Source organism: Carassius gibelio, chromosome A2 (assembly GCF_023724105.1).
Source record: "Carassius gibelio isolate Cgi1373 ecotype wild population from Czech Republic chromosome A2, carGib1.2-hapl.c, whole genome shotgun sequence".
Classification (NCBI taxonomy): Eukaryota; Metazoa; Chordata; class Actinopteri; order Cypriniformes; family Cyprinidae; genus Carassius; species Carassius gibelio.
This window is the reverse complement of record NC_068372.1, coordinates 9,825,760-9,969,938: the sequence shown is the minus strand read 5'-3', so window position 1 is coordinate 9,969,938 and position 144,179 is coordinate 9,825,760. Positions and strand designations below refer to the sequence as shown.

Sequence of the window (144,179 nt, the reverse complement as noted above, 5' to 3'; positions counted from 1 at the left end):
ATGGCGTGGCTGACTCGGAAGAGCATACGCTGCCTGCGTTCAGCTCATACTCTCCAAAATGGCACTACAGTGAAGTGGAGAGAAACAGAGGAGACGAATTGTTAAATAAAGTCATCATTTTTGTTTTCTTTGTGTACAAAAAGTATTCTCGTCTTAGTGAAAGTAGTGCAGCTTTTAAACTTTTAAAAAATTAGCATAAAATTATTTTGCTAAATACAAGCACCTTTTTACAGTAAGCAATTAATCAAGTAATCGCATAGATTAATGAAAAGTAAAATGCATGCATGTCTTCTTTAAAAACAAGACTTACAATATGTTGCTTGATGCTAAATTAATTATGCACATAACCATGTTACATTAATCCTGTAAAGCATATATAGTCAAATCCAACTTTTTATTAACATTTTTATTTTATTTTTATTATTTTATTTTTATTAACTTTTCATTTTATTTTAATTAGCACAGTCTACTACATGCATTCTGTCATCTGATTGATAGTTTATTTGAAAGAACCTTTTATTTTTAGCATGAATTTCTTGGTGTGATTGTGTCAAGGAGCATTAGATCAGGTATCCATACACAAGAATGCTCAACAACAGCTCGCACATTTAATGTATTTTATTTCATACAAATGCCACAATTTAGCCTCTCTACAGAAGCATGAGTGAAAGAGAGAAACTGGTGTAAACAGAAAGTGAGCAAGAGCCAGGGAGTCCTATATTACATGTCATATTTGTTGACTTTGGAACACAGACTCAAGGGCAGGAATTATGTCATTCTGGACTGGGCGATTCTGCCAACTCCACTCCAGTTGGTACATTTCCTGTGGTCTGATTATTTTTTCATCAGCTTGTAACATTTATAGAAACATTCTCAATGTATTAACGGACATGCTATGGCCACACATTTGAATTTATGCAGGGCTGAATTTTGGAAATTGTCCAGTGTCTAATGTCATAGAAAATGGTTTGAAATTAAACAGTTACAATATAGCATGGACACATTCATACTAGACAGTAAACAAATGACTGAACAAATGATTCTGAAAAAAAGATGGTTCACATATTTTGCCATTTTGCTCACTGTATGTCATTTAAAAAAAAAAAAAAAAAACAATTCTCCATTCTCTAACAGGCCATAGCAGACCTCAGACTCTACACCCTATGTTGTATTTGTGAATCCCCCATCAATAGATCGCTTGAGACTGAGCCTAAGAAATGCAAAAGTTCTGTCAAGTCAGAATGAACAAGCACCTACAAAAATATTTACGGTAAGAGATATATTGATTGTAGTTTCCTGCCATCTGTTTGTTGTGCATTGTGGTTGTCCTGCCTGTTTGTCTGGTGTTGATCCTCATTAAAAAGTTTTACATCTAAGAAATATATATATATAATCATGCTTGGATATACTTTTGATGCTTTTTAAAATGTTTGCACTCATTTAAGTTCAGTCGTACTAATGTTCTATTAAATGAATTTCTTCATACAGCAGGTCCTCCCTCATGCTGGCTGCCATATTGACACATGACCAGCTGAATACTAAGTACCTTATCACAGTAAGTCACTAAGGGTGTTTTCAGACCTGTAGATCATTTGTTTTGTTCCGAAACAGGGACTTAATTTGTTTCAATGTTGCATTTCTTCTTGGTTCTGTTTGCGTTCACAAGGCAACATTGTAAAGCGTACCAAACTGTGTTTATGCTGGTCACATGTGAGTAAAGCTGTCCTCCTATTGGTCAGAGTTTACCTGTTTATTTTCCTCTGCGTTATTCATCAAGATGGATTCACAAATTTGCTTTTGCAGGCTTAGTGTGGCTTTATAATACAGTGGCCGAGAGAGCTCAGCGCACTGCAATTTAAGAAAACACATGCAAATTGTAAAAACACCAGCAAATAAAAAATAAAAAAACATCTTCATCAGTTTGACAACACAAGTGTTGCAAATCCTTACAGCACATGCATATAATGAAACGTGCTGCAAAATCTCACAACACATGCATATTAACGAAACGCACTGCAAATCATTCACAACACATGCGAATTAACAAATGCTTTGCAAATAGCACTGACCACAATGGAAATGTTTCAACCCCAAAAAGTGTCGGACCCGGCTGGGATCTGCTTATCGTGCAGTGGTTACTGGTCAATGGAGTTGTTGGTGAACTGAAAGGTGAGGTTTTTTTTTTAAACACCTGATTGCATGATTCCTTTATCTTTTGGATGTTATTAGCCTAAATAAGCTGAATAATTACATGATTAAATGTAAAACATTACTTAAGATGGCTAACTTTAAAATCCTCAGCTAAATATAATTTCAAGGTTAATGAAAATAAATTTGAAATGCTTGATTAATTGTTTCTTAATGTGCATGTGTTGTGAGGATTTGCAGTGCGTTTCGTTATATGCATGTGTTGTGAGGATTTGCAGCGTTTCTTAATTTGCATGTGTTGTGAAGGATTTGCAGCATGTTTCATTATATGCATGTGTCGTGATGATTTACAACACTTGTGTTGTCAAACTGATGAAGATTTTTTTCTTCATTTGCTGTTGTTTTTTCAATTTGCATGTGTTTTCTTAAGTTGCAGCGTGTTGAACTCTCTCGGCCACTGTATTATAGCTGTCCTGGCATATGGAAACACTTAACAACAACATTGAAATAAGAGCATATGCATTTTTACGTGCATCTGACTGTCACTTCCGCTCTAATAGGCTATTTATATAAAATTATATTTTAAGATTTTCGATTTTTATGAGTTTCTCCATACAGGAGGCATCTTGTTGCTGCCAAATGCTCGTTTGGCCCACTTTTGGCATGCATCTGAGTCCGACTGTTGCATTCACACCTGCCCAAATGAACCGCACCAAGAGGGACTGCAAACTCTAGTGCAATTCAACCAAACTAAAGCCCCTTTCACACTGCCATTCCGGCAAATACACGGGTAAAGTGGTCCGACAATTGTTCCCAGGTCGCTAGATTTTGCACTTTCACACTGCCAGTGATTACCCAGGATATGTGCGTGCGTCATCACTTCGACACGGCATTAGATCTGGCTTTTGTTCACACAGCGCTCATCCCGGGTTGAATCCGGCAATGTTACTAGGTCCCTGACCCGGGTTCAATGCGGGAATCAATCCTGGGACGTGTTTGCTTTCACACAGAAGGCAACCCGGCAATGTTCCAGCAATATGCCGGGTCCGACGTGCAGTGTGAAAGGGGCTTAAATGAGGCAGGTGTGAAAGCACCCTAAATTAATCAAATAATCACATAAATTAATCAAAACCAAAATTACTTTCTTCTTAAAATAAAAATGAGACTTACATTACATGCCTTTAAGCTTAATAAATGATGAACTTGATGAACACAATCAAACTTTTACTGAAAAACCTGTTTTACACAATCTACTACATACCTTCTGCCATCTGACTGATACTTTATAGTTTGTTTGTTTGTTTTTTACAAATAAAAGGCATTTTAGTGTAATTCCAAAAATGTTCACCTTCAGGTTGTGGCACATGTGTCGTCTGGCTGTGAATTATTTATAAAAAAGTTAACTTCATCATGGACTTCCATAGTCTTTTTATTCTTATTCTTTTCCTACTATGGAAGTCAATGGTGCCCATACTATTCGGTTACCAACAATTTTCAGAATTTCTTCTTATGTGTTCAGCAGAAGAAGAAGAAAAAAAAACTCAGGAACATACAGGTTTAGAACAAATGGAGGGTGAGTACATAATGACAGGATTTTCAACTAATCCTTTAATTTACATGAATTAACAATTATAATCACATTCTTAATTCATGACCTTCCTGGTGTTACACCAATTAAGTACATAGCATAGGTGGAAAATGCCTGACCTGACCTGTCATCTTGATCCTACTTTAGCTTCTTTGGCATTTAATGCACCTATTTGACAAGGGTCCCTTTTAAAATCACTCCAGGGCGGGCTGCAGGTGTGCCCCATGAGTACACACAGGTTCTTATTCTTACACTCCCAAATATCTGGGAGTTGTTCAGGCTAGGTTTTCCTGTAACCCCACTGAGACCCATCTTTTGTCATGCTGTGAGAATAAACACCTAAGTCTGCCCCAGTGTCTTGTAAAAGACTTAGGTCACCCCTCTAACACCTGGATGTTGTTTTACAAACTACCAAGCTCTTGGGTGCAAATGTGTTGCTCATCTTTCCATAATAACCCAGGACACGTCCTGTATGACTGCACTGACCTTAACAAGACACATTTGGACATCTTTTGTTTTCATGATTTAGTGGAATGACTTGCCTTTACTGTCTTCTTTTCTTACTCCAAGCCAGGTCAGTCTGACATATAATGTCACATAGTTTTAATAATTCATAAATTGCAAAGTGAAATACCTTTTGAGGCAAAGAAAGACAAGGCAAGTTGTATTCTTTCAGACCATCTGCAACTTTGGGTGATGTGTGTTTTCATTGTTAAAAATAGTAGACAATATCATAGCTGAAGAAGAACATTTCTCGCATTGACTGTTGACCTGAATAAATTTGATAGAAACTCTTAAATACACTGAATTGTATTTGAGAGGTCCTATTGCTCTTATGTACTCTTATGGCTATTTTTTCTAAACAGATCAAAATGATTATGTAAAGAATATAAATTAAAGCTTAAACAATTAATTTTACTAGGCTTACCAAATCAAGGAAAACACTCCAAAGCACGGTATATGAAATGAAACATTTGTAGGCAGTGGAAGCTATTTCTTCTGGCATGCCATCTGCGAATATCAGTAATGGAGAAAAAAAAAAAAACTACTGGCATTATTTTGCCTTGATGATCCTTTAGTAGTGTACCGTATGGTAGGCAAGACAAACAGGGAATAAACTCTTCTTTCTACTGATTCAGTAGAGAGCACATCAGGTTGTACACAATAAAGTTACATTTACAGAATTTATAAAAAATTTACAAAAATGTGGCTGTGGTTGGTACTTTTACTTTTTTTTTACTTTATTTTCCTGCATAGCATTTTTACACACTTTTACTGTTAAAGTTACTATATTTAAAAAGAAAACTATACATCCAATCCGATTAATTTCTGTAGGGAAACATTGTTCTAGAACTCAAGTGGAGTGATACAAGCACTAAATCATTCAGTTATAATAGTACATTAATGTCATTTTAAGATTCCAACATGTAAACACATTCACAACTTTTACTCATAAATTAATTTGTATGTCGCTTAGCCAGTCAAATTTGAGGAATGAACTAACTGTTGTATATTGAACAATGCTATAATATTATTCTCATGTATTTGTCACGACCGGTGATACAAGGATTCACGGAGAGAGAAACAAATGCGAGTACGTCTTTATTAAGGGGTAATCCAAAGAGAATAAACAGTCCAGGCATGAGTCAAAACCAAAACATCAATCCAAACATAAACCAAACATGAACACAGGGCAAGGGCACGAACTGACGGACATGAATTAAAGGGGGGGGGGGGGGGGTGAAATGCTATTTCATGCATATTGAGTTTTTTACACTGTTAAAGAGTTGGATTCCCATGCTAAACATGGACAAAGTTTCAAAAATTAAGTTGTACGTTTGAAGGAGTATTTCTGTTCCAAAAATACTCCTTCCGGTTTCAAGTTTCGTAAAGTTTTTTTCGAGTATGGCTCTGTGTGACGTTAGATGGAGCGGAATTTCCTTATATGGGTCCTAAGGGCACGTCTGCCGGAAGAGCGCGCGCTCCCATATAGCAGAGCACTGAGAGCAAAGATATTCACTGATCAGAGCGAGAGCGTCGCGAAATGTCACAAAAGGAGTGTGTTTTTGGTTGCCAGGGCAAGACAACCCTGCACAGATTACCAAAGAAAAAACAGCATTAAGGGACCAGTGGATGGAGTTTATTTTTACAGAGCATCAACGGAGTTCTGCAAGTGTTTGTTCCCTGCATTTCGAAGATGCTTGTTTTACAAACAAGGCCCAGTTTGACGACGGATTTGCGTATCGTTTATTTCTTAAGGATGATGCAATCCCAACGAAAAAGGGTCACAATCGTGTGTTGGAACCGCATGCGGTGAGTAAAACTGCTTAAAATATCTCTGCCTCCTTGTTAGTGCGTCCGCCTCCCATGCCGGAGACCTGGGTTAGAGCCCCGCTCGGAGCGAGTCGTTGCTGCTGCTGCTCTCGTTCAGTTTCAGCCTCGAGATCTGATTCTGGATCATAAATAAATGGCTGAATCTGACTGTTAGCCATGGTTTGTTTTGGATGATGGTTTTTTCCTCAAGGTAATGTCACAGCTTCCAAACGCTCTCAACGCAAAAGCCTACTGGCACTCGTGATTCTTTAGCTCCGCCCACACTTCACGCCTCCAGTCGGTCGTGTTTTTCCGGGAAAAATCGGAACAGACTATCTTTCTCTTATGAATATAATAAAACTAAAGACTTTTTGGAGTTATGAAGGATGCAGTACTACTCTATAGGTACTCAAGATTAACAGGATATTGAGTGAAAATGAGCATTTCACCCCCCCCTTTAAACAAGGACTCCGTGACACATACTAAGACAGACCGGGTTAAATACACAAGGAGAGACAAACGACAACCCAGACCCTGTGACAATACCCCCCCTCTAAGGCGCGGCTCCCAGACGCTCCATGACAAGACACAAAACAGAGACCAGGAGAGAGGCGGACAGGTGGAGGCTCAGGGGGAGGGACGGAGGGCCAAAAAGAAACATGGGGAACAGACACCAGAAGTGTAAACACAAAACAGGGAGACCAGGAGGGAGGTGGACCGGAGGAGGTTCAGGGGGAGGGATGGAGGGCCAGGCTAACAGAGGGGAACAGGCGGAAAACACAACAGAAAACAAAAAACATAAAACATAAGTCCAAGAAGGACATCACGTGGCGCCCACCAGGGCGGAGCTGAAGACCACCACAACTGTGTGATCAGGGCGAAGCAGAAGACCACCACAACCGTGTGGTCAGGGCGGAAGCCCCTCAGGGCGGAGCAGAAGACCACCACAACCGTGTGGTCAGGACGAATGCCCCCCAGGGCGGAATAGAAGACCACCACAACCATGTGATCAGTACAAGAGCCCCCCAGGGTGAAGCAGACGTCCGTGCGGCCGGACCAACGGGATGACGAAACTCTGGTAATCCCATGGTGTTTCTACTGGATTCCAGAAGATAGGTGCTGGTCTGACTCTGCTCACGAAGATCATTGGTGACTGGCATTTGGGTCCACGAACACCTGACTCGACACTGGAGGGTCCACTGGAACCTGACTCGACTCTGGAGGGTCAACTAGAACCTGACTCGACTCTGGAGAGTTCACTGGAACCTGACTCGACTCTGGAGGGTCAACTGGAACCTGACTCGACTCCGGAGGGTCAGCTGTGGCTGTCATCCTGTGCAGCGGCGCTGAGCAAGCAGCCATCTTGTGCTGTGGTGCTGGACCGGTGGCCAACTTGGGCATTGGCGCTGGGTTAGCGGCCATCTTGTGCTGTGGCGCTGGGCTGGCAGCCATCTTTTGCTGTGGCGCTGGATTGGCGGCCATCTTGGGCCATGACTCTGGACGGCGGCCATCTTGGACTTTTATTAATTTTTTAACAGGAGGAAGACGTTCAGGATATGATTACCAGTCCCCAAGCCATGGAGAATAAATATGGCCACTTGTTTGAGAATGTGATCATTAATGATGACCTGGCCATGACATTCACTCGAAAAACTCGAAAAAGAAAGAAAAAGATACTCAGTGGATCACAAATACATGGGCTCATGTCTGAAAAGCAATTCATATTCACTGAACCACTCAGACACATAACTTTTGATTATGTTTTGGAGATTTTCTGCATATAAAAAAGGCACACCATATTATTGTTATGATATGCTTATAAGCAGTGTTTGCTGGAAGGTCATGAATTAGCTCCATTCATAACCGCTAAACTCATGATACTGCCCTGAAGTTGAAATAGTTTTATGTTGAGAAACAAGTAATTGTAAAGAATTTGTATCTCCCCTTAATTCCTACAAAATTATATGCATTATGCCATTTTACTAAATGATTTCTATATGTTTTGACGTTAATCACTTACAGACATGGATTTTCCATTGGAAAGATGTGTTCTCAGCTTGGTTGGAGTGAGGCAGAATTACAGTTTCTCTTTTTTTTCATTATTTGTGACTACAAGATAGAAATCTGGATTAGACCTCTGAAACACATCCAGGTAGCTCTATGTACCAAACAGTTCCCATCCAAGTTTAGATTTGTTCCTGACATTGAACTCAGGGCTTTACAATGATTTAAATGCTTTAGTGTTCTTGAAGAATATTAACATTTGCAGGTATACGAGGTGATCCATGATTCAACCTCTCAAAAAAATCTGGCCAAAGCACCTCAACTCAAGTTTTTTTAAGGATTTAACTTAGCACAGAGTGATTCCCATGGCAATTCCTCCCAAACATTGGATTTGAAAAGTTGAGCTGACATGGAAGTTAAGAGGAAGACGCTCCCTCAAGGTGACCTTAGTTGTTTCTACAGAGGCCAGAAGAGGAAGTGGAGTTTATTTTCAACAGCACTCAGTAAGTAGAATTAAAGAGTTTCTAGGGTTGCATCGGATGACTGCATGATCTACACAGGGGACTGAACTCCACACTTACTGTACCTGCCTGTAACATTCAGTGAAGCCAAATGAAAGGAATCTTGACATGGAGAAGCAGACTTTAGATGTGGTATGTTAGACTCTTTTTAAAGTAGTGACAGATTATGATAGTAAATGGCACGTGTCTGTTAGCATTTTATGGTTTTGGTATTTTAGCTGCCTTTAACCTTTCACTGAAGCTTCCTTACATGGAACCGATTGTGGTTATGTTCATATGGTACACATCAACCCAACTTGATATCACAATTTAGTTCTGACTCCTTGTAAATATCAGGCAAGTGGCTTATAGAATCTAGTTCTTGTGAGGCCACAGCTGCTTTATTGTGCATCTCATCCTCATGGCCCATGCCAGGGGCTAGTTTTATAACTTAGCCTCAATTTTAAGACAGTGACTTAAGAACTTGTCTAACCCACTAGCAGTTAGCCAAAGAGTAATCAGTCTTGTTTTCTGGATTCAACTTAAAGGGATAGTTCACTTTCAAATTAGATTTTTATATGTTTTAGCTTACCTCAAGGGCATCCAAGATGTAGGTTTCTTTGTTTCCGCAGTATTTCCCATTTTGATATTTTTAGGTCAAACCGTTCTTGTCTGTGACTCATATAATGAAGATCTATGGTCACCACCTCAAAGAGCATGCACAGAGAAGTCCAAATTAAACAATTCCCCATCGTAAGTACATATTGATGACCTAAGACATGAAATGAGCGGTTTGTGTAAGAAAACAAACAGTATTTATATAATTTTTACCTCTTGTAACACAACCATGTCCAAGTGATCTGAGGGTGCGAGTGCTTCCTGGTGTGTGACGTGTGTGCGCGTTCTGGCTTTAGTCTGCGCAAGCGCGGAAAGCCCCGGTTGTGATCTCCAAGCCTCAGAGAGACCGAGATCTCTTCAAAATTGGTGGTGTTTTAGTAGCAAGTGTTGTGAGATGCCAACAGAAGTGGAGACCATATGTTGTCATGAATGGAAACTACAAGACGGCGACAAGGACATTGACAGTATCGCATCACACACCTGCCTGACTGAAGATCCTGAGTTTTCTCCGCTGTTGAGCTGCAGCGTTTTGTACGTTCTGTTTTGTTTGCCAAGTATAAACTGGAGGTGACGTCCTGTCACGCTGTCAGTCTCTGTTTTCCTGGGTGTTCCCTAGTGAGCTCACTTCTCCTTAGGCCCTTCACCATAGGCACTTTAATTCCTCTAGTCTGGTCCTGTCTTCACAGTAATTGCACTCCAATTAAATCGCACAGGTGCTGACAATCCTTTGTCATTAGTGTCCCTATATATAGCTGTCCTTCTCTGTTGTCTGTATGGAGTCCTTACCGTCTGTGTACTATGTTCTCGTCTCCCGAGACTTCCCCTTACCTTCTCGTTCCTCCGAGTTTCCGTCCGTTCCATCCGGTTTCCTCTTTTGTTTTGTTTTGTTGGTCTCCCAAGACTGTTTATTTTGTCTTTCCCTTTTTTGTGCAATAAACCATACTTGCAATTGGATCCACCCTCTCCTTGTGTTTTTCCCAACACACGATCGTCACACGTCCAATGCCAGAGAGACCCAGTGGCACGCAGTCAGTAGAGTGATTAATTTGTTGTATTTGTATTATAATCGCAACGATTATAGGGTGCATTATAAACCAATTAATTAATTACAATTACTGCATTATATTTCAGACAGTGAAGACTGGTGGCGTATCGTGTGGTAAACAGTAAACAATGAGTGACGTACACGTGCAAGAGATCACATCCGGCACTTTCCGCCCTTCCGCAGACTAAGCCAGAGCACACGCGCACGTCACATCAGGAAGCACTCGCGCCCTCAGATCAGTTGGACGTGGTTGTGTATAAGAGGTCAAAATTATATAAATACTGTTCGTTTTCTCAAACAAACCCCTCGTTTCGTGTCTTAGACCATCAATGTGTACTTACGATGGGGAATTGTTTAATTTTGACTCCTCTGTGCATGCTCATTGAGGTGGTGACCATAGACCTGCATTATATGAGTCACAGACAAGAACGGTTTGACCTAAAAATATCAAAATGGAAATACTGCGGAAACGAAGACACCTACATCTTGGATGCCCTTGAGGTAAGCTAAAACATACCGAAATTGAATTTGGAAGTGAACTATCCCTTTAAAACATTATACATTTTTATGTAACCAAATTTGTTAAAAATTAAATAAAAAATATGACCAGTCATAAAAGAATTTAAAAATAATTGATGACTAACTTTAAGACTAGTCTAAACCTTTTGTTAGTCTACTAAACCTTTTGTTAGTCTACTCTTCTACCAAGACACTTGCAAGTTCTTGAACACATCTGGGGGACCAGGTCCTTCCTGTCTCAAGTAGTAATATCTTGGGTTTCTTACATTAACAACAATGTAATTTATTGCTCTTGATTACTATTGTGTGATACATTATTATTATTAATCTCTGCAGTCTTTGGAATTTATAGAATTTGGAATTTATATATATTATTACAGTTACATATATTGTTACAGTTACTTTAAATGGCAATTTTAATAATTATTTATGATTTTTATTGTTAAAACCTTTTTAAAATATTGTGGAGATTAATCAAAGACTAATCAAATATCATAAAGTATATTAATCATAAATATTATCATCATCAGGCAAACACTTGACAAGCAATTTTTTGATGTTTTCATTTTCTGGGCAAATAGCCCGCCTTGTTGGCTGAAACTAACACTAACTCCACCCACCAACATGTGATTAGGCTAGTCAACACTACAAAAGACAGGAAACAATTGTCAGTTTCAGTGGCACAAATGGTAAAACTTGTGACATGCTCATTTTGACGCAATCAACCTGGGTACAAAACCGCCTATCTATCTATCTATCTATCTATCTGTTGTTTGTCTGTCTATCTGTCTATCTATATATCTATCTATCTATCTTTTTATTTTTTAACAATCCACCTGCTGAGCTATCAAATTCAGGGACCTCTTTTGTAGTAATGAAATTACATCCAGCCTTTAAAGCAGAGAGTACTTTCATTTTCCAGTCAAAGTTTCCATGTATCTGCGGTGATTGTGAAATGAGATTATTAGTCAGTCATGGCTCATCCAAATGTCAATCAGTCAAGTCTTTTTTTTATGTAACTGATATATAATGACTAGAAAGAGGCCAGTGTAGAAAGAGAAATCTGGATGAAGAGACGGATACTGTATTTGTCTGGTTTTGTGTGGAGGAGCTGGATGAGTAGACAGCCCAGGCTTTGTGGCTTTATGAGAGGTCAGGTTCCTTCATGGGCTCACGTCATCACTATTAAAGGGCTATCTGAACAACGAGTTTAACCAAGTGTGTTAAAAAGACCAGGATACTTCATAGGCGCACATGCACACAATGAAACTGCCAACAAAAATATGGTGAGCCCAGTAGAGCTGCGGAGAACAGTTTAAAATAACTGATTGAGTTAAATTTTCTACCATAATTCTTGCTGAACAAGAGATTTGTGCTTTTCTGATTATCACAAAATACAGCAGCTGAAACGATTAAAGAACAATATTAATGAAACTACATAAAACAAAGCACACTTAATCCCTAATATCAAAATTCTCCTAAAATATTAGCCAGGCATTGGCCATCACTAAATTCAAGCCTGTCTCTCAGCAACAGAACAGCAATTTGTGGTCAGCAGTGAAATCAAGACAACTATACTCCATGTTTACAAAATCTAATCATGCATAAAGCTGTTTGATTTTGTTTCAAACATATTTTTTATGCACACAAAATCACAATGAGTGCTGAAATACAGAAGGCTAAAGAAGTGCACTCTAAACAGTCCCCAGAGGGCCATACCTTTCTCTGGACATGCAGCACAGACGTTGTACACCTTACTGCCAAACCTCAGATACTTAAAGGCTCTTCAACCGAAAACCTGTTTTATGAAGACTGTTTCATGTAAATCTTAGGATCTCACACTGAACAGAAAAAAAAGGTAGAAAAGCTGTCACTGGGGCGGGACAGTTTCAATCTATGTTGGCTCAATCCACGAATGGTTTCAGATGGATCAGTTCGATTTGAAAAAGAGCCAGTTCAAAGGAACAATTAGTTTGCAAAACAGACATCATTCCATTTGCCTATTAGGCTATCAAAGGTAATAATATTGTAATTAATGTTCGGTTTTTTGTAAAGACTTATTTCTCTTCAAAGACCTCACTATATGTTAGGAGACATGAGTATTAATTTTGTGTTGACTCTTTATGGTTTATTTTACTCACTAACTGAAAAAAGGCCTTTACTAGAATATATATATATATATATATATATATATATATATATATATATATATATATATATATATATATATATATATATATATATATACAGTACAGACCAAAAGTTTGGACACACCTTCTCATTCAAAGAGTTTTCTTTATTTTTCATGACTATGAAAATTGTAGATTTACACTGAAGACATCAAAACTATCAATTAACACATGTGGAATTATATATGGAATTATATACATAACAAAAAAGTGTGAAACAACTGAAAATATGTCATATTCTAGGTTCTTAAAAGTAGCCACCTTTTGCTTTGATTACTGCTTTGCACACTCTTGGCATTCTCTTGATGAGCTTCAAGAGGTAGTCTTCCAAAATGGTCTTCCAACAGTCTTGAAGGAGTTCCCCGAGAGATGCTTAGCAATTGTTGGCCCTTTTGCCTTCTGTCTGCAGTCCAGCTCACCCCTAAACCATCTGGATTGGGTTCAGGTCCGGTGACTGTGGAGGCCAGGTCATCTGGCGCAGCACCCCATCGCTCTCCTTCTTGGTCAAATAGCCCTTGATGCCTTCAGTGTGAATCTACAATTTTCATAGTCATGAAAATAAAGAAAACTCTTTGAATGAGAAGGTGTGTCCAAACTTTTGTTCTGTACTGTATATATATATATATTTTAGGTCTACAAATCACACTTTTTGAATTAGGCTTCATTATCAAGATTGATTGATTGTTTGATTGTTTTGTTATTTTTTGTTAGTTTTTTGCGTCTCTAGCATGCCACATTATTCTCTGGACACGCATCACATACACCTTCCTGCCGAACCTCAAATACTTAGAGGCACAGTTGCTGAAACACTGTTTTATGAAGTCTGTTTCATGTAAATCTTGATCTGTCTTAATCTTATTAATTTCATCTTTTTTTAAATCCTGTTTTTTTTTTTGTCGTTTAGTTTCTCAAGAAAATTCTAAATTTAAATTGCTTCAGGTTTGGGGGGAAAAAAGATAAATATTTTCAGTTCAGCGAGTGCTTGTGTTCTGTGATATAACACACACAATTGGAATGTTTTTACCGTATGTTATTAAAACGATTACAGTAGTTTTTAAATGTTTTTATAGTACCAATAAATCTATAAAATAATAGAAAGCAAAAACCAAAAGGCTCCAGAAACAGGTCACTTTTTTACCAGCAAAATATTTTATTGAGTTTTTCATAAAGTTGTCCCACTGTGCCGCATCTGTGTTGGCTCAATGCAAAAATGGCTTTGCGATTTTGCATGCTAGTGCTAGCAGTCTTTTAGCAGCCTGTTCTCTCTTTCCAAGTATGGATTAGTAAAAAAAACACCACTCTCTCCTATCTTAGAAATGTTTCAATATTTGTTTATCGAGGCAGGTAAAAGCATCACTCTAGTGCACTACACAGGTGTACATCTATAGGTTTTCAGTAAGCTGGTCACCCTTTTTTTTCCAGTGGCATGATTATGTTGGCTAGGAAAGGGAAGAATTCCCCACAAACCTGTACTGTTTAACCAAGCACGCATAGACTTCGGTCTCTTGCTGCCAAATGGCGAACTAAAGCGTGTAATCATTCTGACAGCTGGACAGTTTCAATTAAGTGTTATTTATGGAGACTTGGGAAACACAAGACACACTGGAGAGGCGAAGGGATTCTAAACATATTGAAAGCCAATCATAACAGATTCAGGCAGAACGGGCCATTCTTACAGCTGACTGGAGCACAGGAAATGGATTAGTTAATGAACCACCATACACTGGGTGAATCTGACTTCACCATCATGGTAAGCAAATCTATGATCAATATGGATCAAGATGGATAAAACAGGCCACCTCTTAGAACTAAATATCCTTGGGATGGTAATATGCCACAAATGTTTAAATTTTATGAGAACTTCACTTAAACTTGAATCACCAAATTCTGACAAACTGTGCTTGGGTCGGGACCATAACCGTCAAACTGATTCATTGTGTGGATTCATTTAAAAACACAAATGCTCATTTTGGTATTTTGCCCCCTGCTAGTAAATGAAAGAGCTTGCGGTTGCTTTGTTGGGCTCCACCGTCATGAGCATGCGACCCTGAAACCAGCAAGAGTACATGTTCCTAGGGATGGGTACCGAAACCCGGTATTAAACTGGCCCCGGGGCTAAATTATGAAAGACTGTAGTATCAGTAAGATCTGACGGTATCGGTTCTGCTTTCGGTACTGGAGGGAAAAAAATAATGTACTATGTATTTATGCTTAATAATGTTGTCGTGCACATTTAATCTTGCAAAACATTTCTAATGTGCGATCATATTAAGACGTTTGTCTGTGAGATCTGCGTGAACTCTCATGCACGCCGCGAAGGCTGTCTGTCAGTCACACACACACACACACGCACGCACACAACAACGAGCGCACGCACATGCATTAAAGGGGGGGTGAGATGCTCGTTTTCACTCAATATCCTGTTAATCTTGAGTACCTATAGAGTAGTACTGCATCCTTCATAACTCCAAAAAGTCTTTAGTTTTATTATATTCATAAGAGAAAGATAGTCTGTACCGATTTTTCCCGGAAAAACACGACCAGCTGGAGGCGTGACGTGTGGGCAGAGCTAAAGAATCACGAGCACCAGTAGGCTTTTGCGTTGAGAGCATGTGGAAACTGTGACATTACCGTGAGGGAAAAACCATCATCCAAAACAAACCATGGCTTACAGATTCAATGCAGATTCAGCCATTTATTTATGATCCAGAATCAGATCCCGAGGCTCAAACTGAACAGAAACTAAACATTGCAGCAGCAGCAACGACTCGATGCTCGAACCCGGGTCTCCGGCATGGGAGGGGACGCACTAACAAGGAGGCAGAGATATTTGAAGCAGTTTTACTCACTGCATGCGGTTCCAACACACGATCGTGACCCTTTTTCGTTGGGATTGCATCATCCTTAAGAAATAAACGATACGCAAATCCGTCGTCAAACTGGGCCTTGTTTGTAAAACAAGCATCTTCGAAATGCAGGGAACAAACACTTGCACAACTCCATTGATGCTCTGTAAAAATAAACTCCATCCACTGGTCCCTTAATGCTGTTTTTTTTTTTTTTTGGTAATCTGTGCAGGGTTGTCTTGTCCTGGCAACCAAAAACACACTTCTTTTGTGACTTTTCGCGACGCTCTCGCTCTGATCAGTGAATCGCTCTGATCAGTGAAATCTCTGTGCTCAGCCTCGCTATACGTGAGCACGCACTCTTCCGGCAGAAGTGCCCTCAGGACCCATATAAGGAAATTCCGCTCCATCTAACGTCACACAGAGCCATACTCGAAAAAAAACTTTGCGAAACTTGTGACAAACCGGAAGGAGTATTTTTGTTCCTAAAATACTCCTTCCGGTTTGTCACAAGTTTCGGAAAGTTTTTTTCGGCTTCAAAAGTTTTTTTCGGCTTCAAACGTACAACTTTATTTTTGAAACTTTGTCCATGTTTAGCATGGGAATCCAACTCTTTAACAGTGTAAAAAACTCAGTATGCATGAAATAGCATTTCACCCCCCCCTTTAACTGTATGTAAACTCCTGCTTAATAATAAAGAGTGACGATGGCGAAGAGAATTGCTTAATGTTATCGTGCACATTTTATCTTACCAAACATTTCTAATTTGCGATATTATTAAGACGTTTGTCTGTGAGATCTGCAAGAACTCGCATGCGCTCCACGGAGGCTGTCTGTCAGTCACACACACACACACAACAAGAACGAGCACGGTACACACATAACAGTACGAAAACTCCCGCTTAATACAAAGAGTGACGATGGCGGAGAGAGCAAAACGTTCCAAAGTGTGGTTATACTTCACTAGAGTTAATGCTGACAACCATCGTTGTCAGAAGTGCAAAACCATATTTGCATGTAAGGGCGGAAACACAAGCAATCTGTCAAAGCATCTTTCCAACGTGCATTATGTGTATGGACTGCCTAGCTAGCTCGTCTCTAGTTGTTGCCCCATCTACGTCAGGTATGTAAGCTAAAATCATGTTGAATCAATGTTGTTCACGTCATTTAAAATAAATGTAAAATCTCCCTGGTTTGCTTACCTTACGTAGAAATTCTGTTGATTTCTTTTGGGAAAAATGAGAATGAAATCAACATATTTTCTACTTGTTTTTAAAATTCCAAATTAGGAAAATTCAGTAGGCTATGTAAACATTTATTTGGCTAACTTAAATGCACAGCACCTCAAGTTAGTTTACAAAATAGCCAATTGCCACATTTTGCAACCTTTTTATTATATATATATATATATATATATATATATATATATATATATATATATATATATATATATATATATAATTTTTTTTTTTAAGCTGCAGCTACTATGAACCAACCAACTCCTCCTAACACCTCTGGTCCAAAACAAGCCCATTATTCATTTTACATAAAAAAAATAAAGAAAGAAATGTTAATTCTGTTCTCAACTTTTCTTAAAACACACACACAACACAAAGTACCGATAAGAATACCGTTAAAGTACCGGACCGTTAAGCAGTATCGGTAAGAATAGTAATACCGTTAAAACCTTAACGATACATGTTCCCACTGTGAAAGCTGTCTGTCTAACTGACAGCTCTCATACATTCAAAGTAGAATCTTCCAGAGACAAAGGGTTTACTTTAACAAAACTCCAGACTGATGCAAAACATTGAAATCCACCGTGGATCTTCACTTTATGTAATAACTCACCTTTCCAGACAGTTGAGAAGACAGTGGAGGCTGGATCTGCTTCAAAACACCAAAGCAGTGTCCAAATCCTTGCATAATGTAGGTGCTGTAAAACTTACACTGACCAAAAGGCCACAACACAAAGTATAATTTGTAGGTAGTCACAAGGAGCAACTTCATACCTAGCAGAAGCTCAAGGTTGTCCACGTTTTTTCTCATTTTTAAAATTGGAAGTCTATTCAGCCTCTGTGCACTCATAGAATAGCAGAGTGTCCACTGGATTTACACTTTCCATCAGATGCAGTAGGTCATCTGGATATTGTTCCCCCACTCTACAGACATCGCTTTCATCATACATAACACTTCTTGCATACTGTATGGCAGGGAATAGGTACACATATTCAGATGAAGGGCTAGACTTACCTCTCGACCCTCCTGTTATTTCATAATATAATACTGAAACTCCTTTTACTCCAATATATGAAAACCAAAGCTCTTGTTTTTCCACAAATGTGATTTTCAGCAATGTCCGATTACTTCTTCTTAGTGTAGAACCTTTGGATAGCATTTGAGCAGAACTGAGAGCCTGTTGGTTTAATAGACTATGACCAGAGAGCACGTAAAGAGCCAAAGAAACGTAGTGTTTAGCTCTAACCAAATCATTCACTTGGCCATTCAGGTTGGTTCTGGGATTACAAAAATTATATTTCCTCAAAACATGCAAAAAAAACATGTCTTTATTCTTTTTCATATATGAATTTCTGGGGCAAAATTCTATATGAGCAAGTTTAATGTCTTGAAAATGAAATCAATGAGAAAAGCATTAATCTTATTCCAATGCATGAACCAAAACACTCCCATGAGTCACTTCTCCATATTTGACATGGCAGAGACATGAAGGTAATGAATGTTTTTGTAAAATATCCACAAAGAGCTCTATTTACTGCAATTATAACAAGCCTCTACATAAGGCCATCAATTCATTTGGATTCATTTTGGAATAAAAAGCTTTGGGGTGCACCTATTTTCCAATAAAAACACTCCTTTATGTGGCTGTTGTAATACAGTGGCCAAGTGAGACAATACTCCAAACGCAGGAGGCTTCCTTTCTGCAGTGTTAGAACATGACTGTAGTAGTTTCTAAAGATACAAATAGACATTGTAAGCAGATATTCGAGCAGAGGTGTTGCTACCTTGTGGCCTTGGCAGAATCAAAGATTTCTGCCAAAAAAATCAGTTCAGAAATGAATGTGAAACCACATCCGTCTCAAACAGCTACGTTATGTTGTGTCAGGCGATTACTTTTTACAGCATAGAGTATTCCGCAAAAAATCAGCAGGTCCTCTGAGAAGGTGTGATTCGGACCATGACTTCAGTGCTGTTGACTGTAGGAACTCCCATCGTGGTGATTTACGGATGTTTATTTTCTTCCACAATGAGAGGCTTTGAAAGAGGCAGCAGACATCTGGAGTGGTCCTCGAATGGGCATTAATTCAATCTGCCCTGTTAACGAAATGTTATGGCTTTAACTCATGCATCAGAGGCTCAGTCATGCATGTTCCAGTGTTCTGACTGAGAGGCAAAATCATCTGTCCAATAAAGACTTACACAGAGGTATCTGCATCTTTCTTTTATACACCTTGTACATCTTCTTTATGAATGCTTTCAGAAATTCACTATGTGTCTCAAGTCAAATGGCACAACATATTGAAGATTTTTTCACCATCTGTCTTATACTATTAATTGGTGTAGCTATGGTTAAGAATTGGTTATATCAGGGAATATCAGTCTGAGCAAAAAGTCAAACAATTTCTCCATTTAATCATGTTATTGGCTCTGTTAAAAGTCTGTTAAATGCAGTTTATGAAAGCTGATCAGATTTGGCCTTTAAATACCCAAAGCCGGAAGAGTGGCATTTTGGAAGAATATGTGGGATTGCAAGTCCTTTTAACTAGAAAAATAACTTACAAGATTCCTATACATGCAGCCAAATTTTATGTTATTCCACAGTGATGGGAGATTCATTTTCCATTGCAAAATATCCTAATTTGTGTGTCTGGTCTTTCTTTTTGGATGGCGTTTTTGGCGGATTATGTGTTGGGTTGTTTGTCTTGGTTCATTTTAGAATATCGGGAGTTTTCTTAAGTCTTTCTAAACCTGAAAAATGCAGATGATATTTAACCCATTTAGACCAATGGGCAATTCAAGTTGCTAAAGGCTCTACTAGGCTGTTTGTAAAATCTTTCTATGGAAGTTAATACATAAAGCTTAATGTTGTTTGAAAACTATGCAGCATTCTAAAAGGCATTTTGGGGAAAATTGATAATAATGGATTAAATGTTGTGTAGGTTTATTAATATAATTTAACAAGCTCTAATATCTCACTTCTATGTCAATTTAACCAACAGAAAAAAAAGATTGTTAATACACCCTTCAATTACCGTCTTTTAGATGATATGCACCACATGGCCCTCTACCATGCAATGAAGTGCCAGCTGCCCCACACATGAGCCAAAAGCAGTTCAACACCACAAGTCACTATAGCATTGGAGTATTAAGCCATCATCATCCTCATCATCTTCACAACGAACTTATCATCATCATCCCAACACCTCATTATGCTCCATTTGGTCTCAACCATACTCTCAACGGGGAGTCATAAATAAAGATGATTACAATAATGAGAGCCGTAATTGAGGGTGTAGTTTCCTCCATTTCATTAGCAAAGCTCCATGTTCAACACTGACCCATGATGAGTCTAATGAGAAACGTGCAATAACAAAAGTTTTTGCAGGCTCATTCTCCCCTGGATCATATAGTCAATTGGCTGTGAAAGACATAAAATTGCCCATTGCTTGTCAACGGAAACCAGCATGATGCTAAGTAAGAAGAGGTTAATGTGCCACAAGGGGATTTCATCTCGAAGTTGAGAAAAGGAGTTACGAGTGAGCAAAAAAACATAAAATTGTCAAAGAAAAAAGTTGGAATGGGGTAGCGAGTCAGTGGCTGTCAGGGTAGATTGCAGACCCTCGTAACAGAGACATATGAGGCTTTGCTTACAAAAACAAAGCGGTACCTTTGAAAAGCCCAGAAACGGAGGAAAGTCTTGACACATCCGCATGGCTCTCGAAAGAACACTTTCAAACTGAATTATCAATGACTGCTTAACTAGCAAACATGACCCAACTCATTAGGGATGTGAAAAAAGATGTAGCCTATGAGATGAAGAAACCATGTGGCGCATGGTACACTCACAACTCTGTGGAAAATCATGTGGCAGACACACAGTATTTGGACCAGAAGACTGGGGTTGGATGAACATATGGGAGTTATTTGTTGGGTTAATGATGCATTAGTATGAAAATGTGATTGATGGCAAAGTCCTAATTATATGATATAATAACTACAGTGTCCAAACACCCAGGGACTTTATGTGGCATAGACCAACACATTCACAAAAGCAATTAATCAAGGGAAAGGCATGCTGGGCACTGGCTCTTTAACCGGGCTTATATTTACTAAAGACGGCTTTAATCAATTCATGGAAGCAGACTGAATAGGTGTGCATTTATGATATGCAATATTTGTACTACAATAAATGCAATCAAAACATGTATTCTCATCTGTTCCCTTGTTTCAGAAATCAAGTCCGAAAATGACAATTAGAAAATATAGCTTTTTACATCAATTTTTTTTTTTTCATAACTTTTTACAACAGTTGTCCCTTAAGTAACTTAACCTTAGATAAATACACATCTTAAATATTAATTTTAAGAACATTTTAAATATATCCTTCAATGGACATCATTAATTATTGTATTCATTGTATCATTACATTGTTTGAGGAGTTACACTGTATGAAATTTTTCAACCTGAACAGATCGTGACTTTTCACAAAAAGGTCTGATACAGTAATTTAAGAAACACAAGTCATGAGGGTTTGTGAAAGTAATCGCTATGATATATTTTTTCTTTCTCCCTCTTGCATGTTTCAGCATGTTGGTTGCACCACATGACACATGACAAAGGTTTTTCATATATTTATAATACTTTAACAAAACTGCTGAATTTATACACCTGAAAAAACAGCAAAACAGACAATAAAATGGAAAAACATCAGCAGGGGTTGAGTAGTCAGATTACTGTGTGTATACATAGCATCTCTAATAGATTTTCGATTAAATTAATAAGATTTGGACAAAATAGGAGCTGTGTTCCTTCTGTTTATACAGTATTAGGTTTTAATAAGAGCATTTTTATTTATGTTTTAATAAGATCTAATGCTCTGTAGCTCTTGTGTGCTGTGTTTTTTTTTTTTTTTTTTTTGCGCAGTGACCAAAACCTTAGTGGTCATGTAAGGTGCTAAAATAGGGTGAGCTCTTTAAGAGAGGCACCTGCAGAAAAGCAAGACACAATTATACCTGTCCTAGTTATTGCCCTTGCCCTCAATACATTTTAGGTGCTCTCAAATGAGTAAAAAGGACAATTTTGAACATAACTTCTGTGCAAGAGGATGCACCCTGTGGAGCTTCACATACAACTAGTTCCCTACATTTATCACCTCCAAGCATTTTGAAGATCCACAGTTCTACACTATTTAGCAGCACTTTGGGTGCATTAAATGAAAACTGTAAAAAAATAAATTAATTAAAATTATACTATCTTCCTATTACCAAAAAAGAGCTTTCGTAGACTTGTAGAATATTAAACTACCTGGTGCATCCATTCCCCAGCTAGCTAATGGGCAAAACAGCAAGTGAGAAGACGCTAACACTGGTATGTCATCAGACTCAATTTACTGTACTCTGTGGATATAATTCCACCTAGGTAGATTTATTAGCAAATAAAAATGTATGATGCAAATAGACTGTACTGGGATTTAACATTTTGTTAGACACAGAGACATGTTGATTAGAGAATGTGTAAAGAATTATGAGAAGACAGTGTTAAGGTGACTGCATGCATATGGAAATGAAATTGCATCAAGTGCCCCGCAAAAAAAACAATGCATTTTTTAGTCTGGTTTAAATAAAGTGGTATTACAGCTTTTAGTTGCATGCAGCACACTATGAATATATATTTTAGCCGGCCAACAAAATATGTATTCAGCTTAAGGAGCTAAGGAGCTGATTCCATTCTACTTCTGGAAGGGTAGGATTGATTTTATTGATTGAATCTCGGAAGTGAACATTCCAAACCAGAATGAACATCTCAAACCATTATTTTCTATTTATTACCAATCTTTTTTGTCAGCTGAATCCCATTTTAAATATTTACATGAATTACTCCTTGAGAGGTTAATAATTCAATAATTTAATGAAACATTTGCATGTTTATGGTTCTCTGATGTCAGTAAATAGCCACATGACATGCACATTTTAGATACAATATTTAATATGTGTGGTGGGGGGGGGCATGTTTTTGTGACATATCAGGACACAACTGTGTATAATGACATGGGTATGACACAGGTATTACAAGGACAGGGTGACTAATGAGGACATAACCCATGTCCCCATTTTTCAGAACACTTATAAATCATTCAGAATGAGTTTTTTTTTTTTTGAGAAAGTAAAAATGCACAAAGTGTGAGGGTTAGGGTTAGGTGTAGGGTTGGTGTAGGGCCATAGAATATACAGTTTGTACAGTATAAAAACCATTACGCCTATGGGATGTCCCACTTTTCACAAAAACAAACGTGTGTGTGTGTGTGTGTGTTTACTTGGACTTTAAAGTGGATTTAAACCTCTGTTTTAGTTGTGATAGTGTCTCTGACCCAATCAACCCATGTTTTAACTTTAAATGTACAAATGAAGACTTTGAAAATTGTACTGTAAAATAAAATTTAAAAATACAAGTTAAAATACTAATATTTGTCTTAAATTCATCACTTTCAAACATGCAAAATCTTCAGATTTTATCTTGGCAAAAAAACAAGAAATGCTGATAAAAATGTTGGGAATAAGGAAACCACAGCCTTTGACTGATAATGACAAGCATCATTATCACATGATTCACATTTTTTAAATCTTTCCGTTCAATATATTTAGTTATTGGCTTTTCATCAACCGATGAACTCCCAGGGTTTTGCGTTTGGGAAACATGCCTTACCAGGTCTACATTCATTGCAAGGCTGTATAACTGCAACTGTCATTTTTACAGAGATTGTGTGACAACAATACAGACATTTTTTACGTAAACATATTTAAAATTAAAAAGTACATCTATAAAGCCCAAACTTACCTGTCTTAGGCTTTAATGTGGTGTCTAAATTTAGCATTGGATCATTTATATCACTGTTAACAAGAATGAATAATCCTTGTGGTAGGTGACTTCAGCTGAAAGTCATTTTAGAGGCAAAGCAAGTTTTTACATTTTGCTGAAAGATTATGAAAAAAAGTAAATGTTCTCTTTTAAAATAAAGTTTTGGGTTAAGGGTCAGTTATGATATCATATTGACTCTATAAACCCAGTGCTTCATGCTTAATAGTGTCCAGTGTCTACAGTCTCTTCACCCACCAAAAATGATCCTGTTATTAATATGATCTTAAAATATGTTCCATATTCTGCCTTCTGTTCAGTTGTTCCAGCCTCTGCCATGACTGCACGTTGGCATTCGGGCTGCTTTTTGTCTGACTAACTGTGCTCACCCTGTGATTGTGGTATGAATTAAGATTTCATTTGACAGAAGTCATAGGGGGATTTCTTCAAAGGATTTATATGAGTGGAATGGCAAAGTTCTAATATTGTAGGGATTTCAATTACTTAACAGTTTATTCTGCATTAAATGTTCCCAGGTGAGACAAAAAGTAATGTACAATAAGTACATGGTAAAAGGGGTGAAGAATCGCTTAATACACAGAAGTACAGTATATCTTTAACATGACTGGTACCTCAGCTTTATGTGCCAGTACCAATTTAATTCCCATTTTTATGTCGAAGCCAGTGACAAGGTAATCTGTACGTCTGGCTAGCAGCAGAAGGAAATGTGATCTGTCTTGGCTTAGTGCTTATTTAGATAAGACATGTGGAGTTGGTTATAGAGTCTGAGACAGAGTAACATTGCAGTCATGCTCTTCTCTACAGACTGTCAGTGATAGCCGGCTCCGGCCGAGAGCTGCTGCACGGGATACTGGGAACTTACAGGTCCACAGTTGCCCCTTAGAACAACAGCTGCCCAATCAAAGAAATAAATGTGATTGCTAAAGCAACATTTAGCCAATTAAATCGAGCAGAGCCAAACACAAATCACATGGGAACATCAGCCAAATGTTTCAGTTATACCTATGAGTTATACCTATAATAGCGAGCCCATTAAACAGCATTAGTTGCAATTAATAAAAGAACTGCTAGATATAACAGACCAAACTGAAAGAGTAGCGTCACTTTCAACGTTATTTTCTTTCTAGGTTTATAATCTAAAGCCTGTAAACAGCAACTATGCACACATTTCATGGGACAGCATCTTGTACTGCAGTCGTCATATATTTTTTTTCAGCATATGCAGCGCTGTATCTGTGATCAAAGTCTAAGAGTCACAACAACAGATCAAGAGTGTGCTGAGACTGTTAACTGAATGACTCAAAAGGCTTGTGGCACATGTGATACATTCACTGACACTGTTTCTATTTAGATCATTCCATGGGAACATAAAACCGATTTTGTCATTTACAGACGTACATCCCTCTGGGCCATGCTCATTTTATTGTGTGTTGCAGAGCATTTGTGGCTGTGCCGTTTATGGTTTCTGATTTTCTCTAATTGGTGCTATGTTGCAGTAATCTGAAGTTGCCCAGTACTTTTCATTGGGGCCTGTGAAGAAACTGCAGCTGTTTTAGCAATGAATTTTACAACTTCATAACTACATATCCTCATTACATTACATAATATTACTTATAGTATTAAGTGAACAAACACAGTTATTAGAGCAAAATGAAATGCACATATAATAGTACATATTAGTGCACAAAGTAAAGTACATTTTCTTGGAAAATTTTGTGTGAAACATATTTAAAGAAAAAAATAAGATGAGTGTAAGCATACTTCCATCATGTGAAAAAGAGCAGAACAACAAGTGGGAATCTTTTATCTGAAAAGTTTTGCACATTTGCAGCATTGTGCATGTTAAGTCAACAACTCGACCTTAACGTGTCCTTTCTTTTTGTTTTCCTAGGTGGAAAAAGTAGTTGCGTGTAACTATTATTAACAAATGTGATAGCTAGGCTATCTCTGAGGGAAAGGAATTTATAATGTATGTTGCTGTGTTATATGGGCTACTGAAGAGGAAAGTGCTGTCTGCTTTAAGGTGTCATTATGAGGACGCTCTTTGTGATTACATCAGAGATTTCTGCATAACCACAATTATATGTAATTTTAAAACATATGTTTTGCCATAAGAATATTTTCAATTTCAATTTGAGGCTTCACTAAAGGCTAATGTGTTAAATGTATCAAATCTAGCTGAAAATCATCATAATAACTACAGTTGTCATCAAGTTTTATATAGAACAATAAAGAATAGTGTTTGAGTACACACCAACACACACCAACATATATTTAATCAATTTATTTGTTTGTTTGTAAAACTATAGATTGCATTTTTATATTTTTGTAAGACTGAGCTCCCTGGAATAGGCTAATTGTTTATGATGAATTCTCGTCAGATATGTCCATTGTCCTGTCTTTTGAGTGAGTGGGTAGTAAGAGTAAATAATTAAATAAATACATTTAGGCTGTAAACTCGTCAATTTGATTATTTGGTAACCTCGGAAAAAAAAATTATAATCAGCTGATCATTAAATAAACCTGTAAAGATATCCTGATTTATTTTGCGACTGTGACCGACTAGCTGCACATTATGCCACATTTATTTTTTCAACCATTTTTACACCATGGGATCTGTTAAGATAGGTTTCATGACTTTATGTTTTCTTGAAGCTGTTGTTTTTATTTTAGTAAAGGTCACTACATAAAGTCTTCATAAAGTCTTTTCGCCGTATTTTCTAACAAACAACATTAAACAATACATTAAAAGCGCATGTTTTTGTTTGTATACTTTAAACCAGACAGTTCTAGTTAATTCCCGGTACTGAGCTAAGCCTCAATGCACCTATAAAATGTTATCCGTGAAATAGGCAGGTTACGTTCGAGGACTCCACTGGAGATGATCCAGTCCCGCCTGCAGCCAGACGCACAGTAGCTGAATGGACACGAGCTCGCCAGACTCACTGGGAAAGACGAGATTCGCGCTGTATTCATGTTCCGGGGTGCGCGCGAAAGCCTTTAGTTTTGGGCTGATACAGTGGAGAGATGCAGCTGCTGAGCACAGTGCTGCTGAATATGAGCAGACGGGATGGAACACACTCAAATTATTAGTGTAGCTGTAGATTAACATCTAACAGGATTACTTTGTAAGTACTTTTACATTTTTATTTTCCAATTTTATAGTTGATATTGCTATGTCGTCAGTTAATATTTAAGCTAAATAGACCACTTAAATTTAATATTTAAATACTTTGCCCATTAGTCTTATTTATTTATCATCGGTGAATTATGTTGAATTAAAAGGTAATAGCCTAGTCTATGATTATTATTATTTTCTTTTAATCAGGAAAATCATTTCAAATAACCCATTCGTTCACAGGGGAATTATAAAAGTATAAGGACATTTCCTGGACAGACTTTGGAGTTACGTTGGCACATGGCAGTTATTGAAAGCTGCGATGAACACGACAGTCTTCAGTAAGTTTGATCAGCTGAGCTTTGAGGATAGCGAACAGAATGTGGAGAGAACCAGCAGAAGCTATTTAGAGGTGATTGAAGGACAGCATTCAGATTTACTGACGAGCCATAAAGTGATGGGTGGCACCGAAGCTGTCAAACACAGGAGAAATGGGTATGTATGAGACAAAATGACCGTGCATGAAACGGTCAAATGTGACTGAATGTGATGAGTTAATGCAGCGTAGCTAATGGAGCCAGACTTTTTCCGTATTCTACCACCCCATATGTTTTATTTAATATTCGGGAACAGTGTTGATTATAATTTTCATATCAGAAGTATTTAAAAAAAAATCCTTGTTGAGAAAAAATCCCGTATGTGCTGTTTTTTTTTTTTTGTTTTTTTTTTACTGCGTTATCTCTGCTGTACATGTAGTGTAACAAACCTGTTTTATTCAGACGGCTGCTAATGAGAAGCAGAATGAAGAGGATTATTGAATATTGGCTGTAAAGTGGTGTTTGAAAGTACATTGTTGTCAATCCTTTAATTAACAGGAAAGCAGTATAGTGTACTACATTAATACTGTACAAATTTATATTGCTTAAAGGATACTGTCATGTGGAAAAGACAGAGATGTGAACCTCAAACCCATACAGTATAAGTAAAGTCATTGGGTTATATATTTTGACCTACATCATACGTGGAAAGATACAGCAGGGATGTTACTTGGTCCACAGTGACATCTGCTGATTGTCTTGGTGCTGGATATCCACATCTTCTAATTGGACATCAACAATTTTATTTCAACTGGTTTATTCATTTGAGTTGCAGTGGTCTGCACTTTGTTTACAGTATCATTGGCTTCTATTACCACTCATGTAAAATGTTTCGGTTATGCACTGACAGTACAATAATGTAGTGTGGTGAGTGGATGCTTTGTTAATGGTCTGTCAAAACTAAAGCAATGAAAAAGCAATTGTCTCTGCCATTAAAAGTCTTTTTTGTCAGCTAATTTTGCACAAAGAATTTCAAAGAATCCTTATAAAGTCAGCAAAGTAACAGAGGGAAGAGGGGATTTGTTAAGCGATAGCAGCTTGCAGTACATGACTAATGACATATATTCCATTAAAATTAACAATCATGCTTTAATTTATGCAACAGGCATTGCCATTCACAAATCTGGAATATAAAATCTAAATTTTGCCCCTGTGTGTTGTTTTACTTGATCAGTGTAGGGAAGGTGCGGCACAAACGCCAGGCGCTGCAGGACATGGCTCGACCTCTGAAGCAATGGCTCTATAAGCACAGAGACAACCCTTACCCCACCAAGACTGAGAAGATACTGCTGGCCCTGGGCTCCCACATGACCCTGGTTCAGGTGAGGTCAGAACAAACACTGACACTGAAGGAGACTCATACTTTGGCCTGATCTGGACATACACAGATTTAAGTATTTATATTTCCTTCAGCTTATTTAAGTATTATTAACTTGCAAGATCGCTTTATTTTTTATGATTGCTATCATTTAAAAAAAAAAAAACACTGACACTGAAGGAGACTCATACTTTGGTCAGATCTGGATGGGGTGGTTTTAAGGGAGCACTGGATTGGATTTGGCACATAAATAAAAACGGGGATTTACAGCATGTAGAAGTACAGATGTGAAAAAAAATCTGATCCTATTAGTTCTGTTAAAATATTTTTAACATACAACATACACAGCAATGTACAGTACAATGGCATTTAAGCCACTGGTGTGTAACAACCCAAAAATGGGTAGCAGGTCTGTTCTTATATAAAACAATGCTGTCCATGTCCTGTCAAGATAATGTCATTATAATAATTGTGCACGTTGTTAGGTCTATGCAGTTCATGCTTATTTCAAGGATATTTGTGTCTATTCTGTTTATGATAAACAATCGTAGTATTGGAGTTATATGGTTGAATTTTTGCATGTCTTACATGAAGGATTTGTTTAGATTGTTCCACTGAATTTTAACTGGATTTCAAAAACTCTGACTTGGCTAATATAAAAATACCAATCTCTTCCCTGTTGTTGTTTGCATCTGTGTTTTGGATCGTTGTGCTGCATGAACTATCATTTTTGTAGTTTTAGATAACAGACAGATGTACTGATGCTCTACTGTATAATGTCTTGGTACAACTTGAAATTTATTCATCCTTCTGATTGTAAACTGTCCAGGCCCAGAGACATCAAAACCCCCTCCCACAATATCATATCCCCAGCATCATTTTTCACAACTGGGATGAGTTTATGATGTTGGCATGTAAAAACATTTGGCTGCGTAGAACTGGCCAAAAAATTTAACCTTTGACTTATCTGTCCACAAACTATTGTTCCAGTGTGGGATATTCTTAAGGACAGGCACCATATACTTGGGAGTTTTTTCTGATGGTAAACTCGCATACATTACCAAGTACACTAGCAATCTACTGATGCCCACTCATTGGAGAAATTTCTTCAATTACAAATTTCTTCCATTTGTAAACCATCGTCCTGATTATGGATGCACGGAGGGCCATGTCTGGAATTTCTTATGCAACCATTCCAGTCTTATGAACTTCTACAGGTGTCTTTCCGAGGTGTGCTGAAATCTCTTCTGATTGAGTTGTATTACACATAAACAGAATCCTTTTGTAAAGAGTGGGGCCCTACAGTGTTCTTGATACTGCAGCAGGTCAGTCGAAATGCATTGAAATATTGGACTCTAGTATCCTTCAGGGTCACATACTTTTTCCATTGATGGTCTTAAAAGTTTACATTTTTGGTCCAATAATTTTATGGCGCTGCAGCTGGTGCATGTGTTATGTGTTAAATTGCTCTGGTGTCTTTGTGCTACTGAATGTCTCTCATCTTTTTAACTTCACTTCTGTTGTCCACGAATGCTTTGAATTGACTTGACCTGTAAATAAGTCTGTATACAATATTGTGACATGGATGGAAAATCATGTTATGGATGGAAAATCATATCATTTCGAAATCACTTAAGCAGAAATCCAGATCATTTTGATAAGATTCTTAAAAATATATATATATAAAATATAATATAATATAAAAAAAGTAAATTAAATAAATCAACAAATATATATATATATATATATATATAAATTACCCCCAAATCAGTCTATTATCAACAAACACAGATTTAAGCATTCATATTTCCTTCAGCTTATTTAAGTATTATTAACTTGCAAGATTGCTTTCTATCATTTAAAAAAAAAAAGATTCAATAAATCCTGACAAAGCCAATGTCAGAATTGCCAAACACTGTTTTGCCAAGCACAAACATCTATATTTACTAGATTAACTAACTAGATTTATAGATGCTACATTGCTGCAGTGGAAGCAGGCCAGGCAGATTTCTTGTAATACATAAATCAGCAAGGTGTTATATGCATTATACATTTGTATGTCATTCATGTCATTTCTGCTGCAGACTCACTACTTCATCTGTAATTTACTGTATGAATGCATCACTGGTGTAACAAGTAAAAAGTTTGTGAACCCTTCTATTTGGTGTCGGGTCATATTGGTAGGGTAGAAATATTCCATTGTAAAACACATAGAATATGTTATCAAATATAAGATGTATGTATTTGTATGTGAGTACTTTAAATAAATAAATACAAATATATTTTATATAATTACAAATGAGAATCTAAATATGGAAATATGCAGACAAAAATCAACCACATCAGCCGGTCTCTGAAGAGGGATACAGTGATTAAAAACAGCTAGCTCGACTGAAAAAAAGATAGACCATGTATTGCATAATTTTTGAACTGTTCATTTAAACATTACACACGTCAATGTAAGCAAGATAGGCCAAATGGTGTTCCTGATTGCGTTTGTATTTTTCAGGTTTCAAACTGGTTTGCGAATGCGAGACGTAGACTCAAGAACACAGTTCGACAGCCTGACTTGAGCTGGGCCCTACGCATAAAACTGTACAACAAATATGTACAAGGCAATGCTCAGAGACTCAGCATTAGCAGTGATGACACAACATCAGACGGTACGGCTTTACATATTCTGTTACATTCAGATGTATTCTGGCCTTTAATGACAAAATGTGTTAAATGTGCCAACACTAAAACTGAAAAAAAGTAAAAAAAAAAAGATTTTCTATCTATTTGTGTTCCACAGATGGGGAGAATCCTTTACAGATTCAGGCCAGTGAACCAGACTATAGCAGGCCCATGCACAAGAGTGTTATTCAGGACAGCAGAGGCAAAGGGTTGGGGCGAAGTACAGACCCCTCAGTTTGTGATGATTATGTGTCTCCACCAAAGTACAAGAACAGCTTGCTAAACCGCTATCTAAATGATTCCCTTCGGCATGTAATGGCCTCCGACAATGTTATGGACTCTCGGAAGAGGAACCACTCTGGATCATTTAGCTCCAATGAGTATGAGGATGATTTTCTCTCTCCATCATCAGAAGCTGAGGCAAACTTCACCTACCGTACTGGTAAGAGCTGCTACAAACTTTCAAGATTCAGAAATGTAATTTAAAGAGGATATTGTCAAGAGATGCTTGCCACTTTGTACTTCGTCAGAGGTCTTCAAAACAGTGATTTTTTCCCTTTTAGGAAAATATTAGATTGAAAGGAACAATTTTAGTATGTAAGAGGTGAAAGGGATAGTTCTCCCCAAATTTTGAATTGTCATTTTTAAATTCATTTCATGTCTTTGCAAAGCTGTATAACACTCAAAAGAAAATTTTGGCCAGCAGCATATTCTTTTAATGCACCATAAAGTAGGGCGATACAGCTGCTTTCTAGGCAATGCTATTTTATGATTTTAGGGGACTTGAGAATGCACTACAGATATATGACAACCTTCACAATACTTACATGGTGAATTTATTTTTTTTGTTGTTGTTGTTTTTTGGAGCATATCAATCCCTGATCACCATTATTGTGATCATTGTATGGAAAAGTCCATCATCAACATTCAACTAAACTTCTTTTTATGTTCCATGAAAACAATAAAAGCACACAGCAACAATGTAGTTTGCTTTGACTGGCTTGTCAGATTTGGCAAACAATATCAAACTATCTCAACTTAACAGACAGACACACAGAGGGAAAAAAAACACAAATTGAGACAAACACAATGACAGATTTTGTGCATCCCGTAAGAAATAATAATTATGGAATGTAAAGCTGTGGTTTCATATGGTTTGATTAGTGAGTGGAACGTTCTTGGACTCGTAGGTTATAGGAACACCTGCTGATGCCTCATGAAAGAAAATGCATTAGTGTTGCCAAAGGAGTTGAGTCTAATTCATCATTAACATAATTCCACCTCAATATTTTATAAATGTTCTACTTCTCTGTTTATGTTGTCTCTGTGCCATTCTGGAATAGTCCCATTTTGGGAAAATTAAGGAATGCTCTGCCTTTTTGTTTTTTTCATTCATGATGAAGTATGAGTCCATAAAACACGCAGGTGTTTGTGATGAAAATAAGCATTCTAATTATCCAATCTATAACAATATTATCTGCAGTTATGAGACACTACAGCAAACACATATTTTATCACAAATGACTACGTTTTTGAAATGAAAATGTTTTTTTATTATTATTTTAGATCAAACTCTGTACAGTGGTGGATGTGTCAAATATGTTTAGCTGTTTACAAAAGTTGCCATTTTTCACAACATTAGAAACATTAGTTACATTTTCTTTTTGATGTTGCCTGTACTTTACTCAATGTGGCCTGTTCAGAAAAGGACATTACTAATGATAGCAAAATACAAAGAGCAACATCTCATTTAATGACTGTCCTATGTTGTACATAAAAAGAGATGGAGAATGTCCAAGTTGACCTTTTCCATACAATAAAAAAAACTCCAAAAATGTAAAAAAAAAAAAAAATAATAATAATAATTTGGTAGTTATCAGAGTCTTGGTAGTTATTTGGGTGTTTTAACTAAGCTTGCGTCTAACTTGAGATAATAAATGTATAAGTAACAACAAAACTGTTCACTCAAAGTCAGTGTAAAAAGAGAGGCTGTCAGGAATGTTTCCTACATGTGCAGGGATCAGTTGCTAGTAGAATTGTTCCATTGTGATGCTGTCATTGCCATCAAAAAGTTGATTAGCTGTAAATATTTTCTTAATTGATTTTTCATGTTGTGGTTACAACAAATCAGTCAATGCTGAAATGTCATTGTTTCATGCCTGTGATTCGAGACCTTACCATTTCCTTAGATGAAAAAACATGTTTTCCACAAAGATATCATGAAACAAAAGGTCCGAATTTTCACAGATTAATTTAATTCTGTAGTTCAGAATGAATCATATGCTCAGCTAGTGATAGCTTTGAGAATGGTGCTCAAAAGCTTGTGAGAGAATTTTAAAGGAGATGAGCGAACATTTACAAGTCTTCTATGAGTCACAAAGAGTTATCCCCACATGGCAGAGATTTCAGCTTTAACAAAATAATAATAAGAAGAAGAAGAAGAAGAAGAAGAAAAAGAAAAGAAAAGTTAATAAAATATGTTGAACATTTTAATTGTGTGAAAATTAGCAATATTAGGCTTGTTTTTGTCATTTTAGTTGGAGTTGCAATGAAATGAAATTTTGTTTCAAATGTTAAAGTCAAATGTTAAAGTACTGACCCATTATTTCTTAATGCATGTTCCTGGTCTTATTGTGAATGGTTTGTGGTCTATTTGTCTCTTTAAAGGGATAGTTCACCCAAAATGGAAAATCTGATGTTTATCTGCTTACCTCCAGGGGCATCCAAGATGTTGGTGATTTTTTTACTCAAACCGTAACTCAAACTGTCTGTCATATAATGTAAGTTAATAGGAATCACGGCTTTAATAGTAAAAAAAACAACAACAAAAAAAAAAAAACATACACAAACAAAACCAAATTAAACCCTGCAGCTCGTGACGGTACATTGATTTATTGACACTTCTTATTGAGATTGTAGGTAGAGTGTCAATGGTCCATTTGAGTGATAGGTGACGGTAATGCACTTATACAGTAAGTCTGCAATCTGCTGTAAACTAAAAAGAAGAAGACGTGAATGCATTCAGGACAGGACAGTTTGGACATTGCGGTGAATTCGAGGTTAAAACAACTATATAATTACAGTTCAGTTTCTTGCACAGACCAAATTATTTAATGTCGTTACACATCAATGTATCAACACGAGCTGCAGGGTTTAATTTGGTTTTATGCATGTTTTTTGACTCTCAAAGCTGTGATTCCCGTCCACTTCCATTATATTACTGACAGACCACAACGGTCAAACGGTCAAATTTTCATTTTTGGGTGAACTATCCCTTTAAGACTTCTCTAGGCTATTGAATTGCATGTTTGTGTAGTGTTTCTTTACAAAATGACATCGCCAACTACTGACCTAGCATCCATAATACAGCTTATAGTCAAAAGTCTTTTTGTTGATCCAGTGGGGATTGTTTTAATAGCATTGTTGTCTGTATACAAAAAAAATGTCTTGTAAGCCCTTTTTTTATTTTTTATTATTGTATATCTAGTTTTACTTGAAAATATATCACATTACAGAAGTAAAATGGGTTTTGCACAGCTACTAATGTCAACTTTAAATGTTAGTTTGTGGAATTTTCCAGAATAAAACCACCATGTGGCACGTGCTAGTTGCAGATTACCTAGCCACAAATCCTAAATATTTTGGAATTTAAGAAGGTTGATTTTTCCAGTCAAAATTTGTTGAGAAAACAGTTTTATCTACCTTTTTCTATATTTGTTTTATATGATCTCAGTTTATAACTAATGGGGGGGGGGTGTAAGTGGTGTTAAAAAGATGAGAGGCATTCAGTAGCACAAAGAAACCAAAGCCAAATGATTTATTAATGGTTTATAGTAGTTCTTGGCACACATACTGTTTAAGAAATCCGAGTTGGAGATGTTTTAGGCAAAGAATATTGAAAATAGCATTTTGTGTGCTCATGCCTGTCATCCAATTTTCCCTCTCATAACTCCCATAAGAGAGATTTTTTGTTACTGATCTCAGTGCTTTCAGCAGAAAAGAGAGGCAGCTTTACTATTACAAACCGATTTATATCTACAAAATAAAGGACAATATTTAAACCCATTTCAAAAGATGATGGATGGATCTCAATTTGTTGGAGCATCTAACCAAAAATTATGTTTCCTTTCATTCGTTTCACACTTTTGGTCATATCAAATAGTGTGAAAGTTTTTCTTGTGAATGGTTGTGTGAAGACAGCATATTCAATGATATGATTTAGTAACTGCAAAGGAAACCGCACAAATGTTAAATGCTAGATATATGCTTAGTCAATATTACAATATTGTCTTCATTTACTCACCTTTATGTTGCTCTAAACCCATATTTCTTTCTTTCATATTTCACAAAAGGAGACATTTTGAAGAATGCACTGATCATTCTGTTTCAGTCACAAAGCATGAGAATGAAACTTTCAAGCTTTAAAAAGAACCCAAAAGAGCCATTAAAGTGTGATAAAAGTAGTCCATGCTAATCATGCCCTATATTCTGTGTTTTTTTAAGCTTTATCTGAAAAACGTTATTTTAACATCCTTTGTGCTTTGAAAGCACATGAGAGAAATAGTGCTTTCTGAGTCATAAACAAATGGTTTGTCTGAGTCGGGTCTTTTTAATTAACCAGTTAATCTATCCATAAACCTAAATCTGACATCATATTCCTTAAGAAGACATAGAACATAGAGCACAAATTGTGTGAACTACTTTTATGCTGCTTTTGCATTCTTTTTGGAGCTTAAAATCTTCTGTGACTGCATGGACAAAATGTCTCATTTTGTATTCCACAGAAGAAAGAAAGTCACATGGGATTAGAACGACATGAGGGTGAGTAAACGATGATAACGTTTAGGGTGAACTGTTTCTTTAACGCAACGTCACAACCATTTCAAAAGTCATTAGTCAAAAGAAAAGGTGTAATAATTTCAAAAAATGCAAATCAGTTGCAAAGTGGTGGAACAGCATGTCTGTTCCTGACACAGAGCAGATATGCTTTTTCCATCTGGAGAGCGCAGGGGAAGGATAATTGCATTTGTTTTGGCTGGAGCGCATGAATGTGGCTGGAGGCACAGCCTGCAGAGCTCCACTTAAATCTCCCTGAGCTCGACCAACACCCACTTACTCAAGCATGTACACAAATGCACATGTGAAAACATGTTTACTCATCAGTTCCATTGATACGGGGTATTTCATTAGCAGCATAAATGATGTGCCAGCTTTTGGCCAAGTAGCTTTTGTGGCTACTCTAAAATCTGGTTTGAATATCCAGTTTATAACTCATTCCACCGAACTGTATTTTCAGTGACGTTGGACTGTGGCACAAACCAAAGAGAGAGGTAAGTATGCTGCTGCCTAATGAATCACAAGGATTTTAAGGACTGTTAAAAACTCCTCATTAACCATTACCCTCTCCATTTGGCAACAGCGGCGTTCGTAAAGTTGGCGGAGGAGGAAATAACGAGACCTACTGGAAAGAGCTCCATGCCGCCATGGCCCTGACCAACCTGGCCCAAGGGAAGGAGAGCTCAACGCCAGGCACCACCAGCTGTATCATCCAGAAGTCTTCCCATATAGCAGAGATTAAGACTGTCAAAGTGCCCACACAACCCTGACATTAGTGGCTAAAAGACTGGATGGCGGTCTGTACTAGGTCATAATTGCTAAAAGACTACCTGAACACTTTAGTATGTACTACATGCAATAATTTTGTAGAAAATGATCCACAGCAGCTTTTTCTGGGAGGAAAAATACATGTTGATTGACCAACGTGCCTATTTGTTTTTTTATTATTTATTTATTTTTTCTCAAGTTTGATGTGTGGATGATCACTACCACAGAAGCTAAAAAAAATGCTCATTCGGGTTTATACCTTTCTGAAATGCAATTTTAATAATTTACAGGTTAAGATAAAAATAACTTTTTGTCAGTGGCTAAAATGTAATATATTCATATATGTATTAACTTTTCTAAGTTATGCCAATTTTATTAGATTTTTTATTGACACAGGATTGTTGTCATCCTATGGCAATGGCATATATATGTGCATTCTTGTGTTTAAGTATAGAATATAGAGGAAGTTTCTATTTCTTTTTTTATATTCTATCTATTTGTGAAGCAACCATATTTTGGAACAAACCTTGGTTTGTTATTGGATAGCTTTTAATTTCATTTGGGTCGTTGCCTGTGAAGATTATCATACAGAATACAGTCAAATGAGAGCAAATAAAGTTGTTGTTTTTTTAAAGTTGTGCTTTGATCAAATTTGCTCCTCTCATTCCCTCTAGATAAATATATATATATTAGTGGTGGGTCGTTATAGGCGTAAAAAAAATATCACCGTTAATCTATTCTCAAAATTGGGTTGGTAGTTGGGTCTATACTAAGCAAGCTATTATGACTTTCACCTTGATATTTTATATAACCGACTGGCCGAGGCCAGCCTAATGGACAGCGACACTGAACCGAGCTCTCTTTTGCGATGTTCTGCGATGTCCACAATTCCTGCCGGCCCGGGACTCGAACTCACAACCTTTCTATTGGGAGTCCGACAACTTCCCCTTATTGCAAAACTGTAATAATGTGAGAATATTGAAGGTGTCTGAATAAATGTAGGTTTGATTGTATATTTCATTTTTACATTGAAGACTATCCAGTGCTTTTTTACATTTAATTATTTAGTTTCTGTACCTTGACACCTACAAACTTGAAAAAAAACGTAAACATTGTGTAAATAGCACAAATAAATAAAAATAAACGAACATACAAATTAAACAATTTCAAACAGGGCCCACTGGTACAACCTTCACCGGGTCCCCGCTGACCCCAGCTATGGCCCTGCTTACACCTGTTTCACACATACTCCGTCTGCAGTGCGTTTGCAGTCCGTGTGCGTTACGTATGTGGTGCAGCACGGACTCAATGTGCTTTCACACAGGATGTGTTTGCAGTTCGCTACTCGTACGGTAACGCTCCTGGAACGAAACTGGAATCCGTTAACATGGGTGCATAAAAAAATATGCAACGCATACGCATTGCAGACAGAGTATGTGTGAAACAGGTGTACGGTTGTTCGCACCTTGTGCAATGTGGAATTAGTTTACAGCTTTTTCAAGCAGTTTGTGATGCATTTTGGAAACAGGAGATGTACATTTCTAATGCACCATCTAGCTTGATAAACCGCTTCTCAAAGACTTACTGTTTGTCAGTTTTATTTGGGTAACACACATATTCTGAATGCCATCGGCAGAATTCGAATGAGTCATTTTAATCTAGATTAATTTCAAGATTACACTGAGATTAATCTAGATTAAAAAAAATAATCTGTGCCCACCTCTAATATATATATATATATAGAGAGAGAGAGAGAGAGAGAGAAAAAGTACTTGAGAATGTTTTTTAAATAAGAAATACAGTCACATTGTGGGATGTGTAATCACACTGTGTTATATGAAGTTACAGTTCTCAGAAATAAACTTTTGATTGCATCATATAAAGTTGCAACTACAAGAAATAAAGTTGCACATGCAAGATATTCTTCAAAGTCACAGTTACAAGAAACAAAGCTTCAATTATGAGATATGATGTGAAAACAAAAACACAATTGCAAGATATAAAGTCACTCTTAGCAGATATGAAGCTTGTTATTTTAGTATTATTTATATAGTGTTATAGTCTCTGTTTTTATATTTTTATTTAGCTTTAATTCTTTTCTTTTTTTTAGATTGATATTTTATTTTTGATTTTTGGTAATTTTAGTACTTCAACCTAAGCAGTATTAAGCATGTCATATTTATGTTTTGTTTAATTTCAGCTTTTTTTAAAATCGACAAAAACTATATTAATATTTGTAGTTTTAGTTAAAAAATAACAACACTGAGTCATCATTAATAACAGTTACCTCTTAATTATTTTTTTATATTCTATTTGTATTTATTTATGTATATTTTTCTCTCTCTAAGGCAGAAATGGACCTCTATAATTTTCATATCATCCAGTCTGGAATATAAAGGGTTGGAGAGACATTTTGGTAAAGGCAACTAAAACTCAAATCTGATTAAAAAAAAAAAAAAAAAAAAAGATCTACTCATGTTAAAGCAATTACCCTTGACATCTGGACAGAGCTCAGCTGCTTGTACAAGGCCACATTGGACAAGCATTTGCATTTCAGTTATGTACCCGATAGGTCATCTAGATAAGCTGTTTGAACAGCCCGATATGTTTCAGTCTTGCTGGATGCTTTAAAACGGTTCAGCCCACAGTAAGAATTTGGAATTGAACATAAAGGACGCTCTACCCTACAGTATATCTCCTTATAGTCCCGAAGTTTTGCTCTCAAGTCTTCTTTCTCCCCACCCATGCTTCAAGGAAGACTAAAAACATATTCACCATTCTTCTGGCCTTGCCCTCATCTAGAATCATTCAGTGGTCAACTGCACCCGCTGTATCAACACAAAGAGCCCAATACAAATAGTAAAACACCTCTGAATGAAATGGAGAGCTAGCAGGAAAAAGTGTAAGATTGGTGGAAATATGTTGGTTTTGATATAGTTTCAGTTCCATACTTCTGTAAAGTTGAATTCAGAGCTTATGCCACGTTAAAGAGTGGAATCCGATGACTTGCAGAGCTCCTTTGCCAGAGTATTGTACAGCTGCCTGGAAAGTAAACTTATCGGACAGATCTTATCAAATCAAAATCACAATTAGAAATGACTCATGTATGTATATGAAATGACTTAGAGACATTTCTGTGTAAAATTGAGGTTTTTCGAAAGTTTGCCGATTGTGGTGTGGCTGTATTGAAGGCATTATCAGACATGTAATTTTGACAATGATTTAGATCTCTCCAAAGTCTCTTTCCAGGCAGCTGTACAATCCAGTGGCCAAGGAGCTTTTCAAAGCAATCAGATTTCACTCTTTAATGTGGCATGAGAGCTTATTTCTAACCAATTATATCTGATTTACTTATAATTTCACACCTTCCAAAGAGTGTTCTGTACAAAATGTGTCTAGTGGATAAGAAAACAGCTTACAAAGAAAAACCTACTGTCAAGTTATCAAGTTAGTTTCATTCCACGAATTCAACTGGGCGAGTGTCATTCCTCCCCTTCATCAACCTGTCACTCACACGAGACTGCAACCAAAGCCAATCACAATCACAATGAACCAATGGCGCTATATGGCTGCCGTCGTATCATCCAGGTGGATGCTGCACATTGATGGTGGTTGAGGAGATTCCCCCCTTTCATGTAAAGCATTTGAGAACCCAGAAAAGCGCTATATAAATGTAACAAATTAAGTTCTATCAGTTCCTGATGGATAAAATCAAATCCCACTCTATTTGAGAAGCCACTTTACTCAGATTCAGTCTCAAAATAGGGAACAAAAGCTTTTATGACAACTTCTGTTTCATGTGGACTTAAAATTTAACAGTCATATCACCCTGGAGCCCAAGACCGGTTGCCCACTGTAGCTAAGCAGGGCTGAGCCTGGTCAGTACCTGGATGGGAGACCTCCTGAGAAAACTAGGTTACTGCTAGAAGAGGTGCTAGTGAGGCCAGCAGGGGGTGCTCACCCTGTGGTCTGTGTGGGTCCTAGCACCCCAGTGTAGTGATGGGGACACTATACTGTCAACAAGCACCGTCCTTCGGATGAGACTTTAAACCAAGGTCCTGACTCTCTGTGGTCAGTAAAAATCCCAGGATGTCTTTCGAAAAGAGTATAGAGGTGTGACCTTGGCATCCTGGCTCAAATCGCCCATTGGCCTGTGACCATCATGGCCTCCTAACAATCCCCATATCCGCTGATTGACTTCATCACTCTGTCTACTCTCCACCAGTAAGCTGGTGTGTGGTGAGTGTTCTGGCACACTATGGCTGCTGTCGCATCATCCAGGTGGATGCTGCACACTGGTGGTGGACGAGGAGATACCCCCTGACTATGTAAGCGCTTTGAGTGTCTAGAAAAGCGCTATATAAATGTAAGGAATTATTATTATAACAGCCAAATAAATGCTAATAATCAGACTCATCACTGTAAGTGCATTCCAACCAATTTGATTGAATATTAAAGGTGTATTCACACAAGGAAAGTCCACTAGTTCACTTGCTTTGGTCCAGACCAAATACAATGTTGATTTTATTTGCTTTTGTTCGGTTTGCTTTCACACTGCCCTTTTTGCAAGTGAACCAGATCCTAACTTAGTAAGCCAAAAGGCAGCAGTGGGAAGGAACCCAAACTGCATCAGGTGACAATTTAGGTAGAAATGGAGTGGGGGGGGGGGGACCCAGGGAGAACCAGACTCAGTCAGGGACCAGTTCTCTTCTGGCCAAATGAGCTTAGCCTGTTGATTCCAGGCTGCATCACAAATCAGATGTTGATCAGGATGAGTCTTGCTGGTATTTGGTGGAGAGGAAGAGTTCTAGAAAGCAGGTTAATGCATCATGTCAGAGCTGCCGTTTAGCCAGCAGTAAAAACGGTCTGTGCCAAGGACGAGTCAGATTGCTGACGTCTTGGCTCAAACGATAAACTGACCCCAATCTGAATTAAATTCCGAGCGGATCGGATGGTGTGTAGACCTGAAATAGTCCAACCAACAGAAAAGAAATTAAGCATGTAAATGCGTGAATCAAAAATTATTATAAATTTACATTTATGTTATCTTATGCCTTACAAACTAGTAAGTAGATTTGACATATGACAGCTTAGTAACTGACAATTTCTCACTCGATCTTAACTTCTTTATTGCAATTTAAAGCAGCAGCACTGCATACTGTTTTTATGTTTAAGACTTCTTGTTTTTATAGCCGGCAAGCAGAGAATCAGAGCTAATCTTTCAACGAAAGGAGGGAATGAGGTCTATTAGACCTAGTTTCAATGTGACAAGAGGTGCCATGCATCAGTTAGAAAACTCATGACATTTGTTGTGATTGAGGTTCATGAAAGTACTGCACAGTATAGAAACGTTTCACCGTGTATGGTCTGTTAAAACTAACACAGAGCTGTGGGTATTAACTTCAAAACATCTACATGCCCATCTGGAGTTCATTTACTACAAATGACATGCTAATAATTAAGACGGACTTAACAAAAGACACTACACTGTGGCAGATCAAGGTATAAACACTTCCACAAGTTAGATATTTTAATGCAAAAAGAATAAGATATATAATTTCTCCTAATTTTCCATTCCAAAGCAGAAAACGGCATACAGACTAGAACATCGCTGTTGAAGGACAACAGCCAAAATGAAAGCAAGCATCTACAAAATGGAGTATGTGAATTTAACACCCATAAATTATAAGGAAACCTAATTAGGGTGCTGGTTAGTGTATGGTTTTGCGGCTACAGGAAGTCATAAGCAATTCTTCCTAAGACTGAATAAATCTCTCTGCAGCAGAACAAACACTCAATTTAAGGGATTAACAGTCAAACATATTAATATGACCAAGATATGTTTATAATTCAAGTCAATGACCACTTTACCCATGTACCATTTAGACTGACTACAATAACACACACTCTCTCCAGATTCAACAGTGAAAGCCTGTAACGGAGATCATGTTATATATGCAGATCTAATAAATATTAAGACATGACCACATTGTCCCTGTTTCAAGTCCCAATAAAGCTTTGTGATTAAAAATAAAAATGAGCACAAGTTTTTTGGTATCCATTCATTTTCAACTAGAAAAAAAAATAAAAAGAGTGAGAAATGAAAACACAATGAGGTAAACTATCATCTCTTGTTATATCAGACGATCATAGATTACATTATTTAAACATGCTTAATGTATCTCAACTGGTGAGAGCTGCAGCTAAACACTTTTGTAGACACTGTGCGAATTATGATTTAGAACAGCTACTAAAAACAATATTTACAAAATGATAGATCATATTTCATACTCCTCAAGGCAGAATCATGCAAAAAAAATTGATAGGGCCAGATATAAAAATAAAATGGGAATACTAGATTTAAATAAAAAAGAAGGAGATTAAAATGAGAGCAGCAGAGAATATGTTAAGCACATTTGAAGGCATTCATGTTAAATGAGTTCATCTCTCCTGTAATCCTACTGGCCTACACACATCAGGTCCCACTGACTCGGTCACTGTCGCTGGGGGGGCATAATATCTGGCAGAATTCAACATGCTCAGGCTGTAAACTTCAAAAGGACTTGTTTTGCATAAGAACAGTTTACACAGGTAATATAGCACTGTGAGACATTAGTCAAGAATAACATGACAGAATACTGGGACAGAATAAAACAACATTGAGTGACAAAGAGTGTGCAAACGGCAAAGGTCCCTTTGACCAGCTCGAAGGGAGCAGACCATTCCCCCTCAGAGGAAGATCTCATTCAGGAGAAAGAAAACGCTGCTTTCCATCTCAGTTTGTGATTGTTGGGTTGAGGTGAGGATGTTAAACTAGTGAGCAGTAACCTCCACAGGCGCCCTGACGCTGCTGTTCATCATCAGACAGCTGGACGCCGCGGTTCTGCGCGCTGCTCTCCCAGAGCCCCGGCGTCTGCAGGATCTTCTCAACCAGTTCTTCAAAGGCACACTGAACTCCGTCCCGTGTCTTTGCGCTAGCCTCTGATAATGACACCAAACGGGTTAAGACAGGACAGGAGAGGAAAAAAAAGAAAAAGAAAAGAAAAAAAGTATATGAAATGGTGTATTCATTGTGTATCAATTTCAAACAATAGTATGGTCTGAGTCGTTTCATTGAAACTCATTGTATTATGTAGGGTACTTAAGAGAGCGAGAGAGAGAGAGATCACCTGAGCAAGTCTATTACCTGCATCTGATACCAGCATTCATTTTTCAGGTTGATCTTATATAGTCAGCTGTTTAAAGTAATAATAACGTCCTTGTTTCAGTCCCTTCCAAACTAAAATTCCTTGCAACTAACTCCTAAAGACAGTCATAATAAATGTAACTTTATCTGAAGATTAAATCATAATCACTAACGGACCCTTTCTCAATACCAAATAGGGCATATTAGTAATAGAATTTTTTTTTTTTTTTTTTTTAAAGAGAACAAATTAACAACAATAGCTATTATGAAATTATAAGAAGTTTGTACAATAAACACAAGCAAACAATTCAGAGTGCTGAATGGCTGCTGTTGGTCTGAAGCTCACATCTCAAAAACATCTAAATTAACTGTCAAATAGGAGCTATCCTTATATATAAATTGCATATTTCAGGTTTAATCAACTACATTCTCACCTTAAAATCTCTTAAAGCTATATTCTGTGACACAATAACAGTAATAATATTGTAAAATTATAGGAGGTTCAGTCTTCTGCCATTGACGCTCACTGAGACAAATGCTGACAACCGATAGTTCCGATACTAGTGCTGGAAATATATATATATAAATATAAATTCACAGAGTAGTAGTTATGACAGAAAAGACATTGTTTTGATGTTCCATGATCTCTTCAGGAACAAAGACAATTGTATTTGCCATTATACAAGCATATATTCAACACAAATTCACTTTTTATAATTGAAAACCATTCTGACATCTGTAACTTTATTTCAAAGAGTCTGGAAAATATAAAGAAAATCCTGGCTAGACAAGATTGTCTGGACAAAGGCAGTCTATCATGCTCATTCCTATCCTCTGATGGCAAACAGGAGACTTTAGTGTCAAAAAAAAAAAACGAATTAACCTACGATTCAGGTAGTAAGGCTATCCAAAACATCCAATCTAACTGAAGACAAAATGAATGATAATAAAGAGGAAACATACCAATAAAAAGCATCGAGTGTTTTCGTGCAAACTTCAAGCCTTCATTCCGGTCTACTTCACGGTTGTCCTGAAACAGAAAGGTCTTTCTAATTATATTACGGACTGGAGTCACCCCGAAACTAAAAGGTTACAGGAATCTCTCAATGTCAGCACACACAACTTCTTCACTTGTCTTCAAGGTCACATTCCATTACTTTTTTGGGAACTTTCCTTACCAAAAATCTCATGTTGAAGCTCATGTTTCTATTTAAATCATTTGTAAACCACTACGGTTCACTTTTTTGCCCCATCTTTTTTAATAAACCAGAGAGAACCGTTTACTGAAATCTTAATGCATTTTATTCAGGAATATATATTTTTTTAATTTACCCCTCCCCCTTTTTGGAACATTCTGAAATGCATTTTTTAAGAACTGTAAATTGAGTTTAGTTTTATTGTTTTTATATTACAAAGAAACACAGCTAATGTTTATATTTTAAATATACCGAGTAAAATTTGAGACCAAGGCAACTTCACCGAGAAGAACTATCCATCTTTTTAAACGGTCTACTTAAAGGGAGAGAAAATTCTGTCATCAAAAATGTTTCAAATGTTTTATCCATACTGTGAAAGCTAAAGATACAGTTTTTTATTTTATTTTTATGTTTTGTCTTCCATAAAAGAATGCCATTGATGAGGTTGAGTGAGTATGTTCATTTTGGAGGTTCATTTTTGGGTTACCAATCCATTCAAGACACTGTTAATCTAAAAAACCCTCACAGCTTAACATTCAGAATAACAATAATCAAACAAACCTTGTCAATTTTGTTCCCCACTAGCATTTTAACCAGGTCGTTGCGTGTACAGTATGTCTCCAGCTCATTAAGCCAGTTCTCAAGCCTCGTGAACGTGTCCCGCTTTGAAACATCATACACTAAAAGAAGAGAACATTTTACATTCAACAACTGATTGGATTTGAGAATTAATATAATGTACAGTCTTGTCTTGTGATAACATTTGGCCAACTGTACACTATTCTACATTTCAGGCCTAATTACTAAATGAATAAAGAGAGAAAATAAATAGGCTAGACACACCTAAGAATGATCTGAGAGACATGGAACTAGCACAGCTATGTAGCTGTATCTGGGACAATTATAAAAACAGATCTATCAACATATCTGCCTCCAGCACTCCAGAATTAGCAAATCAAATATTCCAAAGAGCTGTGTATTTAAAAAAAAAAAAAAATTGCAATCAATTATGCCAAAACACTTACCCAAAATGACACCCTGGGCTCCTCTGTAGTAGCTTGGTGTTAGAGTTCTGAACCTCTCCTGACCGGCTGTGTCCTAAAACAGAAGTTCATGAGGATTTCAGCAGCCTTCTAGACAGAACTACGTCACTTCATTCCGCAAAGAGCAATAGTGACATCTAGTGGATCAGGACGATATTAGTGGATGTAGTGGACGTGATCATAATCCAAAATATGCATTTAACCCAATATATCCTTTTATTAAACATTGTTGAGCATTTATAAAAGACTTGACTGCCCTATAGCACTTACCCATATGGCCAGCTTTGCTCTGTTGCCATCTATTGCAACAGTTTTCACTTTAAAGTCCACACCTAAATAGTCAACAACAAAATATAAAGTGAGGCACATCTTAAAATACACAAGATTTAAAGTATATTTGTTAAGAACGTAAAACTATATATATCAACTTCAAGACTTCATTGCCCTGTAAGATTTAGTTTTGCTCATTAAATGCTTACAGGCCTGTTAACAATGTCTGGTTATTAATATTCCCAAACACTCATTTGTGACTCACCAATAGTTGCAGCTAATTCTGGGTTGAAGGTGTCATCTGTGAAGCGCAGGAGCAAACTGAGGAAATAACGTGTATAAGAAAACCAACATTAAAAATATAAATCATTCTCACAATTAAGTCAGCTTTCCTCATATTATTGTTTATTTATACAATTAGACTTTCTTTTCTGGAAGCATGACAACACATTAAATTAGGAAGAGCGCATTTAGTTTCCGGACTGGATGAGGAAGGGCTTTGAGAAATATTTTTTACACTAATTTAGCTAAACCTGTTAGCTATGTTTTCAGTACTATCTGTTCATTACAGTAAGTATTTGACCCCTCTATAAACTCAATCTAAGGCCTGTGGATTTCACAGAGACGTGAACTGACACATATAGCACGACTGCTACACGAACAGCTGCCAGCTAACACTGTTGCCCTGCTCTCATTAAATATTTAAATAGATGCGACAACAGTAACAGTATACAATGTATTCATTACCAGACTGTTTTAAAAAAGTATAACTACGTTAAATAGTATGTCCGCACTTCACAATTATTGAAACTAACCATCTAAGTTCGATGTAGCCCCATCTACAAATAGCACGAGGGGCACAATATAGCGCATTTCCCTTTGTTCTGTCGATGCCAAAACAGCATTTAAAATGTAAGTTTAATGGCTGAACAGTCAACATTAGTTTAGCGGAGCTTGTTGCTCGTTCAGACGAGGCTAACGCTATTTAACAACTCATCCTACTCTACGAGAAAGACTAACGAAACAAAATAGCAGATTCAAACCTTACCTTGATTTTCCCACACCACTCTCACCGATAATTAAAATCTTTAAAGTCGTCAACACGTCGTCGTCCATGTTCTAGCTGTTTAAAGCTTGGTTAAACTCAGCGTTCACTGCTGCGCTGGAACTTCCGACTGGAGCGTGACGTCACCGGTATCAAGTTAGATGTTGTGCAAGAAATCCAAGCAAAACGGCTGAAATACCTATGTGAAATACACTGAGGACACTGGAGCTACTCTTAATCACGACTTCATTAATGGTTTTCATAAAGATATGTGGAAGTGGAATAATTATTCATGATGAGGAATTTACTGACAAGATAAATACCAGGCAAACTTACAAAATCAGCAAGGGATCAAATAAATATTTTCCCCAGTGTACAGTGCATCCACCACTGCCTGACTTTCCTTAGTGGTGCCAGCCAGGTAATTGAGATGTTTGCCCTAAATGACGACACTGGTTGTCACTGCTGTGAAACTGTACTACCATTAAAACATCTCAGAACAGCCAGCCTAACTTAACCCTCTATTAAGCTTCACAACAAACAAGCTAGTCTGTCATTGACGTATCTTAGCATCAGGCAATTACATCAAAATTTATTAACTGTCATGTGTATTTGCCCAAGTTTTTATTTGAGTTTTAACAGAATACAGTAAAGTAATATCATATGAGCAAATGTGCTTTTTTCCATGATTGCTAGAGTGACATTAATTTTACACAACAGTTAAAAGAATAAGTTAATTATACTAATTGGAATTGGACTAGGAAGTATGCATCCTTACTAGGATGCAGCCTTCCATTTGAGAAGCAGCCTTTATGTCACTAAATCACTGCTCCACCTGATTTGTTTAAAAATTTGGAATTGTTCATTGCGAAACAACACTCTTGCTGGGAGTTTCAGTGAATGTGAGTGAGCTGCTCTTACTCTGATTTTAAAATACTCCTGAAATGGGTCTTACGATTGTCATTACCTGAGCATATAAATCAAACATGCTAAAAAACCCTGCTCTTTAAAGGTTGTGCATTAATTGCATGGATGGAATAAGAACAAAGCATGTCTAAAATGCATGTGCACAGTTCATCTGAATGATAAGGTTTAATCAAATCATGATACCCAATTATGTTAACTTTATATATGTTAATCACACAATCACTGTGACAATGATGAATGCTTATAGACTGCCTATAGGAAGGCCTACAAGTTCTGAGGGAAAAAGTAGCTTTTCTGTTTTGTTTTGGGTTTTTCTCCTCAAAGAAGTCAAAGTGGTGGAAAACTTTTTGTGCAGAAATGGATGAGGGCACTGATGAAAGGTACTTTTTTTTAATTCTGCCATCACGTTCCAGAGTTACTAGAAATAGAAAAAATGGCAGAAATGTTTAGTGTATTATAGCAGTGACTTATGGTCAGTTTCCGCTTAGTAGTACTTAGCTTCATGTAGTTACCTAGTACATATTTGCTAAATTCATAAGTCATTCACAATGCAGTTTATTAGCTGAACTCAGCATTATGAACTATAGCTCTACTTAGGGTCTGAAAAATGTGTGTGAGAGTGGCTGACTAGAAGGGGAGGATTTTATCTCAGACGCCTGGACAGTTTTAGCTCAGAAAAGGACTAATTGGCAAATACAAAAGTGTTTTGACACCTTCAGTGCTTGGACATCTAACGAACAAGCATCAAAGTTGAGCCACAGGGAAGTGTATTAGTTGTACAGAAGAACAACCAAAAGCTTACAGCACCTGGTATTCCCAGGCGGTCTCCCATCACCAGGCACAACCCTGCTTAGGCTTCTGAGATCAGACGAGCTCAGGCACGCTCAGAGTAGTGTGGCCCTAAATGAGAGTCTTGTTCTGCTACCTCTATTACATCACTTTCTTTGGAGCTTGTCTGGCTCCGAATGGAAGGGGACGAACATACACTGGTTAACTTGGATGAAGGTCTCAGAAAAGGTCCCACCTGGAAGTCTATACTCTATGCTGTGTTAGAGGATCTTACAACCATAACAGAGGAACTGAGGAAGAGCACCCAATGACACTGTTCTTCAGGGGGGTATTCCAGAAAGCTTGGTTAACTTACCATTTGATAAACTATAACCTCTGGGTTGATTTACCCCAAACAGGCATACCATGAGTATGTCGGTTCCAAAACACCTGAGAAGAGTTAGCTTAATCAACCTCTGACTGGTTACCCAGAGTTAATGCGCGTGCACGGTGCATGTATAAAGACATTTTCAATGGATCGCCGATTTCACGAGTCACCATGGAAACTCAAAGCGAAAAAAAGAGAGCCGCGTATTTCACAGAGGCGGAGTTGGAAGTTTTAATGCATGCTTATGAGGAGTTTAAGCCAATAATATTAAAAAGAAGCAATACAGCTGCATCGGCTAAAGCAAGAGAGTTGGCTTGGCAAAAAATAACGGACAGAGTAAATGCGTGAGTGTATTAAATTACAAATTTGGTATTGGCTCCCGTTTTATTGAAATGCAAAATAATGAAGTATGACTTATACATACTTTTGAATATGTTAAATCACTATGAAAGCATTTACTTTTCCTGCCATTTTATTTCTTTAGCTTGAAATAATAATGTATATTTCTTATTTAATAAGGTGTAATCCTTCTGGAGCCACAAGAACTTTAAGCCAAGTCAAAATGAAACACAAAAACATTCTGCAAAAAGGTAATATTTGATTACACAATTACTGAACTATTATTATAACAGGATTTAGTATATTCATTCTGTCATGCAGCTAACAGAAAAAAGACTGAAGCCCGTCTAACTGGCGGGGGGCCACCACCACCTCCCCTCACCCCATCTGAGGAGCTGGCTCTGTCCCTTAATAAAGGGCGACCAGTGGTTGCTGGCATTCCAGGGGGCAGTTCATCACACATACTATGCACCACAAGTGATGGTGAAAAAAGGGTGAAATGTAAGTTTACCTCTATGATTTGTTTTCATTTTTTATCCTGATAAATTACTATCTCTGTCACTTAAAGGCTTTTTGAACAAGATTAATTTATGTAGGCTTATTTTATTTAACTGCATATGATGTATTATTTTCTTTGATAATATTGAGAATTTAACGGGTTGTGTGTTCTTATAGATACTGATGGACGGATTGTATTATTGGACTCTCCAGAAAGAACACAGTCTGTCACAGTTGTAAGTGATTTGTTGTCAGGTACTTTTAGGGTTTTTTTTTTTTTTGCCAAATAATGTATACTTGAATATTTGTCTTGTAGGATGAAGATGATGATGACGATGAAGAGACCACATCTGCTGTGACAGAAGTGGACAATGCTGGTAGATCCACTGAGGTATGATGCATACCATTATGATGTATGGCCCCTTTTTGCATTAGAGTAACAAACTGTCATTGTCCTTTCATAGTACATACCTAGGGATTTGCCCACAGATGAGGGTCCTTCAGCCTCAGCACACAATCTAAGCAGGGTAAGAATTTGTGTCCATGTGTCCATATTTCTCGAGAGCAGGTTATGTTTCAGTGTAACTTCGTTTCAGAAGGTTGGTGAGCATGGCGACCATCATTTTGGCAACCCTAGTAATGCTGGTTATCTCCCTTGTGCTGATTCCATTGATTATCAACGGCGTAATTTTAACTGTGTGGCTTCTAGATGAACTCTAATTACTTTTTAAAGCAAAGACTTTTAATTTGGTCCAGTAAGCAACCATCTAGAACACCCTAGCAACCACATACCAACATGCTAAGGACCACTCCTTAGAGATCATGACACCAACTTTTTTTAGTTAAGACTTGTTTAGTTGTGTAATATGATAATGTTCTTGCAATGCAGAGGTTTTCACAGTACATGAAAATAATATTTCCGGACTATAAGTCACACTTTTTTGATAGTTTGGCTGCTCCTGCGACTTATAGTCAGGTGCGACTTATCAAAAATTAATTTGACATGAACCAATAGAAATGAACTAAGAGAAATGAAACAAGAGAAATCATTACCATCTACAGCCGTGAGAGTAATACCACTGAAAACATAGAGCGCCCTCTGGCGGCTGGAGACGGTAATGTTTTCTCTTGGTTCTTGGTTCTAAATAAATGCGACTTATAGTCCAGTGAGACTTATATATGTTTGTTTTCCTCATCATGACGTATTTTTGGACCGATGCGACTTATACTCAGGTGCGACTTATAGTCCGAAAAATACAGTATGCAGTTGTGTTTCCTTTATTAAGTTCAACTCCTATTTGTGTGCAACGGCATCAAAAGAAAAATTGTTTTAAATTACAAATCAATCGAATACACAATACAGTAATTTTTTATTTTATTGATTATAAATATATACTGTATATACACACAACTAAAACGAGCTTGGGTAAAAGGCAAACATACATGGAGACAAGGTAAACTCATAAATGGAGAGCTACTGTACATGAATAAATAATGTGTAGAATAAAGCTGAATAAACCCAGCGTAGCCACTGGAACCAGAGAAATTATGATCAAATATCAAATTTAAATGAACATTACATTTAGTCTTAATGATTCATGAAAGAGCAGGAATAGAGCTCCAACTACAGGAGTTCACTGATCACTGGGAAACTTGGAATTTCTTGTTGGAAGGTTCATCTAACAACATATTGGGGTCCTGATATATTGACTTACTGTGACTAAAACTTTTTGAAGCAGCATTGTTCACAAGCTGATGTTATGATATGTATCACACAAACAAACATAAATGTCCCAGTACCAAAGTGCTTCGATACATTCCACAGTCACTCAGTGAAAAATATATTCCCTTACATTTCTCAAAGGTCACCATGAAATATATGCTCAGCATGGCTCAGAAAATCGTGTCAGAATCATTTAACAGCAATTTGTTCCTGACTTTATAGTAAACTGCACTGGTGCTTACAGCTCAATGATTTTTTCAAAATTAGCTTATGCTCCACTTCAAATAAGGCAGCACATAAGGTCAATGGTACAGAAAAAGACTTAAATGGATACTAAATGAGTTGAATTCTCATATGAACAATTTATTTGGAAGAAAATCCCAAGCATGTGAAACTGAAACTAATTTAAGAGATGTGGCTCAGGAAAAAATACATCTTTACCCATGGTGAGTGTTGGCCTACCAAGCTCTTGGTTGCATATGTACATTCATGTGTTTTAGAGTTTCATTGTCCTTTCCCTGTTGCCTGAAGGTCCTGGTGAGCCCTCATCTGCTGCCTATTGGCTTTCCCTCTAAGACCAGCTTGATCTCTTTGGCATCCAATGTTTCATACTGGAGTAAAGCCTCGGCAAGATTTTTGTGTTCCTTAGCACGAGACTTCAGGATCACTTTAGCACGCTCATAGGAATCCTAGGAGCATTCAAACACATTTGTGAGCCAAAATCTGGACAAATTTGTAACTGGTATCAAGTAATGTTAAAGGGTTAGTTCACCCAAAAATGAAAATTAGCCCTCAAGCCATCCTAGGTGTATATGACTGTGTTCTTTCAGATGAATCCAGTCGGAGTTATATAAAAAACTGTCTTTGATCAATCAAGCTGTTTAATGACACTCAATAGCCGCGTTTCCACTGTCGGGGCTAAAGCGGGTGTGCTAGTGCGTGCCAAGGCCAGTCGTGTTTCCACTGTCACTTCTTATGCTTGATCGTGCCTTGTAGTGGCCTCCTCTGGACCAATGGCCCGGGTTTCCTGGCCCGATGAAAACCTTGGGCCAAAGCGGGCCAGCAGGGGCTAGAGGAGTGGTTATGAACAAAGGTGGATTTTCCGTGTCTGGAGAGTGTCAGCCCCGCGGACCATTTCATAAAGCTATAACACCAGCATTAAAAACTGTTTAAAATAAGTTGAGCTCAAAACTCACTTTCAGTCAGCAGCGAATATTTGAAATAACTTCATCCGATGTGGATTATAAATCACCATACAAGGCAGAAATATTTATAAGCAATGCAAAAGACTATGCATGCTAAGCATTAACATTACCATAGTAAACATGGTAAATATGACCGCTTGAAGAAATCAGACGTCAGCTTCTTATGCTCGATCAGAATAATATTATTCATTTTATCAGTCACAAGTCTTTTGTCGAGAGTTTAGCTCCACGTAGCCTATGTGATGTATATAGGCTACTGTGACTACAAATAAACAAACAGTCTCGACGGAATAAGCAGGCTGTTCATAATGTTTATTTCTGTGTGACTAATTTTTAAACCTGATCAATTAATTAATTATGATGTATCACTTATTATAGTAAAACACTGATGGTTTTGGATTTAAATATTTAACAAAGCATTCAAACAAACGGCCGCTTTTATCGTGTTTGCTTTGTGATCGTGCTAGTTCCAAGGACTTAATTCTGATTAGTTTTCTGACAAACTTCTCTTTGTTGAAATGATGGGGTTGCATGACGTGGTTCCTGAGAGACGTGTAAAGGGTGGATTTTAGTGAAGCGCAGCGGAGCTTCTGGCACGACGGTGGAAACACAGCACTATTCTGGCCTCGGAACGTTTTAAGCACTGGCCCGACAGAGGAAAGGCGGCTAGTGGGTGTTGTAGTGCTTCAGTACAAAAGAAATTGAATAAAAAGCACCCATCCATTATAAAATTTTTTTTTTTTTTTTTTTTTTAAGTGTCACGGCTGCAGCGAATCCATGCTTTTTTTGTAAGAAAAATATGTATATACAAAACATATTAATCACTTCAATGTAGCTTGTGCCAACAGTTGTACACAGAAGCAATTCCGGGGGAATGACGTATGAGGTCGGTGCTGCGCATGTGCTGCTGAGTCTCGTGAAACCAACGTTTGTTAACAAGAGCAAAGGAAGCAAAGTTTCTTTACTTTTGCAAAGGAAAACCAGTCTCCTCTTGGCTTGTATTGAAATCCTCTTATCTTCTTCTTTACAAATCCTCGTTTTGTACTTCTAATTAGTGACTGTTGTTCTGTTTTGATCTCTCCGCTGCGCTTCCCCCACTTCTGAGATGCGAATGCACAAAGCCGACCTCATACATCATCCGCCCGGAACAGCTTATGTTTACAACAGTGAGCACAAGCTACATAAAATTGATTATTAAATTTATTACTATTCTAACAAAAATGCATTCATTTGCTAAAAGAGGCCTTTATTCACCCCCCAGAGCTGTGTGAGACACTTTTTATGTCACTTCTTTTGGACTGATGCACTGCAACACCCGCTGAGTGGCATTAAACAGCTTGAAAGATCAAAGACACTTTTTAATATAACTCTGACTGAATTCATCTGAAAGAAGAAAGTCATATACACCTAGGATGACTTGAGGGTGAGTAATTTATGGGCTAATATTCATTTTTGTGCGAACTAACCCTTTAACAGCAGGCTGTTGAATGCTTAAAAATGCAATGTTTATAGTACTGATTTCAGAATAGAATTAGATCAGAACAAAGTTTACCCTCAGAAGTGTCCTGACTTCATTTTCAATGGCTGCCTGAGTTTCTGGGCTCTGCTTGGTGAGGTCAGCATATGTCATGACCCCCAACTAGGACAACAACAAAAAAAAAAAGAGACAATAATTAAATAAAGAATCAAGAGCTCTGTCAAGGGTCTTCTCAAAAGCTCTTATTCAAAACCCAGCAAGTTGCCTTGTTTTCCATCGAATCCTGACTGTCATGGAAACTCATGTGCCATATGAAATGTGAAATAGTTTAGTTAAGTACAGTGACAAATTAAGTAAATTATTTAAATTAGCAAATAACGTTTATTTCCTGCTTAATATTTTTCCTTCCACAACAGAAAACCGGTCTTTATGCATAAAAAATATGAGTTCATGATATTTGGCATTCAATAAGTTTGAATACAACCAACTTTTTTTAAATCTGAAAATAATATTCATATATACCCACACACACACGTATTTTCAGTGCACGAAGACAATCTGCTAAATATGACAAACCTTTTCACTCATGCCAAATCTGGTCACCATCATTTTGGCTATTTTTGTAGCGCTGTCAAAATCACTTGATGCTCCTATGTGAACAAAACAAAACAAAACATTACACAGATGAAAAACAGAAATAAGCGATAAGCATAATTTTGTTACACTTACTATTCATGCAGTGTACTCTCACATTTTTGACAAATGCGATGTACAACAAACATTCATACTTACAGCCAGGTCACTCTATGATATAACAGTATAGTCTTTCATTTAACATAATACACAAACAATTTGAATGACACCACAACATACCAGTGGTGATATTCTCACTGCCAAAGATGAGCTCCTCAGCCACTCGGCCGCCCATGCTGATGTCCATCTGGGCCAGAAGTTGACCACGAGTTTCACTCCAGCGGTCATTCTCTGGGAGCATGGACACCTAATAAAGAAGAGAACAAAAACACTGGCACTATTAAGCCTGACCGTCTCTCTCTTGAAAAATAAACATGCAGCTCACAACTCTAAAATATTCTGACTTTACAATTTCAACCCAAACTGAATAGATGAGCCCTTTCAAAGTAGACATACTCATAATGAATTAAAAATGTACTCACATGGCCTAAAGTTGGCCCTCTCGGCATGATAGTGGCTTTATTTATGGGCATGGCGTCTTTGGTGTAGTATGCAATAATAGCGTGGCCTGACTCGTGGTACGCTGTGATCTCTTTATTCCTCGTATCAATCTCTGCACTCCTGCGTTCTGGCCCTGCAGAGGGGGGAAGTGAACGGAAAACAAGTGATGCACCAACAATTCAGCAACTGACAAAATGAAAACATTCAATCGAACCAGCAAAAAATAAATTAAGATTTTTCAGTTCAAACAACACGAGCGCTGTCTTGCTCTCTGTGACCGGTGGGTCGAGCAGGTGTTCATCTCCAATCACTCCAACGGCCTCGCTCTGTTCCCACGTCTCTCGGCCCCGCCCCACTCGTCACACTCTCGGCCCCGCCCCACTCGTCACACTCTCTCTCCCTCGTGCATATTAATCAATTGACACGATGGTGTCGATGTTTAAATCATTTAAAATGTGAATGTAAATGCTCACCCCATTTTTGTTTGTAAGAAAAAATAAGATTAGATTTCATATCGCAGAAAAATAAAATATCGCAATGTCATTTTTTCCCAATATCGAGCAGCCCTAGGGTACACCACATACAGAGCTCAGTGACCCAGTTGCCCAAATTTAATAACTAAAACTTAATTTTTGATTGTGCCAAAAATTCATTTTGGTGCATCATTATGAAAATGTAGAGGTTGTATAGTCTAATATGAGGAACAAAGTTTTATTTTAAGTTAGAAGTACCTACCCATCAGTATTTTGTCCTTAGCAAACTCCAAATCCTTCATGGTCACCATGTCTTTCCCATCCACAGCTGCCTTCAGCGCAGCCTGATTAACAAGATTCTCCAGCTCGGCTCCAGAGAACCCCACCGTTCCTCTAGCAATGACCCCTGCCTCCACAGCTAGTGACCAGAAAATACAATAAACCTTAAGAACAATTACTTTACTTGCTGTACAATTACTATTATACCTTTCAAAATTAACAGTTCAGAATCGAATACGTACATTTGAAAATGAATTTATAAAAGAGCACTTACCAGAGTCGACTTTAATGTTTTTAAGGTACCACTTGATGATTTCAGTGCGGCCCTTCACATCTGGTATGGGGACAGTGACCTGCATATCAAAGCGGCCTGGCCGGATAAGAGCACTGGAGAACAAAATTCAGATTTCCTGACCAATCAGAAACATTATAGAAAAAAATGCGAAGAAACTTTAACTAACAACCTCAGTTGCACTCATTGTATTATAATTTGATGTTCTGTTAAACAAGCAGGCTTTCGTCTTTAGATGTTTGAAATGCAATCTACGTACTTATCCAAAGCTTCAGGGAAGTTTGTTGCTCCAATTATGATGACGCCTTCATTTGGCTTGAACCTGCATATGTTAAACACCAAAAGTTAGCCAAGGAAACTAACAAACCTTTTCACTCAAACAATGAGTGCAGTCAAAAGCTGCAATGGAGTCACTTTGAGTAGCATAGCTCACCCATCCATCTCTGCTAGAAGCTGATTGATTGTCTGTCTAGAATAGGGGTGCATAGGGGACTCGATCCTCTTTCCTCCAACACTATCCAGCTCATCAATGAAGATAACACAAGGAGCGTTACCTTTAGCTTCCCCTACAGGACAAATGCAGGAGAACTGCTTTAATACATTCACTCTTTTGGCTTCAGAATTAGGCAGATAGTATGGCATTATCTATAAACACTTGTCTTTGAATTATTATTTGGAATGGAACTGTGCAAGCGAGGTACTTACTAAAAAGGTTTCTGATTCGACTGGCACCGACGCCAACAAACATCTCATCAAACTCGGAGCCAGATGCGTAGTAGAATGGCACGTCTGCCTCACCTGCCACAGCACGGGCCAACAGGGTCTTTCCTGTACCTGGAGGCCCAACCAACAAGACTCCTGCAAATAATAAATAACATGAATATGTAAAAAAAAAAAAAAAAATGAATAAATCTAAAGCTAAATCTAAAATCTAAAGCTGCCAAATAGAATCTATGTGGAATTTTGTCAAAATTACAAACATGATTTTACTTTACTCTTCTACTCAAAGGAAAAAAAAAAAATCACTCCTTATTTACTCATCCACATCTGTGCATGACTGTTGATATTGACATAATAAAAGATAAGAGCACTCATTTTCAATTTACTTCAACCCTGAAAATACAAATGTACCGAATCTGCATTAAGCATAAATTAATACTTTTTTTTAAAAATGACAAATTAAAATGAAGTTTAAAAGTAGTCCATCCTTGACTTTGTAACGTAACTCGTGAGCACTTTAACTGTTAATGTTATCTGATAATAATCATGTTTTCCAAAGCAACAAATTATCAAATTGTTGTACCATGATATGATATATATATATATATATATATATATATATATATAGTCATATAAAGTCATATATAATGAGCACATCTGTCAAACTCCAAAAATGCAAAAAATAAAATAAAAAAACCCTGCCCCATTATATTGCAAGTACTCACAAAGGCTTTGTATGAAAAGCAAACCAAAATAGAAATAAAAATGTATTCCACAAAAGAAAAAAGTCATAAAGGTTTGGTAGAATATGAGGGTGAGCAAACAGAATTTAGGTTTAACTATTCATTTAAATGGTTCTGGCTTGGAGCCTTTCAGTAGATGTGTGTTCTTGCCTTTAGGCAGCTTTCCTCCCAAAACAGTGAACTTCTGTGGGTTCCGGAGGAACTCCACCACCTCCTGCAGCTCATTCTTGGCCTCCTCCGCACCCTTCACATGCTCAAAGGTGACATTCTTCATCTGGACAGGGTCCACTGCTGAGTCCAGGCCTGATGTGGTTCGGAATCGCACTGTCCGAATTATAGTTCACATTATACTTCACACACACACACACACACACACACACACACACCCACACACAGAGCACTACACAGAGCTTTTCCAAAGCCACAAAAAAGGCATAAAAGAGGCAAACCAGCCAAGAGAGCATGATTGGTTTTCAAACCAAGCCAAACCTTTCACCAATGATTCAGATATTATATTTACACTACTAGACATGACACAGGGCATAAGCTATACTGAATTTAGTGAGACAAATCAAACATGCAGAAGACTGTATATAATATTTACCTGATAAGAAAGGAGTTTTTGAGAGTCCATATAAGCCCAACAGCAAAAGCACCAATAGTATCAGTCGCGTCCTCCTCAATGATTCTAATGGAGATGTATTAAAAAAAGAAAAGAAAAAGAAAAACAAGAATAAATCATAATATGTTGCGAGACTTTCACCATTCAATTCACAATAGACCTTAATCGATGTAGAAACAGGGCTGTGAAAACCTGCAGTAATTACAGTACTGTATAAAGGTACTAGACCTGGTAGACCACATTATTTTCAAAACTCGTAAAAAATGGTTTTATGGAGCTTTTGTCAACTGAAAGCCCATAGTTGACTTGCCTTGGGTTCTCTGTGTTAGGGCCTGAGCTTTTAGGAATCCTTCTGCAAAACCAGTCTTAAAAGCATCATGCTGACCATCAGGAATGTTTTTGTTTTGAAGAAGCTTGTCCAACGTTTCAACATCTGGCCCTTTGTCTCGAGTAAGGAAACCCTGATTAACAAAAAAACATAAATAACATTAAAGATAGTCTATATAATGTTTTCTGTGGGCTGCTGAACAATGCCCTTGCACAAAAATCATCAGTTTCAGAAGGAAATGAGTCTTATCTAGTTAAATAATTAAAATATCTTGTTTTGTGTTCCACAGAATATAAAGTCAAACAGGTTTGGAAGGACATGAGTGAGAGTAAATGATGTCAATTCTCATTTTTTGGTGAAACATCTCTTTGTGTTTTAAGTAAATAAACACTATATTAGGTTAACATTATTTAAAATAAAGTGCTGCATTACAGTACGGGCGACCTTCATAAATGACGGTGTATATCCCTCAGGCTCCACTCTACTGTCAATGCCTCCCTGTAGACGGCGTGTTCTAGACAGGGTTTTAAAGCCTCGATTTGGGACCGTCACTGAAAATAAAAGATCAATATTTGATGAATATCAGATGGAAAAAAAACACAGATCATGTCAAAAGAAGTTGCCTGTTTACTGAGTGACAACTGAATAAAATACTTCACACTTTACATGGCAAATATTTGAGATCTGTACATAATGTTAGGAGAGGTGACTTGTTCTGCTTGCAGAACACCGGAGTAACACCTCCCATTCTTGAAAACCCTGAAAAGGAAAACAGATTAAGATAAAGAGTGAATACCTCTTACAACATGAGAAAGCTACACAATCAAGATTACAATGACATCTGCAGCAGTAAACTATTGTGTGAACTGTTGAGTGCATGAATGCAACGGCACATAAAAGGTCTTAAAAATTCCTTTTAGGTCTATTGGTAACAAAAAACATATTTAAGTTGTCTCATTCACAAATGTGCATTTTACATTGATTTCTTTTTGGAACAGGAAAACGCCTAGAAGTGCTAAAGGAACAGTACAGTTAACAACGGTTATGATTGCTGTCATTGGCTCAAGAATATCTTTGTGTCTCACCATGTTTGTTGTGAAAGAATGAATCTGAGGAAAGATGGGACGTCCTCCAGATATTTGGCACACTCCTCAGTTGTGAGAGCGACTCCTGTGGAGTAGCACAGGGCAGAAGCTTCTGCACCAGCTCATCTAGCTGGCCGACCCCGAGATCTGTCAAACCTAAATCCCTGAGGGTCAGTGATGGCTTCCCAGCACAACACCACAGATGCAGAATTTAAGAAGGAAAAAAATGGTTAGGATTCAGGACAGCATCATTTATTTGAAAGCTGCTAACATTCAACTGCTCAATTTTAGAACCACATTTCCATGGAAGAAAATGACTGAAGAGGACAAAGGGAAGGCTATGTACAGTATTTATCAGTGTACAGATGAATGCAAATACCTCTGTGCAGTTCAGATCTTGTTCTGGTATGTTCTCTCTGTGTTTGTGGTTGACTGAAGTATTGCTGCTCACTGAACCCTTCAGAGAGTGCAGGGCATTGATGAGGTGACTCAACTGGACTGTTACCTGAAAAGATGAACAGAAAAACCAAGTATTTCATAAGTGAAAAGAGAGAGAGAAAAAAATTCACAAATGAAAAATATTTTCATTACCAACTGGATTTTTTTTAAATGATGTAAGTAGCATGAATATATTATTTGATGTCAGTCTGTATTTAGGATATCATTATTTAGTATTTAGGATATCTTATCATTACTAAGTAATTAAAGATTAGCCGTTTGCTTTTAAGACTGAGAAGACGTGAGCATCAGCGGCACCTCAAATGGCTAAAACAATGTTACCAAAACACACACAAGTCTGACCCAAATGTTTAATGTCACAATTATTACCATCTATTTGTATTAGTTTATCTCCAGCTGGTCACATCATTTTTTTTCCAGATGCGTGACTGCCATATTTTGATTACATAATCATAAAGTGTTCTAGAATAGAACCATTTAAAGTGTGAGAGCATACATATAATATCCATAATATGTCATTTCAATGTTATGGCCTTTGTGTAGATATTTAAAGTTGGTCATTTTTAAATTCTGAAGTTGCTTCTGTTAACATAAATCAATGAACGAGTATCCATTTAAAAACTATCCATTTTTTAACTGTTCGTTTATTAATCGGTATCGGTCAAATCCACCATCGGTCGACCTCTACTATGAACATCTTCTTAGCAAAATGTCAATGACATTTAAGTCAGCTATTAAAACTGAGGCTGTTAAATATAATAAAGAATTATGCACACTTGAAACACTGTGGTGGATTAAATAATCAAAAAACATTCTGTTGTGATTCATTACACACATTTACATTACGCATTTCAATGTATTCAAACTGCATTTTTACAAACACAAACCGTCAATATAACACTGCAATCAAGTGATTTATAACATGGACTAAACTAATAACATGACATCGACTTTTCCACATGACGTTCAAAAACAATTCGCTCAAAATGTAAGATTAAAGTGCTGCTTATTATATATGCTAGCTAACCAGCTAGCCTGCGTACATGTTAAATTATGAAACCCGATTTTAATACCTGTGGTTGAAGGGAAGTCGAAAGAGAAAACATTTCCGAACAGTTGATGACAAACTCTTGAAGACAGTGGGATTTTATGAACTTGGAGTTACATGTAATGCGCTCCAAAAGTCTCCTATTCTGCTAAACTAGTATTAACACCGCGAAGACTCATCAATATATCCATCTACAACATCCGGCATAGAGGATGACAAAATAAAAGTCCTTAATAGTATGTAATAGCTGATTGTATGAAGGTAATTTAATGCCCAAAAGATTTGCATACGCAGAGTAGGAGTTGTGAAAGTGTACATAAAGACTGTAAGCGTAAATTATATTTCCATGCGCAAGAGATGCTTTGTAAATGTGTAAATCGCGTTTTCAAACGTAAGAAAAAATACTTGCAGCATTTTACTGTTACGTGTGAAACTGCAGCTTCATGTTAATGAAAAAAAAAAGACATTTCTTTAAACTGTTGTTTCACTTGCCAATCACTGTTCATAGGCTTGCTGTACTTTTGACCATATTTTAACAAAAACAACGTGAGTGTAAGCAGGGAAAATGGAAGCCAGAAGAATGCAGATCATATTTATTTAGGATTAGAATGAAGCTGCAGTTTCACAATACATGAATAACACTTACAAATAACAGTAAAATGCTGCAAATATTTTTTTTTTCTTATGCTTGAAACGCAATTTTCACATTTACAAAGCTTCTCTTGCGCATGCAAATTTAATTAAAGCTTACAGTCTTATGTACACTTCCACAACTCTTACCCTGTGTATACAAATTTTTTAGGCATTAAATTACCTTCATAGAATCGCAAAACATTTCTATCAATCCAAGTCCTGGGGCCTTTACCATGAAGCAGAGTTATTTTATATGATTTATATAATCATTATATGATTCATATTATTATTAATCAATTAAACACAAGCAATTTTAGTTGAAGAATTATTATAAATCATTTATTTTAAATGAATATCAATGTATACAGATCATGTATTACCAAAGCGACTTACAAACAAGGACAATGGAAGCAATCAAAATCAATAAAAGAGCATTATGTGTATGATTTTGAAATCCATCTGTTCACACTGAGGACAACTGATGGACTCATATACAGCTATTAAGGGTGTAAACATTCAGAGATGCTCAGACACAATGCATTAAGAGTTGGAGGGTGTGGACTGTGTGAAAATGATGATCAAAGTAAATTGTTATTATTTTGTTAGCATCTTCTGTAGATTCTGAAGGGCAGTACTAAATGAAAAAAAAAATCTGATTCACATTTCGTTGCTTTACAACCTGAAATGAAGATGGACACCGTTTTTGTTTTATCCGGCTGTATTTAATCAGTGCAACTTATAACATCCAAATGAAATATATAACAGCAACGTGTCAGGAAAAAAAAGGATGTTGGAAATCTAACGTTGGAAAAAGGATCACTCACTTGTGTCAGTACTTTGTTGAACCAAGTTTTGCTTTAGTCTGTTGAGATATGTCTCTCTAGACTTTGCAATATTTGCCCACTCTTCTTTTCAACTGCTGAAGTTCAGTTAAATCTGATGCTGACTGTTTGTGAACTGCAGTCTTAAAGTCATTCCACATTTCAATGTAGTTTTAAGGGCTCTGACTAAGCCATGCAAGGACATTACTTTTTCTCCTTTAACCACTGTGTGGTCAGTTTTGCTGTGTGCTTTGGGTCATTTTCATGTTAGAAGGTAAAGCTGTGTTGAGGCTACATAATACTTTTTTTTTTTTTTAAACATTGGGACTGACACTCATTCTATTGTAAAGATGAAAAGTGCCCTTTGGCTATTGGACGTATTTTAAAAAGTCTATGCTGCAAACTTGACATATTTCACGTATGAAAAAACATTGCTTAGGTGATCCTGATAAGACCTCTTGTCAGACTGTGTTGAGGAAGGCTGGGATCAGAGGGGTGAACAGCCTAGGCTTTCCATTCCAGGCCCATGGGTGAGCAGAAATGCAATGGAGGTGGAGGCAGCAAAGGCAGAAAAATTCATGCAGACCAAATAAGGAGCAAGCCACAACTTGGTAAGTTCTTCATGAATGGTTCAGATCTCTTGGGGCTTGCTGGCGGTGCCCTGGCAGGAACCATTCATTGAGGTGGCTGTCGGCGGGTTCTTCTGGGGCTGACCACTTTAAGCTGAGCTCTTCAAAGGCCTTGGTGAGGATGCAGAAGATGAGCTTGAATTAGATTGCTGTCCACACTGGACCTGGCTTCACCTGATTTTCTGGGTGGAAGGGGTCGAGTGACTCCATGGAGTAAGACTATTCCTCTGCATCAGAAGCCGCTGATGACTTGGAGTCATTGACAACATCTCTTTGGATCCTTTAAAAGAGACCAGACTACTTGTCCTAAAAGAGGATGTTGTCGAGCAATGATCTTCAGGAAATCCTCTCCTGCAGGTATGTGAGGTATGGAGTATCTATGCTGGCGTGAATTCAATTGAACCCTTCTGCAGAGCCCTCTGACTCTGTTTTGTTTCCTGGCAGGAAGGAAATGGGAGAGCGTAAGGGGTCTCTCACAACAAGAACAGTCCATCCCGAGGAGTACTGCTTCAGAAGCAGCCCAGACGAGTGTCACACTCACAGTGCTCATTCAAGGCATGCAGGGGTGCCCTGCAGGGGCTATGCTTGTGGCTTGACATTTTGCAACAAATTGCTCTTAAACTTCACCAGATGGCCACAGGGTAGAAGCCCTGATCATCTGAAGCATCTTTCCGCTGTAAGGGCTCTTCTACAGTCAGTAGTAGGCTTCTTATTTCTTAGCTCAGAGTCTTCATGCTGAAAGAGAAAATTTTTAATGAAATGGCATTAAGCAAACGGTTCCGATGACTGAAATGCCATTTGTTTGTGCAGCTACAAGAACATTATCCAATAAGGCTCCAGTATTTCGGAGAAACCAAGTTTGCCCAAGAGTCAGTAACTGACACAAAGTGAGTGAACCGAATCGATAAAAGAAACAAACCTTTCAAAAACCAAAACCTATAAAAAAAGCCAATCATTGTCTAGTATACCAATTGCTTCTACTAAGACTACATACACAGGATCTGCAGTGAACAACAACTGAAACATCCAAGACAATTGCAAAAACAATAATATTTGAACAAAACAATGGCAATTAATGGCAACCCTTATGGCAAAACAAACAAAAAACAACAACAACAAAAAAACATATACTGTAACACTGAGGTCTTAATAGTCATCTCAGTGCTGCAGAACCTGTTCACTACTTTTATTAGTTTGAGAAGAATGAAGGCCCAAACCTTCAGAAATTAAACATAAAACATAAATAAAAACGTAAGTAATGTATAAATATTGTATTTATAAAACAAACATAAAAAATACAACTAATTAAATTTCAGTTTTATTAAATCTTTATTTATTATAAATAATTAATAATAACTTTGGTTTAATATGTATTAAAAACATTATATATATATATTAATTATATATATATATATATATATATATATATATATATATATATATATATATATATATATATATATATATATATATATGAAGACAAATAATACACCCGGATTCCGCAAATTATTTTGTGTTTGGGCTCTGCTCACTTTAAACCCTGACGTGACGTAATTTTACGCCACGGGATCTGCTTGGATCCCAAACACAGTCCCACCTCCGCTGGCTCGAGCTCTGATTGACAATAATGGCGACGCGTTCGCCCTGAGTTGCACCTCAATGAAACATTTCTCAAGAAATACTCAAGCATTTGCCCCAATTCTTTGATAGTACTTGGGCTTAAAGGTTGGCTTTAAGGATATATATCAGAAATTATCTCCGAATCTTCTTTGGCAAGGATATAATTAGTTCTGCTGGTGGGATTCTTTGGAAAGCACTAACAAAGGTCTCCTCATCCGTGGCGATGTGGCTGCTGTTTACAGATCCAGATGCGTTTGTTTCGGGCATGAAGAACAGCGGTTACTTCATCTGCAGGCGTTCATTCAGACATTACGCTGTCACTTATTAAAAAACGGGGACGCTTTGATGAAAGTGGCTTAAATGCATTGGAAGCTGGAGCTGATTGTTGCAGAAGCTTTTCGCGTAACGTTACACAAGCTCACACAGACATTGTGAATCGCGTCGCGCGAAGTTGAACCATCTGTTGATCGCTTGTGAATCGCACGGCGAAGTTCGCAAACCATTTTTACATCTCAAGATTAAAACGAAGGTTGTTTTTTTTTTATTTAAATCTAAAGTTTGAAAGGAATTTTGCTTGCGTCAAGTAACAGCCTAGAACTTTAGGAAGGTTAGCTATGGCTGGTTAGCCTAGACCAGCTAACCGGCCTTTGCTAGAAACGTAAACACATTTACCATAACATTGTGTCCAGAATAAATGAAATTACAACGTAAATTTGCTAACTCGACTCCGTAAGAGCTATTTCAAGAAAACGACTTGCCCATTAAGTTACATTTATTTGTCGCCAACTTAAGCAATTCTGAAAACCCCACAGTTAAATGCTGTCGTTAGGATATCAATATACAGTTAATTGTATTAACTGCTAAATGACCCTCATTCACTTGCCATTGACCTAGATGTAAGACGGGACGAATCAGTTAATTTAGGACCTCACGTTTTCTGAGCTGGCTTAACGGCTAGCTAAAAGTGACTTATATTGCAACATTTGCTTGTAAATGACCACCGGTAGGAATAACAGAGTCATGATGGAAGGCGTGGGTGCTCGAGTTATCCGCGGGCCTGACTGGAAGTGGGGTAAACAGGACGGAGGAGAAGGGCACGTCGGCACTGTCAGGAGTTTTGAGAGCCCGGAGGAGGTGGTGGTTGTGTGGGACAACGGCACCGCCGCCAATTACCGCTGCTCCGGAGCTTATGACGTGAGGATTCTCGACAGTGCGCCCACAGGTGAGACTCCTTCACCAAGTGCTAGTTAGATTTTATTAATTAACATTTAGGTCTTGAGACTTTGATATATCTGTGTATGTGTGTGTCTCTATGTACATATATACACTTATATAATTGAGCAGATATATAATAGAGTTATCTGTAGTTGGCACACTGGGTGGAATCAACTTCTGTGTCTCATGCGTGTAATTACCATGTTACAGGAATCAAGCATGATGGCACAATGTGTGACACCTGTCGACAGCAGCCCATCATTGGGATCCGATGGAAGTGTGCAGAGTGCACCAACTATGATCTCTGCACCACCTGTTACCATGGCGATAAGCATCACCTGCGTCACAGGTTCTACCGCATCACCACTCCTGGAAGTGAGAGGTGAGTTTCTTCCCTGTGGTCTTGGCTCCTTGGCATTATTCCATCTGTGGATGAGGTAGCTTCTCTGGCCAGTTTCAGACCCAGCATGCAATATTTTCTTCAGTTACAGACTGTTGTTGCCCAGTGAAAGGTAGACCACTCTTCCACTGCCTGGAGTTTAGTGGGAATTCCAGCCTTTAATAGTACAGAGCAGTTTGCATCATTGGTAACCATGTCTATCAATGTGGGACATCAATCTAAAAACAAGCTACTTTAGGTTTGAATTACATAGTGCATGAAGGTGGCCCATTGGTCTTGTTTTTTTTTTTTTTGGGACATTGTACTCTATCTGTCATGTCTACCCAATATGAACGTGTATGATGCAAATTAAATCTGGTCAAATTTCTTTTGAACAAACTCGTACATTACATGTCACACACTGATGTCACGTGTCGTTATAAGACCTTTACTAGTCGTGTGTGAAAGCACGCTGAAAGGGGCTAATAATACATGGCTAGTGTGTCCCGGCATTTGTTCCCAGGTCGCTAGATTTTGCTCCTTCCACACTGCCAGTGATTACCTGGAATTTTTGGGTGCGTTCTCACACAACCCGTAAAGGTCCCGTAAAGACACGTGACATCAGAATGTTACATGTAATGTATGAGTCGAAAATGCTAGGCATGTTAACTTTCACTTAAGTTGCGAATGATCTCAGTTTCAGCGCGGGTAGTGAGGAGCTAACTGATCTCTGATTCATTACACTTTGCACATATTTTTTTCGTCGCGAATGTTGATCTGCTTTCAAAACACCCGGTAAGTCACACAATATCGTGCGTCATCACTATGACACACCCTTTACGGCATTAGTTCTGACTTTTGGGACTGAACCCGTCAATGTTACTAGGTCCCCAACCCGGGATTGATCCCGTATTCAATCCCAGGACGTGTTTGCGTTCGCACGGCAATTTTCCGGGACCAGCATGCAGTGTGAAAGGGGCTAAAGTCAGTCTTTTTTTCTGGGTGTTTCTTTTGGCAGTTGCTGTCTCGTGCTGTGGTTTCCAGCTGCTTTAGGATGCATATGATCATTCTGCGCACAAGATACTTATTATTTGTTTGTTTCTGTTTTGTATTTTAGAGTTTTTTTTACTGAAGTTTACAATGTCAAACACAGCATGCATAACCTAAAAATTATTTGCAATATGCAATGTGTTTTTTTGTATTGAGGGAACTTTTTGCAGTTAGTTAGGGGCACATAGAGAATAACAATGAACACATGTCAGCTAAGCTGGAGGATCAGAAACTGTCTGCTGTGGTTCAGCACGGGGCAGCTTCCAGATGGGAGACAGGGTTCTCTTCTAGAAACAAACAATAATTGATTTAAAATTGATCCAGGATTATCCTTTTTTTATTCTGAAGGTTTCAGGTTACACTTGAGATTCAAAGAAATTTGAGTTAAACATTATAAAATACAAACCTACAATGAAATCTTGTTTGTTAGCTAGAGCATTGCAGGACGTTACCACTGCACCTCATAACATACTTTTATGTGTTTGCACAGAGTTCTTTTGGAATCTCGTCGCAAGTCAAAGAAGATCAGCGCCCGGGGCATCTTTGCAGGAGGACGGGTGGTGCGAGGAGTGGATTGGCAGTGGGAGGATCAGGATGGCGGGAATGGAAGAAGAGGGAAGGTAGTGCCTCGACATGTTTGGTTATTCTTGATTTTCTTTACTTATCATTTGGTAGATTAAAAGCATTCACAGTAACCTGCTGGCAAATTTGGTTGCCAATAAGACTGTACATTTACCAAAGTACTGTAAATCAGTAATTACAATTGTACAGTAAATACAGCAATTCAAATCGGGGTGGTGATGGCGCAGGGGATAAGACGCATGCCATTGGTCGGAGAGACCTGGGTTCGAATCTACTGTGCGACACCAATGTGTCCCTGAGCAAGACACTTAACCTCTAGTTGCTCCAGAGGCGTGCGACCTCTGACATATATAGCAATTGTAAGTCGCTTTGGATAAAAGCGTCAGCTAAATGAATAAATGTAATGTAAATGTAAATCAATAAATTAACTACAGTTGAGAATTTAGTCCACTGAGATGGAATGTTTCTTTTTTTCTATTTTTTTTTTTTTTTTTTACTGGAAAAACTTAATGTGTAATAGTAAAGAAACTCAAAACATGACTTCAACTCAAATCGTTGCAGTGCTTGAAGTACTTAACAAAGATCATCACTGTATCAGCAACTCAACAGTTCCTGCCTTTCAATAAAGCAGAAGAACATTCAGAAGAACGTTTGTGGCACATCCTTAAAGAGCCAGTAAGATGAAAATTCTAAGCTTCCTATCAATGTTTATAAGTCCTGTACAACAGGTTTAAATCCATCCAAGCTTAAAAAACATTGTCATTTTGTCAAAATATCATTTTAAAATTACCTCAATTCTCAGAGATCCCCAAACGGTTCGCGCGAAGCTGTTCAAAAGATTCATTTTCCTTAAACCCCACCTTTCGGTAGCATATTGTGTTATGATTGGTCAACTGACATAGTCACTTTTGATTGGTTGTTCCGCACACAACTTCACGGTAAACAATGTGTTAGCATTTTTTTTGGGGTGAATTGTCTTATTCCTCTCATCGCGAAGAAAACAGTAAAATAAAATACTATAACAGTCTTGCTGCTTTTTCTTCTGTGTGGGCGTATTCAAGCCGCGCACTTTAGTTTGAATCTGAATAGCGCGTTCAGCACTGGGTTGTGGTCACATTAGATATAATGAAGGAAAAAAAACGGACATTGCGTTGTTTGTTTCAGCAGCACTTGTTTGGTTTTAAAGTAGACATGTCAAGCTTTCTATAGATATCTCTCTCATATCTCTTCGTTGAGTATTCACGGAGTTGCACTTCATTTTAATGACGTGTTTGTAAATGAAGATCAGCGTAGACAGGCTGCAGACAGCACACATACTGATAAGACGCTCGGGAGAAAACAAACACATAACTTCATAATCATACTTCGCGTTGTGATTCAGAGATGCTCGTTGGTCCAAATAAAGTTGGTAATGAACCCTCTTTTATGGCCAAAAGCTTTGAAAATCCCGCCTTGAACTCACCGAGATTAGAAAAGCAGTCATTAGTGAAATGTTGTGAACACAACAAAAGGGATTTGTTGTAAAGTAACTGCTCTGGTATTGTGGTAAAAATGAATTTTAGCCATTGGTTCTTCTGATCTTCATTCTTTGGCAGTGAAAATAAAACAAACTTGCCTTTACAATGAAAAACACACTGTCTCCTCGACATGATGCTCTCACACCAACCAGAGCGCCTGTGTTTGGGGGTGGGGCAGGTCAGAGTTCCGTTTCTCTCAAGACGGTAGGCGGAGATTATTATGCAAAGTGTTCCTAGTGACGTACATAGAGATAGACAAAAGATTTGAAATCTATAACGACTCGTTTCAGCGATTCAGAGTCGACTCCTGACTTTAGAAGCCAATAACTTTATAAATCGTGTACTTTTTGGTTGAATTACTTTGCACATTGTTTACACTGATGGACAGCTACATCATACACTGTAATACAGGTAATTTTTGAATTCCCATCTGTGTGGCTCTTTAAATGAAGCACAGGCTCTACTCCAGCACAATGGTGACCCACAGAACTACATTAAACTAACCGATCTCTTTCGTGCAAAAATAAGAGATGCGAAACGCCTGAATTCACGATTAAAAAGTGCATGACAATAAAATAAACCTGCAGTATTTAAGGGTTAGATTGTGAGTTTTTAGGAAAAGAAACATTGCCGAAAAATGATTGAATATGTGGAAATTTGTGACCAACCAGCAAACCAGAACAAAGCTGCGTTAATGTGGGTTATATGGGCTCGAACAGCATCCAAAATCATGGTCGCAATGTAACATTTTCCAACTAACTAATTATCCCTTTAATAATCAAAGCTTTTGTAGCACACTTCTCAAAATCAGAACTTATAATTTGTAAACAAATAATTGCTGGATTCAAAACAGCAATTAAAAGGTGTTGTGACAAACTGACAAAACCTTTTCCCAGAGCATTCAATGAATGTCTCTAAACAGTGATGCAACAACTATGAGCATCCTAGGGCAAGCCCTGGGACAATACGGGATGCTTTAAGGAAAATTGATAGCCTATACAAGTAATAGGCATAAAATAAAAATATATCTGACTTAAGATACCAGATTTAAAACAGAAGTTAGGCATGGCACTCCATAAACAAGTTCACGAAAAGGAAAGGGTGACAATGCACATTCTGTTTATTTGCTTTGTTTTACAAAAGCACAGATCTTCTGTTTTTATTGTGTGTGCAAAAATTATATACATTTTTTCTTTTTTATGATTCATTTGTTTGATTGCGCCGGCACCTCGTGTGCACCCCTCCCACATATTTGAGCAATTCAAACTTACACAACAGTCTGTTCATTAATAAAATAAAATAGTCAATCAAACATAAATGGAATGCAAATTGAAGCGGTTAACTTACTGCGCAGCACATCCATACGCCCCACAGTTAACGTTTGGGATCTTTTTTTTTTAATGCCATAATGTAAATTGAGACCATTTGCAATTTTGTTTTAAAATACAACAACGAAAACCAAAAAAACATTTAAAGAGGCGGGTTCAGCAGTCTCCATGCCGGGATAGGAAACAGTCAATGAAGTAAAATGTAGGGATGGGCGTTTTCCGCAAATATCACATTCGAATATTTGAGCTCACAAAAAAAAGAATATTCGAATATTCGTTTATTTAAATTAAGTTTAATAAGACAGACGTTATTTTTCAGCAATATTTATTGCTTATTATACACAATAAGCTTGAAAATTACGCTACATTGTGTTTTGTAGCTGAAAACCTTTAACAATGTGTGCAAACAAACAAAAAAGATTAAAAAGCAAAAAAAAAAAAAAGTGATTGGGCTATTGAACAGAACTTAGCCTACATTATTTTCACATTAGCTTTATTGGGATGTCCACGGTCCTTAAACTCTTTTGAATATTGTTTTTGTAAGTTGAAATAATCAGACTGTAGAGTGCTTTAGTTATATGACTTAGTGAAGGATGTTCACCAAGTCTGTGAATTTCTTGTCTTGTCTGTATCAGTTCTTCTTCTCTTTGCTCTCCCTCATCATCCTTATATGTTTCAGGTGACAGAGATCCAGGACTGGAGTGCTGCCAGCCCCCACAGCGCAGCCTATGTCCTCTGGGACAACGGAGCCAAGAACCTCTACAGAGTGGGATTCGAGGGCATGGTAAGCCCCCCCCCCCCCCCCACATAAACAAAAGACTGCAGTTAACCGGCATTTGTGTTGCTACCCACACCCCTACACATGCACTTCACCACACACAGACTAGTCATCCCAGAAGCTGGGCTTCTTTATAAGAGGCATGTGCAGGGCAGCCATTGTGAGGGGCAGCTGGATGAGCTATCTGCATGATAAAATAAATTGTTTCCCTTTCTGTCTCTTTAAAAGAGAGCGAGATTCAAAATGAAGACCAAAGGCAAGGAAAGCAGGGGGTGTTGTCTGCAGAAAGTGTGCCTCAGTTATTGAAGTTGATTGGCTGTTTGACATTCTGCGATGTCTGTATTTCAGCCAATCATTTCATGGTTGGGCAATGGCTTTTGTCTGTGATTGCAATATATCTGGAGGGTGTGCGCAGCCATCTGCCACTGGAATTATTAATTAGATTTGGATAAAGAGAAGGAAATGCAGACAACTATCAGTTTTGCTGTTTAGATGCACTGTGATTTTATATATATATATATATATATATATATATATATATATATATATATATTAGGGGTGTAACGGTTCACAAAATTCACGGTTCGGTTCGATACGATACACTGATGTCACGGTTCGGTTCGGTTCGGTTCGATACGTTTTAGATACAGCAAAATGTAAAAACATCTCAACTTTTCAGAATGCCACAAGCGCACCGCGGGTCATGTGACAAGAACCAACCAATCAGCTTCATCCTTTCCCGTAACAACGTTGAGAGCTCAGCCAAGATGAAGGAACAGCTGATCATAGTTGTATATGGATTGCAATTTTGAAATAAATTCAGTAGCAGAGCTACTGCAAGCGATTTTTAGAGCTGCAAATCCATTTATCCTTCGCTGAAATTTCCGCGTCTCATGGAGAGAGCACGTCATTGTTGCTTAGCAAAGACAGACGCCTCATGAGCGCTTCTGCCCGAGCGCTTTGGAAAGGAGGAGAAAGACGCGCTTAGCGTTTTCCATGCGTTTTTAGGCACGATATGTGAACGGCCCCTAAGGCGCTCGCTCACTCAGCACGCGCTGAAGGCTCGTTGCAAAATGTCTAATGCATTTAACAGACCAGAAATATAAGATCCTAAAATAACCAACAGGTCTGGTGTTTGGGTTGGATTCCCTGTAAGCTATAGTTTCTAAATGCTGCAGGGATAGTTTGCTGCGTGCATGTTTCTCCTTTTTTTCGTCTTTTCCCAGATAGTACTGACGCATATATCCCAGATATTCCCGCTGTTTTTTTTTTTTTTTTTTTTTTTTGTAATCCCGCTGGTGTAACGTTACCCTGTCATGTTGCAGATGCGACATACCGTTGTATTTTTATCCACCACTCTCTTGCCATCACCATTACAGCTTAAAGGGAATCCAAAGTGCACCCAAACACCAGACCTGTTGGTTATTGGAGGATCTTCTCATTTCTAGTCTGTTAAACGCATTGGCTATTTTGCAACGAGCCTTCAGCGTGTACTGAGTGAGCGAGCGCCTGCTGAGTAGCCTAACATAAACATATAAGATGGTGTTTTTTTCTTCTTCGGGAGTGTCAGGGGCGTTGCCTGTTACGTTGTTTGGGTTATTGGGCTACCTTGTTGAACGCATATCATTATATTTCTTTCTCTCTCTCTTTTTTTTTTTTCAAATATAATTAATTACTCCAACGAACCGTTCGGTATACATAATGCGTACCGCGTACCGAACCGAAAGCGTCGCACCGAACGGTTCAATACGAATACGCGTATCGTTACACCCCTAATATATATATATATATATATATATATATATATATATATATATATATATATATTTTTTTTTTTTTTACAAATCTGTTATAATTAATTGTCTTTTTTTCTTTTTTAGTCTGATTTGAAGTGTGTGCAAGATGCCAAAGGTGGCACTTTTTACCGAGACCACTGTCCAGTTTTGGGTAAGTTTTCCATGCTATACTAGTAGACTAATAATATTTTACATGAACATATTTGATTTATAGAAGGTCAAGTGAAGTCCTCTACTGCATTTTAACAGAGTGTATTGAATAATATGCATCCACTAGGTGTCAGCACTAGATGGTATAGTCAGGCTGATCTTTAGACATACATGGCTACAATGACACATTCCTGTTTAAAAGCTCTTTTGGCCCCAATTCATAACTTGCTCTTTGCTACCCAAACCATTACAATAAGGTTCTATTCAGGTCCTACACAGAGTTCACTGCCCCATACTCAATGAGCAAGGGCTATCAGGGCTTTACTCTACAAAAATGCATTACAATGCAGAAAAATGCATATAAAACACTATTGTTTTTGCCCTTATTTTTTATGAGCTAAACTCAAAATATCTAAGACTTCTTCTATGTACACACAAGGCCTATTTCTCTCAAATATTGTTCACAAATCCATCTAAATCTGTGTAAGTGAGCACTTCTCCTTTGCTGAGATGATCCATCCACTTCTCAGGTGTGGCATATCAAGATGATGGTTAGACAGCGTGGTTATTGCACAGGTGTGCCTTAGGCTGGCCACAATAAAAGACCACTCTAAAATGTGCAGTTTTACCACACAATGCCACAGATGTCGCAAGTTTTGAGTGAGTGTGCAATTGGCATGCTGACTGTAGGAATGTCCACCAGAGCTGTTGCCCGTGAATTGAATGTTAATTTCTCTACCGTAAGCCGTTTTCAAAAGCGTTTCAGAGAATTTGGCAGTACATCCAACCGGCCTCACAATCACATGCCAACATGTAACCACACCAGCCCAGGACCTCCACATCCAGCATCTTCACCTCCAAGATCGTCTGAGATCAGCCACCCAGACAGATGCTGCAACAATGGGTTTGCATAATCAAAGAATTTCTGCACAAACTATAAGTAACCATATTTGGAAGCTCATCTGCTGCTCGTCGTACTCATCAGGGTCTCCACCTGACTTCAGTCCGTCATCGTAACTGACTTGAGTGGGCACATGCTCAGTTTCGATGGCGTCCGGCACTTTGGAGAGTGTTCTCTTCACGGATGAATCCTGGTTTTCACTGTACAGGGCAGATGGCAGACCAGCTTGTAAAGCATATCGCTTTGCTGATGTCAGCGTTGTGGATCGAGTGACCTGTGGTGGTGGGTTTATGGTATGGGCATGCGTATACTGTATGAGATACTGTGACAAGATCCTAAGACCCATGTGCCATTCATCAAGGGCTGCACAATTGATCCAATTTCTAATCGCGATTACAATTATGGATGCCACAATTACATAATTGTTCAAAGCAGCGATTACAAAAATAAATAAACAATTAAAAATGCCCACTTGCATTATTCTGTGTGATTAAGAGGTGTTTGGAGCGTAATGTTTAATAAACTCAAACACACTGGATAAATGACATTGTGTCATTCAGCGCAGAGTTCTCCAGTACAAATCAGGTCTCTTTATGTAGTTTAAAGCCAAATAAATCTGAGGTGTTATTCTCATCAACACCGATGTAGAAAGCACCATAAACAGTGCTACAACGATCCAGTTAGAAGATGTTTCGATCAAAAAAATCATGTGTGTGTCTGTGTGTTTTATATATATATTTATAATGCATGTTTGCGATTTCCAATTCAGAAGAGCTCACACACAGCCTGTGTCTCTGAATGATTCTCATACTCGCTCATCACTGTCGTGTCTCACGGAGGAGCCATTTAAACCTGCCGCACACACGCAGCTTGTCTTGTAATGTTCGGTTATACTCACGCGCGGCTCCGTGCCACACGTCTCCACGAGCGCATCTGCCAATATGGATGAGACTTTATGCACGCGTGCAACCTGACTGGCTCCGCTTTTAAAACAAGTGTAAATTCAGTCTAACTGCTTTGCTAATTTCTCTTGGATGAAATGAAACATTCAGCACATTTTCCTCTAGTTCTTAAAAATCCCAAATACTTAAAAAAATTTATAAATCAGCCTATAGTCCCTTTCACACTGCCATACCAGCAAATACACGGGTAAAGTGTTCTGGCAATTGTTCCCGGGTCACTAGATTTTGCAATTTCACACTGCCAGTGATAACCCAGGATATGTGCGTGCTTTCACACACAACCCGTAAAGATCCCGTAACGACACGTGACATCAGAGTGTAATGTATGAGTCGACAACGCTAGGCACGTTATACTTTCACTGAAGCAAGCGAACGATCTCGGCATCAGCGCGAAAAGTGAGGAACAAACTGATCTCTGCTTCGTTACAGTTTGCACATATTTTTTCGTCGCGAACGTTGACCTTCCTTCAAATCAGCCGATAAAAGAGTCGTGCGATAACGCGCGTCATCACTTCGACACGGCGTTAGATCTGGCTTTTTTTCACACAGCGCTCGTCCCGGGTCGAACCCAATGTTACTAGGTCCCCGACCCGGGTTCAATGACGGAATCAATCCCGGGACCTGGTTGCTTTCACACAGAAGGCGACCCGGCAATGTTCCGGCAATATGCCGGGTCCGACGTGCAGTGTGAAAGGGGCTTATGTAACCTATGTAATACTTCAATAATTGACTATTATAAAGTAATACAGTTCTTTATTTACACAAAGTAAACAAATCTTTCCTTTGAAATTCAATAATTAAGTAAATTCTATAAAAGTAGTAATACAATTATAATATATTCCCTGCTAAAAAAATAAAAAATATAAAAATGGAACCCCTCCCAAAACACAATAGAAATTGTCATGGATGTAAGGGGTTATAATGGGATATTAGGCTTTAATGTAAGCTATAATGGTGTCTACTTGTGTTTGATGGATTCTATTGGTGGGATGAAATCTGTCAGATGGGAAACAATAGAAAAACTATTCCTATGGGAATAATGCCCAAAATACACTACAAAAAGTAATTTTGTAACTGTTTTAATGGAAACCATAATAATTTCTGTGATTGTTTCTGTTGTTTTTTTCAGCAGGGTAACGATGCCCATACTGTGCTGCACACTATTGACAATATTAAGCTGAAATTAAATATTAGCAAAATTAAAATCGCAAATCAAATCGCAATCGCAATATCTGTCAAAAAAGTCACAATTACATATTTTCCCCAAATCACACAGCCCTATCACTAACATCGATTTAGACAGATTTGTGAACAATATTTGAGAAAAATAGGTGATTTGTGTACATGAGTGAGTTCGCCTCATGAAAAATGGGGGCAAAAACAAAAGTGTTGTTTATTTTTGTTCCGTGTATATTTACAAGGTGCTTAAAGCCTTGTCAGTTTAAACATTTCAAGCAGTGTTAAACCAAGTGCAAGAAGCAAAAGAAAATTAAAATCGGTACTCGCACACAGCCACTTTGTTTGTTCTTATTTTATTAATGACTGTTTAAATGTCAGTGAAAATGTTAGCTGGGCAAGTGAAATTTTGAACCACTGGCCTGATTATGGTCCTTAAACTCCCCAAAATAATACATAAGTCATTGAAAGTCCTGGAATTGTTTTGTATAATATCTGTGCAAGCCCTGTTTTTATTAGCACATTTACAGGTGCATCAAATTGTGAAACTTGTGTTTTAAATAAATTCAATGCACACAGACTGAAGTAGTTTAAGTCTTTTGGTTCTTTTAATTGTGATGATTTTGGCTTACATTTAACAAAAACCCAGCAATTAGATTTTAACAAATTAGAGCAACTTAAAATAAGTCATTCTATTGCTCATCTCAGTTTTTTACTTTGTGACTTTCTGTAGGTGAGCAGAATGGAAACAGGAACCCAGGAGGCCTGCAGATTGGAGATTTGGTCAACATTGATTTGGACCTGGAGATCGTTCAGTCGCTGCAGCATGGTCACGGAGGTTGGACTGATGGCATGTTTGAAACACTCACAACCACAGGCACTGTGTGCGGCATTGATGAAGACCATGACATTGTTGTGCAGTATCCTAGTGGAAACAGGTCAGTCACATTATACCTCTGAAAAGACTGTGTAAACCCTTATATATTGTCATAAATGTTTTCTTTTTTGCCTTTGTTTTAGCACACAACAGATGCAAACTTCATAAATATGACACATCGTAATAAATACTAATTATTAATGTTGATACTTAAAATAAATTCTAATTTTGGATGTCTAAAATCCAAAATAAGCTGTTTCTGAAATAGTAAATCAGTGTAACAAGACCTAAAAAGTGACTACATAAGACCATAACATTCCCATTAGCCCTCTTATTTGCATGAATCTGCTTAAATAAAATCACAAAGTAAGCAGTGTAACTATATTAACCCTGTAAAGCCTGAGATTTGAAATAATAATCAGTAAAAATACAATCTGTTGTTGAAGGTCCATGACTTAACCTTTGAAATGAACACAAAGCCCTTTTGTGTGTTCCAGGTGGACATTTAACCCAGCGGTTCTCACAAAGGCAAACGTTGTACGTAGTGGAGAGGTGGCAGCTGGTGCTGAGGGAGGCAGCTCTCAGTTCATGGTGGGAGACTTGGTCCAGATCTGCTATGACATTGATCGCATCAAACTACTTCAGAGAGGACATGGAGAGTGGGCTGAAGCTATGCTGCCAGTGAGCATCACTTTCCTCATCCTTAAAGGGATAGTTCACCCAAAAAAGAAAATTGTTATTATTCACTTGCCCTCATGTTGTTCAATATTTTTAAGAGAAGTTATGTAGTTACACTTTATATTGATAGTCCATTTTAGACAGTGTACTAAATATAAGTAACTTTGCAACTACATGTCATCTAAGACCACATCCACATAAAGCCAGAGCTTTCCCCATCTAATTTTTTTTTTTCTTCGTTCTTCATAAACACGGTGTCATATCAAGAAATATCTGTATATACAGGAAACCACTGAAACGGTCTCAAAAAAATGTAGTATACATGCCAGACCAGTATGTGGATAATTCTGCCACAACGATGCATTAAAAATAGAGAAGACTTGGATCATGCACATAAACATTGCATGCTGTATACCAACATTTTTGCTTTAGTAATTTTAGATTTTCTTTAGTAAAGCTAACAGCCTCAATAGCTTCTGCTGCACAAACACTAGCCTGTACTCTGCCCTTGTTGCTGAAATGTGACGTAGTTGTGTCTGACTAGGGCTGAGACGTGGGGTGATGACATCATCCTTTCACTAAATACATGGATTGGCTATACACATGAAAACACAAGGGTGTCCTTTTCAGATTTACCAACTCTGGGACCTGGTTTCAAAAAATAGCAGAAATGCTGATATAATACAAAATTTTTATGTATACATCTACACGCGTCTCCATGTGGACGGGCTCTAACTCTCATTAGAGTAGGGTTAGGGCGGCATCAGTAGAATGTCTGTTGGGGGAAATCATCAAAATAAAGTGTAGGCAGATATTAAGCAGACAGTACTAATACAGTGCTTGCATAATTAATATTGTGTTAATATAATTAATAACTACTATTAATTTTGTGTTTAATAATTTATAAATGATATAGAATTGTTCATGTTCACTGTTCAAGTGAAAAATGCTTTATACTTATGCCTTATATGTGCATAATTAAGCAGGTTTTCTTTTACAGGTAAAATAAGCCAAATAAGATTTAACTCAGCCTGAAGAGCCTGGAAAGTAAAAAAATATTAAATGCCCATGAGAAGGATGCAATACTAATGCAAGACTAGAAATTGCAAAGTTAAGGCAATTTTGACGGATTAATACAGTTAAACAGTTTGAAAAGTAATTAAATTATTCATTTTTCCTATAATTTATCAAATTTTTTAAAAAGGTTTGCTGAATGGTTAAAATGTGCTACAAGTATAGAAAAAATATTTTTTTAAGGGGAAAGTCACATTTTAGAATTTAATTCGGAAATAGGCCAAACGCCGATGCAAAAGGTTAACAAACATATAATAAACACTGTAAACATAGCTAGGCTATTTTAGTTTTCCTCACCCCACAACAAATCCTTTCAATTAACAGTATTTAGAAAATAACCAGAATTAAAAATATAATCAAATGTTTCCATATTCGAAATGTATTTGAATGAACTTAACTTGCGTTCCAATATCCACATAAAACAAAATGTTTTGCATAACGTCACAGCGGTACAGTGATAACACTAACAGATTTTACTACATATTTTATTTAATTTTTACTGCATAGTTTTTTTTTTCATATGTTTGACTGACTGTATTTTATTATGATAATGAAGAGACTACATTGTCAAGGTAGCAATGCTTAACTCTGTGCACGCATGCGACTCCGGCAAAATAATTGTATATTTTTTTTCATTGAAAGAATCTACTCCTTTTAGTCCTAAAAATTATTGGAATTAAAATAAGGTTTGCCTTTATTTGTGTACATTCACAATAAAAACAAATCTTTGTGCTTTTGTAAAATAAGCCTTAATAAAATGCAGCTTTCTGCCGTCTGTTTCCTTTCGCACGGCACAAAAATGAACTGAAACTCTGCATACTAGGCTACTTTTTCTTTCATTTTCTTTGTAAGTAAAAATGTTTATTGTATAGGCCTATATATATATATACTGTATGTAAATATGTATAGAGTGAGAGAGAGAGAAAGCCTAGCTTTATTATAATTTTCTCCGCTCGCAGAAACGCTGCAGCTGCGTGATGTGATATGACCATGTTAATCACCATGTTTTGTTGTTTGCTGCTTTTTCTCATGTAAAACTAATCCTGGGGATACAAATGTTAGCATTTTTAATGGGTCACAGATACTTATCCTTTCTAATTGAATTAAATTCTAATTTAAAAGAATCTTTTCGGTTAATTGTTACCAATCGGTTAACAATCGTCGGTTGTCGTTTAGAAAAAAAATGACTGAAATGGACATACCGAAATTTTATATCACTTATAAATTATTAAATACAAAATTAATAGTAGTTATTAAAATGAATGTGCTTTGGAATTGGTGAAATGTGCTTGGGAAAAAAATATGACCAGAATATCAACTTGCATAATAATTATGCACACATTGTACTCTAATGATTGGTAATTGACGTGTAGTTGTAAATTTGCTTATTCTCTAAGTGTCTTAAATGGACTGTCCAAATAGTGTTACCACGTATGTTTAAGCAGACCGAAAAATTAAGAGAGAGAGAAAGAGAGGGTTGAACAGGATCAGAAAATGTTGCAGAAATAAAAGCTGTTTCGCTTATATGAATACAATTCTGACACCAAGCACTAGGCCAGAGCTCTGAAATGTTATTTTATAGTAATGTGAAATGTATTTATCTAATCTAATAATTGCTTTTTTTTCCCCATTCTAAGACATCTGACTCTAGTCTGCACAATAAAATCTAGACTAATCAACAGTTGTTTCAATATGTAGGGACTTCCAGAGCTCCATAGTAAAATGACTTACTACTTCTAAACGTGTTAAATTTCTAAATGTTTTGGCTGCACATAAAATGACCAATAAAAGCAGGCATTGATGAGACCTCATCTTTGTAATAAAGACCCATTGTGCTTGAGTTTAAGAGGATGATGAGGATTCACTTGCAGTCACTGGCATCCTACTACCAATAGCACCGTTGTTTTATTTTATCTACAGTCTGTTTCAATCTGCTCTGCCTCCTAAAGCAGTGGATGAGATGTTAAGAGTGGCGTTAAGCCTGTGTGATTGGTTTATATTTCTTGGATCTCCCTCTTTTTGTTGTCCTCACTGGACAAACTTAACAGAATTCCAGTAGCTTCAGTTATGGGCAATATAGATGAGATATGGTCCTCCAAGCCTTAGAGCCTTTGGGTATTCTCTTTTTAAATGTGCCAATCTCAATTTTAAAAGCCAGACCTTGCACTTATTGATTTTGCTCCTCCGACCACCACATCTCTCTCTCTCTTTCTCTCCACAGTACTTAGGATGTTGCTCTCACAGGGGTGTTTGTACCTGTGTGTGTAATACACAGTTTGCACACAAACATGTCTAACATTCCATCCGTTGCAGTGCTTGGAAGGAAAGGAAAGTGGGTTAAATGAAATAGAACTCATTTTAGACCAGTCACACACTCCTATGTTTTCTCTTGTGCAGACCCTTGGAAAGGTGGGAAGAGTGCAACAGATTTACTCTGACAGTGACCTCAAAGTGGAAGTGTGTGGGACATCCTGGACATACAATCCAGCCGCTGTCACTAAAGTGGCTCCTGCTGGATCTGCTGTTACTAATGCCTCTGGAGGTAATGTACACATACATGCACAAACACTACTTATCAAAAGTCTTTGATTCTAAAAGCTTTTTGGTATAAAGGCTTATGCTTTGTTAAAATAAATTAATTAGAGAGTATAGTAAAGGATCAGCTTACATGGAAATTCCTTCAGTACTGTTTAAAAAGCATCCCAGAAAGCACATGGTTTATTTTTGGTCACTCATTGCCATGCACACCATTTGTGCTATTTTGCAGTTTGGTGACTTCTAAAATGTGAAAAATTGTGATATTAAAGCTTGAGCAGGTGCGTCTAAACGGGTGCGTTTCTCAAAAGCAAACTATGGTTGCAAGTTCTGTCCTTACCAGTAGAGTTGAATGGAATTGCGTCCATAGTTAGCTAACAATACTTTTCGGAAATGCGCCTTAGAGTGTTCGTGTACTGTACATGGACATGTTACTCTCACACATCTTTCAATTATTCTATTTTAATTAGGGCTGCAAATTATTGAGAAAAAAAACAACATGGTGATTTTTTTTTAATATTTTCTGCCATATATTTTGCAATTTGAAAAAATGCAAGACTTGAAGCAGCAGACTTCTAAAAGAATTAAGTCTAATTTTAAAATGATTTGGGGTGATTTTGTAGAGGAGCGCCCCTGCTCTGCCTTTTATTTCAGTTCTATTTCTGTACATAATGCAACCACAGACATGCAGCAGTCCAGTTCTCATCAGTCATTGTGTACTCTGTGTGACACTATAGCAGTGTTGAGCGAGAGTTCTTCTATGCCTGCAGAGCGCCTGTCTCAGCTCCTCAAGAAGCTTTTTGAGACTCAGGAGTCTGGAGACATTAATGAAGAGCTGGTGAAGGCCGCAGCTAATGGTGACCTAGCCAAAGTAGAGGACATCCTGAAGAGGCCTGATGTGGACGTAAGAGTTCTCTCATAACACACACTGTACCAAATTAACACAATCATAAAAAGCTCAGCAGATTAATAGAATCTGAATACTCATTCTACGCAAGTTCTACACATCCCCTGCATGTTTGTTTAATAATCTGGTTAATGTTGATTTGCTGTTACTAAGAATTGAACTGTCACCATCAATGGATATTTGGGCTATTGTTCATTTGCTGTCAATATGATTGAGATATTCTCCATTTAATACAATTTGCCAAATTAAAAAATGTGTGTTGCGTGGCAAGGAAACAATAAGGTGAACGCTCTAAAATAATGGTCGCCTTAAAAAACAGACTCTGGGGGGACAAGTTAGAATATTTAAAACTTACTTGTAAAATGCTTAAGAAAGTACAAGTCAGAATGAAGAAATCTGCAAGTAGTACTTTGATCAAGCTAATTTGTAGCAAGATCACTTTGAACTGCTGCACCTTTTGGATCCAACTGGAATCTCACAGATCAGATCAAATGCACAATCAAAGAATGATGGCTGCTTTTATATGTATGAGACTTCCTTTGCTCTTTTTTAAAAACTCCTGTGAGCCTGAAACTCACAGTTAGGGGTGTCCAATATCACGATTTTTGATGGGGGATGATTAAAATGTCTCCACTATTTGCTCAATATACTGTACATGGCATACATTCTTTTCAAATGTTAACTCAGCAGTAGAGTTACACTCACGGGTCACTGCACTTATTCGCGATCACAAAAGTACATTATTTGCATGTGCTTTTAATCCTTGCCGGTTAAACATTTCATTCAAACATTTCGTTCTGACGTGGGCTTTTTCTGAATATGTAAACCAGCAGTGTGTACATTAAAAAAAGGCCATTAAACAGCACCTGATTACTGGGCTAAGTTGTTTTTGCATCTGATTGAGCCAATACTGTCAAAAACACATGGTTTACATATAATTGCAGTTGATTGTCTAAATTGAAAGTAAAAGTTGGGAGATAAACGTAATTTCTTTCTTGTGCTGAACACAAAAGATGATATTTTGAAGAATGTGGGTAACCAAATATTTGCTGGTCCCCATTGCCTTTGATAGTAGGGAAAAAAATACTATTGAAGTCACTGGGGCCCCCACATTCTTTAAAATAACTTTTATGCTTAACAGAAGAAACACATTCAGGTTTAAAAACAACTTGAGAGTGAGTACCGGTAAATATGATATCAGATGTTTTAAATGAGACTGAACAAAGCAATCATGCAATTTTACTTGAAGGAAGTAGATGCCTTCTCCTGTCAGTCTTCTGCTAAAACAGTTGTTTTATGTGTATTGATCATAGACTGTTTAAAACATGGATGTTGTGAGGGCCATAGGTTTCCGAAGAGCGATTTTAAAGCTAAAATGTTGTCTGAGGGGTCTCAAAGTATTATAAGTTGATAAATCAATTTGGAGAAAATTAAGGCCCTTAAAGTCTTAAATGCCGTTTTCCAAGGTATTCAATTTTGTAACATCTTTTCATTATGTCTATTTGTCCAAAAAGTGGGGTTGTGTGTGGTTTATTTTGTAACAGAATTGGGCTGCTTTTAAACCGTTTACATGGGTTGATTTTATTTTATTTTTCCCATGGGTTAAAGGTTTGAAATATTGCATAAATAACATTCGACTGAAATGCTTTTATTCAAACATTTTGCATTCTACCTGTAATAAAACTGTTAAACGTTTTGTGAAGGAAGGCCACTAGTAGGAAGCCTTTGAGCTGTGTTAATGCGCAATGTGCATAACAGTGACTGTAAAATATGTATTTTAGGGATGCAAATGTCATATTTTGGTAGTTAATTTTGATTAAGTTAGAGGGTCGCTAATTAAACCAGTTAAAACTTGGAGTGGCGATGAGGTCTTAATGTATTGTAAGAGTCTTAAAAAAGGTCTTAAAAGGTATTCAATTTAACACTGCCCATCACTCCCGGATAATCGAAAATGGGCAAAGAGGCGGGAGCTGGTTGCTAAAAACCACGCCCACCTAGCTCAATGGCAGTGACAGCAGCAGCAATCCACCGGTCACTCAACTGGCCATGCCTTTAATTATACAGAACTTTAAGGCTTAATATAATAAGGGTGAGTAATAACAGTTTTCATGAAGGGCACAATTAACTTTATAGACCCCCAAATTTTTTTTTTAACCAGACAGTAAACCGTTTTTTTTTTTTCTGTAAAGTTGGGCATTTAGCATGGGGAGTCTATGGGATTGACTCCCTTTTGTAGCCGGCCTCTAGCTGCCAGTTGACAAATTACAGTTTAAGTGACTTCCGTGTGTTCCGTGAGAGAGCGGGAGGTTGCAGTTTGGGATTTAGATCTCTCTCTCTCTCTCTCTCTCTCTCTCTCTCTCTCTCTCTCTCTCTCTCTCTCTCTCTCTATATATATATATATATATATATATATATATATATATATATATATATATATATACACACATATTGGCTCTAAATTAACTTAATTCCAGTCTGTATTGTGAGAGGTTGAAGAATGTTGCTTGTGTAAAATTTCTAAATGAATAACACTGGATCTCAAAGCTCTTGATGGTCTCACCACAAGAAAAAACAATCTTTATATATTATATGATGTTTTAGAAAAGTTTTATACATCTAAAAATGTCATCTCATGTAATCTCATTTTAAAAACTATTTTTTAAAGCCTAGTTATCATGCATGAATAGAGTCATGTATTACAGATTGCATACAGTATCTAATGTCTAATGATTTGCAATAGATTTGTGATAGACTTATTTCAATATATTTTCATCAATTTGAGTCTTTCCCCTCACTTTTTTGGTTCGTGTTGGTGCCAGGACTGGCCCTGTGCCCTGCCGGCCCTCGCTGAAGTAATTGCTTGTAGCACAGAGAGAGAGAGGAAGGGAAGTCAGATTGGCTTGGGTGACTGGCCAAATTATATGCTCGGCAAGACGAGACATGTCCTGCAAATACATCAGGGGCTCCAGCATTAATATTCATGCCTTTTGCACACTTGTCTAACTTACCGCAATGCTGCAGATCACAAAGTAAGACACGTATGTATAGACTCATACACATACTCACAAACACATTTTAAAGATGGCACAAAAAATATAATCAGAGATGCAAAGAGCATAATCTTATCAACCCTGTCTTTTTATTTCCAGGTGAACGGGCAGTGTGCAGGACATACTGCCATGCAGGCAGCCAGCCAGAATGGCCATGTGGATGTCCTCAAGCTGCTGCTGAAACACAATGTGGATCTGGAGGCTGAGGTGTGTCTTGTATCCTGTTCCTGAACCACCTATTGTCACTTTTGGCTGTTTTCCCCCCTAAAGTTTGTTGTGTTTGTAACCGGGCAAACCGCAACATGCTGTGAATTGACTGCTGACCTTAAAGGGTTAGTTCATCCTAAAATGAAAATTATGTCATAAATGACTCATCCTCATGTCGTTCCAAACCCACAAGACCTCCGTTCATCTTCGGAACACAGTTTAAGATATTTTAGATTTAGTCCTAGAGCTTTATATCCCTCCATTGAAAATGTATGTACGGTATACTGTCCACGTCCAGAAAGGTAAGAAAAACATCATCAAAGTAGTCCATGTGACATCAGAGGGTGGGTTAGAATTTGTTGAAGCATCAAAAATACATTTTGGTCCAAAAATAATAAAAACTATGACTTTATTCGGCATTGCATTGTCTGTTGTCAATCCGCGTTCATGACTCGCGTTCAGCAGTGATGCAGCTGACGTAAGCCACTGCAGTAGTGATGGGAAGTTTGGTTATCTTCCGTGAACCGGTTCTTTCGGACAGTTCGATTCAGTAAGCAGGTGGAAAAAACGGTTCACCGGTTCTTTTGCGCTCGACGTAATGACCTCACTGGCGATGATTGCCCTTGATTCAAGCCTTTGCTCATAACATTAGCACAGAATCAGTTCAGAATCAATCACCAAAAGATCCAGTTCAGTTCAGACGCTCTGTGTGTCGGTCTGCTTCACGCTGAATCACGCATGCGTAGTATCATCAGCTCCTCTGTTATCAAATCGGACGCGTCTGACAGAAACTGTTCTCAGTTCAGTGTACTGGTGATCCGAAAACCGATGCAACCGGTTCTTGACTTGAGAACGAGTCAGTCTTTTGTTCATTATCTGGCTCGGCTCGGTGTTCATCTTCAGTTCTCTCTTCACAGTAGTTCAGTCAGTGTACTGTTTGAATAAATTAATTACTCCGGGATATTGGTTTGTTTTAACTCAGAGGGAGTGTCAGTCACATTAAAAAAGTTAACCGTTTAAGTAATTTGTGGATTAATACTTATTGGATACGTGAACCGTTCCAAATGATTCAGTTCGATTTGGTTAACTGGTTCAACCGGTTCAATAAGAAGAACCGGTTAAATCGAATGATTCGTTCGCGAACCGGACATCACTACACTGCAGTGCTTTGAACACGCTGACAACAGACCCAGAAGAGAAAAAAATGCTGAATAAAGTAATTATTTTTGTTATTTTTGGACCAAATTGTATTTTCGATGCTTCAACAAATTCTAACTGACCCTCTGATGTCACACGGACTACTTGGATGTTTTTATTACCTTTCTGGACATGGACAGTATACCGTACATACAGTTTCAAAGGAGGGACAGAAAGCTCTCGGACTAAATCTAAAATTAAACTGTGTTCCGAAGATGAACGGAGGGTGAGACATTAATGACATAATTATAATTTTTGGGTGAACTAACCCTTTAAGCCACTTAAGGCTGGTTCACACGGCAGGATAATTAGGCCGATTTTAGCCCCGATTCACCCCTTCCGACAATCTTAGGATGCTCTGATTATCGTAAAATAATCGGATCAAATATTCCTGCCGTGTGTGGTGTGTTAAGACCGCTCTCCTCTGCTCGGAAGAACGTCGGGACCGCTCCGATCTCAAATCGGGGATATCCAACATGTTGGATTTATTTGGCCCAATTTCTTCTCGTGTGTGGTGTCCCCCGAGGACAAACAATCACGCAGCCTGTGAACTGGCGTGTAGCCAATAAGAAAGCTAGGTGACGAGGCGGTGAGGAAGTACTGGGAAACAAAATCAAAACAGCTGGCGTATATAATATAACAAATACAAATAAAGTCGATGGGCATAACTACATCCACAACTGCAGTCCACCAGAGTACATGGAAACTCATATATGAACGTTTATTTCAACGGTTATTAATCGTAACAACATTTCTATGCGATAAAACAACAACTTTCCTCCATATCATGATGTAGCAAGTATAGTCCATGCTCTGGTTGTCTCCACCTCTTTGACCATCGCCTTTTCTTGTTTTTCTTATGTTTTTTTTTTCCGTTAAAAACAAAGCACAAACTATGGCCACTGCCTCCTCTTCGTCCGCCATGATTGTTTACTCTGAAGTCACGTTTGATCTCGAGGGATTTTGCGAGATTTCACGTCTGACCTGGGAATGCTCGGGAGTCAAATCGGTTCGTGTGTGATGTGTTGATATTGCCGTGTGGCTGCACACCACACACTGAACGACCAAAACATTAGACCCGTGATTTTTTTATCGCAGTGTGTGGGGTCTCTCAGGTTTGGAAAATCGGGCGACAATTTTAAAATCGTCCCGTGTGAACCAGGCCTTAGAATTTGTGTGCTGTAGTTCAAACACCTCCAGTTTTTTTTGTAAGGAGACCTCTTGGAGCTAGATAGCCAGCATGGTTACAGTATAGTATAATAACTTAGCATAATATGAAGAGAGAAACAAAATACACGTCCTGGTTTGTTTTTCAATTGCAAAATACTTACTTTCATCATACAATGCATTCGTTTGGGTTAAAAGAACTGTTGCCAAACATACAACAGCCCAGAAACACATTAATCACTGCAATAATGATTCAGTCCTAAAGTCCTTGCTTACTTAAATCCACACACACATATATATATATATATTTTTTTTTTTTTTTTACCAGGCAGTGTTTATGTAAATGATTTTTTTTTTTTAAAAATTAAAATTTTTATAAAAGTTTTTGGCTTACATAGTTGTAATAGGAATGCTAGGTGAAATAAGTGTTTATGTTTGGCGTAGAGGTGTATTGAGATAACATTAACCCCCTGATTCTTATATTCTGAGGATAAGTTAAAGAGCCAGTAAGATGAAAATTCTAAGCTTCCTATCACTGTTTACAAGTCCTGTACAATAGGTTTAAATCCATCCAAGGTTAAAAAACATTGTCATTTTGTCAAAATATCATTTTAAAATTACCTAAATTCTCAGAGATGAAGCTGTTCAAAAGATTCAGTTTCCTTAAACCCCACCCATCGGTAGCATACTGTGTTCTGATTGGTCAACTAACATAGTCAGGTTTGACTGGTTGTTCCGCACACAATCTCACGGTAAACAATGCGTTAGCATTTTTTTTGGGTGAATTATGTCTTATTCCTCTCATCGCGAAGCAAACAGTAAAATAAAAAACTTTAACGGTCTCCGTGCTTTTTCTTCTGTGTGGGTGTATTCAAGCCGCGCACTTAAGTTTGAATCTGAATAGCACATTCAGCACTGGGGCGTGGTCACATTATAAGGGAGACGTGAAAAACGGACATTGCGTTGTTTTCATATGGATTACTTTATCACAGAATATCTGCAGACAGCACACATACTGATAAGACGCTCGGGAGAAAACAAACACATAACTTCATAATCATACTTCGCGTTGTGATTCGGAGATGCTTGATGGTCTAAATAAAGTTGGTAATGAACCCTCTTTTATGGCCAAACGCTTTGAAAATCCTGACTTGTACTCACCGAGATTAGAAAAGCAGTCATCAGTGAACACTGAACATGAAATGTTGTGAACACAACAAGGATTTGTTGTACTGCTCTGGTATTGTGGTAAAAATGAATTTTAGCCATTTGTTCTTCTGATCTTCATTCTTTGGCAGTGAAAATAAAACAAACTTGCCTTTACAATTAAAAACACACTCGACATGATGCTATCACACCAACCAGAGCGTCTGTGTGGGGGGGTGGGGCAGGTCAGAGTTTCATTTCTCTCAAGACGGTGGGCGGAGATTATTATGCAAAGTGTTCCTAGTGATGTACATAGAGATGGGCAAAAGATTTGAAATCTATAACGACTCATTTCAGCGATTCAGAGTCGACTCCTTACTTTAGAAGCCAATAACCTTATAAATCGTGTACTTTTTGGTTGAATTACTTTGCACATTGTTAACACTGACGGACAGCTACATCATACACTGTAATACAGGTAATTTTTGATTTCCCATCTGTGTGGCTCTTTAATGTTTGTATGTATGCAGTCAGCACGTCTACTGTTTGCTTAAAAAAAAACAATGCTGGAAAGCTACTGTAGCATTGCTATTCTTGTCACGAGAATGGTTCTCCACGCACAATCAAGCACAAATATTTATGTCCTGGTGTCTGGTGATGTTTCATGGGCAGAAGAGCTTGCTTTGGAAAAGATCATACTTTGATTGCAGACTTACACAAATCACTTGTGTCCTGCTTTTCATTTTTATTTGGTTGTCTGTTATAGTTTGTGAGTGATGGCTTAGTATTTTTAAAACTTCAGAGTACCAGAAAGGTGAAAATAGTCACCTGTGTAATGTCATTCTCATATGGCTAAATTTAAATTTATTTAATTTTAAATATACAAATTTTAGATTAATAAACATGCCACATAAAGGCTCCCTATTAAAGATCTGTGAAGTCATATGACTGTTTCTCTCTCTCTCTCTCACCCCCCCCCCTTTAGCTTTAGATTGAGCTTTTACAGGCTGAATGTGAAGAAATCTAGTCATTATATGATGTCTTATAGTTTAAAAGATGTTTGTTTCTCTTCTAGTTTCACATATTTGAATCTTTAATAAAATATTGTGTTCCAGTGGAGAAAAAACAGACTGGACTTCTTGCCACTGTTAGCAGGAGTAATGAATAGATTAGGCAGAGTCTAATGTATGGCTGTGAATCACTTTCAACCTCTGATTAATTAACCAGAAGATTTGCATCGTTATGAGGCAGTTGCTTCAGTAATAACTGTGTCCATAAAAATTATTCAGCATTTGATTTTTCTTGGCCAGTTAGAGTTATAAAAGCTTTAGAGTCAGTGGAATCAAACTGTGAAGTTTTAAATTGGGATGCTGAGAGTGATTGACATGCGACTCTTTTCAGGACAAGGATGGAGACCGAGCTGTCCATCATGCAGCCTTCGGGGACGAAGGTTCTGTCATCGAGGTGCTGCATCGAGGCGGGGCTGACCTGAATGCCAGGAACAAACGCAGACAGACGCCTCTGCACATCGCTGTCAACAAGGGCCACCTACAGGTGGTGAAGACTTTGCTTGACTTTGGCTGCCACCCCAGTCTGCAGGTGAACTATATCAGTACCTCTCAGTTTAGCACGGAAACTCTCTGCCTTACCTTTTCTTTACTGACACTTTCAGTCTGACAATCTGAGCTAAAGCTGATAGTTATATGTCATATAATATATATCACACGTTATATGTTTTTAAACTTAACTCATTTAAGCTTTGCCAGTTTAATCATTTAAGAGCCAAAGGACACGAGCTCGTGCATGCAGTGAGAAGATTTGTGCCTGCGCTCATCCGAAGCATGCAAACCCGTGCCTCAAAATGCTTGCAAATGTAGCTCTGTCTGAAGTATTGTGTTTAAATGGACAAATTCAGACAAAGAGTATGTCAAAATGCCTGTCTTGGTTAATATCCTACAGCAGACATAGCCAGCTGAACGTAGGCCTTCTGTATCAGTGCATTGGATCAGTGCTTTCTCTTAATCTGACAGTCTTTATATTAATCGAACGGCAACAACAAATAAATCACTCAGTGCCCTTGATTTAAAAAGCTTTTGTAACTTTAATAAAGAATAATCTTTAATTTATAGTCCAATATGCAATGTTGTTTTACATTTGATTACTTTATTCAATTTCTGTACCTAAAAACTAATGCTAGACATGCCTAAACCCCCCCCCTGAAAATCACTATTTATTTTTTGTATCTTTACTCTATTGTATTTAATTGTGCTGTTGATTGTAGTCGGATAGAATATTCTTTATTCTTCTTTTCATCTACTAGTGGTAATTTCATATCTTTTTTTTTTCTTTAATAAGTGTTTTGCTTTCTTACATTTACATTTATTCATTTAGCTGATGCTTTTATCCAAAGCAACTTACAATTGCTATATATGTCAGAGGTCGCATGCCTCTGGAGCAACTAGGGGTTAAGTGTCTTGCTCAGGGACACACTGGTGTCTCACAGTGGATTCAAACCAGAGTCTCTCACAACAAAGGCATGTGTCTTATCCACTGCGCCAACACCACCCCATTATAAAACTTTTATACATGGTGGAAACCTATTAAGGATGAACAAATATCGTCACATTAAAATTACATTTCAAATTCCGAAATACTTAAAACTGAGAAGTACTGGAAAAGGTTGTGGGAAGCATTTAAAATCACTCGAAAACATTAGACCAGTGGTTCCCAACCTTTTTCAACTCGCGGCCCACACAACCAAACACATATGTTTGCGCGGCCCACTTCAAAAAAATTAACTGACCCCGCTATTGTTGGGTTAATAACTTAGTACTCAGAAGCTAGATTTTAAACTATATTTATTGAATAAACTAGGGCTGTGCGATATGGACAAAAAAAAAAAACTATCGCGATTTTTTTGATCAATTTTGCAATTGTGCTTTTACAGTCATAAATGCATTCAGGATTAATTTGAAACATATTTCCAAAAGAAAACCAATCAGAGCTTTATCAAAAAGTTGTAACATCTCTAGAACAGACATAAGTCAAAATTATCACTATAGTGAAGATGTAAAAAAATGTATAGACTTGTGGCAAAAAAAAAAAAATCCTGTATACAGGGACTTTTTTTTCTTTTTTGCCATGCATTGTTCATAGAGCTCATTAATTGTAGCGGTGCCTCAGGTGTTTGCAGTGTGTATACAGTATGTGTATGCGGTCAGCAGTGAGAGCGCATAAATATAACGCGAAAGCACATTAAAATAATGCACGAGTGCGAATCTCTCTGTTCGCAGCAGATTTCCTTTGCTCTGTCACAAAACCGGTCGTGCTTGCTCAGATACACGCTGCTTTGCGAGGAGAGAGTGTGCACACTTAAAATGTGTCTCCTCTCACTTAAACTGCATCCTGTTCACTAACAAATTCACTCTATGCTCATGTGTTAGACATGAATTATTTTTGTACGTTTTTATTTCTAGCCTTTTACCGCAGTGAGAATGCTCTGATCCGCCAACATTGGCTCAGAAAAAAGGCGCATCACAGACAGTGTGTGAACCTGGAGTTAGGCATATGCGCACGCTCAAATCGTGATTTTAGGACGTTTTCTTTTAATCGCACAGCCCTAGGGCCCGCGGACCACAGGTTGAAAACCACTGCATTAGACCATTTCTGCCACGAGTTGTTCCTGTAGTTTACTGTTAAATCCATGGTCAATGGTGGAGATTTTGTGTTTATAAATTTTTTTTCCTGGTTTCCACTTCAGTGGCGTTCTGAATCCAGCTTTAACAGAATTCTTCGCTGAATTTGAATACTTCTCATAAGATTTTACAGAGATGTTATTGATTCTTTGGTGAATTCGACTGCTTTCTTCACTGTATCTCCCAGCGCTGTGTATGGTGTTGTGATCGAGATCAGCGCGCGGCTCCGGCTCGAGCAGATAAACGTTCTGCGCAGCCCGAACTAGTACCGCGGATTCGTTCTGGTTCGTCCGGCATTAAAAACTTTCAAATAGAGAAAATAAGTGCAATTCTGTTATCACTTTGCATGAAATAAGACTGTTCAAAAGTAAAAAATATTAATTCAATTGTGTTTGCATTTTGCCTCTGATAAAATATAATTCTGAAACTGAGAAAATAAATATGGACTAGTTGTGCTTTGCTTCAGTTTGTCACTTTTCAAACTGCATGCAAAAAGAACAAACAAAATTGTCACTATATTTATAATATTATTCACTATTTTAGTGGCTGCAATGAGCCTGTTTTGTAGTACACATCTTTTTTTAAAGGAGGTTGTCACTCTGAAGTCATGCTCAGTGTTGATGAAGATTTGAGATGAGATTTGTATTTTGTTTTCAGAGAAGCTTATAGAGATGGGAACAAAAATGACCTAACGTGACCTGTGCTGGCAACCTTCAGAATGATGTATGATTTGTTGGAATCGGATGAAAAATGTCTGAGCTACACCCGTTTGATGCCGATAGAGTCAGCAAAGTCAATTTTGAGAAAAATCGAGTTATAGTTTTCTAAAGGTTCCAAAGCACAATCAAATTCTTTTCTTAATAATTACTATATTAGTAATCACAATTATTATCGTTGTTATTATAAATAAGAACAGATGCAAAACAACAACAACAGCAGTAGAACAAATAATTAATGCCTTTTTCATTTTTACATCTGTTCATTACAAATAAATTGATTATTAATACAAAAGCGGTTCAGTCAAGAGCAGCAAGTGATTCTCTCATTTCTTTATCGTTAGATTAACATTAATGAGGTGGCTTATATTAAGACCTGCTGTAATGCACGAATCTAGACTGATCAGATGTTTTCCCCAACAGTTCCTTAAACATTTACTTAAGGTATAAACAAATATATTTGCGTCAATACTTAAATGCTGTAATTGTGTGTATATTTATCTGGATCACGCACATTATTATTTGGAGCATTGGGATTGCTAGACGAGGGCTTAATGAACATATTTTTGTGAAAACCCTAAATTCAGCCAAATTTGATTGTGTTTTTTTTTTATGTATTTATTTATTTTTTATAAAATTTGCAATGTAATTCCCAATTATTTTACCAGCATGGGTCACAAATTTGTCATATCTCGATTCACACACTCTGTAAAGTTAAACTCGGCAATATTTTATTTGACATTTGCGAACAGATTTAAATAAAGCTGAGTTGCATTTATTAGCAATGCACCACCTATACTAAAGAGTGTGTAACTTACTGCTGCCCCCTGCAGGACTCAGAGGGAGACACACCTCTGCATGATGCCATCAGCAAGAAGAGGGATGACATGCTCTCTGTGCTCCTGGAAGCAGGTGCAGATGTCACAATTACCAACAATAACGGCTTCAACGCTCTTCACCACGCAGCTCTGCGAGGGAACCCCAGGTATAGCTACACTGACTTTGTCATAACTTGGGCTGAAATAGGGCTTCTGATTAAAGAGCATTATGTGACTTTACTAAATGGTTTCGGCTCATATTTTGGGCCTGTATACAAAAAATTTGAGGTTCCTGAAAGCGGAATAAATCATTTTATCTTTGCTGTGGGACATTTAGCATTGTGGCCACCATTTACAGTAAGTCCATTATATGGAGAAGGAATGTTTTCCTCAAAAACCTTAATTTCTTTGTGACAGAAGACAGAAAGACACATCTTGGATGACTTGGTAGTGAGTAAATTTTCAGGAAATCTTTATTCTGGAATTAAACTACAGTAGGCACATACTTCTGTTCAGTTTTTCTCTGCTTGTAGCTGTAGAGGATTTGGTGCAGATTGAACTGGCTTTAAAAAGGGGCCATGAATTAAATTAAATTTTTCCTTGATGTCTCGACATGTAAGAGGTCACTGTACTATAAAAGCATCTTGAGTTTCAGAGCTCAAAACTTCCTTGTTAGTCCAAAAACTGCTTTTATTGAAACAAAGATCAGAAAACGACTCGTTTCTGAGTTGTCACATTATGACATCATAGTGCAGCGAAAGCAGAATCAGATCATCGCCTACTTCGACATCATCGCCTTTTTGGAGCGTTAGTGAGAAGAGTAGGAGAGAAGAGCAGTACAGGATACAGATTTCCAAACAGACTTTTACTGTAAGATATGGGCCTGACAGTAATACCACAACATGTAAGTAACCACATGTATTCTAATGCCTAAATTAAATTATATACAAAAAAAAGCGATCAAAGAAGGCTTTCTTTGTAATAGCAGGAGCTGTCAATCACACAGCATGAATTTATATTCAGTGACGCAGTCGACACTGCACCATGAATCTCTTAGTTACACTGTGTTTGCAATGTTATGAGGAGAGCATTTGTGGAAGTGCAAACCTCAAGTTGCAACGATGAGATCACTCATCACTGCATCTATGCTCTCTCAACAGTCTGTCATTGGCTACAATGCTCATTGCTGCAATCTTTCATGTGACCGGAGTAGATCTCAACATAATGATGTAATCATCAACACTTTTCATGATTAGGTTAATCTCAACAGCTGTAATAGTAAAAACGTAGTAAATGTTTTTGAGAGAGCTTCACATGTAATGCTTATTTCATTATGCAAAGATGTTAAAATCCGGGTAGAAAATGCCTCTATTTCTAAATTGTGACAATTTTGAGGTAAAGATGGTACTAACATTATAAATGCAACTCAGACAACATTATCAAATAATTCAAAAACGCATTTCATGACCACTTTAAGACTGTAGTTCATCCTCCCGCTCTCTAGCACATTTCTCTGGCTGCAGCCTAAATGGCCAGAACAAGCAGTCAAATTATGCCTCATGCTTGTCATTAGTCTCCGCTGGTCATTTCCTGGATCAGATCAACACCTTTAACACATATTTTTTCATAGAATGCCAGAAAGAAAGCACAGTACTTTATATAAAAAGTGTCCATTAATAAATAAATATTTCAAATAGGCTTTCCCACTGCGGCCCCAACCATTGTTTTTATTTTTTATAGTAATAAAAATAATTTAGTTCGGTAAAAGATCAGACACTATGAACACAGCTGCTCAATGTAGCGTGCCGAATTTTTTTTCTAAGTTTTTTTTTTTAAACATTTGTTTATTTAATTGGATCAACATTGTTTGCTAATTTTTACTTAATTTTTTTTATTTGACATCAAGGTGTATGCCTTGCTTACAAGCTTTCTTAGTAGTTTTGCTAATAAACGTTTATAATTTATTTGGTTATTTATTATACATGTTTACTTAGCCTATTTCCAATTTTGTATACCTATTTAAACTTTAAGTTATTTGTTATTTTATATTAGGTATAGCCTGCTCTATAGCATGTTGTATTTTTATTTTTTTTTGTAAATAAAAGTTCAATGTTTTATATATATAGGATAAAATGAGTTTGACATATTTTGTTGTTGCATCTAAGCTGACTCTGAACTGCCGCTTATTCGAATAATTAAGAATAATTAACATTTTTAAGCTATTTAAAAGTGAAGAAAAGCGAAGAAAATAAGGAAAATTCAAACAAACTAAAAAGAACAATTGCTTTACGGCAAATTGCCGCTATTTGAAAGTGAAAATAAAACATGCACACCGCATTTAAAAGCTATTTAAAAGCTATTTAAAAACTAAGGAAAGTGAGGAAAAGAGGGAATGCCCCCGCCCCCACGGTGATACCGTTATTACCGGTGTTGTCACACGACGATTAACTGGTGGGAAAATATCCTCATCGTCACAACCCTAATTTAAAATTGTATAAATTAATGTCAGTTGTAGCCATGCCAATTTGTTTATTCATTGCAAATAAAATGAGCATTGATTTTATTGTTATTAGTTGCACCTTTACGCCATACAAATCTGCTATATACAGTTAAGTTCCAAATCCCTCCGTAAAATGATCAGTCTTTGCTTCAGTCTCCCAATGGCAACTTGGGGATCCTTTTTATTGACTGTGTGGATGAAGAACTGCCCCGAGTTATTATTTATGACTCGCTTACACACTAGAGCCGAGCAGAACTGTCTCTTCCCCATCAGAAAGTCCTAGAGATATATAGCTCTCCTCCAGCTCACCATTTACTTGTATTTCTCGCTTGAGCTCCCACCGCTGCAGTCTTCTCTGCTCTTTCCTCTGCCGAAGCCTTTTAGTCCAGTCCTGTAGCGTAGACTTGAGTATGCATGTACTAGGTCTGAAGTCTTTTGCTTAGCTTGTGTTTTTGTTGGTTTATTTTTCGGTATGTGGTTAGGTCATAAACTAACTTCATTGGTTAGTCAAGTGGAACTTTATGCTTAAGTTCTGTGCTTTAAGATATTCAATGTTCTGTTGAATCCACAAGCCACACATGTCAGGTGTCTTTTGTCAGGGTCAGTCACTGTGTCTGTGTCTTAAGAACTTGTTTGAGTGGCAATCAGTCTTACTTTTTGCTCTTAAAACCAGTAGGTAGTACTACGTAGCCTTACTTCACTTGCACCATTTTAACCAGCTGTTAGTTTTCATTACAGAAACATCACACAGCAAAAACGGTTTTGCTTTATTTCATCTTTGCATGTCTTTCTAAAGTCATCAACACACTGATGTGTCTCAACCGGTGTTCTTCAGTGATGGCTCTTGTAAGTACAGTTGTAACCTGAGACAGGAATTTGAAACAGCCAGACATATTAAACAAACCTGTTGACTCTTGGTATGCATATGCATTTTATTCATTTAAATGTTCTTTAAAACTATGAAAGATGAAAAGACCTCTGCATTCTGGCTTTTTCTCTCTATTTAGTTTTGAGATTTTATTACATTTTCCCCATGTTTATCTATACATTGTGAATTTGCACCCTGGTTATGTTTTCTTTTTTTTTTTCTTCCTGTGTGTTTATGACAGTCCCAGGCTGAGAGCAGGACTGGTTCCTCTCAGTGGCTCACTGGATGGCTGCTGGAAGGCAGTCATGCTCCAGAACTGTAAACAGTACGATTAATAGCCCATGACTCATAACAGGCCCTGCAGAGGCAGCTGCTGCACAGCCTCTATTACTACTGTACAAATGGGCCAACCTGTTTGTTAAGCGCCATATGGACTTTCACCCTCGGATGCACTGCCGTGTGCTGCTCTACAGCGAAGCAGTTCAGGCCTTAGCCAGCAGTCACTTCCAATGCTAGTGGAAACTGTATTATAGGAATAGAGTTTGGCACTAATGAAAATCATTGGTCAATGATTAGTTTTATGTTTATAGAGAAATCCTTGAATATGAAAGCAAATGATCAGCACAGATTATTATGGGCTGTTTGGGCCTCCATTGCATTGCCAGGTGAATTGCAACTTTTCTGTTTTATTTTAAGCCCGGTTATTTGGTATTTCATGTATTTATAGTATGTGTGTGTGTGTATATGTGTGTGTGTGTGTATATATATATATATATATATATATATATATATATATATATGTGTGTGTGTGTGTGTGTGTGTGTGTGTGTGTATATATATATATATATATATATATATATATATATATATATATGCGCGCACACACACGCGCACGCACACACACACAATGATTTTAAGTGTGACTACAATAGTAATTAAAAGTTAATCTTAAAATATAATATTTCCTAATATTTGTATAATTATTAGCTATGCAGTGTTTGGGACTTTTTTATTTAATTTTTTAGATAGATAATTTTTTTCCAAATACATAAAAAAATGCCATACAATGACTTTAATACACATCAGTGAGCATGTCTTAATTCTGAAGTGTTTTTAATTTTGATGTTTTTGGGAGGTGGGTAAGGTCAAAAATGGCAGGATGATGTTTTGACTCTGTTATCAATGAGGGAGAAAAAAAACATAATTTAAAGAATTAGGAATGTGATTTTTCCATATTTATATAGTTTTCCATATATTTAAACTAGGGATGCACCAAAATGCATTTTATTTTCTTTTTTTTCACCATTGCATAAATTAAATAGCCAAAATGTGCTTATGTTTTGTCTTGCTTTTCATATAAAAAATCTATTACAATCTATTATATATATATATAATTTTAATTCACCTTTTCTTATTGTATACACTTATTTGTCATTGACCATTTAATGAGCTCATTTCACTTGTTACACTTATTTAATAGAAACTAAAAGATGATGATAAAAAAAAAGCAAATCTTAATAGAAATAGTGACCAGTTATCATAAACATTTTAACCTAAATTTTTAATGTGAAAAGAAAAAAGTTCATGGATCTGTCCTCTGTATATGAACTGTTATATGATATGCACAGTGGTGCAGAACAGGTTCAGCGTGACATGGTGGCAGATCAGCGTAATTATGGGTGAAATTATGATGCAGCGTTGCGATCCATGTGACTGAAGGAAGGATGCTGCTCTGATGCAGAGGAGAGGGAGGTTCACACCGCATGCCTGCGCTGCGTCAGTGTGCCATAGGGCCATAATTGGTGGACTCTCTCTGTGTATGGTTTGTGTGTATAACCCCCCACACTTAGAAGCATCTGGCTTTCATCTCCACTCCCCTGTCTGCAGACGCAGGCTACCCGCATGTGTCGCAGTGAGCTTGTGCTGCAACTGCTGTCCTCCCCTCTCCCTGCTCTCTGTTTCCATGTGCACTGTTCAGATATCTGGATGTCAGTCACCTGTCCTAGCCAAACTTTACATCCCCATTGCGTCACATTACCTTCTTTTCAGAACTTTGTTTCCCTGCTTGCTTTTTAGTGATGCATTTATATTTTAACCCACTTTTTTCTGTTAAAAATGTTTGGCTTGTAGAAAAGGCAATCACAGTACTTTGTAGTAACATTTATTAGAATAAACTTTGTCACTCTGTAATTAATGGAATATATAATTTCAGTTCCTGCGGAAGCAAAAGAGCAAGGTAAAAACCATTCATTCATGTTGTCATCAAAGCATAGCTACAGCTGGTTGAAGGGGACCAAATCCATTGAAAAGGTGATTTGGTTCCATTTTACCAGCTTTAGCAAAGCATTGTGGTTTGCTGTTAATGATACTAACAAGAACCAGCTTATGTGACCCTGTTTCATGACCTTAAGCAGTAAAACGTTGTGAAACATGACATGAGATGTCACATGGGCTCATTTCAGGCTTCATTCTCTACAGCTATGAAAAATACATTTCACTGCACTCCAAAGGTTTTCTTAGAGATATAATAATCTATCATTGTGCACTTGAGTCAAGTGTCCACAAGTCTTGTAGCAATTACAGCAGCTGATTGAGCCCACTGAGGGCAGTGTCACATGGGCGATCAAGATGTCAGCATGTGCCGCGGTTCGTAGTTGTCACTTTCTAAATTTGGAAAAGATTCAGTCATACTCAGCTGAATTGTTGGGCTAATTTGCCCACTTAATGCAATAAGGGAATGTGGTGGGAGCTCCTCTGAGACTGCTCAATGACTAATAAAGATATTTGTACTACATATCCGTCACAGTCCGGGACAGAAGCAACTCCACAAAACATTTTGGTGCTGCATAGTGAGCGCAACAAGCCAGAGTTTTGCTTTGTAAGATGCAGTCAACTGTCCATCAGCTTAGAGGCAGCCAAAAAGCCTCTTTAGCTCCTTAGCAGGTGGCCAGCTGAGAGTATGCAAGGGTTCATTGCAGCTCAATATGGCACTCATTAGAGAGAGGTCAGTAAAGTGCTATTTGCACCACAGATCCCCCTCCCTGCGTTACATAGACACTCGATTGCAGCACTCTGGACAAAGTTCGGCCCCCAAATACACTGGCCATAAGAGGGCAAAAGCCAGGGACAGCAGCTGAACATTTGATAATGTCAGCATCTGTTGTGGGTGTCACTCAGTCTGAGGGCGAGAAAGAGGAAACACAGCCACACGACTGACAGGAGCTAACCATAAAGCAAGTGCTGCACAAAAATGGAAAGAGCACAGCCCTACAGAGGACAGACAGGAGTGTCTGACATTCAGAAAAATGGGCCACAAGCTCTCCCAGGCTCAAGTCATGACCAAAAACTTTACTGTATCTTTGCACACAATGCATACTTTAAATTGTTCTTGATTGGTAACACGAGTTAGTGAGAGATTTAAATCGGAAGCTTTTAGATGCTTTTAGATGCTTTTAGATTCAGATGCTATGAAAGAAATGCTTTGACCTTAGTCGTCATGATGTATGAAGTATTACCTCAGTAGATCGATGACGTGGTGTGCTACCAAACACCTGGAGTAGAGGAGCATTCAAACCCCTGAAAGTATAATAGTCCTCTGTTATCTTGTCCCCTCCCACAACTATTTGATCACCTGTTGATCGGTTTAAAGGTTCAGCATTGTGTAATACATTTGTTCTACTTGTACAATCATGCTGCTGTTTTTACAATGATTTTCATTGTGACCTGCTGCACACCCGCAGTCCAAAAGTGAAAAAGAGGCCCCTGTTCTACCTTTTGCAGGACAATTGGAATCAGCTGACAGGCAGACCCAACTCTGATCCTGCATTGTCACTTTTCCATGCTCTAATCTGACTACTCTGTGCACCAGCAAAGCATTTGGCAAGCCTAGCAAACATGAACAATAGGGGCAGGAACGGGTGTCAGGGTGAAACAGACAACGCTCCTATCCCATAATGTGAGAGAAGCTTCCTTTTTTAATAGCCAAGCTCTGCTCACCTTTATGGAACGGTTACCTCAGCAGCTTCCGTGTAGTGAGATAAAACGTTTAAGGGACATAAAAAGATGAAGGCATTAATGGTTCTGGCGCATGCCACTCCTGCAAAAACAGGATCTTGGTTGCAGCTGGCCACAATTCAAAGCTTAGAATGCAGCAAACCCTCCAATAATGAAAGGAGCTCCTGTTCCTATGGCGATGTTTCAAGCTGTTATTGGATATTTGAGGTAGCAGTGACTGAAGTCATTCTTTCACCAAGAAATTGGGCACTACAAATCAGTATATCTACCAATAGTCTACCTGCAGAAATGAAACTATAGCATGACAATCACGCAGGTTAGTTGCTAAATTAGGGAGAGGTGGTGTGGACTGCTGGTGATGTCACTGAAAGAGCAGCAACTTCTCCCCGAATCCACTGCTGCAGTAACTTTCTGCACGACAGTTACAAAATCCATCATGCTGTTTCCATGTGCCCATATTCAGTGATGCAGAGAATTATGGTACATTTTCAAAACGGAGGATCAGCACCTGACCAAGAATACATACTTCTTTACATTCCATAGCTGTCATATGTTCATATGGGCACATAAAGAAGTATGTACACCAAGTAGGCAGCCCCAGACAGAGCTGAGTTTTCTTACCTTCTCTGATATGACGTTTGGTTAGCGCGGCCCTTATTTAAACCAAACATGTTTAATCACATCAGTAGATAAGTGGCTTCTTTTTTCTTTTCTTTTTTTACCATCCTGCAGAATGCAGCGGTTTATACATAAAGTGACTTTCACTGATTCTTTAGGTCACGCTTTTTTTCTTTTGCCTTATTCCAACAGTGTTCGCAGTGAGCATTAGACATATTGGGGTTCACTCAGTTTTGTATCTTCTGTTGACCTTGGCTGTCCTCGAGAGAGTGTGGGGTATCCGTAGGGAATCTGGAAAAGAATGGTGCCATAGAGTTATTTGCTTTTTTGTTGGGGGTGGGGGGGTGGTCTTTTTCTAAATTTAGTAAAAAAAAATCCTGTTAAAAATTAGGGGAAAGTGGTCCTGTGCTGTCCTTGTTGCCTGCAGTTCTTGTCCATGAAAGTTCAAAGGACTCCTTGGAGGAAAAAAGACGCATTTCTAATGTAACCGTGTCCTGAACATGCTATGCATCTCCTTTTTACCCATTTCCATCTGTTTTTCCAGTGTTTTTCACCCATTTTCCATCTGGTTGTCCGTTGTTTAACCACATTCTCAGTTGTATGTCAGAATGGTTGCTGAGGTCCAAAAATGAGGTTGATCCAAGTGGAACAGGAAGCTATTGTGAGCAGGATTTGGGCTTTAGCCACACAGACCAGGCCAGAGGTCACATGCAAGAACTAATGCTCACTCAGCAAAAGTGATTGGTCACAAGTGTGCTGATTCTCCTCCCCTACTCCCCCTTTTTTTTACCTGCAACCCCCCATATTCCTTTTTTTTTTTTTGACCTGGTTGTTTTTATTCTAGAAGCTACTCTAGAGCTCTAATGCTGTGTGCTAGAGATCAATAACTGTTTGCATGGCAGCATGAAATGTTCAGTAGCTCTCTAATGAATCTTTGCTCCAGCTCCACACATTCCACAAGTCAACACCGCCCTGTCTCATCCCCCTCCTCTGAGAAGCCTATCCAATACCAGGCCAAAAGGAGAGGTGCAGGGGTGGAAACATGACAGAAGGACACTTAGACAGGCTATTCTGGGCAGGGGTGGAAATCCTGGATGGGTTTGTGGTGCTTGACGGGGTTAGATATGATGCGAGGTATGGCTGGACTCTTGTAGCGCCACAGTGTTAGTGAAGATTTAGGGATGAGTGTGTTGAGAAGGGGAGATGGCACTGCAGCATTACAGCTCTGCCCCTGCCTAGTGATTAGAAAGCATGCAGAGAGACTGAGAGAAACTAGGTTACTACCCTGAGTGTTGTGGGTTCACTCACTGACACACATATCCAGTAGCCACCGAACCGCTCTCCCTGGAGAATTTATATGCCAGCACATCTGTTTATCCATCAGTCCAATTCACCCCCCACCTGGCCTGAAACTTGCGTCCCACTGTGACACCAAAGCCCCTCCATGGCTAGCGTTCACCTGTCCCCCTGCTATTACAAAAACGGTCTTGAAACGCCAAACATGGTTCCAGTAATAATGGCTGGCCAATGGAAAACTGAGTCTTGGCAAAGTGTGTAACCATCCCGATAGAGTTGTATTCCATCTGAAAGTGCCTCAGAGTGAAAAAGATCCAAGATAAAAGCTTCACGCTTCAGGGACAGTGAGTTTCTGAGTCCCTCTTTTAGATGTCTTTGGTGCTGCAGCCACGAGGAGGTAATGAGCCAGAGAGGGCTGTGCTGCAGCAGCCTGCTGCCTGACCAGCACTGGAAAAGCAAGAGACATGGAGAGCATGAGGTAGGGCACAAGAGCGAGCGAGTGAGGTGGAAACGGTATTTTGGCAGATCCATACAGATGACGGCAACTTTCTCCCATTCCACCTACACCTGTCTATCCGACACACATCCCTGACGTTTTTTGGGGGGGAAGCACTTACATTTCCCGAGGTGTTCCCAGAGAAGTAGTTTTTTTCGTCCTGCTGCTGCAGAGCTGTAAACTCCACTCCCTCTAACCGACCACACCGCGGCTGACCGGCCACGCGCTTAACCCCCAGTGCATCCAGAACAGAGAAGAAAAAGCAGAGACGTCAGTGCGGAGTAGTCGGCATTGGGGGCAAACTCCCGTCCGGAGGGAGGAAGGCACGGGGAGCATATATTACCTGTCATCTCAGTTTCCTCTGCTCTCTGCTCCTCCCTCTTTCTTCTCTCGTGTGTGTGAAGAGCCATAATGACCTCCGGAGTTCTCCAGCTGCTGCAGCCATCGCATGCTTGACTTGCTGATTCAGCTTCTCTGACGAAGAGGGGTGGGGGGGGGGGGGGGTAGTTGAACGAGTGCTGTGGAGAAGGAATGAGTGGTAAAGTGGAAGGGGTGGAGCCGGGTGAAGAAAGCATACTCACGGCTTACATTTAGGGAGAGACATCATGCTGACACGAGGAGCTGTCGCTGCTGCTCTAAAAACGAGCAGAAAAAACTGCAGCACTTTCACCCCCTCCTCCCTCCCCTCTCTAACATGTGCATGCTCAGTGAATTCTGTGAAGATGTGCATGACCGCTTGAGATTGCTCTAGCACTTTAGCGCTTGGCTTTTTGGCTAGTGTATTTCTGATCGACATCATTTTTACACCACAGTTTTATCCCTCAAGCCGCTATTTTGTATAATGCCATTTTTTTGTGTTTCCTTTTATAATAAATTTATAAAGAGGAAAGGTGAATAGTAGCTGTTTAAATCTGAAAACACAAGTGCATCAACAGCCCGCCAAGAATTCAGATTGTTGCTTCTCTGATGCTTCCATTTAACTTTTTAATGTAAACATTTTTTTCCTTTCTTGGTAAACCTTTTCTAAGGTGACTATTTTGCTTTTATCACCTCATCTGATTTGATGGTGATCTTGAAAGTGAACGAAAAGCCACTAGCCACATAAGGAGCCAGCTGTTGTACCTCAAAAAGCAAAATCATTACCACTTTTTAGCAGGGGAAGCATTTTTAGAATCAACTCCTCTTCAGTATCTCGCGCTCACCTCCTGGTGACCATATTTAGTAAACCAGTGCAAAAAATAACCCCTCCCTTTGCACCGAGGCAGCTGTCCCCCTACAAGCTCTGGGAAGTCTCCCATTCAGCGTTCCACCTATCGATTGTGAGTCCAGCAAGGCAAGTAGCTAGCCAGTGTTAGCACAGCATTGGCTTTACCGGGCTGCTATTCGCTGTGTTATTTTTAGTAGCGCCAAATAAAGTTGTCTCTCATGGTTCCACTTTTATTTCCCTCACTTGTTTCCCCTCCCATGCTTTTCTGACTCCCAACCTCCCCACCCCCTACTCTAACTCCCCTTCTGAACACCCCAGTCGTACTCTCAGTTCTCTTTTAAATAGTGCCGGAACATGCTGCATATGGTAGATCTTGCCTCTCCTTGTCACTATACTTAGCAACATACGCAGTTAGGTGTGAGAGAAGGGGGCGGGGGGTGTGAATAGTGCTTGAGGGTTTATGAAAAGTCTATAGAGTACAATATGAATCAAACCTGTTACGGCATTGCAAAGGACACTAGCATTACTATCTGGCTGCAGCTGTCAAACTTGTATTGAGCATATTATTTGTCTTGGTTCTGGGACATGCCTCTTGAGCTTTTCATTAATTTTCAAGAGCCACATTCAGGCTTCCTGAGGCACAACCACAGAAATGTTTAATTAGGAGGTCCCATCATTCAGTGCGGAGAGTTGGTTTAGCCGGCAATGTCATCTCACGGCTTTGTCCTCTGCTGCTGCACCTCTCTAGCTGCAGTAACAATGCTATTTCTGCAGTTCGCCCACCACCACGAGGAGATAATTACAGCACTCAAGGCACGATCTAATCTCTCAAAGTAATGTTTTCACATCGTTTCATTTAATGTCTCTGTTAAATAATGTAAATCTCTAGTTGGTAATATTCCTGAGGCTTCTCCTTTCCCATCCCATCATAGTTAGCAGCAGTGTTGGTCAAGCCTTTGAGGATAACAAAAATAGGTTTCTAACTTGCATTAGATTACTAAAAATATACAGTATATCTGGATAAGATGTAAAAATCCTTAAGATGCTGTAATGCTTTCAAAACCTTGTCTTTTTTTTTTTGGGAAGCACAATTCAATTCATGCATTCACAGTCTAACATATTGGCATTCAAATGCTCTCTGTTTTTATGGACGTTACAAGAATTGACTGTTTGCCAGGTGTGATGCACTATTGAGTAATGCATCAGCTTGAGGCCGAACCCTCAACGAAACGGACACATTTTACAGCAGATGGGGTTAAATTAGCAGTTAGTGTACCACTCATTCAAGAAAACATCATCCTAAAACCTGGGACCTCATAAAATGAGTCTTTAGAGGAATCATTGAAAAGAAAACATGGATCATTTTCAAATGTGTCATGTGAATGGAAGCTCTCATCACGATGAATATCTTGGCTTCATGTCTCCATCAGTGAGGGGGATCTATTTGTCTGGTAAGCCTTTTTTCATGTCAGTAGTCTCTTTAGTTAAATTCCACTTACTCTGCTATAGAGGAAGTGTACCATGCGTGAACCATACAAATGCGCCATCTAATTTCCTCCTTCAGGTCATAAATTGTGAATGTTTATTTTAGCCGGTCTGAGAAAGAAGGGCCAACAATGAATGACTTCATTGTATTTTACTTTAGTTTAACACAAGTTGTTCTACATTTGGACAGAGGAAAAAAAAAGATTCTCGCGTTGTCCATCACAGAGGTCCTGGTTCAACCTCCTGGATTACTGTTCAAGTTGTGAAAATTTATTAACGATTGAAAAAAGCTCACAAACTTTTCTAGCTCCAATTTTTATTTTATTTTATAAAGCCATACTGAAATGTGACGTTTTGCTACAGTTCACTGTAAATGTTGCAGAGCTATGATCTCCGCTTCACTCTGACCGGAGGCACCATCGGTGGGTAATTTTCTGTAGTTTTGAACGCTGTCCCAGATCTGCTGAGTTCAAGTAGCCCTGTAAAAAGAGATCTCATCAATCACACCCGTACCTGACTGACTGAATGGTAATAAGTATTGAGTTAAGCAGGGGTTTTAATTACTATGGGCCTTAGTGTCTGCACAAAAAGACAAATGGCTTTTTTAATGTTATTTGTCTGATTAAATTTGGCACAGCTCTTTAGACTAGATGGGATTGATTACATACAACAGACCTGTCTAGGGAGCAAGATTTGATTTCTTATTTGGCATTGTACAGCGACTTTAAGGTATAAGGCGGATAAATCAAGACTTTTGGTTTTATTCTTTCAGGATGAGATTGTCTTGTGCAATGTGGAGTTTAGCCTAAACACACTCTCGATTTTCAATGTTCTTCATTATAACATTAGATCCTCCACCCTGTTTTTTTTTTTTCTTAGTCTATTTCTCTCTCCCCTGATCCTCAGCCCTTTTAGCATTCCATCATGGAGCAGGTAAAGCCACTGAGCGGCAAATGGCATAAAAGTGATTTATGGAGGGCCTACATGAGTGCTGCCGGGGGAAGCCTGTGGCAGCGGGTCTCTCAGCTCCTGGCCATTGTTCCACTCAGCCCTACTGCGGCTGTATCAAAGACTGCCATGCGTCTTTGGGTGCTAGCATCACATTTGTAAACAAAAAGAAGGTCCAGTTTTTAAGATGTTCCTTGAACAATTGTTTTTCATGCATAGCCTTTCAATTACTTCAGAAAACTTTGAATATGTCATGTAGTGAAGCTTGTGGTTAAAAGACAACGAACAATGACTTAATTGTTTAATCTTTTTATGTTAATAAGGCAGAAATTAGTGGATAGCTGTGCCATATGACTTAAAATGTCTGGATTTCAAAATGTCTAACTCTTTATATTTCACTTTTCCACAAATCACGTACTTGACGATTTGCTGGAGTCATTGCAACCAAAAACAGAAAATTATTTGGACAATGCACATTTCAATCTTTCCCCCACATGCATATGTTCACCCACACTAGGGTAAAGGACTGTAATCAATCAAGCCAGGCTATCCAAGGACAAACTGACACAAGCCAAACTGCTTTTTGCCCAATCAAACCGCTTGCTCTTGTTCTGGGGGTTGGCCAAATCGTAATTCTGGGCCAATAGTTGATGTGGTCTGTGTCATTAAGACTGAATGATATCATGAGTAGCAGCAAGGGATGTGGGTATTTAAAGTGAGGCACTAGAAGAATAATCCTTTAAGTATCAAATGAAAGCATGAGATTTTATAGCATTTAAAACGCATTGTTTTTATGATTTTTTTTTTTATGAACAAAGTTCTAGTAGTAGCCTGTTCAGTTAGGATTTATCTTTTTACGATGGTCCTTTAATAGACTCGACTCAATGCTATAATTCAACAGATATTCGGTTGACTTCCAATCACTTCTAATTCCTCCCATTAATGAATCAAAATTTATTGGAGCACAAAGACTTCACCCCAACTGTTTCCGTGCATCAGTAGCATTTACAGTTTTCATTTGCATAGTGACCCAAGTTAATAACTGACCCATGCTCAAGAGTTGAATAATTCATACATGGTTGCTATAGAAATATATGGTCACTTGGAGGTCACTGTCATCTACTTAAGTTAAACTGGCAGGAAAGAGAATGATGGAGAAGTTGAGCATTGATGGCCTCATGATTCAGTTAGCATCTGCACTTTGAGTTAAAAAATAAATAGTTTATATTGATGGTGTTTTTCCAGAATCCGTTTAGTTTATAGATGACTTACCTCTATATAACACTTTTCTGCATTTATATACAAAAATATATCATTGGAATTGTATTTTATTATTTTTTTTTTTTTAAATGTTTGTTGAAAAGCAAAAGCAGGAAAAAAAAGGATGCATTTAAGTGACAAAAATCAAATGACATGAATTTAAATTCATTTTAAAAATCATTGTATGGATTAAAAATAGACATAACATGGTAAATGCAAAAAATACAATTTAAGCTGTATTTCCATCAAAAATAACCATGCCATGCTAAATACAGTTCCTGTAATAAAAAAGAAATAATTGTAGCACTTTAGATTAGGGAACACATTCACTATTAAGAGTTTTCACTCAATAAATGCTCAACTCCTAATTTGCTTTTAGGTTTAAGTTTAGGTATTGGGTCGGGTTAAAGGATCTAGAACATGGTCATGTAGAATAAGTCATTAAAATGTGCCTAATTAGTACTAATAAACAGCCAAGATGCTAGTAACATGCATGCTAATAAGCAACTAGTGAATACTGAGAACTGGTCCTTAAAATAAAGTGTTACCAAAATGATTTATAGCATGATATAAGATTTTGGTCAGACTAGATTACAAGACATTGTTCAGACTCCTAGACTACACTATTAATACTCTTTACTTGCCATACCTAAATGTATTATAAATTCATTTTGTGACCGTAATGCTTGAGCAGGCTGTAAATAGAACCCCAATGCAGATCATTAAATCAACCTGTCAGCAATGCATCATACTGCTGTTAATGGGCATCTAACTTCAAGTGCACCCAGTTGTATCCTTAATACATGCTTATTAGACAGCTGTCTGCTGGCTTGTTAGTTTAGTGTTTCTTTGCTGCTTGTTTTTGAAGAGTTTGGACACCAGCTGAGCTACTCTGGTGGATAAAATTTACCCACCTCCAGCAAACCGTTTGGGGTTGGAGTCATTTAAAGCCTAAGATTTATAGCAGTGATGTCTACCATTCCCCTAAGTGAGTCAGCTACACTACACAAAGAAACTTCTCAGTGTTAATTCACTGTCAAATGTCATTTTCCCTCCAATCTAGAAAAGTTTTAGAAAACGTTTAAATCAATCATGCATCAATGAGTTTGTAATTAATATGCTTTTTGGAGGCATTTTGTATGCATTTTCATTTAAGTTTTTTATTTTTTGTAAATAACTCCTGTATATCATGCATAGTCTAAGTGAAATATGGATTTATATTTCGTGTTCGAAATTCCATAGGCCCCATCTCTTTTGTTTTGTTGTTCTTGTAGCATGCAAATCATAATTTGTTGCCATGTGAGTTCAGCAATGTTTTGGATTTGGAAGGTTTTTTTTTTTATCAGTATGCCTCTAGAAACGGAATACATAATTAGGTCACAGATATTACTGTGCCATTGGGTCCCTCGTTGATTTAGATAATTTGTGTGAGACAGACATATCTGTAAAATTAAGCAAATTAAAGTTTGTAATGTTCTGCAATAACTTTCTCACATTTTCACAAAATCTTTTACTTTATCAGACTGTTCAGTTACAACCAATGTAGAAATTCAGTGATTATTCACACTTTTTATTCTAATGGATTTGATTACAAATTCATTACCATGTGTCCTATAAAGACAAAGTTGGTTGGAAGTCACTTTAAAGTAGAGGTCGACTGATGTATCGGTTTTGATGATTAATCGGCACCGATAGTTGATTGCTGGAACAATTGGTTATCGGCAAAAATCCATGCCGATTGTTTTCCGGGTTGGGTCCATTGCTGGAGCGGCTGAGAAGGGTCTGTTTTCATTATACAGTGTGAGAGCTGCCTCTAGTGGTTGAAATCACTGACAGCATGTGCTGTTTGTTTAGATATGTGATGCTGCATGCTGAACAGAGCGAGAACCAAAAACACACTTCTTTGGAGACATTTTTCCCGAGCAAGTTCTGTGCAGCAATGCCACCAGATGTAGCTCGTCAATGGGCTCGTGATGTCGCTCTTGCTCTTGTCGATGCAGGTGCGTTTTTCCGGGAGAAATGGCTGGATAAGGAGTTCCACCCTTGTCTACATAATGAAGAGCCTCAGTCGAAAAAACTATCCGAAACCCAGAAGTAAGATTTTTGGTGCAGAAATTTTATAATCGTGTTTGGTATACATAAAGATAAGGAAAAAAAGGTACAACTCCAGATAAACCATTTTTATCTGTGTGGAGTGCTCATTTGTATGAATTTAGTTACTATGCTGCCCGCAGCTGGAATCAGCTTCCAGAAGAGATCAGATGTGCTAAAACACTAGTCACATTTAAATCTAGACTCAAAACCTATCTTTTTAGCTGTGCATTTATTGAATGAGCACTGTGCAATGTCCGAACAGATTGCACTATATTTTCACTGTTTTATTTTATTTTATATTATTTTTTTTATGTAAAATAATTTTCTAACTGTTTTTAAATGTTTTAATCATTTTAAAAGTTATTATTTTTCTTCATGATTTTTACTTTATTTTATGTAAAGCACTATGAAATACCACTGTGTACGAAATGTGCTATAAAAATAAATTTGCCTTGCCTAGCCTTAAAGGATTGTCCGCACCAGGTCGATTATCACCGATTATCGTTTAACGCCTCATGACTAAACAAAGGGCATCAATGTAAGTGTGCACACCGACGTGCAAAATGGCACACGTAAAAGTGCATTAAAAAAAAACCTTGGGCTTGTTTTTTTGGTTTGATGCACCGCATAAAAAAATTGGCCAACCAATGAGATTGGTGCTTTTGTTCACATGTCTGGAGCTGCTGAAGTTACAGTAAAACATGACTTGGTGGTGCTCAAGCACAGAGTTGTCTCGCCAAGCACACATTGATACCTAATGATGAAGTAAGGAAGTAAGAAGATGTTCTTGAAGTCTTCATACAAGGTGGTGCTTATTCCAGTGTTCCCAGAGTTGACTGGTTCATCTTATATAGATGTTTCAAACTTTGCTGTATTGAAAAGATTGGAGCGTTCAGCTCTGCTGCTAACAAACTGCTTGTGCTATACTGTAAGGAAGTGTTCACCTTTTCCTTCCTAGTAACAGTGAGCTTCAGGCCTATGACAAATTACCATGTGGCTACCTGAGACAACAGGCCTCGTCTGCATGCTCCTGAGGGATCTTGGTTTCTCACAGGGTGACCCAGTTTCATCGTGCTTCTCCTTCACCTTACCTCACCCCTCCTGCCTTTTCCTCCCTTTTCAGATTTACATCTGCCGCCATATTCATTTGGGTGTTCATAAGGCTACTTCAGCCTCATTGCTGCTTCTAAGCTGCTGCTTCTTCACCTTTTATGTGGAGACTGTAACCTATGTCAAGTCGATTATCAAGACCCTATAAAGGTTTGCCACCAATAACAAACCATTCATCATTGCCCTTTCCCTTTGCTCACAGTAGAACAAATCACTTTCAGGAAGGAATTACAAGGGGTTCTTGCCACAGGCTGCATAGTTTGTGTTCTTTAAACTCCTCAACCTAAAAAGTTGACTGCAATGCTGTAGTGCCAGGAGCTGCATTAATATTAATGCTTGCCCATTTCCACCACTGTGTCAGGCAGCCTGTCAATCTCAGCCACATCTAGAAGGGCATGCCACTCACAATGTCAGCGACAAATACAAGAATGCACCAGTGCCAGGCTGTTTTCTGTATTGACTACTACTTTCCTGTGTGGGATGTCTCTGTCAGTGTAGTCTTAAACTATTTCTTGCCCCAAGATGCATCAATTGTTTTAGAACTTTACATACACTCAAAAGAGTTTCATAGGTCTTGCCAGATGTTTCGAAATCATGGTTATCTTTCTGTGATCATTTTGAATTTCTTCACTCCATTAACGATCACATTTTCTTAAACTTAAGCATCATTTGATCAATAGTACATAATTTAAGTGGTATCCACAAACTCCATGAGCATTGCAGGTGTAAAGATGTAACTGGGCTGTGCGTGTGTGCATGCCGTGTGCACTGCAGTACAGTTGCTTTGCTGCACAGCTCTCCAAATGTGTACTGAGCTGATGCTTTCTCTCCGCACTACCTAAGAAACTAGAAACAGGCTTTGGGTTTACCAGAATCCACCCTGCAGCAAAGAGCAGTACTTCAGAGGTTTCCACAAACAGGGCTCCAGACAAAAAAAATAGAGTAAAGAGCCATTGGCTCCTATAAAATAAAATAAAAATAATTATTTTAATTTTTTTGTATTTTGTTTTACATTTAAACATTTCAATCATACTGTCATGTGTTTGACATTATCAGCATTTTAATCCATCTTGTAGATGACCTGGGAACTAACATTTAAGTTGTACTTTGTAGGCTCTCTTATAAAATAACCTACCTTTTAATGTTAATTCATGTTCATTATGTACTATAGTATAAAAAAAAAAGATTAAATGAACTGAGATGCTAAAGCGATCATGCTTGCTACATTAAAGAGCACTAAAACTGTATTTATTGTTTGTATTTCATTGTGAATTTTGAATAACTTTTAAAGCTGATTCACAGACCATTTTTTCCGTCGTTAAAATAGCAAAAGTGGATTTGGACACGCCCTGAGTGCACCTGCGCCATGCGCATTACACTTTGCGTTTAGTTCATTAAAATAAGGCCCTCTGTGTGACAGCTCTCTCTCTTGCTCTCTCTCTCTCTCTCTCTGTGTGTGTGTGTGTGTGTGTACTGTACTTCAATTCAATCATTTATGGTTATGGATAGAAATGTAGCGGAGTAAAGAGTACAATATTTGCCTCTCAAATGTACTTGAGTAAAGTCATGAGTACTCCCCAAAAATGATACTCGAGTTAAGTACAGATCCCTCAAAATTGTACTGTCCGGCTCTGTTAATACGTGAACATAGCAAATGATGCCATCGCAAAGCAATCAGGAAAAAAGGCATCAGCTATTTCTTAAGTTATAACATGTAAATACATATGCCTAGTCAACAGTGGCGACCTCAGCAAAAACTCCACTCGCAATTTTATATTTTTGATTGAAGATGCGACCATTTTAGTCACAGTTTGGAGCCCTGACAAATCCACCTCATCTCATTACATTCATCAGTTTCTTTTTTTTCTGTACTCTTCCTTTTAGATGCATCCTCATTTATTTCCACCCATCCCACCAATGATACTTTAACACCCTTAACACTCAAAAGCAGTTGAGAATACTAGCCCTGTGCTGCATAAAGTGATGTTTCCTTGATTTGGCAAGACCTGATGAGATGGCTTGGGTATGTCAGTTTTCCGGGGATTGAATGGGTGACATGGCCTCTCTAATGCCCCCTTCCTCAAATCTTACCTTGGAGGTCCAATGCCCCGCAGAGTTTGGCTCCAACCCTGATTACAGTCACCTGTCTGCCATTTTCGAATGATCCCAAAGACATTGATTGACACTGATTAGCATGCTCAGGTGTGTTTGATTAGGGTTAGTGCTAAACTCTGCAGGAAAGTGGATCTCGAGGTCCAGATTTGAGGATCCCTGCTCTATTGGCTGTTCCAAAGACGCGACCTCCGCATCGCCCAACTCATAAGCACTTCCATTTCTGCGCTATTTGAGAAACATTAAACGGCAAACAATACGAAAGCGAAACTAGTTTTGCTTTCGTTTTGTTTGCCGTTTAATGTCTCTCAAATGAAACAGCTCATTCGTGGTAGAAATAGTCGAATGTATTGCATAATTCTTAAAATAAACCTTTTGAGAAATTCAAGCACTTTTCAGTGACTTTCAAGCATTTTACACCGCTATTTCCAGCACTTTAAAGCTCTTAAATGATGCATTTTGAATGTTATTTTTAATGGGATGAACAAAACATACTTTGTAGTAAACAAACACTTATGTATAATAAAAGAAAAATACATAAAATCACAATAAGAACCAGTAGACAGCAGCAGAAGAGCACTTATTGGCTTATGAGTCATTAATTTATGCTTTTTCTTTATTTTGAAATTATAAAATCACTATTATAAAATATCAAATCATCAAGAAATTGGATTGTCAGAATTTTACTCTCTTTTTTGTATGAAGTAAGAAAAGTCACAAACTTGTCTTCAGTTTGCTACTAAATCACTCATAATCACTGAACTTGGTCAGTTCCATATGCTAAAAGAATAATGGTACATTTATTAAGAGTGGAATATATAATTTTTTTGTATATAAAAAGTAGATTTTGCACCTGTTACTGCCGTTTATAAAAGTAATGTGACACTTTGCTGCACTGAAAAGATTGTATGCATCTTAACTCTTAACTTAACTGTCAAATATGTATAAACACTAAACAAGAAATGTACATGCAATGTTATTGGTAACTGCACTTATTAATGCGAAACAATAATCATTTTATAATTAAATGATCTTTATTTTGAATACACCCACAAACCACCCCCAGCACAACCAAATCTGCTCCTGGCGCCACCATCTGTAGAACTTAGTGACGCTGGTGCCACTGCTCTCAAATGTTAGTCTGGAGCCCTGTCTTAAAGTATCACCCGAGACGATTCTCATGATAAGCTTCCTCCTAATAATGTTTTGTCATTGTTTAAGTGCTCTGTTCTTCTTTATTGCTCTATTACCTCTGGTTCCCCTCATATAGTACTCTGTTTATTCTGTTGCTTCCTTGATTCCCAGAGTTCAGTGCCCTTCATGTGACCTTCACAGCCTCACCAAATTTATAAAAGCCTGCTAACTGAAATGTGTATTTTGTATTTGTTTTGCAGTGCCATGCGTGTGCTGCTATCCAAACTGCCACGGCCATGGATAGTGGATGAGAAAAAGGATGATGGTTATACCGCGCTTCACCTGGCTGCCCTCAACAACCACGTGGAGGTGGCAGAGCTCCTAGTCCACCAGGTCAGCAGTTCTGACACGCTCTCTGTCCTCCAGCAGGTTATTCAGTCCACCAGAAGGGTTAAAGCATCAAGCACCTGTGCAGATGATGATTCCGGTGGATAATTGATGCAGTTAATGTCATTAGGGGCCTAGGAGAGCTGAGAAAGTACCCCAGCTCGCAGTGTACAGTCACAGTGACTCTTAAGGTAGAGAATAGAATATTCCTGTGGATATTTCATTTAGAAAACCCTGTAAAGCAAAATATTATGTACAGCATTGATAGCAGAGCTTTGCATCATTCAAAATTGGATTAACAATGATTTTTGAATTCTTATTGAATATTGAAGGACAATTTAAATTTGTATGAGGTAGAATAAAAATAAATAAATTGACAGTATTTTCCGCACTATAAGGCTCACCTTCAATGAATGGCCTATTTTAGAACTGTTTTCATATATAGGGCGCACCGGATTATAAGGCGCATAGAATAGAAGATACTGCAGTCAAACGTTTGACTGAGTTTGCGTTAGGCATCCACTAGATGGAGCCAGATTATAAGGCGCACTTAAAAGCCTTTAATTTTCTTAAAAAAGGATTTATACGCCTTATAATCCGGAGCGCCTTATATATGGATCAAGGTTTTGTTGACATTCCCTTTAGCACAGCTCCATCTAGTGGATGCATAACGCAAACTCAGTCAAACATTTGACTTTTATAGTGCGGAAAATACGGTAACCGAAATAAGTGTCATTTTCTGTCATTCAACTTCCTGTTGAGTGGGGCTAATTGAATTCAGTGCAAATAGAATGCAATTAGGGTGGGTGTCTGACAATTTTATATCATGATCGATCTTGAAGATGTCTATGATCTACTTCTCAGGCGAATCGTAGAGATTGTGATCATTATGTCCTCATAATAATGTTAAAACTGCATTAATGCCTAAATGACTGTGGCTGGTCTTATTATATCACCCGTCTCTATCATGCGTCTTTCGAACATAAATGATTGGAAAAGAAATCAGATGCGTGTCAGTGTTATGGATCCGTGTATTCCATCTTAAAGCATAATGCAAATACGTACTGCTCTCTGTGTCATTGTTGATAAAAAAGAAAAGAAAATCGGTAACAACGTTATTGCAACATTCCAGCAATGTTATGAGAATGCTGCACTGGCTGTGCAGCCCTTTGTCAACTACCTGCCATGACAGAAGAGAGGGAGAGACAAAGAAAAGGTTCACACCAGCGACTTAAGCCTCAGCCGCCGAACCACAGTAGAGCTGCACTGCAGTAGTGCAGAGAGATGTTGCTATGTGGTTTCACTCAGGGAATATCTGAATACAAATCACCATTAGCTCCCATTTCCTAACAAAACCTATGGGACTAGAAGGCGTGCTCATGGGGAGCGATTCATTTTCATTAGTTGAGGAGCAATATCGACAACGACTTGCTGAACCACTCTGAAAACATTGTTTTTTATTGTGAATGATAATACATTTTTTGCGTTCCTTTGTAAGGCAGTGTATAAGGTATCTATATAAATGTAAATATCACAGTGGTTAAAGTTTAAAGCATTGATCTAACAACAGAATGATTTGTTATTTCTCGGTGTTGCTCTTTCTGTAGGGAAATGCCAATTTGGACATACAGAATGTTAACCAGCAGACGGCACTGCATCTTGCTGTAGAACGCCAGCACACCCAGATAGTGCGAGTAAGTGCTTCTGTCTTCCTCTGTTCTGTTCTCTAAATTTCCTTTCAGTGTTTGACATCTACAGCCCTCGCCCCGTGTTCTGGCTTCCTGCTCAACACGAACGCATTGATAAAGCAATGTAGCTAAGTGCTCCAACTTAAGAGTTCTGCTGCAGATTTATCACCTCCAATTGAATTCATTTAGTCCTGAGCAATCTGAATTTAGGAGAGGTGTGGAGAGGGGGGTGGAATGGGGACTCAGTGGAAGCTAAAGCGCCATCTAGTGGGCATATGAGAGCAGTGCAACTCTCCTCTCATAAGCATCAGTATTGGCATGGTCTATTGAAAAAAAAAAAAAAACTCAAGTAATAACCAAACAGAACATTCTTATTGTGTCTTATCATTTGGTCATTTACATGATGAAATTTGACACATGCTTGTCATATTTAGCTTGTTCATCTGCATCAGTGAACATGAGCATGATTAAATCCACCACTGTTAAGAACACACTGGTTAAATTCAGTCCTCTGTTTTTGTGTCCAGCTCTTGGTGCGAGCTGAGGCAAAGTTAGATGTGCAAGACAAGGATGGAGACACACCTCTTCATGAAGCCCTGCGTCACCACACTCTGTCCCAGCTGCGCCAGCTTCAGGATATGCAGGACGTCAGCAAAGTGGAGCCCTGGGAGCCCTCCAAAAACACAGTGTGTACAGAGAAGTATAGAAGTATATAACACAGTGTGTTCCTGTAGCTCAACTGGAAGAGCGTTGCGTTAGCAAGCAAGCTAGCGCAAGGTTGGGGGTTCGATTCCCCGGGAACACATGATAGGTAAAAATTGATAGCCTGAATTTAGATAAAAGCGTCTCCTAAATGCATTAATTTAATTTAATTCATAAACAGTACAAGTGTTCTCAATAAAAGTTAACAATGTCATGTAGTTAACACTTTCAGTGCTGTGTAGTTGATCAAATACTCTATTGATCCACAATTAAAAGTTTAAATCAATTATTATTTTAAATAAAAAAATAAAAAAAAACAAGACAACATATTACTGATATAGGGCCCTATGATTTGTTTAATTTTTTTCCCCCCAAAATTTTATTTTTCTCCAATTTATTTTCCAAAAAAATAATGAAATAATAACATTATTATTAATAACTTGATTGCGATTTCCTGAATTAGCAAAACTGCTTTCACATCTATCAAGCAACTGAACTTTAACGTCAAACAATGACACAGATCCCACAAAAAGAGCTCTAGGTAATAAGTAATAAAACACTGAGGCAGTTCCTCTGCAGTCCAGCGTCCTGTATACCGCTCAATCCTTCAGGTGAGACATTCTCCCCTGATTATTCAATCGCTTTTCTTGGGGTTGCATATATTAGTGTAATATTGAGTGGGAAGAGAGAAAGCAGAAAGACAGCTTTGGCAGACATAAGCCTAATCAAGACATTTACTATATTATTCACGCACAGCCAGACTGCAGAAGGTCTTGGAACCTTAGCCGCTTTGAATAGCCAAGGACTGCCCAAGAGGCCATATGACTGACCGGTAAAGCAACCGATCATGTTTTGTTTTGTGCCATGTCATGTTAAGTGGTATGGAAATGTCCTCACAATAACAGACCGGTGTGTAAAACTGTACGACGTATTTTATAGAGTCTGTGCCATGAATTTTACATACTTCACATACTCTTGAAAATCCAGCGTTTAGTAGTTTATAGTTTATTAGTTTATTGTATTTGAGATGTGTTTTTGCACGTCTAAAAAGGTCACAAACATGCATGAAAACAGCTAATAGACTACATCAGAACAGCAGATCTGCAGGTTTTTCTCTGCGCTGCTGCTGTTATACTTGAGTTCATCCATCAGTGCCATTGTTTCTTAGGTGTCCCGCAGCACTTACCAACCCCCCATCCCCACAGCCTTATCTTTATTCACACTTTATGCTATCAATTCACTCTGGATCAACTGTCAGAAAATCTCACCATAGCATCTGACACCAGACAGACTGACGATGCCGGTCCCATGCACCCTATCTTATACAGCTTTTGTAGCTCCTCTTACGCCTGACCCCAGCCTTGCCAGTTCACCTCATCGCCTCTCCAGGACTGTGGTAAATCAAGCATTGTGTGACAGGGGGCTACTTCCAGGCCAGCGGTCAGCAATTTATTAACACAAACAGTGTGACAAATCTCTCTCTATCAAGCCATCACACTTCCCACACGCAGCAGAGTCGGGCCATCCATTTAAAACACTCCACTGAAGTCCTCAGTATGCGGAGATCTGCCCACTTTTATTAGCTCAATATGATCTATAGCATTTCATCATTCCAGGTTCATCTACAACATTACATCATGAGCATGTACTGTATGGCCTTTTGTGTTTCTTTATACAGAAGTCAATTAAGGATTATTTTAGTGGTGTTTATTAAGACATGCATCACTGTTAATGTTGCTTATATTGCTTAAGAGTGATTTCAGTTCAATTATTTGACTTTTTCTTTTTACCTGGTGAATTATAAAATGGGCATCGAAATCCTATATCCTTGCACTGCTGACGCAAGCAATTTCTAAAGAGCTAGAGACTTGACACTCTTGATTTGGCCAGTAAGCAGCATTCAGAATACCATCAAAAAACTATAACTTAAATATACTGATAGACAGATCGAGATTCCAGTCCAAAGCAAGTATGAAAACAGGAAATCAAACCAAAACCTGGATTTTAGGCAATATAGAGATCCTGGCAAGGACATGTCAAAGAAAAAGAGCACACATGGTCACCCTAACTGTGTCTTTAACTTTTTTTAAGCGTCAACATTTTGGTTGCATAGGCTTTCAATGTAGGGACATAAAAAAAATAATAATAAAAAATCACTCAGTGATTAATTGAAAACGGTGTCCGTGCTTTCATTAGAAAGTGTAGTGCCTTCATTAGAAACATTAGCTCTATATATAATTAGGTTAGTTTGATTTATCCTTGGACTTAGAAATGGATATTCAGAAAATAGAATTCTAATTCGTCAGAAAATGTGCATTTTTTTTTTTATATAGGCTCTGCACCGTGCTTATTTTAATTGCATAGTGTAATTAATTAAACTTCAGCATGGTTAATTGTGACTTTAATAGATCATCTATATTAATCTGCTATATTTGACTCTATGTTTGTGGCGAATCTTCACAGTTAATTATGGGACTGGGCACTCAGGGGGCTGAGAAGAAGAGTGCAGCCTCTATTGCTTGCTTCCTGGCGGCCAATGGAGCTGACCTCACCATCCGTAACAAGAAGGGCCAGTCGCCTCTGGACCTGTGCCCCGACCCCAGCCTCTGCAAGGCTCTAGCTAAATGCCACAAGGAGAAGACTAGGTATGCACATCTGCCCAACCAGTAGGGGATCTATAATGAAGCTTGCACTACGGATATTTAAAAATTGACTTCATGATGTGTTTCCTGCTATTCATTAATTATTAATTTTGCTGTTCATCCCTTTAATCCATTTGCACTTTATATCTCTGTATTTCTCAATTGATGTATTTATTCTCTGTCTTGTCCTCAGTGGGCAGGTTGGCTCCCGTAGTCCATCTCTAAACAGTAATAATGAGACTCTTGAGGAATGCATGGTGTGCTCGGATATGAAAAGGGACACGCTTTTTGGCCCCTGCGGTCATATTGCTACCTGCTCTCTCTGCTCGCCTCGCGTCAAGAAGTGTCTCATTTGCAAGGAACAGGTCCAGTCCAGAACCAAGGTCCAGAAACCCACCCCAGAAGTTTCTTTTGTGCATGCACATACTCTCACGTGCCGTAGTGAAATCATCTTTTTTCACCTACAGATTGAGGAGTGTGTGGTTTGCTCTGATAAAAAGGCAGCTGTGCTTTTCCAACCCTGTGGTCACATGTGCGCCTGTGAGAGTAAGTCAGTTTGCTTTCTCCTCCCACTCTCATCACCCCGTGTGACTGTCTCTCATCCAGACACAAAAGCACATTCTGTCATCTAGATTGTCAGAATATCTCACATCACATGACTATGATACAGACATTTAGCATATAAAATAATATGGATGAATTGCACAACACTTGTCTAGAACATGTTCTGCTCATAGTTCACTCCGGACTATTTTTCAAAGTTTTGATCTCGTTAATCATCTGGAGGCTTTCGAAATTTGTCAAATATGAAATAGGAGACTAACCCTGTGCTTTGTGTGTGTTTGCATTTGTGTGTACTCCTGCAGACTGTGCCAGCCTGATGAAAAAGTGTGTACAGTGTCGGGCCGTGGTGGAGCACCGCACTCCCTTCGTTTTGTGCTGTGGAGGGAAAGGTATGGAGGATACCACTGATGATGAGGACCTTAGTGAGTGAACTTCCACACGTTCCCGGTTTTAATTTCTCTTTCCCCTCTCTGCCTTGGTTTTCATGTTTAATATTTATGTTGGCTTTGGTTGGTGCTTCTCTGTTTCTATTGCCCGCACACATTTTTTTCTCCCCATTGTCACGACTAATCTGTTATTTCCCAAATGTGTTTTCATGACTCCTCATGAGGAGTTTTCATAGCCCCTCCTCTTAATGCATAATATCAACACCCTGGAATGAGCTTTGTAACCTATCTGCAAAGTCTTCATAACATGCCCCAACCCCCCCCCATTAATTTTTTAGAGAACACATTTAATATTTTTATAATTGGACATGTCAAAGGGGGCTATCCAAGATTTATTTTAGTCCCCATCTTATTTTGAGTTGTGAATTCACCACTATTTGTTACAACATCGTTCCTTTTGTATGTGATCACGACACTGCCCATGTTCTTTATGTTGGTTTAGTTTGAGTTCAAAGGGATACTGGTGTAAGTTCACTTTTTTACTGTGTTTATTTATAGAGAGGAGGATCTGTTTCTTTTTAGCTTCGCTTAGATGTCCAACACATCCATCCACACTGACATCTCTGCTGACCTACAGACATGCTGATCCACACACACACACACACTCACACACACACAGTCCAGTCAACAGAGGAATGTAGCCTTTAGCTCTTATCTTGGTCTGTCTTTAGTGCCTGAGCTCTGTTTGTTGTAAGGCGCCACTTTACCACACACACAAAACCAAAGCAGCTTCGACCTATGCATTATAGACCTAACACACTGCCCCCTTTTCTCCATGTAGACGGATCAATGAGAGAGAAATGCCACCATGGATGAGATTCTCTTCTGCTTCATTCACTTTAAAGATTAGAGCAGTTTAGTCACTACATTTTATAGAGGCTCCTCACTTTAAAAAAGGACTTGATAAACTGGCATCTGAAAGCTGTGGCCAATCATGTGGGCATAGAACTTTTCATTTCCACTAAAGAGAACTTGAATATGAACACGGGAAACATCCACTAATGATGCTGTCGTATGACACATTCTACATCATTTTTGGAAAATAAGATTTGGGGACTGTTAGATGACCTTGTGGAAGTGATCCAGTCTTGTTAACCGACCCCTGAAGCCTAGAAATGTCTCTCACTATGCCGCAATAAATTTCCCCTTTAGTGAGTATCCATCAAATTTTTTTCCAACATGTCGGGCTAAAAATTATCTAATCTGTCATCTTATTTCACACTAATCCATCATAAATATCTTCATGTCAGGCTTCTTAACACTTAAGGCCTTTGAAACCTTATTGTAAATGTGTTTTGTTTTGTTTTTCCCACTGAATGAAAACCATAAAATTAGGGATGCACAACATAATGAAACTATATTGCTTATTGGCTGTTATTAGAGGTGTTTACATTTCAAAATTGGATATATATATACAAAAAGTTCACATCAGTGCATCCCTACTTAAATTCTTTCTTTTAGAATAGTGACTGTCGTCACGTCCGCAGGAGGATAGTCCTGCAGCCTTAAAGGATGGATAGCTTGACAAACAAGGTCAAAACAGGTGTCAAAAACTTGCTCTTCCTTATACTCCCTCTAAGAATTAGAATATGCCAAAGGCCAGGCTGGATGGCCGCGAGCCAACAGCAGGGGTGCATGCATTACATAACACTGTGACTGGTTGCTTCTCAGCAGGGGGCTCTAACTCAATGGCAGGGGGGTCGCAGGATCTTCTCCAGCCCAACAATCTGGCACTAAGTTGGTGTAAGTATTCTATTCCTCACCCCAAGTTCTTCCAGCCTCAGCTCCTTCCTGCTTCTTTGGGCTCAAAGTCCATATCTTCACCCCAGCATACGTCATTCTCTCTGGCCTGCATTACACAAATAGTAGCAGCTGTCAAGCGGGAACATAGGCCTGCTGCGATTCAGTGCTGCGGGTTGATCCTCCACCAGGGTGGCTCTTATAAGCCATGCAAAGTATCAGAACAGGCGCAAAACTTCTAGAATCAAGTCATCCCTTATTAAATAGGTTAGAAGGCTCTGGGATTTGCAAATGCAGAGGCCCAGAAATCAACTTTAACCAACTGCATGATTGGCTATTGAACTGGTGATGCATTTCTCAGTGGTTTCTGCTTTGCCTTTCAGCCAGCGGAAATATCCCAGCCTTGCAGAGGGACAAAGACAACACTAATGTCAATGCAGATGTACAGAAGTTACAACAGCAACTGCAGGATATCAAAGAGCAGGTAAGCATCGCAGCTTACAGTAGAGTGTAACAATTCACTCGTTTTCTCCATGCTTCGGTTACAAATCCTGCCGATGCATATGTGCATTGCAGTGTTCATTTTGACAGCAAATTTTGATTTAGTCTTATTCATAGTCTTCTGACTAAAATGGCATTTTGTTTTAGTCATATTTTAGCCATCTGAATTGTTTTAGTTTGTCTAGTTTTAGTCAACTAAAGTCGAATGGGTTTATTTACAGTGTAATGCATTTATTAAGCATTTCTCAAAAATTTCCAAACTTATTATATAGGTTTGATATTAAGGTTTTATCATGATAGACACAGATTTAACTGCTGTGACACACACCATGCCTTTGTATTAAAATGATATAAAACCAGTTCTCAGAAGCCCCTTTCACACTGCACGTCGGACCCGGCATATTGCCGGAACATTGCCGGATCGCCTTCTGTGTGAAAGCAACCACGTCCCGGGATTGATTCCAGCATTGAACATGGGTCGGGGACCTAGAAACATTGCCGGGTTCAACCCGGGACGAGCGCTGTGTGAACAAAAGCCAGATCTAATGCCGTGTCGAAGTGATGACGCACGTTATCGCGCGACTCTTTTACCGGCTGATTTGAAGGAAGATCAACATTCACGACGAAAAAATATGTGCAAACTGTAATGAAGCAGAGATCCGTTAGTTCCTCTCTTTCCGCACTGACACCGAGACCGATCGCTTGCTTCAGTGAAAGTATAACGTGCCTAACGTTTTCGACTCGTACATTACACGTCACGCCCTGATGTCACGTGTCATAACGGGATCTTTACGGATTGTGTGTGAAAGCATGCATATATCCCGGGTAATCACTGGCAGTGTGAAAGTGCAAAATCTAGCGACCCGGAAACAATTGCTGGAACAGTTTACCCGTGTATTTGCTGGAATGGCAGTGTTAAAGGGGCTACAAAGAAACAAGAACATGGTCCTGCTTTCAATGAAATACCAATGGTTCATTATAACAACTTGCTAACCACATTCTTTCAAGCAGGTATTAGGGCTACTAAAGTGATTCAGTCAAGAGCAGTATTGAGTATTGTTCTGTCTTTCTACTGTTGCTTGATTAACATTTAATGAGAGACAAAAGCAACTATACTATACTGCTCTCCCTTTAAAACCAAATGCACTTGAATGCAGTGTACTGATACATAGTTTCAATTAAGCATAAGAGAGTGTTTACATGAATACTCCTCAAAACTGACAATTCGGTATCATTTTGTGGGTATTTCTCCATTCATGCGACACGAAACAGAACTGAATTGAGTTTTCTTTTTCATCGTCATGCTTTTCAAATTTATCCACATGTCTGCTCATCTCCTACTCCCAGATATTGTCCTTTTTGAATGTTGTATGAGATGCGCAGTAAATTTATTCTATCTTATGTCCCGCCGGAGAGATCGATAGGCTGTTACAGTTCAAATGTATTCCTAACCACACTGAGATCTGACTGGATCTCTCCCCAAATCATCCCTGCCTAACATATTCATCTCACTTTTATTAGTTGAAAGTGAAAGTGACGTGACATACAGTCCGACTCTCTAACCATTAGGCCACAACTTCCCCAAAATTAGAATATTTTAGTTGACGAAAATATAAATTTTGTTATTCAAAACTAGTTTTATTTCGTTGTCGTCTTGTTTTCGCCGGTGAGAAAAAAAGTTGTTGACGAAAATTGTGACATGATTTGTCAACGTAATTAGCGCTGGAGAATTTAGTTTAAAACATGGGTTTTTGATTGAATTTCTTTTTTGGTCTATTAAGATATAGAATGCAAAAATGTGATATAAAAATCGAATGAATTCTGTAACGTATTATCTAATATTTACAAATATATGAACATTACATTAGTTACATGCGAAAAAAAAAGGATATGAGTGGTGCGTCATTCGCATAACACAGAATTATGTTATAATGCCTGTCTTGGCAAGTATTCATGTTAACGTTTCTTATGACTTCAGTGAATATAAATTTGCGTTAGGTCTTAAAGTAACAGCAGTCTAATATACCTCCTTCTGCCTTTGTTCTTAAAGTTAATCAAACAACAGGAGGCAATCATGCGCTCTTAACTTTTGTAGCTTTAATAAGAATCCATTCAAATTGAATTGACTCAATGAAGACTATGTAGTTTTTTTTTTCTTTTTTTCTGTTAGACTGAATTATTGAATTCAAATGTTCCAAATTTGCTAAAATTTGAATTGCAAACCTTGTCGAATAATGGATCAAATCGATATGATCTCTACCCGAAGATTCACACCCCTCATATATATTCTTATGCATTTGCAACTGTATGCAGTAATTGCTCATTTAACATGTTTTCCTTCCACTCAGACCATGTGCCCTGTGTGTCTGGATCGCCTAAAGAATATGATCTTCATGTGCGGTCATGGCACTTGTCAGCTCTGTGGAGACAGAATGAGCGAGTGCCCCATCTGCCGCAAGGCCATCGAACGTCGCATCCTGCTTTACTAGAGCGCCGGGCCATCGCAGCATCGCTGTTTTGTGTGTGTTGCTGCTACAAGCACCTTTCCTGTATCCACACTAAGCTACGAGTCATCAGTGTTACATCTTTCATTTTTATTTGATCTTTTAGGCTCGATATTGGTCCAGTTAACTTCAGTTTTCTGTTTGCTTGGATTATGTTCAGCACTAGGAAGAAGAATCTAGCTTAACTACTTCACCTTGCCGTTTCGTTCCTTCAAGCGCCTATTTTTTTCTGCCAAGAGCAGCAACACGTACACGGCATGAACTGATTCTGTCGGGTTCTGCTAATGTTTCCTCTTTTATTATGTCAGTGTATTGTGCTCGTATATCCTGATGCGAACAGTTGCATCTACAGTATCTGTGTTGGTCGTGATACAGCATGGTGAAACTGAGCTCTGTCCTGTCACTGATTCTTTGGGAAATTCATTTTAAAGGCTCATTGTTTGTGACATACCGTTCAGTTCTAAATTATGTGTAAATGTAAAGCGTCTGCATTTACTGACAGAAGAAAGTATGTCCTGTTCAAACAGTGAAATCAAACTTTCACCTTTTAGCAGTACTGTAAGTCTAACATTGCATGTTCCTCTCTTCAGTTGCTGCTGTACTACAGTATATACAGAGTATTATTATTATTATTATCAATCATTTTGATGATTGGCTCGTCACCTGATCAATGCAAGAAAATGCATACTTTCCATGCAACTGATCCCTGTTGTCTTTAAAAGGATATTAGTTTGCCTAATAACCCTCATTATTGGATTGTTCTCCAGCAGTTCTACTTTATGCACCATATATTGTGTTGCCAGATATTTAATACTAAAAGGATTTGGATAGAAACTCCCGGTCTTGTTCCATTGTTCCATAACAGGAACACAATTCATTACCTTTTGGGAATAAGGTGCTGTTTATCTTTACCTTACTTGTTAATTTATGTATTATGTATCTTTTTTCTTCTAAATCTGAAAGACTTGGAATATACTATAGAATATCCCCTGTAATGTGTAAATGGGGCCTTACTTTAATTCGTCCGCAAGACGCCCGACCAAAAAGAATTTGTTGTTGAGGACCGTTCCTCAAAGCCTTTCATGAACAATTTGGAATCTTTCTGTGCTTGCCGAAATATATTTCGAAGGTTTATTTTCATTAATTTTTTCCCCTGTGGCATGTTCCCTTCATCAAAGAGGTTGCATCTGCAGTTGTCTGAAGTCATGTTTCACTTCGGTGTGACTCACACTGCCAAGCAGACATTTTTACTGGAAGCAAAAGTAGTTTCATACTTTACCTTTTAAAGATTTGTATCATTTTCACAGTATTAGTCTTTTTTGATCATTGTAACATTAAAAACTAGATGCACTAATATACCTTATGCCATGGTTACCCAAACAGCCTTTTTTGTACCTTGTTTTCAGTACACACACACACAAGAAATAAAACTGCCCTGAAACACAAAAAAGTATCAAAAAACACATTGATACTGTTGGTTTTTTGTTTTTGTTTTTATTTTGTCGAATTGAATGAATGTTTGATGTATGATGTACAACATTTATCATAGGAGAAATTATTTTTGCCTTATATTGCAATTTTGCTTTGAAAATGCATTGCCGAATAAAGATCTAACAATGGAGCAGAATACTTCACAAAAGATATCGCGTTTTCTCCTTTTGTTTCAAGACTCAGTCACCTGAGATGATCAGAATGAACAAACCAGAACTTAATGTTGGGTTTTCTCGATATTTGATTGGTATTCCCGAGATCATCCTTCACAGCAGAATATAATAAGGGCAGGTATTCTGTCACACGGATGGGCCAACTGGGGTCTTGTGCATTTGAAAGAATCCAATTAGACGAAACGATCCACGTAGGGCCAGAGTGCTCATACTTGAAAACATTAGAAGATTAAACTTAACTCATCCATAGAGAAAAATGTAATGGGAATTCTACATTTTTGAGCGTCAAATCAACTTCCCAGAATGAAGGATCATGTGACACTGAAGACAAGTACAATTCAGCATTGCCATCACAGGAATAAATCCCATTCATTTATCAAAATATAAAATGGTTCTGTGAAATATTTCACAATATTACTTTTACTGTATTTTGATCAAATAAATGCAGCTTCAGTGAGCATAAGTGACTTCTTTCAAAAAGAATCATAAAATACTTATTTTTGCTAACTTTTGGCCAGTAGAGTACATCAATCCATCCTGTATATGACTTTCAATAAAAAGCAAAATATAAAAATCATGAGCATCTCACTGTAAACATGAGTGTTCTGTGCAGTTTCCAAGATTAAGGAGGACTCGCTCTGCTAGTGTTGTGTGTTCACAGAGACGAGACAGTGCTGTAGATTAGAAGCAATTATCTTCTCAGCGGTTCCCAGGCCTTGGGTTTGTGACTGAGGGAGACAGAGTGAATGCTGGGGCCCGTCACTCTCTCCTTGGGTATCAGACACAGACGGAGTCTCCCGCTGAGAGTGACTGACACCAGACTGTGGGGTATGAGAGCCAGATAACAGCTTCTGGGGGGATCTGGGCCCCTCACTTGATCTTTCCAGAGACCACACCTCTGCTTGGCTGCCTGTTACTGAGAGAGAGAGGTGTCCGAGTGAGTGATTGTGATCCTGAAGTCAAAGTACCAGAAGCCACCACAAGGTGTCAGTGCCCGCTCTCGAGCCACTGTTGGTCTGATTCAGCTTTTAGAGATTCAACGCTTTGTCGTAGCTATATACCTAAAATGGATTTGGATTTCTTTTTCTGGATTCTTTGATGAATAGAAAGAGCAGCTTTTATTTGAAATTAATTATTGTAATATTATAAATGTCTTTACTGAAACGTTCGATAGATTGTATGCATCTTTACTGAGTAAAAATATAAATTTCTTTATTAATAATAATAATTCTTGCTCACCCCAAAATTTTGATTGGTAGTGTATATATTATAATCTCTATCTATTGAAAATATAGCAATTGATAAGATTGGTACATAGCAATATGAATGATTGATGTAATGTGACTGAAATATTTAGTATTTAGAATAAAATATTTATTTTAAAATTTTTGACAATAATAATAAAAAATAGAATATCCTCGTTTGGCCTGAATTAATCAATTCGTCATAAACTAATCTACCTGAAAACGTGTAAAAGTTTCAGATTTTGTATATAGAAATTAGAATGATTAATAATATAGCCCTTATAAATATTATATAAAACGTTTTTTTTTTCTATCTCTCTTAAAGACATACAAATTATCCAAGACTAGATTTGATCTTTAGAATATCTTATTTGGGTTTCCCGTTTTTTATTTTTTTTTACCTTCGGGGGATTAAAATCATTGGATTCTTCACAGACAAACAAAAGACAAAAACATTTCTACAAAGATCCTTATTTAGACTGAACGAACTTATACATCAGCTACCAATAAAAGAATGAGATGATGTCAAACACAGGTTTCAGAGGCCACACCCACTTTAGCTTTCTGTGCCTTTGTTTGTTTGTTTGCTGGAAGACATTGATTCCTGTGTCTGAAGGTCCTCACACGTCACCTCGCTCATGGCAGCAGGGGATATTTATGGCCTGGCGTTAATGACAGGCACGGGCAAAGGCCGTTAGGTCTGGACAGACTCTTCTGGGTGTGCTGCTGAGAGCGTGTAGGCCACAGGGCGCTGGAGTTTGGACTCTACCATTCACTGTTGAGTCATAAAGAGGCCATGGTTTCTCCTCCCCGGGTCTCTGATTCTGCCATTTGTGTCTGCCTCACCTCTGCTCAAGACACGCAGCACAGAAAGATTAAATAGTCAAAAAGATAGCTGAATAAACAAGATGTACAGCAGTACCGCTGACCTGTTCTCCATTCACAGTTTGATCGCTGGATTTCGCAAGCGCCTCGCTGCACAAACACCTTCAACAGATTCACTCGTGCCAAAGTTTCAAGAAGAACGCTTCTCTTCAATTTGTCAAACATTCCTTTAAAAGCGTATATCTTGCCAACTCAAAGTTAACACACTGCATTGTGTTTTTGACTTGATCTTATATGTTTTTGTCAACACAGATTACCGATTTAAATTTTTTCCCCAACAAACGAATGTCGACAAGACCAATGTATTTTATTTTATTTTATTTTATTGCTATAATTCCCAAGAAATTTACACAATGTTACCAAATATAAATATTATGACCAAATATTATTACCAAATATTATCACCAAATATGGTAATATAAATATAATATTTATCTTACTTTCAAAATCTAAATTAATTATTTCTGCCAAAATAATATAGAAAAGGACCACATAATCTCAGATTGATTAATTGCAGATCTGAAGGAGGTTTTATTTCTTTATCTTTTAAAAGAGTTTTCAAAAAGTCTTTTGATCAGGCTGATTATTTTACCTTAGTATATTGATCTGGAATGTAAAAATACTTGGCATTATTAATGTAAAAGCTAAAGCTTTTTATGTTCACCTCATTTTATTACTATTTCATCTAAAGATTGAATTTTTGCTGTCACAGATTCAATAGCAGTGAGTTGTTGAGGTGAAGTAATGTACACTCACTGGACACATTCATAAATTCTGCCCACTTCTGAGTTCAGCCGGAGTATGATACATGCTTTTTTGTAATTTTCTGTGGAATTTGACTCGCCCCAAAACAAACCAGAATGGTTATAAATCAACACTTCTCAATTAACACTATGCAATATTTTTCATCTGAATAAAACATTAATGTTTAAATGTTAACATCCCTGCAAAGAGATGTGGTATCTCAATAGAATATTTTCCTTGAAAAATAAGGGAAATAATAATGATAGCACTACCAATTCTCACCGCTTTGATTCATTCATTCAAAAAATAGTGACATTAGATAAAATAGTTTTTATGGCAATAATTGTAACTTACCCTTTTAAAATAAAAAAGGTTTTGCATCCCTCAGACACACACACACACACACACACACACACACACACACACACACACATATATATATATATATATATATATATATATATATATATATATATATATATATATATATATATATATATATATATATATATATATATGCATTTCAGTGTTTTTACCATGGAAATCCCCTTGCACAATGAGCAGAATAAGCTCGGGTGGAGGTTTGGGTATTGTTGTCTCCGGGGATGCCGTGAGGAATCGAGCCAGTGTTCTTATCAGTGGGCCTCGACTGGAGCTGGAGCCTCCGGGGCCGCATTTACAGTGCAAATGTTATCGTTCCAATGACACTTTAAACAGTCTTTATCAATATATAGTCATTCAAGGTTTATGAGCTTTGATAAAAATACCACTAGCTTAGCTGGGTCATGCTAACCCTCCTTCAGTTCCACTGTGGTCCACGTGAGCTTCTGACGTTCGCCACAAATGAAGACAAATTTGCCCAGCAGACATAACATTAGTTGATTTGATCGAAGAAAAAAAAAGCAAAACAAGAACAACATATTGACTTGTGACGCGAGGAGGGTGAGTGATAATGCGCCTCCAGCAGAATCTTATCATTCTATTATCTTTAAAATGCCAGGTTATCATAATTGCTTACTTAATAATTCTATAAAACCTCCTTGAGCTCAACCTTTGCCTGGGTAGTAAAAAATACTTTTGATTTCTAGATTGTTGTTTTGTTTTGTTTTGTTTTTTGTTTTGTTTTTTGCATCACACAGCATGTTGTTCATCAAAACTTCCTCTCAATTCTCCTTCATTTTCTCGACTCGGTGTACATACTGTAATCACGTAGACTATATTTTAGACAGCGATAAACTGTGATAGTAGTGACTCGATTTGATATATTTAGTGTCAATCACCAGCAAGTGCTTAAACGCTGTTGTGACATCCCACAGACTATTTATGGATTTGGGCGTAGAATAGTCAATTCTTAATGGTTTGGTTTTTTTAAAGGTTTAATTTGCAAAGACAGTTTAGGAGAGAAAAAAAAAATGCATAAAAAAAGTTCCCAGATTGCAAAATGTTTTTCTTTATTAAATTAATGTAAGAAAATAAACCATTTATGAAGTAAACGTGAAATGTTAATGTAAGCATAAGCATTTCAGAGTTTCTTTAACTTAGCAGCATTTTACGATCTAAAATTTGGTGAGAGCACGGACAATGCTGAGTGCTGGAATATTTGTGCATCGTCTATTGATTTGGGGTTCAACCCCGGGCTGTAAAAGAAAGATAACACAGTTAGCCATTAACTTCAGTCAGGGGTCACCCTGCAGGTTTCACAAAATGAAGAAGAAGAAGAAAAAAAAATAGATGGACTGTGGAATATTGATTTCTACTCTACCCATTCTCTCACCCTAAGAGAAAAGAAAATAAAAAAACTTGGCTTTAAGTTCTACTTCTGCGGTGAGATAGTGCCCCTGCATTCCGGTCTACTCCCTTCAAGGTTGCTGGCATTTGGCTAGAAACACCTGACAGATGCAGTCTTGTTTTGGTTCTTGTCTGAAGGGTCTTTGTATTCCGCTTGAACCCTCTTTTCTGTAAAGAGACCTTGCACAGAGTATCTTCTAAAAGTTTAACAAGTGAGTGTTTCAGTTTTATGTGGAGCTGAGCTTAGCACATTTAGAGTCTATCACTTCAGTCAATAAATCTAAGGAATAATCATTTTAAATAATTAGATTACAGTATATAGTTAAAATGGTTAAGTATAAATAATAAGTAACCTTTTAACTTTACTGAAGTATTAAATATGTGAAAAGACATTAATTTTTAATAAACTGCAGTGACATTATCGCAAAAGAACAAAATTTGAGTGGGATAATGAATCTAAGTAACTAATAATGAACTCATTCTTCTGCTCAAGTCATTTCTTTAAGAGCTGCTGATGGCTGAAATGAGCTTGTTTCATAATCGACAAAATTTGACACTGTTATTGAACTAAACCGAATCAACACTGACACTGTTTACCATTTTTAGGGATCTAAACATAAAAAAAAAGAATCAAATGAAATGGTCCCAATGCATTTCCAGTTTTACATTTAAATTTCATAACTTCTGAGAATCCTAAAACATCCTTGATGACAGCTGTGCTCATGTTATTCACAACTGAAACACCTCCTGTTACCATTTTGAAATAGTTTGATGACGAGCAGGAAATTTTCATTGGTTGGTGACATCACCACATTGAAATGGTCTGTTATCTTCTGTAGAGCCGCTATACAGCTTACATTGAATTTGTTTCATAATTGATGAACATTAGCATGGTTATTTTCCTGTTATTATTGTGAAGCTGGTTTGGCACAGTCTGTATTGTATAAAATGCTGTATAAATAAATCTGACTTCAATTTCTAAAATCACATAGTGATTCCGAATGTCTCATTTCACATAATTCAAAATGTACATTTATATTAAAATCAAGCTATTGATTTATTTTCCTGTTATTGCATTCTTTCTATGCAAGTGTGCAGTGGTGAATGTAGTTCACTGGTGATTCATGAGAAGTTTAGGCAACTCGGTGCTAATGTCAAGGTTATTGCACTGCGTGGGAATGAAACGCCTGGTTTCAGTGCTGTCCGACTGGAAAATGGCTGAGAATCGAGCTGTCACCAACGGCTGCTGCTCTCGAGGCCTTTCTGTAACTTCTAAAATCCTGTCCTTCAAAAACACTGCATTTTTACATACAAGAAATCAACCCATATTTAAGATGATTCAGCCTTGTAGTGCATTATGCTAGTTTGCATTGACACAGTAGCATTTTAATACAGAACAACGATTATATTAGCTAGACAGCAGATATATGTCATTTGAATGAACCGCTGAAACTGTAACTGTAATTCCTGACCTTACTGTGTTTGTGCTCATGGTAGCTGATAAGGAAATGAAGCTACTGCATTGACTGTGTATATGTGTGTGTGTTTCAGCTCAGGAGACAACGAAGCTGCTGCTCAGATAATGCGATTATATGTGACCTAATCGGGAACTAATGTGACATAAAAGGACAAAGACAACTTCTGTAGGCTAAGGAAAACCACTAGGTGAGCTATCCCTAGACCGTGACAAATTGAAATGATACATAGTTCTAAGTCAAGCCCACAAATCATCTGCTAGTAAAAGTCATTTTCCACCAATTAACACACTGAGGTAGTTTCAAGAAAAGTGCTCCACTGTTGCGTTCCGAACATTAATGAGGACAGTGAAGTGGCTCGTCGAGATGACCTGGTCAGTGGTGTGTGTGTGTGTGTCACAACAGGAGATGGAGACTTTAGTTCATCAGGAGGTTATCCTGACCCATGTTTGAGCCCCACTGGCAGTGTTTATCAAAGCAGCGAGGCAGGAGTCATGCAGGCAGGCAAGCAGGGGGGCACAGGGCTGTGTGTGTGTGTGTGTGTGTTGGGGGGTGGGGGGGTGAAAGAGCTTACTGAAGGTGTCTGTCAAGGATGGCGCTGCTCACCCTCTGCCTGGAGCCACAAGGCCATTATGGGGGAGCAGGGGAGATAGATAGTCCTTAATCATGTTCCCCTGACCCTAGCAAGAGAGGCGTGTTAGTGTTTGTGACTGAGTTTTGAATGAGCGTATGTTCTTAGGAGTTGCAGGAGTGCAGTAACTCCTTAACTTTTGGCTAAACGAGCAAAAGTCGCAGCTATATGCTCATAAAAGCCTTATTTATACCACTGAAATCTCCACTCCCCGTATGAAAATTCCTGTTGTCAACGAAACATCCCACCCCTCGACAGACTTAAATTCACTTGACTTTTATGTGCTTTGTGCTGTTTTGGTGTCTCATGGACCACTCTGCCATCACCAGCAGCAGGCCAATGTCAGTTCAACTCTGTTGAGCCCCTTTCACACTGCCATTCCGGCAAATACGGGGGTAAAGTGTTCCTGTAATTGTTCCCTGGTCGCTAGATTTGGCACTTTCACACTGCCAGTGATGACCCGGTATATGTGCGTGCTTTCACACACAACCCTTGAAGATCCCGTAACGACACGTGACATCAGCGCGTGACGTGTAATGTACGAGTCGACAACGCTTGGCACGTTATACTTTCACTGAAGCAAGCAAACGATCTCTGCGTCAGCGCGGAAAGTGAGGAACTAACTGATCTCTGCTTCATTACAGTTTGCACATATGTTTTCGTCGCGAATGTTGATCTTCCTTCAAAACAGCCGGTAAAAAAGTCGCGCGATAACGCGCGTCATCACTTCGATACGGAATTAGATCTGGCTTTTGTTCACACAGCGCTCGTTCCGGATCGATTACCGCAATGTTACTATGTCCCCGACCCGGGTTCGATTCGGTAATCAATTCCGGGACGTGGTTGCTTTCACACAGAAGGCGACCAGGCAATGTTACGGGAATATTGCGGGTCCGACGTGCAGTGTGAAAGGAGCTTTAGGGAGACACAAATCTGGGGTCCAGTTAAACATTAACAAGCCCATATATCACCACGTTTCTGATTGACACCTCATGTTCTTGAAAGATGCACGGCGACCCAGGCCTTGTCCTCAACAGGTGTTTTCTTATCCGCAGACAATGTTTCAAATGTCTTTAGAACCCCTGACGGTGCAGCCTCTTCACAGCTCTCAAGTTTTTCCACTACAAGTGTAAAGTACCATTAGATTCCTTTTTGATATTAGATTTTCAAGGGATATACTTTTTTTAAACCCATTTTATCATATACATACATTTGATATTGACTAGGGGTGCTCCGATCACGATCGGCCGATCGTTAATGCACATCTCGTCAGTAAAGCCGGTTCTCTAATCAGCGGTTAATTCCATCAGGTGCGTGATTTCACATAGAGCAGCTGTTACTACACAGAGCCGTTGTTAACTGAGAAGATGCGCCAAAAAACGCTGAAAATGTAGTGGATTTGCGCATCTTCTCTATTAACAACGGCTCTGTGTAGTAACAGCCAACGCTATCTCACGGCCAATTCGTACGTATTTTACGAGGTGGCTTATTCGTACGAATTTGTACGACCTCACTCGTACGATTTTATACGATTTGTCTAAACCCCAGTGACGGTTAGGTTTAGGGGCGGGGTTAGGTATAGGTCACTCGTAAAATACATACGTTTTGGCAACAATCGTATGAATTTGTACGAGTGAGATCGTACGAATTCATACGAATAAGCCACCTTGTGAAAAATGTACGAATTGCCGTGAGATTGGGCTGTAACAGCTGCTCTATGTGAAATCACGCACCTGATGGAATTAACCGCTGATTAGAGAACGGGCTTTACTGATGAGATGCGCATAACGATCGGCCGACAACAGGGGGAAAACATAAATACGTAAATAAACAAAACATTTTGTATTTATTTACTGACCCTTGCAAATACAGTTCATGAACATTTATTATATAAATACACATTTTTTGGACTATATAATACAATATATCAAGCTAAAAAAGATTTCTTTATTTTTATTCAGCATATTTCAATGGAAATAGAATTTATTAAGGTTGACAGTCAACTGTTACTCAGCCACAGATCTAGGAACTATCGATGCAACCAAATTAGAGTTCATTACAAACAAACTCATTGTAAAAAAAAAAAAAAAAAAATACCGGCTGTATTTGTCAAAAATTCATTGTGAAAATATATGCTGATAATGTTTCAGGTATTACAGAATGGCATATTGATGCCTGTATATTTTATAACTTATAAAATTGATATAATGTTAATAAATAAAATATCTGCTTTTTACCTTAAACTATAATCACCATAAAAATACAGGTGGTAAAATAGAAAGTCACATGATACATCATAAATAATAAACATTAACTAAGTAACTTCAAACACAACAACTTAAAGTTCATTACTGATAACAAAACTGAGGAAAGGTTTTATTAACTTATATCAAATATAGTCATATGTGATGTCACACAAGGATTTCTGGGTATGCCATTTTTCTGCTCATCAGCATTATATGTTAATTGGGTAAATTTTAATTTGACAGTATATTAGCAAAAGGACATTTAACATTATTATTAAATGCAGTCCATTTACTTGCCAATTTAATAAATCTATTTGAGTGATGGTCTTTCAGACATGACTGGTTTCAACATATTGACTGAAAGGCTATAGCAGCTTCACATAATGTTTTCTCGGTTTGCTTGGGATTAGCATTACATTTGCTTATCTGGTGAGCCCTTTGTCTTTTAATGGTAGGGTGGGGAGGGGGGGTGCATTACACAATGGTAACAGGGAGAGTGAGCACTCTACAGCTTGTGCCCTTTGAATTCCACTGTTGGCTTGGCTTGCAGACCAAAGGTAAACAGGTACACGGAATTACTGCTTGCTACAAGCAGGCCAATTGTTCCTAGAGATGGTGTTTGAAGTGAGCAAGGTGAGAATGGTCAATGCTGTTATTGTGAACAGCTCAGACCATGTTTCTTGAGTCTCTCTCTGTCAACTACTAATGATAAAGGGAGAACAGGATAATGTAATCCATCTTATAAAGAGTTATTGTGAAATGGCAGAAATGAATTATCATTAGAGATCCAATTCATGTTCCGTTTTGGTTCAGATGACATGCCTTTGAAAGTAAACTTAACTAATGGTTCGTACCGAACATTGTGCGTGCATGCAAATTCAGAACTGTTAAATACGTTGGAGCTGTGGCTTATCACACTGCCTTGTCCCCCCGTGTGCCCTAAAGGCTTTCTCCACCCCAAAATGTAAATGTTGTCATTGATCACTTACTCCCATATCGTTCCAAATACATAAAAGCTCTGTTCGTCTTCGGAACACAATTTAAGATATTTTGGATGAAAACTGGGAGGCTTGAGACTGTCTCATAGACTGCCAAGTAAATAACAGTGTCAAGGTCCATAAAAGGTATGAAAAGTCACCGTCAGAATACTCCATCTGCCATCAGACGTGCAATATGGGTTATATGAAGTGACAGGAACCCTTTTTGTAAGCGAATACAACAAAAATAACAATTTTATTCAATAATTCTGTCAACGGTCTCATCTGTGTCACTCCATATCACCGTGCTGCGTGTGCTCTTCTGTGTCCAGAGATGTATAAAGTACTAGAGAACCATACTTGAGTAAAAGTACAAGTGCTCTATCAAAAAAGTGACTTGAGTAGAAGTAGAAGTGCTCTTTAAGCACCACACTTAAGTAGAAGTACTAAAGTATTCAAAATTTTTTGTACTTAAGTATTGCAAGTAGTCTATTTTAAAATTTACTACTCAAGTACTGAAAGTAAAAGTAGAAGTATTGTGTTATGGAGCTATTAAAGAAAATAGTCAAAAGTTTGAACATATTGTTTTTACTATTTCAAATGATTAACCTAAAGGACAATAACAATTCCTTTGACTGTAACTTCTTGTAAACAAAAAACGGTTGCTAGGGTTAGTTAGCCCAATTTGCAAAATGATGTCATTAATAACTTACCCTCATGTTGTTTCAAACCCCTAAGACATCAGAGGGTCATTTAGAATTTTTTGAAGCATCGAAAATACATTTTTGTCCAAAAATAGCAAAAACTACGACTTTATTCAGCATTGTCTTCTCTTCCGTGTCTGTTGTAAGACAGTTAAAAACAAAGCAGTTTGTGATATCTGGTTCGCGAACGAATCATTCGATGTAACCGGATCTTTTTGAAACAGTCCACCAAATCGAACTGAATCGTTTTAAACAGTTCGCTTCTCCAATACGCATTAATCCACAGATGAATTAAGCTGTTAACTTGTTTAATGTGTCTGACACTCCCTCTGAGTTAAAACAAACCAATATCCCGGAGTAATTCATTGACTCAAACAGTACACTGACTGAACTGCTGTGAAGAGAGAACTGAAGATGAACACCGAGCCGAGCCAGATAATGACTCGTTCACGAGTCAAGAACCGTTTCTGTCAGACGCGTCCGATTCGTGAACCGAGGAGCTGATGATACTGCGCATGTGTGATTTAGCGTGAACCAAACCGACACACAGAGCGTCTGGAACCTAACTGATTCTTTTGGTGATTGATTCTGAACTGATTCTGTGTTAATGTTATGAGCCCAAGTGCAGTCAACGCCAATGACGCCATTGCATCGAGCGCAAAAGAATCGGTGAACTGTTTTCTTCAACTGGTTTATTGAATCGAACTGTCAGAAAGAACTAACATTACTGGTCATCCGAGAACCGATGCAACCGGTTCTTGACTCGTGAACGAGTCATTATCTGGCTCGGCTCGGTGTTCATCTCTCTCTTCACAGCAGTTCAGTCAGCACGCGCAGTCTCGCTTGATTCGCTCAATGATGTGCCAGCTTCATCAAACCTGCCATGCCATCTACAGTTCTGGCAGTGGTTTGTAATGGAATGATTCGTAACATTTTTATAATTGTAACGAGTAACGATGCAGCACATAAAAAAGATATCGGAGTAAAAGTATTAAACTCAGCGAAAATATGTACCGAAGTAAAAGTGGAAGTAGGAGAAAAAAATAATACTCTAGTAAAGTACAGATACCGCCTTTTAGTACAGTAGTGAAGTAGTTCTACTTCGTTACTATACATCTCTGTCTGTGTCATCCGCACCACAAGGTTGCGCTGTTTCTACATGTATTTATTCTGACGACGACTTTTCCTACCTTTCCGGACCATGACACTGTTATTTACTTGGCAGTCTATGGGACAGTCTCGAGCCTCCAGGTTTTCATCCAAAATATCTTAAATTGTGTTCCGAAGACGAACAGAGCTTTTATGGTTTTGAAACGACACGGGAGTAATTGATTAATGACAAAATGTTAATTTTAGGGTGGAGTATCCCTTTAACGTAGCTTATCCAATTTTAAAAAGTCTAAATCATATCAGAGCATTTCCAATTATGATTAGATAGTGTGAAAGATGACGTATAAGAACATCAAATCTAATACATCATACACCATCATAGCATCTCAATTTGAATGATCAAGGCCAGAGCAGGTCACAACAAAGATAAGACTGCTCTAGCTGTTTCCTATATTCTTGTTTTTGAAATCTCTTTATCAAAGGTTTAGAGAACCTCTGCTTCTCTCCTCAGACTTTTTATTCTGTCTGCATCTTGTTGTGCTCTTGTTCTTCCCAAACATGAATCTCCAATGGGACCAGGCCTTGAGGCTAGGCATCAACCTATCAAAACAAACAGGCCTCAAATCTGACAAGGGGGAGTAATGGGGAGAGTTTAAAGGCTAGAGAGGAAGGTTTAGGGCACTAGGGGGTCATTGATGGGGTGGGTGGAGCAGATCATGCTGGTTCCTAGTTAACGCTTTCATCACTCAGGGGCCTTTGATTGACAGCTATCATGATGGAGATCATACGGGAAAGACACCACTCATGTCGAAGTCTTTCCCTTTTTTAATACTTTTCCCTCAAACATTTAAATTGGAATTTAACATACTATATATTGTTCATATAATATAATTTAATATTTGTACTACTATATGAAAATGAGTCAAGACCTCAATATACCCTCGACAGTTCTTTGTTCAGCGGTAAAGAGATGAGAATGGTTTTCTGTATGTGAACATTCCGAGGCTGCATGCGCTTCAGAGAGCGGCGTTTAGATGAGTTTAGGAATGAACCCCAAAACATTTTCACATAAAAAATGAGAGCACCCAACAATAAGATCTACATGAACCAATGGAATTTCAAAGGGTTTTAACAGCTGGTGCAAAGCTTTGCTCCGACATGACATTTTTTTAACAACCATGAACTCCAAAACATCTTAATTTGAGCCAAATTTCTTTCTGAAATGATGTCATACCCATACTTAGATTTTGTGAGTATATCATGCTTTGCTTGACTTGAAATTGAAAAAAAAAAATTACTTCTTTAATGGTGTGTCTGTTAAAGTAAAAAATATAATTACTGTAAAAGAGTAGCCTACTTATCCTCTTTATTAAAAAGAATATCCTGAGAGAAGTGAAACGGAGTGACACGTTATTTTTTTCATAGTGTTACATCTTTCACTCTCTTTCTTTTTTTTCCAAAGCAGCTAGGGAGCAGATCCAGACTCACTCAATTTCCACCATGAGTAAACAGTGAGTACTTCTCTTACAGTGCCTGGTACAGCACTGGTTCTGAAAGAATTAGCACCATTTGACTGTTTGATGACCTGATAAAAGCATAACTGAGATTGTAGAATGCTTATGTATTTTCTGCCTAAACAAACCGTGGTCATGCTACAGAAACTAGGCTCACCTCTATTGTGTATATGTTTTCAAACATGTGGAGCATGTTTAAGATCATGGCTCTTACAGTAAGACCAACACCATGATTGTGTGCTGTGTGTGTGTACGTGGAGGTCAAGAGTACAAGATGAATTTGTACAGGAGAAATATCATGGTGAAATATCATGGTGGTCATGTTTCTTCAGACCTCACTCCATTGGAGCCGAATGATTTCTTATCTTAACTAAAGTGCAAAGTTTTGTTTGTCAGACCAAAAAAAATGGAAAGAAAACTGTCTGAGACAAGATTTTTCCATGTACACTGAAAATGGTAACATGAAAATAATAATAATATTAATGAATTAACTGGTTTTATTCAAGCATAAAATATTATTAACATTGTTGAATAAACCCAAATAAAAATCAGTTTATGGGTTAAATCAGCACTCTACAGCTTGTGTCCTTTGAATTCCACTGTTGGCTTGGCTTGTAGACAAAAGGTAAACATGCGCAGAACTTCTGCTTGCTACAAGCAGGCCAATTTTTCCAAGAGATGGTGTTTGAAGTGAGCAAGGTGAGAATTGTCAATACTGTTATTGTCAACAGCTCAGACCATGTTTCATCTGTCTCTCTTTATCAACTACTAAAGGTAAAGGGAGAACAGTATAATGTAATCCATCTTATTAAGAGTCAGAAACATGAAGACGTGGGAACATTGTGAAATGGCAGAAATGAAATATCATAAGAGATCCAATTCATGTTCAATTTTGGAACACGATTGTTTTATATTATTTAGCATTGCTGAATCAACCAAAATACGTTCATACCAACAGAAATCATTTTTATGGGTTAATTCAGGTAGAAATAGC

The 144,179-nt window shown here is 38.0% G+C and overlaps 5 protein-coding genes and 1 long non-coding RNA gene across 15 annotated transcripts; 3 read left to right on the top strand and 3 right to left on the bottom strand.

Moving 5' to 3' along the window:
* Positions 1-26,884: 26,884 nt before the first annotated feature.
* LOC128022434 (homeobox protein Mohawk-like) lies at positions 26,885-37,782 on the top strand. The gene is made up of 7 exons (XM_052610026.1): positions 26,885-27,010; positions 27,244-27,495; positions 28,552-28,699; positions 31,205-31,358; positions 31,490-31,813; positions 36,668-36,701; positions 36,791-37,782. Exons 2-7 carry the CDS (start codon positions 27,323-27,325, stop codon positions 36,975-36,977), a joined length of 1,020 nt encoding a protein of 339 aa, XP_052465986.1. The 5' UTR covers positions 26,885-27,010; positions 27,244-27,322; the 3' UTR covers positions 36,978-37,782.
* A 4,690-nt stretch (positions 37,783-42,472) lies between these two features.
* LOC128022441 (ras-related protein Rab-18-B) lies at positions 42,473-47,893 on the bottom strand. Its single transcript, XM_052610038.1, has 7 exons — positions 47,719-47,893; positions 46,936-46,991; positions 46,671-46,732; positions 46,383-46,455; positions 45,919-46,037; positions 45,125-45,191; positions 42,473-43,956 (listed from the first exon to the last, which is right to left on the bottom strand). Exons 1-7 carry the CDS (start codon positions 47,784-47,786, stop codon positions 43,784-43,786), a joined length of 618 nt encoding a protein of 205 aa, XP_052465998.1. The 5' UTR covers positions 47,787-47,893; the 3' UTR covers positions 42,473-43,783.
* Positions 47,894-49,760: 1,867 nt separating this feature from the next.
* LOC127939604 (uncharacterized) lies at positions 49,761-51,348 on the top strand. The gene is made up of 7 exons (XM_052536127.1): positions 49,761-50,142; positions 50,318-50,388; positions 50,459-50,638; positions 50,813-50,871; positions 50,952-51,026; positions 51,100-51,203; positions 51,345-51,348. Exons 1-7 carry the CDS (start codon positions 49,925-49,927, stop codon positions 51,346-51,348), a joined length of 711 nt encoding a protein of 236 aa, XP_052392087.1. The 5' UTR covers positions 49,761-49,924.
* Positions 51,349-51,993: 645 nt separating this feature from the next.
* Positions 51,994-62,493, bottom strand: LOC128022402 (ATP-dependent zinc metalloprotease YME1L1). Of its 3 annotated transcripts, none has more exons than XM_052609936.1 (18): positions 62,309-62,493; positions 61,156-61,281; positions 60,777-60,957; positions 60,358-60,450; positions 60,136-60,242; positions 59,674-59,824; positions 59,346-59,429; positions 58,892-59,065; positions 57,984-58,136; positions 57,712-57,844; positions 57,538-57,600; positions 57,261-57,373; positions 56,970-57,125; positions 56,216-56,367; positions 55,914-56,040; positions 55,617-55,690; positions 55,116-55,202; positions 51,994-53,047 (listed from the first exon to the last, which is right to left on the bottom strand). In XM_052609936.1, exons 1-18 carry the CDS (start codon positions 62,339-62,341, stop codon positions 52,904-52,906), a joined length of 2,151 nt encoding a protein of 716 aa, XP_052465896.1. In that variant the 5' UTR covers positions 62,342-62,493; the 3' UTR covers positions 51,994-52,903. The 3 variants fall into 3 exon arrangements, with proteins under 3 accessions (XP_052465896.1, XP_052465905.1, XP_052465916.1); XM_052609945.1 differs by having other exon boundaries at positions 58,892-59,044; XM_052609956.1 differs by having other exon boundaries at positions 60,382-60,450.
* Positions 62,494-65,961: 3,468 nt separating this feature from the next.
* LOC128022373 (E3 ubiquitin-protein ligase mib1) lies at positions 65,962-129,844 on the top strand. 8 transcript variants are annotated; one of them, XM_052609875.1, is made up of 22 exons: positions 65,962-67,208; positions 67,412-67,583; positions 69,121-69,250; positions 72,737-72,841; positions 74,716-74,782; positions 78,554-78,758; positions 79,195-79,378; positions 82,847-82,991; positions 83,755-83,888; positions 87,041-87,148; positions 92,060-92,257; positions 95,903-96,054; positions 117,290-117,422; positions 119,024-119,110; positions 119,632-119,790; positions 122,270-122,451; positions 122,642-122,831; positions 122,916-122,994; positions 123,315-123,434; positions 125,130-125,201; positions 125,582-125,682; positions 128,048-129,844. In XM_052609875.1, the coding sequence occupies exons 1-22, from the start codon at positions 66,980-66,982 to the stop codon at positions 128,186-128,188; spliced, it is 3,093 nt and encodes a 1,030-aa protein (XP_052465835.1). In that variant the 5' UTR covers positions 65,962-66,979; the 3' UTR covers positions 128,189-129,844. The 8 variants fall into 8 exon arrangements, 7 of the variants coding, with proteins under 7 accessions (XP_052465835.1, XP_052465852.1, XP_052465843.1 ...); XR_008185911.1 differs by lacking the exon at positions 128,048-129,844 and adding an exon at positions 124,920-125,001 and having other exon boundaries at positions 65,972-67,208; positions 125,582-125,617; XM_052609892.1 differs by having other exon boundaries at positions 65,972-67,208; positions 123,315-123,401; positions 125,133-125,201.
* On the bottom strand, positions 78,604-106,162 carry LOC128022449 (uncharacterized). The gene is made up of 5 exons (XR_008185919.1): positions 106,023-106,162; positions 105,801-105,905; positions 102,771-105,630; positions 79,158-79,399; positions 78,604-78,745 (listed from the first exon to the last, which is right to left on the bottom strand). It is a non-coding gene; the product is annotated as an uncharacterized LOC128022449 (long non-coding RNA).
* Positions 129,845-144,179: the final 14,335 nt, after the last annotated feature.

Excerpts from the sequence above, each read along its gene's own strand:
- LOC128022434 (XM_052610026.1), top strand. The coding sequence starts at position 27,323 with ATGAACACGACAGTCTTCAGTAAGTTTGATCAGCTGAGCTTTGAGGAT. Across the intron at positions 27,496-28,551 it reads GTCAAACACAGGAGAAATGG|TGTAGGGAAGGTGCGGCACA; the intron begins GTATGTATGAGA and ends TTACTTGATCAG. Across the intron at positions 28,700-31,204 it reads CCCACATGACCCTGGTTCAG|GTTTCAAACTGGTTTGCGAA; the intron begins GTGAGGTCAGAA and ends TGTATTTTTCAG.
- LOC128022441 (XM_052610038.1), bottom strand. The coding sequence starts at position 47,786 with ATGGACGACGACGTGTTGACGACTTTAAAGATTTTAATTATCGGTGAG. Across the intron at positions 46,733-46,935 it reads AGAATTAGCTGCAACTATTG|GTGTGGACTTTAAAGTGAAA; the intron begins GTGAGTCACAAA and ends TTGACTATTTAG. Across the intron at positions 46,038-46,382 it reads AGCCCAGGGTGTCATTTTGG|TGTATGATGTTTCAAAGCGG; the intron begins GTAAGTGTTTTG and ends CTCTTCTTTTAG.
- LOC128022402 (XM_052609936.1), bottom strand. The coding sequence starts at position 62,341 with ATGTTTTCTCTTTCGACTTCCCTTCAACCACAG. Across the intron at positions 57,126-57,260 it reads AAACATTAAAGTCGACTCTG|CTGTGGAGGCAGGGGTCATT; the intron begins GTAAGTGCTCTT and ends TCTGGTCACTAG. Across the intron at positions 55,691-55,913 it reads CAGTGAGAATATCACCACTG|GAGCATCAAGTGATTTTGAC; the intron begins GTATGTTGTGGT and ends TTGTTCACATAG.
- LOC128022373 (XM_052609875.1), top strand. The coding sequence starts at position 66,980 with ATGACCACCGGTAGGAATAACAGAGTCATGATGGAAGGCGTGGGTGCT. Across the intron at positions 79,379-82,846 it reads GGGCTGAAGCTATGCTGCCA|ACCCTTGGAAAGGTGGGAAG; the intron begins GTGAGCATCACT and ends TCTCTTGTGCAG. Across the intron at positions 96,055-117,289 it reads GCTCTGCGAGGGAACCCCAG|TGCCATGCGTGTGCTGCTAT; the intron begins GTATAGCTACAC and ends TTTGTTTTGCAG.
- LOC127939604 (XM_052536127.1), top strand. The coding sequence starts at position 49,925 with ATGTATAAAGACATTTTCAATGGATCGCCGATTTCACGAGTCACCATG. Across the intron at positions 50,389-50,458 it reads CAAAAACATTCTGCAAAAAG|CTAACAGAAAAAAGACTGAA; the intron begins GTAATATTTGAT and ends TCTGTCATGCAG. Across the intron at positions 51,027-51,099 it reads ATGCTGGTAGATCCACTGAG|TACATACCTAGGGATTTGCC; the intron begins GTATGATGCATA and ends GTCCTTTCATAG.